This window comes from Netta rufina, assembly GCF_964035555.1.
Source record: "Netta rufina genome assembly, chromosome: 1".
NCBI classification, from domain to species: domain Eukaryota; kingdom Metazoa; phylum Chordata; class Aves; order Anseriformes; family Anatidae; genus Netta; species Netta rufina.
Genome location: NC_140123.1, coordinates 129,247,887 through 129,363,974, shown reverse-complemented (window position 1 = coordinate 129,363,974; position 116,088 = coordinate 129,247,887). Strand labels below are relative to the sequence as shown.

At 38.5% G+C, this 116,088-nt stretch overlaps 2 protein-coding genes across 2 annotated transcripts; one reads left to right on the top strand and one right to left on the bottom strand.

Moving 5' to 3' along the window:
• Positions 1–25,443: 25,443 nt before the first annotated feature.
• IAPP (islet amyloid polypeptide) lies at positions 25,444–28,503 on the bottom strand (the record flags this gene model as incomplete). The annotated part of the gene is made up of 3 exons (XM_084306292.1): positions 25,444–25,633; positions 28,148–28,282; positions 28,424–28,503. The coding sequence occupies 3 exons, from the start codon at positions 28,501–28,503 to the stop codon at positions 25,444–25,446; spliced, it is 405 nt and encodes a 134-aa protein (XP_084162418.1).
• A 19,373-nt stretch (positions 28,504–47,876) lies between these two features.
• LOC311218555 (uncharacterized protein) lies at positions 47,877–98,441 on the top strand (the record flags this gene model as incomplete). The annotated part of the gene is made up of 28 exons (XM_084301277.1): positions 47,877–47,936; positions 49,086–49,227; positions 51,056–51,188; positions 53,004–53,110; positions 55,641–55,787; positions 56,073–56,171; positions 56,642–56,875; positions 58,949–59,113; positions 60,840–61,035; positions 62,333–62,498; positions 63,100–63,284; positions 63,832–63,896; positions 64,470–64,587; positions 65,460–65,588; positions 79,730–79,847; positions 80,467–80,608; positions 80,700–80,832; positions 82,308–82,438; positions 82,684–82,830; positions 85,157–85,255; positions 86,036–86,269; positions 87,391–87,555; positions 88,929–89,124; positions 91,505–91,670; positions 94,413–94,591; positions 96,023–96,087; positions 97,351–97,468; positions 98,219–98,441. The coding sequence occupies 28 exons, from the start codon at positions 47,877–47,879 to the stop codon at positions 98,439–98,441; spliced, it is 4,062 nt and encodes a 1,353-aa protein (XP_084157403.1).
• Positions 98,442–116,088: the final 17,647 nt, after the last annotated feature.

Here is a 116,088-nt window from a genome sequence, read left to right as displayed (position 1 = left end):
CTTGCTCCTTTAGGATTAAATAATGGCTCCCGGTCCATGTGTCAGGGTTTCCACAGGGATGAGTTTCAGTTTAGGGGTGTGGTGTTCGCCTCTGGCCCTTGGGGTGTTATCGGGCTCTATCAACATCCCAGACTGTACCTCATAGAGCTGATGTTCCAGCAGAAGATGTTAGGATAGGAGGTATAGACTGTCAAGCATACATTGTTAATGAAATTGTTTATAGCCTGCAGCAGCACTGTTGGCCAGTTATACTGTGAGAGGAGAGTGGCACATGCATTTGCTCTTTTAATAATGCATTGATCTGTTCGATTAGATCAGCTCCTCAGGGGTGGTAGGTATATGTTATATCCAGCATACTTCATGCTCAGCAGCAAACTGTTGGACCACACTGAGCCTCTAAAATGAGACCTGTTGTCTGACTGGATGCAGGCAAGTGGGCCCATACATTGCCTACATAACACAGGCCTTTCTCTGTCCTTTTGTGATCAGCATGTGCAGCTGGGGACACAGCAACATAGCTGGTATATGCTTGTACCATCAGTAACAAGTTCTATAGCCTAACAGTACACTGTATATATCTTCATGTATATATGATGTATACATGTATATATGATATACACATGTATATACACATATATAATGTGTATCTAGGTATACATAAAATATATATATATATTTGTACATTCCTTTATATATACTTTCTCTAGACATAAAGCAGATCAATATATGTATTAATTAATCTATGACAGTGTAAAAAAATGGCAACCAGCACATCCCCAAAACATATGAAAACACATAGGAAATGATGTCATCTAAAGAGGCAGCTTCTGTATATGTAGTGAGAGGGGTCTTCCTTTTCTCACATACATCTGTGTAAGCTTGTTGGGGTGGCTGGTCCTGCCAAACCCTACAGGGCACTATGAAAATGCATGGGGCATGACACATTGACTTGTGTCCAAAATGCACATGAATTATTTAATGTTAATCACATATTAATTAAACGCACATTGATGAAACAGGCATTGATGAAATAGACATCTTTTAGCAGTAAGCAGCAGTCATGGCCAAGAGGCACATGCCTGAATAAGCCATCACATGGAGGGTTGTACACCCCTTTGCAGGAGGTGCTGCTTGCCTCCAGCTGGGCATGGCCCCGTAATCGCCAGGACTGACTGCAAGCTGATTACAGGCTCCTGCTTTACAATTAGTTAGCTAAGTTCGTCCTGTGGATGAGGGGTGTGTGCAGCAGAGTAACCTGTACCTTCTGTGCCAGGTTAGCTGTCCTGGGGATCACTGACTCCTGGATGTACAATGGTGTTCTGCTCAGGATCGCCAAATTGTTTGAAAATGCCTTTATAATATGCTCGTGCATTGTATTATCATCCTAGTGCATTCACACACATTGTTTAAGCTGTCTTTGATGTGTTCTATAACATGATATCCAGAGATTAATATGTTTTCATTATTTCTGTAATGATTACTACTCAGATTTTCTCCCAAGAAATGTCTGTGTGCCAAGCATTATATTTTAACACATTGGACTTGAAAATAAAGTAACAGATAATTAAATACCAGCTAAATTAATGTTTTATGTTGTCATAATAATTTTATTAGTTGAAAGTACAGCAGTTAGCAAACATTCAGAAGCATGTCCGTGAAAACATGTTGACTGTGTTGTTTTCATTTGTGTGGGTATGAATACACATTATTATTATCAGGGGTCTATGAGAGGTTTATATTGGTATGGCTGTTACTTGACCATTAACCTTTGTATTCTTTCTTGTAAGATGACAGCAGAAGAGATGTGGGTCTCTAAAGAGTGCTTCATTCATGAATAGACCCATTCAGGTTAATATGTCCTACAAGGAGCAGGACCAGTATCCTTCACAGCAGTTACTGTGTGGTGGTGAAATGTGCACAGCTCTTCAGATGCCAACATTGCATATGACACCTGTATGATTACAGCTTGCTGTGCTCTGCAGAGTATACGGGAAGCAAACCCAGTGGGTGGGATTCTTCTGTCAAGCTGCAGGCTGAAGACAGATGCCAGTCAAGTGGTAAACACTTGTGTAGTAACATCCTGCTCATTAACTCACATGGTAGATGCACTCCTCTGTGATATGCTGTGTATTACAGGAGGAGCTCTGGCTACAGCACTATTTCATTGACACTCTTCTTGGCTCAGAGCATAACTAAACCCATCCAGCGAGTCAGACCAGAGTGCTGATCATCTGTCTTACACTCCCAAGTGCCCGTGGGACAAAGAAAAGTGGAAATTGCAGTGATGGTAAAGTGTTGACACTGCAGTGAGGGGCATGAGATGGGAGAGCAGGAGTATCTGTCTCACACGTTTCATGAATCTTGATGTGGCTGAGAGAACCTGTTATCCTGATAGTGTCTTTAGGTAATTCCCAGTCAGAAAACAGTTCAGTTAGGACACCCTGGGGTCCAGAAGCAGAAGGGAAATCAGTAGTGCCCTGTATACTCATATGCATGTTACTGTCGTGGTTTTACCCAGATGGGCAGCTGAGCTCCACCACAAACACTCTCTCACTCCCCCTCATCAAAGGAAAAGAGGGAGCAAATATGATGAAAAGGGCTCGAGGGTTGAGATAAGGACAGGGGGATCACTCAACAATTATTGTCATGGGCAAAACAGACTCAGCGTAAGGAGATTAATAAAATTTATTACCTATTAATTGGTAATTACCAATTACTAACATTACTAATATTACTAACAATTCAGCTGAATTGATGATGTCTTGGACAGTATGTGAGTTCTGAAGCTGGAATTCCCAAATTTCTTTCATGGCTTAATGAGAATCAAGAAGAATTTCAAAAGGTATGTGAACCTATGTCTGCCTAAATATAGGTGCACACCCTCACTGGTGCTTGGTCTAGTCAACATTGTCTTGGAGCCGCTCATCGGGGGCAACTGCACCTCTTCATCAGGGCACAAGCCCTTGTAGACCACTAATTTAGTTTTCATTAGTGGGGCCTGAAATATACCTTTTACTGTCACCAGCACTTCTTGCATTTGGCTGCACAACCAGCTGCACACCAGAAACATCTTTGGCTTGGCACTGCAGGGACTTTGGCTTTGTTGTTAGTCTGGAACAACCTGTTGGTTAAACTACCAAATGGCTTCATAAATTGCCACCCTTGCCTGGGTAAGAGAGGGCAGATAGGAAAGTGCATACTAGAGACTTGGAAGACCTAGAAATGGGGAATTCCCTGAACACTGTTGAAGTACTGTGCAAGTCTTGTAGTTCCTAGCCACCTTGTAACTACACTGTGAATCAACCATGTTGAGATCAAAGTAATTGTTGGGATGGATGTATACCCAGGTACCTAGCAATGCCTCTGGGCTCAATCAGGATCCACTCAAGGAAAAGAGCATGGCTGTTTTCAGTATGCACAATGCAGTGGTATACAGCAAGAACGTAAGCCCAAATATATGGGTAATTTGCAATATAACTATAACCTATTCTGCTACGCTTTTTTTTGTTGTTATTCTTGGATATAATACTTTTCATTCTCATCCCATCGTCTGTGTGGTTAAAGCTTTCTTTCCACCTGAAACATCCTGAAATAGAGATGCCATCATTTATCATTGCCCAGGGAAGCACTCTTGACAGTTCTATTTGTTACCTCATTATCAGATCACAGTTGTGTCACTTCACATTAATTGTGCCTATCTGTACCAGCCTGGATTAGTTCTGCAGGGGCAATTTACAGTAGCAGGGGTTGTTTCGCTGCTCTGTTGCCAGCTACCAGCTTCTGCTTGTCACCTGCACTGCCCCTGGACAGACTGTGACGTCTGAGGAGAAGGCTGGCTCCAGACAGGTCAAGCACAGAGCCACCTCAGCAAATTGTCTGGTTCGCAATTCAGCTTTGGGAAGTGATATTCTTTCAGGAAAGATTTTTTTTTTTTCCCCATAGCATTATTTTTGTATGTGTGCTTGTCCCTTCCTCTTCTGCTTTCTAGCAATGGCTAAATAGTAAGTGTCACTCTGTCACTTTGTTTCCTGGTGTCCCAAACACTTGGAAATGATGTTCTCAGAACAATACTTCCTCTGAAATATATATATATTTTAAACTAGCCCTTTCAAAGTCAATGGAAATACTTCACTAGTAGGTCAGCAGAGAAGTAATGAACAAGATCTCATGAGAGTGGTCTCACTCACTGGACAGCAGAGGGCACACCATATTTCATAGGTCTCAGCCCTGCGGCATGTCGTACTGTGCAGATAGTCCTGCTAAATTAGCATTGTAGGGATTTTTCCTTCCCTAAGTATTGCAGACTTTATAGGAACTGCTTAAGAGGTGCTTTATTGAATGTCATGGAAGTCAGGGTTGGTGTGCACAGAACTAGCAGCAGAAAGTGCTACAGCTCACCTTTTCCTTTGGCAGGACAGTGGTGGCAGCAGCTCCCACAGGGCAGTGCCGGGCAGGGGATGAGTTCATCCAGGGAAGCTGCTAGGGAACAGCAAGTGGCAGGACTATGGTGCAGGTCCAGGAGCCCAGGTGAAGGTTAGGCTGGGCACAGGCACACCTGCAGCATGGTGTAGGCAAGGCTGCAAACCCTGGGCTGAAGTGACATGTGGCACCAAGGCACAGGGTGGGGTCCCAGGGCAGGCCGTTAAGGTCTTCTGGTGCTCTCTATTGCTTCCCCACCCATCTGGGTGTGCTAGTCTGAGCCATGGAGCTAGGCTGAGGACCCTGAAGCCAGCTGTGGAGAGTCAACTGCATGTCCCATGAAGAGTCCCAGAAGGGTAAGGGGGATTGGAGAGCTGATCAGGGAGCCTGGGATTGGTATGACCTGCAGGCAGGGTTCGCCCTCACCCACAGGCACAGCCCTATGCAGCTGTCAGCATGGAGAGGCTGCCTAGGGGTAGTGATGAGCCAGGTCCATCCAGGAAGTCCCATCAGGAGACATGACTCTAGCAGAAGCCCAAGATCCATCTAGAAGCCAGGTACAATAAAGTTCATGCCTGAGTATTAATAATAGGACTCCTGGGCAGAGGGTATGGGGGTGTGCAGGCAAGGCCAGTCATGGGAATTAAAGACTAACAGAAATGTTTTTATCAGTACAACTAATCTGCATATTTTACTTCCTTATCAGTTCTTCCCAGCTCTTACTCATCTCATGATTCTCCTGGTTATCCACATTGCATAAAAGTTAGTTTGTTTCTGGGATGCCTTTTGGAGTTAGGCAATGAATTTCTGATGAAATCAAGTCCAGGTGCAGTGTTGGGGGTAGTTTGCTGCAGGGGTTGCTGAACAGTGGTATGACCGAACCACCAAATTGTTTTAATGCTTTCTCCCTGCCAAGTGTAGCATCAACCCAGGAGGCTACTGGTAGTTTAGAGCAGTCAGAGATGCCCCTTCATCCCCCTACCTGTGGACCGGGATTTTTATCCTCTGTTTTTATCCTTCCAGGTCTGGAAGAAATGATAAATAATATGTAAGTTAATTTTGTGGATAATGCTAAATCAAGTGCTTCAAATCTCTTAATTCCACAGATCAGTTTTATTTGCCCATCCTAGCAATATTTCTAAAGCTGGTTCCAAATGGTCTTCTGTTGATGTGGCCAGGAACCTTAGCATATCAACAGAATTTACATAAAATCTTCACCAGTGATTTAGTCATGTACATGTAATTCTCCCCAGGAGATTTTCATTTACTATAAAGATTTAACTTTTTTTTTTTTTTTTTTTTTTCAGGCTTTATTATTTTCCCTGGCTTGTTTTGGAGGCACAAGGTAAGGGAAAAAAAAAAAAACAAACAAACTATCCATACCATGTGTTAACTGTTTTTAAAAGAATAGTTTAAAAAAACATAGCTTTTGATTCTTTCTTGCAAGCCCATGACGTTGCCAGTGGTTCTGATAGTAATAAGTTTTGATAGCTAAAACAAATAACATTTGCTCACAGTTAACTTTACAGTTCCCTTATTGTAGTCTTGTCATGGAGCTAAACTTGTTTGTTGATAAATGAAACCATCAGAACAGACACAGAAAGTTCTGTGTACTGCTTTATTTTTTTTATCATTTCTCCAGGGGTTTATGGTGAAAAACTGCAGTGCATATTATACGTTAGATTTCTTCTCTGCTCTGCTATCACAGATAACTTGCCATTACCAATTTCATTCAGTACATAATTCCTAGGTAGTATTTTAAAACTCTGAAATCTTAAATGTGTTACATTACATGGCTTCTTACTAGAACGCCACACTCTGTGATGTTATCTGTAATGTATGGCAAATTAGGGTATACACAGGCAATTCTGTACATGGATATTTATAAAACTCTGACTGTAAGTTTAAAAGAATACAGTGCAACGGAAATAAAATACCATATACTTCCTCCTTGAGTGCGTAAGTTCAGGAATACAGTGCTGGATCAAAGGCTCTTTCAGCCAGTCATCTAGTCTAACAATTACATGAACTCAGAGAAAGATATGGAGTGAACTTCCCCAATGACATTTTCCAAGCTCTCCCAATCTCTGGTTAAGAAACTTAGAGAACAAATGGTTACAATCTAAAACAGATTCTTTCATAGCCTCATGGCTATAAAATAGATTTATTTTAAGTTCATTTACTTAACCCATTTATTTTTCTGCTTTTCACAGCTTTCTGTGTCAGTTATTTTTATGGCGTATTGTGGCCAATTTCATTTCAGGATCTCAAAATGCTTTACACATTTCACAGGTGGGCAGGTGATGGTAAGAAGTCATACTATGATTTGTAGTTCTGGAAATGAAGCTTTGATTATCCTTAGTCCTCAGACTAAGGGGTGGAAAAAAGGCAATATTCAGTTGTTTCATGTGCGACTTTCTTTTCATCTGTACAGAAATGGTAAGACTATTTCAACTTACTCTAATGGAGGACTTTGTGAAATTGATACCACATGCTTTGGGCTGTTTGCAGAGATGATAGAAATATTCTGTAGTGGCTGTAGATTTCTCACAAGATTGTTACAGACCATGCTATTCCTTACTTTAAGGGCTCAACTCTTGAACTCCAGTAAAGAAAATTATTTTTGGAATATTATCAAGTTTTGCATGGTTTGTTTGCCAAAATGTATCCATGGATAAATTTGAATACTGCACCTGAAAAAGCAGCACTGGCTGATGTTGAATTCAAACCAGACTGAATAAATATTGCTGTGAAAAGGGAAGTGCTGTTTTCCACTAAGTAGATACACAGATCTTCCTTTTAACATCCAGAACTTCAATAACATTTCGTCTTCCTACCTCAAAGTTGATCTTCCTTCTCTGACCATGTTTTCTGACAGCTATGGCAGTGTAATTGCTGAGCAACAGAGAAGTTTTTAACACAGAAGATGAGACCTCTGCAAGTGCCATGCGCAGCTCAAATCTCATTCTTGCAGGAGAACAGAATAACCCCATTGTGGAAGTAAATTAAATTGAATAAGATACGTAAGCACTGCATTTTTACACATGCAGGCTAAGAGATTACTCAGCAGATGTACTGGTTGAGACATCTTTGCAGCTAGTGATAAATTCTGGTACCTCCCTTACTTCTTCAGAACTATGGACTTATAAGAATCTAGTGGTTTAACTAAAAATTGTATGTAATACCTGCTGGCTTTAATTACACAGATTTAGATGGGTTGTAACTTCCTTGTAGCAAGTTTTTCTTTAGCACACAGATTCCAATAGGCAAATTGTATATTCTCACACAAAGTTAAAAAACATAATAGACCAGTACAGTCTATTATTTTTTAAATGTTCTAGTAAGTCTTAAAAATCATGATTCCAACAGAACAAAACTGAGGGTGCAAGGAAAATTAGGCTTAGTAACTTCATAAAATCTCCAGAAAGAACCTGTTATTTATTAAAATGTGACAGTTTCCTGTCTTCTGGCCTCTTACTTTCCAAGTGCAGAGCTTTCTATTTTTTATTTTTTTATTTTTTGTTAAGGTTTATGAATCATGTGCAGAGAAAGAAACTCTTCTGCAATGTTTTTTTACATTAGTCCCTTTTGATGAGTCATTTTAACACAGATGCTCTCATTTAACTCTGCTGGTGCATCAGAGTCTCGACTTGATCACAAGTTTTTGGAACATGAAATTTTTCTAATAGCAGGAAGCTGTCAGAGTTGGTTTCTCCTTTGTCATATAATTTCTTTGAAAAGGTCAGTATGGCCCTATCTTCTGGGCAGAATTCATTAAATTGCAAATATGTTGGTCAAGGTTTAAAATCAAAACCTTGTTTGATAGAATAACCGTGACCTTAACAATCACTTTACTGGGACCAGAAAAAATGGCCTTGTGTAAGTAAAAATAATAAGGACATTACCTTCAAAAATCGGTATTTCACAAACATCTTTCAAGTTACATAAAATACATTATTTTTTCCCTTTGTTTTTTAGAGGTTTGTAAAATATTCTTAAGTAAATACAGAATCCCTGTGAATTTACTGGTGACAAAAATAAGGACTGAGCCAGGAGCACGAATCAGCAGTTCTTTTGACTTCAAGCCATTTCAGTTTACAAAGTCAAGGACCAATATCTTGTTTAAAATGATCTATAATTTTCCTTTATATATATGATATATATGTATATATATATATATGATTTCACAAGATGTAGGTAGGCTAAATAACATGTAATTTGTGGCCTGATTCTGACAGTGTTTACCTTACCTAGATAGAGTACCCTTCAAAGTTGCCCAAATGAAATTGAGAGAAACTGTCCCCTGGTCTTTTCCCTGTTCATGAATAAATATGCCTTTCTCCCTAAAATTATTTTTACAAATAAAGATACCCTTTTATATACACCAGTATTTCTTGTAGGACATTTGCTGCGTTGACTTAGCAGTGTTCTTTTTAGTGTGGGTGAAGAGAATGACAAAAAAAATAGTGTGCCTTAAATCTAGACAGAGACTTCTGTCAGTATTATTGGGCACCATAACGCCCTTGCTAATAAACACATTTTTCTGAGCAGGATTTAATCACATTTTGTAAAAGACGTGTCACAATACACAAACCTATCCAATCAAGATCAATTCAGACGTGTGGTTTGTCACAGCATGCATTCATAGAAATATTTTTGAATAGTATGGCTTAGAAAATAAACCATATAGCCAGATAATTATTACAATAAATAAATAAACAGACTTATATTCATTCTGATTGGTCAGTATTGGGAAAAATGTATAAATCCAATTATTGTTTATTGCTGCCTATATGAACCTGAGGGTTATAATTCTAGGTGTATTTCAAGTAATGAGAGTTTACTCAATGATAACCATGATCAAAAAAAGAGTATAATAAATTCAGTGGTGAAAATTGTCTTTTTTCTCTCCTGCAGCCTGTTTGAATACTGCTCAAAATCTCAGTCTGGAAAAAATATTTCTAGCTATAAATTATGCTAGATTGTCAGAAAGACAGTTTGCAGCAGTGCTGATGCATCATGTAGCTCTTTCAGTTTTTGGAGGGAAAAAAGAGGCAAGAACACCTAGTGAAGTAGGTTCATTCAATACATCGCTTTTCAGTTCCATCATTTTGTTATTTCTTATTTTCTTGTGTTTTTCAGAAAATTCAGTAAGTGAGCTAGTGAAATAGTCTTAGAAGTGTCTCTGAATGTCTATGTGAGTAGTAGGTATGCACATGTGAACATGGTGAAAGGATATCCATGTTCAGCTGAGTCCAAAAAAGGTATCAAATATTTCCCAAATGAAAGGCATTTGTTTTTGTTTTTGTTTAAAAAAAGGTCACTGTTTTAGTTAATATGTAATTAGAATTGCGCTGCCAGATATCATCCATCTCACCTGATGTACAAGTGTTTGGTGGAAAATTTTGGTCTCAATTGCACTTCATGAGATTCTTGGGAAGCAGTAGTTCTTGCTTTCTTTTTTTTTCCTCAGGAGACACAAAAGTTTGTTCAAGGGCAGAGCCAGCCTGTGAGCAGGAAGGAAATTAATTCCCACTAGTAAATTCTAGGTTGGTCTAAAGGAAAGTCTTAAGTACTTGTAAACTGCCCCACTCCTGTCTCTTGGAGTAGAGAGCAGCCTAGAAGATTTAAACATGAAGCTGAAGGATCATGCCTTTATTCTACATTCCCCTAAAAAAAGCTTTAGTCTTGAACAGGAATTGAAGATACAAAATAAAAATAGTAATAATAATAATAATAGTTGTTCTGTATACTTCTAATTTTTAGCCAGGTAAAAGATAAAGATGGAATCACATGCAGAATTCAACAAGTATGGGAAAAGTGCAACAAGGGTTGAAGAAAGACAAGGAGCATCAGTGAAATAGGATTGTAGCTGAAGCAGAACTGAAAGCAGAATGAATAGAGGAAAAATACAGACACATAAGCACACATTGATTTTAACTATGTGGGTAATTGTATTATGTTCAGTAGAGCTCTTTATGATTGCTTTCAATTTGATGATATTATTTTTAGTGCTTTGAAGATAAACTAGTCCTTGTGGCCTGTGTTAAAGAGAGTGGATTATTTATTTCTTATGTGATGTGCAAACTTTAATAAATGCCCCATTTGGGGGGGGGAGATGCTAAGCATCTATAGCTGTGGATTTCTTCTGTAATTCCTGTGAATTTCAGTTCTGAATTTAAAACTATCCAGATTTTTTTTCTTTGAGCAGGAAGCAAAGCGAATTGGGCTTTGTTATTGCTCATTTTTTCATTGAATGCCCTAATGAGGCTGTCATGAGCACTGACACTTCATGTGTGGGTAGTTAATATTACTGCCAAGTAATTAAAAATAGAGTCTCAGTGTCTATGTTTTGGAGCAGGAGAATTTTGCTTTTAAATTATCGGTCACAGTGACCATGGCTCATTATTGTGTTTTATGGGAAGATTTAGAACATTTTCCATTTAGAGGGAGTCTGCTCCTATAGTTGAATAGAACAGAAGTTCAATATGTACTATGAATGTGTGAAGTTTATATGCAACTGGAGACCCTAAGATGCATTAAGCATTGAAATAATCAGCTTTGAGGAAGTTGAATACTTGGCCAAGTTCTGCAGAAGACCTCAGAGTACAAAAGATGCTGCCTTTAGCTGAACTAATGCTCTAGGAGTTGGGAGGAAAAGCCAATAATCTCATCAAATTGTGAATTTCTTAATTTGAAAAATAAAGTTAATCTCCAAAGACAATATATTTAACAGGTACCACCATGAACAAGTTAAAAAGCTGCACAGTTTTAGTTTTGTATTTCCTCTGTTAGTGTTCCTCATTAAATTTCCATAGTGAACCAAATCAATCCCTGAAACAAAAAATAGTATGAAGCTATTTCTATCAAGAATAATTGGCTATATTTTCACTCAGATGGGCTGAGTCATAAGATAAAACTCTGTTGACATACTGATAATGTAAATCCCTTTTTATGGAAATACATACTTCTACATGTGGGACTTCAGCATTTTAGGTTTGAAGAACTGGTATGTTCCCTTCCAATTGCCTGGGCACTTCTGGGAAGGAACATTTTGTCTTAAGATGTTGACTGATTTCTTTAGTTTTATTCCCCAAGACAAGATACATCACAGTCAGAATTGTATTCCTGATAGTACAGAGCTCTTTAGCTGCCTGCAAAATAAAATGTACTCTGTGGTATGGTAGAAATTATTTCAGAATCCTGTCTGGTTGAAGTGCTACTTCTTCTTTTTCTCCTTTTTTTTTTTTTTTTTTTTTTTTTTTTTTGGTTTCCAGAACATAGCATGGTCTACATAAATGTATTTCTTTGCCATAGGTGATTGCTTGTGAGCTTTCTGATTACTGCTTTCTATATCCTTTGCATATCTGTTTCATTCTCCCTTTTCTTAACCTGCCCCCAGGCTATTCAATTAGACAGTCTCTGGGGTATCTTTCTGTGTCCAAACTGCCATCTGAAGAATTATATAAAGATCCTCAATTTCTGCTTTTTTTTTTTTTTTTTTCTTATATTAGTTTCTCCTTTGACTAGCTCACCTACTTTTTATATGATTGTTTTCTTTTTATTAAGAGCTATATATAACATCTACTAACATTTCATTGCCAAGTTGGTTTTTTTTTTTCTTCCTCTTTTTTTCCTATGCCTAATGTAAGCTATGAACATAAATAATATTAAGGGTTATTTTCATTCCTCAAATCCCTCATAAATGATGCACACCATAGTACTGAGCTACAGGAGTCTTTAATCCTTTCCTCTTTTTTTGTTTTTGTTTTTGTTTTTGTTTTTGTTTTTTGTTTTGCCACTCTAAAAAAACAGAGTGTCACTGCAATAAATAGGTTGCTCAGTGGCTGAAGGCATTTTACAGGAGTAGCAATATTATTCCCTACCCTCTCTCCCCCAGCTCAGCCTTTACACTGATTGTGCTAGTTCCTGTTCACCTGATACCTGTAGCCATCAGATATGAACATCTGTAGTTTTTATTTGTCCTGAACTTAATACAGCTTGACTCTTAGTAATGGTAGAATATCCTGAGTTGGAAAGGACACATAAGGGTATTTAAGTCCAACTGCTGGGTCTGGTCAGCACCACCCAAAAACCAGACCCCATGTCTGAGAGTGTTGTCCAAACACTTCCTGACTTCTGACAGGCTCAGTGCTGTGACCACTTTCCTTGGGAGCCCCTTCCAATGCCCGACCACCCTCTGGGTGCAGAACCTTTCCCTAACCCCCAGCCTGACCCTCCCCAGTCCCAGCTCCATGCTGTTCCCTCAGGTCCTGTCGCTGTCCCCAGAGAGCAGAGCTCAGCACCTGCCCCTCCACTCCCCTCGTGAGGGAGCTGCAGGCCACCATGAGGCCTCCCATCAGCCTGCTCTGCTCTGGGCTGAGCAAACCAAGGGACCTCAGCCACTCCTCACACATCATGCCCTCTAGACCCTTCACCATATTTTTAGGCCTCCTTTGGATGCTGTCTGATAGTTTTATGTCCTTCTTATCCTTGTGGCAGCCAAAACTGCACACACGACATGAGGCTGTACCAGCACAGAGTGGGAATATTATGTTGATTCTTGTTGCTGCATTTCATCTAGAGAGCCAGTTTGTTCATCTGTGTCAAATCTGTTGTTAAGTATAAAATCATTAAGGTTGGAAAACACCTTCAAGATCACCTGGTCCAACCATCCCCCTACTACCAATGTCACCCACTAAACCATGCAGGCCCAACCTTTCCTTGAACACCCCCAGGGACGGTGACTCCACCACCTCCCTGGGCAACCTGTTCCAATGCCTGACTGCTCTTTCTGAGATGAAATGTCTCCTAATCTCCAACCTGATCCTCCCCTGGTGCAGTGTGAGGCCATTCCCTCTAGTCCTATTGCTAGTTACCTGTGAGAAGAGACTGACACCCAGCTCCCAACACCTTCCTTTCAGGTAGTTGTAGAGAGCAATAAGGTCTCCCCTGAGCCTCCTCTTCTCCAGACTAAACAACCCCAGTTCCCTCAGCTGCTTCTCACAGGAATTGTGTTCCAGACCATTCACCAGCTTCGTAGCCCTTCTCTGGGCATGTTCCAGGGCCTCAGTGTCCTTCTTGTACTGAGGGGCCCAAAGATGAACACAGTACTCAAGGTGCACCCTCACCAGAGAAGAGCACGGGGACGATCACCTCCCTGGTCCTGCTGGCTATACTATTCCTGATGGAAGCCAGGATGCTGTTGGCCTTCTTGGCCACGTGGGCATGCTGCTGGCTCATGTTCAGGTGAGCATCAACCAACACCCCCAGATCCTTTTCCTCTGAACAACTTTTGAGCCATGCTTCCCCAAGCCTGTAGCGCTGCATGGTGTTGTTGTGGCCAAAGTGCAGGATGCAGCACTTAGCCATGTTGAACCTCATCCCGTTGGCCTCTGCCCATTGACCCATCCTGTCCAGGTCCTTCTGCAGGGCCTTCCTACCCTCCAGCAGATTGACACTTCCTCCCAACTTGGTGTTATCTGCAGACTTACTGAGGGTACACTTAATTCCCTCATCCAAATCATCAATAGAGATATTAAAGAGGATGGGCCCCAACACCAACACCTGGGGAACACCACCGGTGATGGGTTACCACCTTAATTTTACTCCTTTCACCACTACTCTCTGGACCAGCTGTCCAGACAGTTTTTAACCCAGCAAAGAGTGCACCCGTCCAAGACATGTGCTAACCTTAGTTCATCCAGAAAAGCTTACTTAATGCATCAGTTCAATTGAAATGAACAAAAATGGAAGGTTTGGAAGACTGCCTCTTTGAAGAACAGAGCCACAGTGTTAATAAACTGTTAACCTGGGCAAATCTGGGTTCATCACTCAGAATAAGAGGACAATCCTCAGGCTTGGCACTGATGCCCATGGCCTGTGTCCACGGAAGCACTAAGGATAATTCCCAACTACTCTCCAACCAGAGAGAAGGAAGCAAAGGAAGGTGGAGATTGTTTTCACCACATTTGGGGTGTCAGTGAGGAAGCATTCTTTCTTCTCTCCAAATAGTTTGCCCTTGTCTTCTCTGCTTTCCAGAGGTTTTGTTCTATTGAAATGCCCTTCTACTGTCTTGTAAGAGCCACCTCATGGCATTATTGCAAATGGGCCAAAGGCATACACGTGTCTGTGTGTGTATTAACTCATTCATGATCTCAACATCTGCCACTCTGACACTTATTAAGCACAGACCTTTACCTTCTTTGCTGACGCTGTTGCTTATAGAAAATGCAACTATATTAATTCTGAGGGCATTTCTTGCACTTTGTAAAGGAATTATTAGGCTCTTTTACACATTATGTTAATGAGATAGAACCTCAGCTCATCAGTTTGGTGTTTTCTTCTTGGCAATATGCATGCTGTTAAGTTAGGAATTTCTTTATTTGTGGTGAATTAAAGAACAAAACAAAACAAATCACAAAACTTCACCAGGGATTATGAAAGTGGCATTTTGCTGCCCAACTTGTAAAATTTTTGACTAATGCCTAGAGGAGATGTAGAGTGTATATTTTTTCCTTAGGACTTTTCTGCTCATTTTGTCTTTCATCTTGTATGACCACCTTCTTTCAAGGGCAAACAAACTTGGCTGTCTTCCTGGGCTTGCAGCTGCTTTTGTAAGTTTTCTTTGAAAGAGAGGAGAGCAGCTTGAATACTGGATTTGGATTCAACTGCTCTGCTGGAGAGAGTGGACTTCGGTGGGGGAGCAGAGAAATAAACTCTGCAGTTCTGGGGCTGTTAGGAGTCAGTGCGGGGCTGCAGTTCATGGGCAGACAACTCTAGCTCATCTATCACATGCAGTCTGGACCAAGGGTAAGTGTGGATGGTAATCCCCATGGCTTGCCAATGAGAAACTGGCTGTGTACTGGTGATGTGGAGATAAAAGGGAGGAAGAGATTCTGTGTGGTAGTGAGGGTACTATGACGGTACTAGGTCCTTCTGCATTGCCATCATATTTATTTATCTATCTATTTATCTATTTATTTTAGGTTAAGGCATAACAGCTTTATTTGTTTTATGGCTTCAGCTGCGTAACTGCATTCAAGTGGCAAGCCACTTTCTGCTTACTTTTGGTTCTTTAGGCAGTAGTATCCGATCACAGCAAAATCATATCCTCAGTGGTATTTGAATCTTTCAAGTGTCGTATCTGTGCTGAAATACAGCACAGCAGGATAGGTGCCATCAGCCTCTGGAACAGTATGAATGCTAAGAGGCTGGAAGGACAGGAGAACAGGGGCCTTGCCAGTTCTGGAGAGCCAAAGGTTTGGAATTATTGGGTACTGTATAGATATGGGCAGGCTAAGCAAAGGTCATTGTAAGGGGTAAGAGGTGAATGGGACTAAGGGGATGGGGAAGGATCTTCATAATAGAGCTGAAATGGGAATCTTGTAGTTGAAGAAGAAGTCCTGACTTCTGATGTCTCAGGGGTTGTGTAGAAAGAGAAAGTCTGGAGTCTGGCTGGCCCTACTGCTGATTGAGAATGACCTTGCCCTGCTCTCTAATGCTCAAGGGGTAAAATGAGAGCTCTGAGGGAGCAGAGCTGTTGCTGTGACCTCCCTAAGTGTCTCATCTCAAGTGTGCCAGTGTCCTACCCACAAGCTGTACTTCCATGTTCTCAATATTCTCCTGTTTTTGTTTTTTGTTTTTGTTTTTGTTTGTTTGCTTGTTTTGAATTTGATTGGGAGGCAACTTGCTATTTTTCCTTCTACCCTCATAGAAGTCCTTTTTCTATTCCCTTTAGTACTCTTAGTAATAGGATGTGTCAGGTTATATTCAGAACCAGGTGGTATAAGATCTCCTGTCTATGTGCAGGGATGTTGCTGAAACTAACCTTTTCATAAGTTATCTTTGTTTTAAGAAGAGGAAGGAGTGAGAGCGCTGGATAGAAGCATTTAAGCAATGTAAGACAGATTGCAGCAAACTCAGGATGTGGAGATCAAACCTCCTGCAAAGCAATGGTTAGGGGAAACGTTATGTGCAGGGTGGTAGGAGAAGTGTGACATTTCTATAGGAGAGTACCATGTGACTTAATACTATTTACTGCAAACTGGGGAAAGGTGAGTGCACTAGGAGTGTTCCGTGGCTGCAAAAATACCTTTTAATGCCTTAAAAGGTAAAAGCATTAAAGAGGAGGTGATAAAAAAGTACATGGGTTTAAGGAGCACATATATAAGAGAGTGACATAGCAAGTACTACAAAAGGTTAAACAGATGACAAATTGGGTGGTAACAAGTGATACAGACTTATAAAAATATTTATGCTTTACTGTATATCTGTGCATTTGGGCTTTATTGAGACACACTTTGTACTGAAACTTCCCCTGGTATGTGACTCATGTGATGTTTTGTTTATCCAGGCTTTTAAGTTCAGCTTTGCTTTGAAAAGTTGATCTGGCAAAATAACATCTTGGTAGATTTACATGGATTTGAATGTCAAACTTATTCTATTTGCAAAGGAGAAATCCCAGATACTTTGACATTCCAAACTGTTGTTGATAACAAATATTTTTGCCCAAAAGAAATGTCTTTATCAACAGATTGACATCACCAGTGTAATTTTTATTTTATTTTATTATATAAAATAATATATTATTTATATTTATTTATTTGCTTTCTTGCCTACTTCTAGCTGCAGCACAATGGCTGGGTGTTCATGTAAGAGCAGTGTTTTTTAGGTTTCAGAGTGAACCACAATGGAAAACAATAAGGCAGGTATACTCTTTATGACTTCATCAGATTGAAACAACAAGTGTTTTTTTTGAGAGAGATTACACAGATTCCAAGGCACAGGGTGGAACACATCAAGCATGTAAAATCAGTTTGCAATCTGTGCCACCTTACTTAGTGGATAACTTAATTTCAGTTATAGGATATGATTATGCAAACTTTAATTAAAAAAAGGTTTTATAGGATATAGAAAACACAAGAGAAACTGATGTCAAAGTGATTTGTGCTGGTTCTCTACTTCTGATAGTAATACAACCAACAAACTAAATAATTTTTTTTTTTATATATATAATTTATTTATTTATATTTTCCTTGTCAGTGAATATGCATTGAATGCAGTTGTCTGGATTTAAAAAAAAAAAGTCCAGATCACTTTTGATTAGAATTGTACTTCAAATTGTTAGAATATGATGGATGTGTTTGGATGAGGAGGAAGTTTGCAGTTAGGTTTAGATTTCTTTGATCAATTTATAACCTTAGCATTAGTCAGATACCCAATCTCCAGTCTCTTTCAGGATATATAAATAAATGTAGTGTAATATCTGAGCAGTAAAATTTATGACTATGATTGATCTCACTGGAGTCTTCTGCTTGCATTTCTAAATAGAGGGTACAGAGGAGAATTTCTTAAAACATACAGAGTCTTGGTTCTTTCCACAGACATGTTGTAGCAGTAAGTCAAATTCTGCAGACTTTAGACAGTAAAATCTATTACTTAATATGATGATTAAATGAAGAAAGGAAGAGCTGCAGCTCTAGGATGAAACTAGTTCTCTGTGGGAGAACTATTCAAAGCTTATCCTCTCCTGTCTCATTATGCTGACCGTACTGTACTACTTTCAAAGACATAGTTAGTTATTTACTGATTTTCCTTCTTTCCTTTTTCCCCCTTCAAGCTTTCCCAAGGAAAAAAAAAAAAATTAAAAAAAAAAAAAAGGCTTGGAAGGAGGAATACATTTGCAGGTCAGGTTCTTTTCCCTTGTTGCACTTCAGAGTGAGGGAGGAAATCTCCTTTCCTGTGGAAATGATCTTGCTAGGAAAACAAACAAACAAACAAACAAAACACACACACACACACAAAAACAATCGGAAAATTCTCTAAATTCTGTATCATAAGGCCTATTTATGACTATCTGTGAGGCAGTATCTATGGGGATTCTAGGGTGCTGTCAACCACACTGTGCAAAATGTGGTGAAATTAGGGAAATACAAGATGACAGCTGGGCCCCTGGATCTCATAAGGAACAGGAAAAATATAGGAAAGGAAAAGGAAAAATGTAGGAAAGGAAAAGGAAAAATGTAGGAAAGAACAGGAAAAATTATTTTTGCATCTGCTGGAATGAGAACTGAACACGAGCATATTCTTCTAGGATAGAGTGATTTCTTTCTTAATTTTATGGGGCAAGTTTTGTGGCATAGTGATCTATAAAGCCACTGTCTCAGCTATCTTCCCTGATACTCTTGAGATTGGAAATGGCTAGTTATGTGAGTAGCTGCCTTTCAGACATTAATGCTGATCCAGCTGAAAGCGACCCTGAGGGTCATACACCAGAGAAAGTTAGCAGGGTCCTTGGTAGAGTCATCTGTCTCCAATGCTAATTGTCTAATGGCAAAAATGTGGATTTTTTATTATTATTATTATTATAATAATATTGCTGTATTGCTAAGGTGTGGAAGAAGGAGGTAGAATATTAGGGTGAAGCAGACTTCCTCAGTCATTTAATTCCAAATTATATGGTCTAGGAGCTTTATGCTACATTAGGCTTACTCAGTGTGCTCACGGTTACAGAGCTCGTGTTGATGCTGTTGATGCTGTTCTTCAATGGCCTGGATTTGAGCTGGGAAAGCTCTGAATGAATAATGAGAAAAACACAAACTTCTCTTCCAGAAATAGACTGAGGCACCATGCTAGTTTATTTACTGTTTACATTCTCTGGTTCAAGTAACGATATTTTGATTAAGTCTTTTCCAAACATGCTTACATCTGGTTTGGCTTTGTCCTTAGTGTGTAAGCTTCATGTTAGTAGGTAGAGTGTATGCAGAGATTCTTGGGAAAGTCCTAATGTAATTAGAGGGTAAAAATAGTAGTAAAAATTAGTGGCAACATTTGCTTTTTTTTTATTTGGGAAAGGGCTTCCAAAATAAGAGTGAGTTAACAACAACTAACTATGCATTGAAAAATGTTTTTAGAAAGTCTTTGCTCAATAAGCCTTCCTCAAGAAAACAAGGATATGAGGGGATAACCTCAGAAAACCAAAGAAGTTAGGAAAGGTATAGATGATTAGTGGCTTCTCCTGGCCTCAGGTTCTGCTAGCCCTGTTGCCCATACTTACACATCCTCCTGCAGTTGTGAGCAGCATGGATGCCTCCTCCTGGAAACCTGCAGTATGTCTGGAGCCAGTTTAACAGAAACAGACTGTGGGGAAGTGCTACATTCAGATGCTTGAAGCACCAATTGCTGGGGAGCAGCCTGATTTATGAGATTGGTTAGGAAATCAGTGGCTGCCAGGAAGTACATGAGATGACCGCTTGCTCTGACAGCGTCTTTCAAGATAGTGCATCCAGAACAGGTCAAAAAAGTGCTGGTCCTTCTTGCTGACTTTCTCTGGAGACGTGGAAATCGTTACAGTGGAGGTAGTCACTTCTGATCTCTTTGCTACAACTGTGTGGTCATCCTGAAATCTAAAACAGTGTTTGGACAAGTGAAATAGTCTTTCATCCTATGATCCACTTGAACTTCTCTCAGTCTCATGCACTACTTCAAATTTGTATTTTCTGTGAAAGAAAGAATATACTGTCCCAATATCTCTCCTTTACTCTCTCCTTCTTGTATTGTAACAAAGCAGGGAAAATAGAAATAAAAAATGTCTACCAGCAACCATTTAACAGGGTGTTTTTTGTTATTTATTTATTTATTTATTTATTTTTAATCCTCTGCTATGTGGCTAGTTCCATATCCATAAGCAACAACACAAGTAATGGGATCATCCAAGAACAGTGTCTGAAAATAACCCATATTCTGACAGTTAAGTAGCTCAGCTACTTCAGTCCCGGTCTGATAATCACAGGCTGCTAAAATGTTTACACATTCCCTGGAAGAAGGCAAGTCCCACTTCGACCACTTCTAAAGGAACTGCTTATTGAATAAGGACTGATTCTGTTTGAATACAATGATCTGCTTCTGTTGGCAGTGTAAATAATAGCAAACTTCTGATGGTTTTAATCATATCAAGTAGCATTTCATTCAAAAATGATTCCAGCTAATTCAATTCACACATGTAATGCACTGTACTTAAAGAATTCCAATTATTTTAATATGCCCCTGTATTTTAATTCCTTTTGAAAACAACAATGACAAAAAAAATAACCCACCCTGTAGAGAATGCCCCAATCAAAACTTGGGACTAAAACAATTCAACCAGATTCCACCACTCTAGGTGTCACCAGTTCTGCAACAAGTCTCAGGCTCTCTGTCCAGTAATCATGTGTGTTAAGGGTACTGCAAAATAGGCTATCAGAAACAGTTTCGCTCTTGCTAGTGCTGAATCAGAAAGACTCTTTTAATATAGAGGCAAAAATGTTATTAAAGTAGAGGCAGGTTTAAGATCCTTAATTTGAATAATTATATGGATTTTGTGTTTATAAAAGCATTTCTAGGAAATAGTGACTTTATGGCATGATTGTTACTCAGATCAAGCCTATTGTTAGAATTAAAATGGATGTAAATGTGTTCTTTTTGTTCAGATTTTTTGGCATTCAAGAAGAAAATTTTTTGCATAATGAAGAGCAGTTTTAACTATTGTCTTATCACCATTGTCTTGTTCTTTAGCCAGTTTCTGATGTTATGGCTTTCAACTTTTGATGGTATATAATCTGGATCCCTAGCTTGAGAATTACTTTTACCACTTTGATTTGAAGACATTTTTTAGTTAGATAAACACTTAACTGGACCTAGTTAAGAATATATAATTTTCATAGCTATTGAAGCTGGAAACCAATTTATATAGTTCTCATAAAAACTGATCAGTAGACAATACAGATCATGAGGGGCTTTGTTCTTAAACTGAAGCTTAGTTTAACCAGTAGGAGTCTGGTTGTTGAAGCATACAGAGACCACAAAAATAATTCAAATATATTTTATTTTTCAGTAGAACTTTTTCTTTTTTCTCCCAAGTGTGGAAAAATAGAGGTGAAAGTAAGATGTTTGAAACAGAAGTTGTCACATCCCATAGAAAGACTGTATTTCATGTTACTTCCACCATTATTTTTATATTCTGCATACAGCAAGGAGATGTCATACCTTACCAGAGCTTTTTGCTAGCCGTGTTGCAAAAGCTATGTAAAGCAGTCCCTTTTCTATATGATAATGTAGCTGTACAACAAAATTACTTAACCTTGTTACTCTAAATAAAAGGAGTCTATCATAACTGTCAAGTTATATTTTAAGTGAACTACTTAACTCAAACCCAGCATAACTCTAGCAAGTGAAGATGGCAGCTTCTGAAGATATTCAGTAGTGCATTACAGGAAAATGATTTTATTTATAGTATCAACATGTTGACTTTTTATAAATCATTCAGTAAAATCCAGACTTCCTAATAACACTATCCTGTTGAAAGTGAATGGAAGCTTTGCCAATGCAGTGCTTGAGGTCTCCTCCAAGAATCTTATTTATCTGAATAATATGGATATTTCCTTAATGAAAATTGAAACTATCCATTCAAAAGTTACTATTCAATAGAAGGGTATTTTATGTTGAATGAATATTGTGCTTTCTTATTTTTAGCCCAAGCTTTTTAAAGTGAAATCAATTTCTTACCCCAACTTTATTCATCACACAAAAATATATAAATCCTGTCTTTTATGAAGCTGTCATGGTTCCTGAGAAATATTAGCCCCTAGGGTCCATTTATCTGTTTAATACATTCTTGATGTTCATATCATCTTAAAAAAAAGTTTTTTTGCTTGTTTGATGATTTTTTCTTCCCCTGTTCATTTAATGAAATTCAGTATTATGTCCCTATTCTGTTCCTTTTAAAAAGAACTTAATAGAAGCCACTAAAACACAGAGATTTAGTATTTTTATTTTTAAAGGGAAAATAACCTAATCATGTTGTTTACATTCTTCATTTCCCACTCTTTATGCTTTTTCTTTTCTTACTTCTTCTCTGAAAGATGCAGAATAGCTGGATAAACAGAAAGAACCAAAGTTATGTAAGACATGATAGTCAGCAAATATTTAGCTCCCTAGGGACGCAGATACACATTGGGATTTTAAAAGTGCCTAGAGGACTTTGTTTTTACTTTTTGTGATTTTGTTATTTAATTAGGCTTCACCCAGCAGTCTTCATGTTCTGAAATGTTTGAAGTTATGCTTTTTGGGGTGCTGTTGATTTAATGTTTAACATTTCTCTTCTTTTTCTGTTTAAATCCACCTCTTTTTGTGACTCATTCTCTATGTGTATGCTTGTATCCAGGCTTACCATGACTAGTCTAAGCGCAGTTGTTGCTAACTACACAGGAACAAGTAGGGTAGCAGAGTTGTGTTTTCAAGGGCATACATGGAGAAACAACTTTGTAGGCAAGATGCTCTCAAGAAGCTCTAAATGGATAAACATATTAATTTAGTTCAGAATTTGAGAATCGATCACTCTGGTGATTTAGAGCTTAAAGCTTTTTGTGTGTGTGTGTGTGTCATTGTATTTGTTTGTTTGTTTGTTTGTTTGTTTGTTTTAAGTTGGATGGTTCATACCAACTGAAGGTGGGATTCATATCATCTAACTCCAGTTATCTTACAGTACCCGTTTTCAACTGTCTAGACACTCTCTATTGTCAATGAAGAAACAGAGGCTCTTCAAGAGGGTGATTCATCCCATCCTAAAATAGGTGTCTAAACTGGGATATATTGAAAGTAGCTGTCTTTCTCCACCAAATAGCAGGAGAGCATTGACAAGCGGTTAGACAAAAAGCAGCTAAAGTTAGGTGGTCCTCCTCTGAGCTATTGATACATCTCTTACCCTATCTGTTGCTTCACTGGACTGCAAGATGAGTAACATTTTTTTTTTTAATATTTTGTCAAATGGGGCAAACATGCTACATAGATGTTAGTAATAAATCTTTCAGCTTTGGAAGAACATAGGGCAGAAAGTAATGTAAACAGTTCCCTTGCAATCAAGCAGAGATAGTCTGTGCTTTGTTTTGTCAGATGGCAGCTTGAAGAGTAGAATTTGATGCATAATGCATTGTACATATTGCAGGATGGGATCAGCCTAGAAATCAGCATCCACCTGCAGTAAAAATTCTTCCTGCTTTCTCCTCTGTACAAACAATGTCACAGTGACAGTTCACAGCTATCCTGTCATTTTCTTGTTTGTTTTCTGAAAAGTAAATATTCTAGTTGAAAAACAAATTAAAACCACAATGGGTGCATAACATATCTTAAAAACACTAGAATGGAAAGCATTTCAAGGTGGCATATATATGGGATAAGTTTATCACCATCTGAATGGTTTTCTCAAGAACTTTTAGAATAAATATATATTAGAATTTCACTGAAGATAGAAACTTTTCTTAACAGAGTGGTCAGTAGCAGTTTTAAAGCAGAAAAATTGTGCAGTAATTTTTATTTCCATGTATTATCTGTGAAATGAAGGGAATGTACCATTTAACATTGGATTTAACACAATTTTTTATATTTCAAGACATTATTTACAACAGAAATAAATCAACCAGTGGCAATTATTAAAGTTTCACTTGCTTCTTCAGCACTAAGATTCTGCTGAATGTTTTTCATAATTGGCCAGTCATGTGTTCCAGATAATTATGAACTCTCCTTGAGAAAATGTTGAACAAAACACTCATTGCTATGATGTCACTTCTGTGAAAGTTCACATACCATCTTAAGGGAACAAATGTTTATTAAGCCTGTGGTGATTCTGGACTGGGGCAGGAGAAAATGACACTGTGAAAACTCCATTAACATCTGCCCATCTCTAACTAGTTTTCCTGTATGTTCGTTGCAATATAATTGCTACCTGCAAAAAAATGCCTGTTTTGTCAGCAGACAAATTTACTTTGCATCTATGATAGATTTTGATGCCTGAACCACTGGTTGGTTTTGTCTCTTCCCTTATTACTTAAGTTCAAGGAAAGGAATACACAAAGAAAAATGTTTCTGCCAGCTAGTTAAGTGAATTTCTTTTATTCATATTTAAAATGTGCTTATCACAGAATCACAGAATCACAGAATTTCTAGGTTGGAAGAGACCTCAAGATCATCGAGTCCAACTTCTGACCTAACACTAACAGTCCCCACTAAACCATATCCCTAAGCTCTACATCTAAACGTCTTTTAAAGACTTCCAGGGATGGTGACTCCACCACTTCCCTGGGCAGCCTGTTCCGATGTCTAACAACCCTTTCGGTAAAGAAGTTCTTCCTAACATCCAACCTAAAACTCCCCAGGTGCAACATAAGCCCATTCCCCCTCGTTCTGTCACCAGGCACGTGGGAGAACAGACCAACCCCCACCTCGCTACAGCCTCCTTTGAGGTACCTGTAGAGAGCGATAAGGTCGCCCCTGAGCCTCCTTACGCTCATGATTCTTACATTTTACTGATACTGTCTTAAAGTAAGAATAGTAAACTCTTAAAATCCCATGCTCAGTATGTATAGAAATCTGTGCTGCAAAGCTACTTCTAGTTTTAGGCACATTATGGTGGAAAGAGACCAGTCAGTTAACTGGTCTGATCATAGACACAATACAGCCATAGTATCTCATCTAGTTGTTCTTTTAGCTGGGCAAAACAAGGCACTGTAGACATTTCCAAACCAGCAGGTTCTTTGTGTTATTTGGATCTTACTTCTTTCACCATTTGGATTTTTTCTGGTCTTAATTAAGATAGTTGCTTTCCTCTTATCAAACTGTGACTATAAAGACATCCACATCATGTTATCTTTTTCAGCCTTTTAATAAAAATAATTAAAAAAAAAACTGTTGCAATTAATTAGTTTTCCATTTATTATTGTGTGTAGTTGTTTTGTTTTGTTTTGTTTTGTTTTGTTTTTTTCCTTTACAAAGAAATTTGACAAGCAGATTTCTGGAATTCTTAATGGAGTTGAAACAATAGCTTATGTATGATGTACATTCATAGTGAAATGATGAACATAAATTACATATACACACACAAAGAAAACAAGGCACTGTTAAGACTGTACAAGTAATAAATGACAAAAACATTATCGATACGTTAGAAACTGAGCTCTTAATGAAAACTGTATCAGTAGTCATTTTAACACCCTAAAGCTGTGCATTGTTTTGGGGTTCTTTGCTTAAAAGCCCATCTGTGTCCCTCTTTCCGTATGTATTGGATCCCACATTCGTAGGTGAGTAAATTGCTCCAATGTTGCTGCTGGAACGAACTAAAAAGTCAGCCAAGCGTTGTGTCACACACGTAGCGGTGTTGCATTTCCGTTTCTCCAGATGGTGACTACTAATGTAAAAGAAAAAGAGCCAAAATGAAGTCAAATGATGAGCAATCAGGTGTGCCACCTCTAAAAGGCATTTGAGATGTGCTAATGTGGGAGTTCTTTTAATATGTGCACAAATACAGGAACATTACAATCTTCCTACCACCTACTTTGTGCCTGAAAAAAAAATTTTGCACTGTGTGCTATTATCAGTTTTAATGATGGGGTTTATTTAAATGCAAAGACCTTAACAGTCATATGTCACTTTTATTGATATTCAGAAAAGCAGTTTATGACATCTAGAAAACCTGTAATGATAGTATAGTTAAGACAGTAAGTGAAAACAGTGACTAAATGTTTAGCTTTAAGCTGAACTTCTAAGTCTATTTAGAGCTCTTGCTGATATCATGAGGATTACTAACATAATGACAACTACTAACATTTATTTAGTTCTCTTATTCCCACCAAATCATATCCTGCTCTCACTGAACAGTAACCTTCCAGTCCACACTAAATGGTCTGAGCCAAAAGACTCTCCCAACTGTGTCATGACCATGAGAGGTGGCAGGTGTTCCCAACTGCTTCAATACCACTTAAGATTTAGCTCTATCTAAATAGAGATCTCTTCAGTAATGAATAGGAGCCACATCTTTGTTGGAACACAAGCAGCTTGAATTTGCTGTAAAAGTCTGTAATAGTGTCCATGGATGAGCCTCTATCTAAACAGAACATTTCATGATCTGAGCCAACAGACCTTTTACAAACTCTCTGCAGGACATAAGCAGCATGGGATTTTTGTTTTAATCACAGTAAAATGTTTCTCTTGAAAGAGATATCAAGATACACAAATGTTTCTCTTTCAAGAGAAACATTTTATTATATATTTTGATATCTTGAAAGTCTTTTAAACTTTTTAATTAGACTACCGTGCTTTTCCTTCAGACAGAAATACTTGATTGTTTTAAGCTGAGATTATTGTAGCTGAGATTGTATTATAAACTGAGATTGCTTATAGAATTGTTAATTTTCTTGGGTTTCTTCATGTTGAGGTAGCATGTAGTAGACAACAGTTTTCAGTAGTAATTCACTGTCAAGATTTACAATTTCCAATTTCAAACTCAGAGCAATTATTAATATATTTACCTATGGATCGACTAAATCTGTTATGTAAAATTTCATCTAGAATTTTAATGTTTGTACTATACTGGTTCTTGATCAGCAAATAGACAGCAATTTCTAAGCAGTCAATATTTTAAATATGTAACTATATTTAAAGTAAGTGGTTGCATAGGATTTGATATAGATTCCCTTAGATGTTCCTTTTTTTCTGTAGATGTAAAAAGAGTTTAATCAAGCCCTTAATATATGAGGTTCAAACAGCAACTGCTTCTCATAGAAATCCTGAATTGTTTGTGGAGACAGAGTTCTCCTTTTCTTTAATGATACACAATTAGGCACCGACACTCAAGTTTAATACTCCAGTCCTTGCAGGAAGTTACTACTTTACTAACTGATGTCAAGCCTGACTGAATCCGTCATGCCTACCAGCTCTCTGATCTGTAGCCTTTATTTGAATATGTGCTTCAACGAGATAGCGCACCCACTAACAGATTGTAAGCCAAGGCCCTAGAAAAGCAGATAGGGCATACTGCACTCATAAAGGTGAAGCCTTGTGTATAATTATTACAATAATTATTTTATTTTTTAAAAAGCAAAAGCTGTAAAAATTCAGGGACTTAGTCTCTGTTATTAAATTATTTTGGAAGATAACCAAATAGTTATATAATATATATGTATATATTTGAATTCAGTGAGAGTGGAACCAGTAACTAGACAGACACATGTATTTACTGAATCTACCTATAATAGAACTGTTATTGAATAAAGTCAATCAAAAGACCAAAGAACAGATAGAGTAGTTCAGTGGTATTTCTCATTTAGAAGATTTGCAAATACTTTTTGAAATGCTATTGTATTCATCAAAAAGTTACCTGAAATCGGATTTATGGCACTATGAACATGAATACGTCAGACTAGTTAAATTATGTCAAAACCAATTTCTTCTTTTCATTCTTCCCATGATTAAATTGATGTTTAACACCAATGAAATATTATTTACTTACAGGAAATAGTTACATTTTAAAAGAATTTTATTCTAGCAGAAAACTAATGTTATTATGCAGGATATATTTCTTCCCCCCAGCTCAGTCTTGGAAATATGACATTTAAATAAAAAAGCCCTCTCAAAATAGACCTTATTTCTCAAGGAAACATAGTATTTGTAGGCTTTTTTTTTCATTCATGAAAAAGTTATAATTTTGAACTGATAAATGATCTGCAAATTTTGTCTCTGGATTTCACGTTCTATCCCTTGGTCTTACAGAATGGCTCTATTTACAAGAAGAAGGTTATTCAAAGCTGTTTGAGAATTGACAACATACAGGAAGTCTCAAGCAGCAAAATATCACTGGCTTAAAGTTTACTTCATGATTGAATCCTATGATATGACAAGAACAAACATAGGAAATCAATACCTTTTTGTCTTTGCTGCTGGTTGTTCTGGCATTTCCTCGCTAAGTCCTGAGAGTGTATTCTGTGACACGATGGGCAATATCCATCCTTGCCTCTTGGAAGTCCCATCAGATAGATCATCAGCCACAGATAATAATCTTTAAACAATAAAGCACACTTGAGGATTTGAAAAGCTCTACTTTTGCTCATGTTATTTGGGACATGAAAGTAAAAGCAATTCATGCAACAATATGAATATTTCCCTTATATAGAAATAAATATGATTATTTGATACTCACTTCTCAATAGGTGTAGCTTCCAAACAACTCAGTGTGACAGAAAGTACAATGAAGAAAACTGACAGCTTTAGGTTGCACATCTTTGCTTCCAAACTTTCTGAAAAGAATAATGATTCAAAACTGAAAGCAATCCCAAATACTCTTCAGTGTATCCTATTACCGGTGCCCATGCTGTCCTAAACCAACAGCAGCTAGTCTTTTTCACAGGCTAGAGTAAAAAATGATCCCCACAAGTTTAGTGACATGCAGTTTTAGACAGATAGCTCTCACCAGTAAATGTTCATTTTCCATCTAGTACTGTCAATCCTTCAATCCTTTCCCATATCTTTGGTTTGCATTTCCTGACATGTCCTAATCTCAAATTTTGGTCCCAAGTGCAATTTACCTCAAAATTATTTTAGCCTTTTCCTGAAAAATGCTGTTGATTAATAATGAGAAACATTGTGCTTTCCTGAAAGCACATCTGCTGCATCGCATTTTAAATAAGAAAAAAGACAAATTGTTTACCTTGCAGTGGTCAGGGAGCTAACTGAAGATGCACGCCTGTGTTAGCAGGAAGGGTGCATGCAACAATTCCACGCTTGCATGTAGCTCTGGAGTATCCCTTTTCCCCCTTCCTTGCTGACAAGTAATACGGCTCTTATATACCCTTCACACCTTTCTCAGCTCTGACATCAGGCAGCAGAGAGAGACTGTCATTAATTCCCATCCCTATAGATAGAAGGTGCCCCAGAGAGGAGCAGAGGCAGATCGGTCATTATTCCATTAGCACATCAGTAAATATTAACCTAGCATATGCAGGATGCCCTCATGAAGATACTGTAATAGCATACTGCACATCAGAACTGTAGCCTCAGCTTTACAGTTCTGATAAGATGCTGAGGTAATATTCCCTGTGGGTGTTTTCAAGGGCTAAATAAGGTAACAAAAAGTTATAAAAAAAGCCGTATCAAATGAAACAATGGATCACCAGTAACTGAAACATAAGAAAACAGACATATTAGAAAAGCTAGAATAGGTAAAGTTGGAGGGGTTTGTTGTAGAAGGATATGATGATCAAAACACGAAAACATTTGAAGGGCTAAAAGCTGTGCGAGCTATAAGAAAAGAGATAAAATGACTTAAATCGGCAGATAGGGTGATCATTCAGGGTAACAATGTAGAAATCAATTAACTTTTCAGTAAAGTAAAAATAAGAATGGAATTCTGTCATTATAATGTAAAATCTTTTGTTTTACTAACACTGGTAGATTCTTTATTTCATACATGCAAATTGTTTCAATTAATATTCTTAAGAAGGTAAAGACTAGTATTAAAAAGCTAGGGAATACTGAAATAAATGCAGCCTATGCAAATTTATTTATAGTGTGCATAGAATATGGTACATAGAAAAGATATACAGCTTTTAAGAGACTAGTTTTTTAAAACTGTATAACAAAATACATTGCCTGATTGCAGATTGTCAATGATACAGATTGGAACCCTTTCTCCTGATTTCAGTGGGAATTAAGCAAATTGCTTTTTTTTTTTTTTTTTTTCTGTCACAGTAGTTGTCTTTAGTTATACCTTCAGGTGCCTAAGTGCCTTTGGGAAACTGGTTTTTCAATTATTTATGGATGTTAAGATGTTGACAAAAGATCACAGACAAAGTTATCTGTGATAAGAATTATGTGATAAGAATCACACAGATCTTTGATATTCCCACAGAACATGAATTCATTTATAACTGCTCCAGTGTCAAGTATGTTGCCTTTACTGGAAGCTTCCTTCATTGTCCATTTAGTCTATAAAACCTGATTTTGTACTGAAATAGCAAAAGATCCAGTGTTGAACCTCTTCAGGCATCTGTGCTACTTAGAGTGAATGTAGAAGGGATATTTAGCTGGGATAGTATCCTCTTAAACTGATACAACACCTAGTCTTTCAATACGACTTTGGCAAGTGATAAAATGTTTTTATAAAAAAAAAAAAAAAAAAAAAAAGGATGCTGCTCCTGAATAGTTTGCTGTCTGTTTTTAATGATGCAATCATATACTTTTTTTTTTTTTTTCCTTTTTTCTTTTTCCTAGGTTTCTTTTATCTTGTTCTGGACAGACAGTTCCTGTGTGCAAGAAATAAGAATAGTTTTGATATGTCTTCACCATGGCAATATATTCTGTGCAACATCTGAAACAGATTTATCTCTCCATAAAGTTTCCTATTGATGTTTTCACTATAGCATTTGACTGGAATGAAATAACATTCTAGTGTCATTTTCATTGTAGCATTTTGAAACACTACAACAATTTCACTCCCTGGAAATGAAGGCATGATTAGACCCATTTTACAGAGATAGAATTGTGCCAAAATAATTATGCTAATAATCTGTCTGGTTATTGACACCAGCCAACATTCACAGTTTGAATATTGAACTTGAGTACTTTGGTGCACTTCTTCCAGAGTGGGAAGAAATCTGGGTCCCACTGGCTCTCAGCAGTGGCAGGCATGCTCAGCTTCTGCAAAAAGGCAGCCTCAGGTCATTTCAACTCCTTAAAAGCAGTAGATAGATTAGATGCAGTTTGGCTGAGCTGTTGAAAGATTAGACTGAATATTCAGAATCAGTTATCAGCATCTAAGTGATGTATCAAGCTTGAATCAAGCTATAGGTTGACATAAGAGAATTGAAACGAGTTTTTTAAATAAATATTGGTCCCAGATCCCAATTCCAGCTGTCCTGCAAGGTGTCTTGGGAAACCCTTAATGCTTTAAAGGACGTAGAAATTCTTGAGTGTATTCTAGGAATGAAACTGGGCTCATGCTATCCCAGGAGCATTACATTCTCTTCTGGACCACATAGAATCTTGGCAGAATCAGCAAGAAGTCTATCCAGCTATTGTTCAGATATGTTAATAAAATGAAGAATTACTGCTTCTGTTACAGATTCTCTTATGCAGAAGTAGTGTATTTTTTTTTTCCACACAAACAAGAATGGAATATGAAATCGTTGAATCTCTGTGACAGCAGACCTGAAATTTCAAGAACCTGGCACTAAGTAGTGACTGTGTAGTTAGTACCAATCAGTGAAGGGGTTAGTACTATTTTTATCACTGATAAAGTTCTTTAACCTTGATCTCAAAAACACCCTTAATTACTCAGCATGAAAAATGTTATCATGTTAAAGGTGAAAACAACTATTCTCAATAAAGAAACACAGGAAAAACTCTGTCCTTGGTAGTTACATGATAACTGTACATATTTATACCGTCATTTAAGTCCATATAAAAAGAATTATATAACATGTTATGCCTGTATGGGGGTAAGGTGACACCAGAGATGAGGTTTACAAAGAAAGCAGAGGATATGGAATGCCAATGCCTCGGTCCCTTATGGAACTGCCTACGTAAACATGCAAGAGGATGAACTTTGCAGTGTAACATACTGACAGCAGAGGAACAGGGAGTCAGTATTCTCTGAAGTGTCTGCTGTTCTTACTGGGGAGTTGAATTTATCTAACTGTGAGATGTATGGAGAGAGCATTCTAGCATATGTTCCTAATGTAGGAGACTAGAATAGCTCAAATGATTTGTGCCTGTTTCTCCTTGTTGGCTATAAAAACAGCCTTGAGTGACTGGCTCCATTACAGTTGTTTACACTACAGATGTCTGTGAAATGAATTCCATCATGGTTGCTTTAACTTCTCCTTTGTTCTCAGTTCCCTGACATTCAAGGTTGTCTCCCTCTCTTTGTCATACATGTATTTACATTTTTTCTTAGGCTATTCTTGATACCTCCTGATTGGCTGCTGCTCCCTTTTAATGGCTGCTTTTTAATTTCTTAATTTCATATTTGCTTACTAACATTAACGACACACATACTGACTTTTGGTAATGGATGTTTCTTTTCCACTTGTGAAAGTCACAAAAAGCCATATTACTTGTTGCATGTACTTTACCAGATAATGTTCTGCTGTGTAAGATAGCTATCTCCAGTAAATTACACTGTTGCTCAGTTACCAGGAGCTAGAAGTGTGTGAATAACTCATGGTTTAGTTTGCCTGTTGTATTAAAACAGAAAAGAAAAAACTTTAAGCATTAATCTGAAATGGGCATATTTCAATTTTTAGAATAAACCAGAAATCACAATAGTAACTGCATTAATATGTGTCAGTATAAATACTACCAGAAATGAAACAGAATGGTGCAAGTGTCACTGCTCGTAGTTTTCTGAGTTGAGCAAAATGTTTCATATAATCTGACCTTTTTTTTTTTTTTAATTTTTATAACATATTTGGCCTTTTATTTCTTATAAATAAGTTTGAACTGAGCATCAAAACAAAAGTAAACTATAAAAAGTGTTTCATCAATAATGTCAGCACATTTGAAAAAGTTCAAGTGCCTTGTGTTCAAGTGGCCAAACCTAAAATTTAGAGATATAAGTCAGGTGTCTAGACAGAGTTGCTTGTTGTTATTTCATATTCCCTTAGTACATCCAGGACTGTCATGCATGAACCTGGCTAGCTGGGCACTGTTTTAGCAACTGCTGACTAGGTAGAATATCAGAGGGTGTCTAAAATTGCACTAGACACCCATGATTAGGAACCTGGATAGTTCCCTGATTTTTTTTTTGCATTTGAATGCCAAAGTCTGAAAATTTTGGCTATAATATTGTCTTCCCAGTATTTCTTGCTTGTTACTGTATTGATGAATACTAGACAGTCTGTATTTTCCAGTGAGTTGAGTTGTAATTTGCTACTGTTAGCACTTAAGATATGTACATTTGCTTTATTTAAATATTGTTTTATCAAACATGTTTTTGCTAGCACGTTAGCATACCTTTCTTTGTTACTCCTACTTGGCATGGGCTATTTCAGCACCAATAGAAACTCAGTCAGCTCTTTTTGTTGATCCCCAAACTTATGTTAACTCTGTTGAAAAAAATGTGGAAGCAGCAGCAGAAGAGTTAATGGAGACAAAGGTAACAATTTCTCCCACTGTAGAAAAAAACAGGTGATTCAGAAATGAAGGGTGGTCATCCATGGAACTGACTAGTAAATGGAATTAAGTAATTTGGATAATTAACAGAATCTTAAAGCCATCCTTTACGATTTATCATGCTACTCAGCTCACATCATTGACAGAACAATGATGTATCCTCAAAAGTCTATTGCTAATGATTGATCTGAGAATGGGCTCAGAAGAGTTTGTGCTGAGTCAGTTCTTGTGGCTGGGAATCTCCCATGCAAGGGAAATAAAAACCATGTTTGCATCAGAAAAGTCAGAAATAACAGAACAGTCATTTCTGTGATCGATACGTTTTATTTCCTAATGCCATTCCTACTTAGAGTTTATAGAGTTTTAATTGCATGACTCGCTCCTACTGGCTTGTATCCAACAATTCACCTTTTCATACAACAAATGCTTTAAATTCTTGATATTTTTAATCTGTCCTGAAATAAGTTTCCAGAAATATAAGCAAAAGCAGAACTCTCCTTTGGTTATCAATGTCACTTGCAAGGGCTCTAGACGCTGCTAGTGTTAACTCAGTAATGTGAAATATTACTGTTCTTCTTCCATCCTGGTAACCTGAGGCATCCATTGCTTTCTGCTATGATAATTATCCAAAGTAGCAGTCTATGAGGAGTCATCTACAGAAAGGTATTCAGCTTTCATATATATTGCTGTAATGTCATATATACAGTAGCACAATAGTATATATAGTCCTATTAATAGGTGGACTCAAACGAGTACTTCAAAAAAGAACAAATTATTTTGCTAAAAGGAAGGCTGTGACACTTACTTGGAATATCTCCCTGCAGAGTCACTACACTGTAAATTCACATATTGGCTCACTGCTTAGGTCTCCTTACAGAGAAGTCCAGAGTGACTACAGAGCTACTTGATGTACAGAATGAAGACTCCTTGCATGCTACTCTAAGGGAAAAAAAAAAAAAAAAAAAAGATTAAGGAATTAGGTCTGTGTAGAAATGCTGTTTCTGATTTACTAAGTGTTACTGTGAGAACTCTTAACACCTCTTCCATGCCCCAACATATTTTAAAGAACACAGACATCTGTTTGTGGAAGATACAGTGAGACCAGGAACCACCCTCCATGCTCCCTGTAGTTATTTGAGAAGTGGTGAATAGCTAAAATGTAGAGAGCAAATGGAGCCATTTAAAAGAAACTGCTAGTTTTCAAAATAAATCTACACAGAATCACGTCAGCCCTCCTTACCTGATCCAATGCATAAGTTTAAACTAAGTTTTCTTTTAAACTATCTGACTTTCAACAATAAGACTTTTTTTTTTTTTTTTTTTTCCCTCTCTCTGCAAGATGCAGAAAGAGAATGACAATCTGGCTTTGTCTTGAAACACTCTGAGTCTTTCAGATGATGCTGTCTTGACAGCTCTGCTATTAATAGTGGCATTTTCTCTCCTGTTTAAAAAGGAGAATTGTGCTGAACTGGGAATCAGTCATGTTAGTAATAATTTTTCACCAGGGGCAAATGCAGTGTACTAGCATGCGTAGGAGAATTTACATTGATAATACCATGAAAGATAAATTAACTCGTTTATTTTATGTTGGCACACTTAGGTGCAAAACAAGGTAGCCCTCCTTCAAAGAGAAGTGCAGTGGGGCTGTGTTTGATGTATGCTTGCATTATTGTATGTGTGAGCAGAAGACCTGACCTTTTCATTCTACTTGGAGATGAGAAAAGATTTTGATATGCACAAGGAACATGAATCAGTACATGAAGTTGTCTCTGCTGAAAGAAGTCATTAAAAATTCATTAGAAAATCAGTATATATACCTGGAAAAATTTACTGCATTTTTGCTCTGTTATGATCATTTTACATGTTTTTTTTTTTTTTTTTTTTTTTTTTTTTTTTTTTTTTTTTTTTTTTTAATACCAAATATTGCTGTTTCCATCTGATTAGCCACTACTCCACTTTTGACTGAGATCTTCCCTGACAGCAGAAGACATGAATGGTATGGAAAAGACAATATTTAAATGTAAAATCTCACAAATACTTTAGGTATGTGGCATGGCTAATTCTAAAGGTGATGTTTTCTGCAATAAACTGTTGTTGAACCAAATGCCCAGTGCAGAATTGAAGGTACTGCACTATTGCAACACCAAAAAATTTAAGTTCTGGAGTTTTTATGTCATTAACATATTAAAATAATTTCATGTTAACACATATTTTGCCAATGAATGCTGCAGTTTTAACGGGACAAAACTAATAATTCATCTTATCACAGCATTTGATTCAGAACCCTGTGCAGAGCAGCAAAGCAGATATTCAGGGCAAGCATCTTAAAATCCACGCGTGTTGAGTTCTTACTAAGTGTTTATTTAGAAGGGTGGCATAAGCTCTATTTTTGGGTTCAGAGCCTTTTTGATTGTGTAAACTATTGTCTAGTTTGGTGGACTTCATTTTTTTCCCCCTTGATTTACACATTTCCAGATGGTGGGTAGACCTCTGGCTGTGACTATGATTCTAGTGACTGTGGACCTGCTTCAGTTACTCTTTAGAGAATCCCTATACTACTTCCTGATGCAGTACCCCAGGTTGAAAATGACTAGTTTTATTTTTCAAAAAATATTGCATTGCCACATTGTTCATGCTTATTAGTGTTGTGTGAAAAAAATTAGGAACTTTGGCAGTGTTATATACATGTATAATTTTATATCAGTATAACATAACAGTTCATATAATTTCATGTCAATGAAGGGTTAACACATTCCTAAAATATTTTATAAGCAGTTGTCATAACTGTCACTATCTTCTCCATGGTGTTATGGGTCATTACAGCCCACTGCTCCAGGTCATATATTGTCCTGCTGGCTTACATAACACTCATAACAGTCTGCAGCAGTTGATTAAACATCTTTTGAAAGAGTCATAAAAATTATCGCCATAGAGGTATTTTTTATGATAGAGTCTTAAGTGTATACTGTTATCTGAAGTCATTTCTTTAATTTCCCTTGTCAAAAAAGGATGTATATTTCATACAACTTCTTTCTGAGCAAGAAAGGAAGATCCTACAAAAATTGCCCATGTTTCAAAAAAATTATATATTTGTAGCTAGAAAGCCGTGCTCACATGTAGATGCATAGCTATGTGCCCAGTTCCCAAAAGTTCACCCAGGTTCCCAGAGCTTCTCTTCTTATAAGAGGATGTTTCTCACCTTTTAGGACTGAGCTGTCTTAGAAGAGGTCCCTATTCAAAGAGCACTTTGAAAGGTTAGGCATATCACCTTTAAACATTTTCTAGTAACTTGTATCTAACCAGCTGTGTGACGCTATCTCACAAAGTACATTATCACACACCAAGAAACTTGGGGACTTGATGGATAGCAAAAGTGAAATGTTATCAGATTACATAAACCACTGATTGATGAATCACAGTTAATGTCTTTTTTTTTTTTTTTTTAGAGGAAAAGACTCCAGAGAGTCTTTGAAGCCTTTGAACTGCCAGTCAACCTACAGTACATTTGTTCCTTTAACTTCTCTTAAAAGTGTGTTCATGAGACAATATGCCTCGTTAGTGGAAAGTTGACGACCTGAACACACAACAAATCCCTTTTGTATTATAAAAAGGAGGTACTGGCCAAAAGTATATCATTAGGTATTCAACTTTTTTTTTCCACAGGTAATTGATTCTGAAAAGCTGTTTTGACAATCAGAACATTTGTATTTTCTATCGTTTAAAAATAGAAGTTTGTGTAACAGAATGTCTTCTAGCCTTGTGGCAAATTTTGCGGAGAACGAAGAATTGTATGTCTTTATAGAGTTTGACACAAGGCAGAAAGACATGAACCTGTTTTGCTAAAACGAAACCAAAAAACATTCATACACATGGAAGTCAATATATTGATCCTTTCTATTGAAAGAAACAGTGTTATGACAATCTTACTAGTTTAAATATAGTTAGTTATGAAAATAAACAATCTTTTATGTTTTGCATATAGATAATATTATATCCACATATCTTAATATTATCTCCACATATCTATCAATGCATGCTATAAATGACAATTTATTGTTTTACAGGGGAAAAAATGAAATAATTAGTTTAACTGTGATGCACAGAGTCAATGGCAGAGTCAAGGGTGGAAGACATATCCGAATCTTCATTTAGTTTGTAGCTGACAACTGCATTCTGATGAGGTGAGAGGAAAGAAACGGGTACTGCATGTTCAAATTACATCTGAATTCAGGGTCAAAATGGGCAGAAGGTCTTGTGCCTCTCTGTGCTTCTGCATATACAGGGATAAACAACACCCCACTTTCTTTATTAAATGGAGATGGGTGCTTTCCTAGCTTGAGTAAATCAAGCTCTCTCTCTCTCTCTCTTGATTTACTCCCTTTCTAGATTAAGCTCTCTGTAAATCAAGAGATTTACAGGTGCAAGTCCAATGAGACCTTGTGGCTATCCAAAACATACCTTAGGCTAGTATAACAACTACCAGAATAAATACATTGTTGAATAAAGAAGGCTCAGTTAAATTATTATAGCTTTCTTTATTTTGCATCCTTCCTCTCTGTCTTCTGAGAGGGTAAATTCCCAAATTACCTTGAGAAGGTTTTGTTTGTTTGTTTGTTTTGTTTTGTTTTGTTTTGTTTTCCCTGTGCAGATATTGTGAGCTGTATGAAGAGCTGAAAGTAAAAAGCAAATACAATGTGGTGTAAGAGCCTATTTAGTGAGGTTTCCAGACTCAGCTTTGCTGGCCTGTTCAAAGGTTTAACTTGGCAGTGTGCACTCAGACCCTCAGAAAAAAGTTCTGTGTTGTTCTTGTTAGAAGTTGTCTCTGTTAGCCTTCATTTGACTGGGAAAAGCATGGCTATGCAGCTACGAGAGTGATGAATGGCCACTGTCCTCATCAGTATGAGTGAGGACTAACATTTTAAGCTCCCTTATGTCTACTGACGAGCCTGTAGTAGGGAAGCAGATCTCAGGAGATATCACTGATAAAAGCATTGCTTGGACTGTGGTCCAGTTTTGAGGGAATCTAATCTGTAGGGCAGGGAATCCAATCTGTATCACAAGATCCTTTTCTGTTTTACCATGCTATGTCCTACAGGATGTGCAACCCAGAATTGCTATAGTGCTAAACTCTATGGAGACATAGCTCATGTTTCTATCTTTTCCCAGTTTAACTTCCATTTGTGGTTGGATACTACTGCACTGCTGGAAAAGAGCTATTTAGTTTTCAGTGTTACCAAAATGATCTGCCATATTTAGAGTGAGGCCAAAAATCACACCTGTATCTTGGGTAGATAATTCATCATTATTTGTAATATTTAGGCACAAGACAAGTAGTTGTTGTTGCTTTTTAATTGAAAATTTACATCGGCTCTGCATTTTGAATTTCCTGTGAGGTTGCACAAGCAATTGTAAGGGGGTACTGACCTTAGTCTGAGAGCCACTGGATGACAGCCTTTTTTGTTTCTTGGCCAAGATGAGTAGATCTAGAATGACATAAGAAGCAGAAAGACACAGGATAGGTGTTATCTGACCTGATTTTCTTCTGTCTAAAAGTTAGTTATCTAGACTAAGCTAGCTCTTCAGACTTTCAAGTCAAAAGGAAAGGAGAAGTACCTCCAGAGACCATTTCCTCCCACTTATTTTAGACAGCTGTCTTAAGGTGGGATAAATTGCTCTCTGGAAATATCTGTCTCTGTCTAATACCTATTTAGAGAGTCTATATGAGGATCTTCAACAAAGCTACTTGCTAAGAGTAGGGTATAGCTGATTCTGATTCTATACAAATACTTTACTCTCTCAAGGTATTTTCCTTTTATTGGAACACTGGAATGATAAGGGTGCCCCTCAAATAAGATCTTTCCATATTGAAGAAAATATGTATATTCTCAGTTTCTGAAGTGGTGGTCTAATAAAGTAGGAAGCAGTGAACTTGGTACGAATGTGGGTTTTTAGGAGGAATCCCATCAAGAAGGTGGGAATTCAATATTCCAAAACATCAGGGATGCTCTATAATGCTTCAGTTAGTCACAATAGAGAAAAACACTGAATTCCACACTTCGTGAATTTTACATTAATTTACTGAATATTTAAAGACTGTGCATTTTTGAATTTATGTAAATTTCATATCTCTACTCCAATTTACTTTGGAGATTTATTTAATTTATGCATGTTACTGATGCCTTGCAAAGATCTGGCAGTGACTTCTCACCTTCATTCAGTATCTCAGTCCCACTGCTGAAGCCTGTGTGCTGAAACAAAAGCAGGTTATAAAGGTCAAGGCATGTACAGTAAGTGCCTCCCAGTGGCACCTAAGCACATCCAAACACTGAAAATTCACAGCAGCTGAGGGAGGCCATTCACCAAGTGCTCAGTCATAGCCCCTGTGGATGTATCCCTTCAGGCACCTTTTTTATACACACAGATCACACAAGTAGGCGTCAAATATCTGCTTTAAAATTGAGAGTATGAACTTACCACAAAAGTGTTCCCTCAACATCCTTCAGCTCCCCAAATGTCTAAGAAAATATAAAAGCTCTGTAGAATTCTAAAGCTAAATTCAAATAAATTGAATTTATTCAAAACATCAAATAAATGTATTTTTGATCTATTATATATACATATTTTATTTTATTTTTTTTCTAGGAAAACACTATTTTCAATGGAATATTTTCTTTGGTTTTTCCTGTATAAGGCTTTTCCTTCTTCTAGGGCTATAGAGCCAAATATATGGATACTACTAGCCTTTGTTCATTTGTAAGAAAAAATTCCTTTCTCCATGAAACCATTATTTATATAATTCAAATAGCACTTCCTTTCTCATAGTGGCATGGGAAAAAAACACCACCAGAAAGAAAGTTGGTATTACTGTTTCATGAACACGAACTCTCCTTAGTATAACTCTTGTTAGTGTGTGTATGCATGCACACGTGTGTGTCCCAAGGAATATGCCCTCAAAGCATCTATTTCTTCATTTTTCTTTTAAATATAAGCTAAGTTCACATCTAAGTACATCAGTAAGAGAAAGTTCTTTAACTTCTTAGAATGTTCATCACATAGGTCCCTATTTTCAGACTTTTTGTAAATATGCTGATGTGAATAGATCAAAACTGAGTGGCACATACAAGAATAAACCTTTTATAATGGTCAGTGTGGATCTCTGGAAACAGGCATTTAAACCTGAAAAGTGAGTTGAGATAAGCAGATGTGTGCAGTAATTAAAGCCATCATAGTAAAGAGATGCTTCAGCCTTTAAAAAGATAGAATGTTTTTTTTTTCTTCTTCCCCTTTATTATTTTATTTTATTTTATTTTATTTTATTTTATTTTATTTTATTTTATTTTATTTTATTTTATTTTATTTTATTTTATTTTATTTTATTTTATTTTTCATTTCAAAAGGAAAGGGAGCACTTATTTGTCTTAAGGTGGCACTTAAATTGCCATCTGATTTGTTTTTCTCTGAAACAGAAAGAATTATTTAAAACAAAATTTTAAGTGCCTACTATCAGGAGGTATTTCTTTGACTGGAATTTTTGCTTTCCGTTTAGTGTAATTCCTTCTGGGTCTGAATCTTCAACTTCATTCACCCTGATCAGAAATTATTATTCAACAAAATAATGTCCTGTATGTGGTGTTTCTATGATTTTCTACCTCCTCAAAGTTTACTTAGCAGTTATTTATTTAAATATTAAATAAATAAAAATCCAAACAATGTTTTTTTAATTATTATTATTGTTATTATTTCAGTGGTTTGCTTATTTTCTATAGATAATGGGAATACCTATACACATACCTCAGAAGCTCACGTAAATATTTTTAAATAAGTATGATCATGTCTGTAGTCAAAATCATGACCCTTGTAAAAAATATCATTTTAAATATAAAGTATATTTATAAGATATTCTTCAAATAGTTATGACGTGAAATATAAAAAAATGGATGGTGTGAGAAAGAAGACAGGCATACTAACTCTTGTAATACCTAAGCAAGGGTTAAAAAAAAAACAATTAAACTGAGATCTACAGTTCTGGTTTCTAATCAGTTAAGATAAATATCATATATCAAATTCCATGTGCACTCTCCTAATGAAGTCTTTTGATTGCTTCGGACAGACTTTCATAGCTGATTATTACAATGGGACTACTGAAATTAAGATATTCTTAATGCAAAAGCAAGGGTAATACTCTAATGACACTGAGACTTTTGTCCTACAAAAACCAAGGCATAGCCATGGAAGGCTGTTGCACCTCATATGGGAGAAGTTACTTTACAGCTGAATAAATATTATAATGCTGTTGACATACACTGTTCATAAATGGTCATAAACTGCCATTTGGGTGGGCAGTGTCTTCTCTCATCACCTTTAGCTGTTTTATTAAGAGAAGTAAGGGTGATTGCATGGAGTTAAGGCAGCTTTATACTCAGCCGTTTTCTAACTCTGTTCAGTATTACCTTTTCATAGTAATGTCTTCTGTGAACACAAAACAGTATTGGACAGAACTGGGACCACTGCCTTTGTATTTTCTTCTTCTTTTGTCACATTTTTTTTTATTATTATTATTTTTTAATTTTCCAGTTTTCCAAAAGCAGCAATATAAAAGTGGGGAAAAACATAAAATGCAAGAAAAACCTCAAAATATCTTATTGGGAAATAACACTTTGCCTCAGATTTTAGTTTTAGGAAATCAAAGCTGGAAACAGAATTTCTAATTTTATTTAAATTGTATAAGCAAAATCTCAGTATAGCCATCATGTGTGATTTTTTGGAGATTATCATGAAGAAAGGACAGAAAGCAGGGCTATAGTTCTTGTGAAATATATGTTTTCTGAGGGATTATGAGAATTTTCTCATACTAGAAGCACATGCTAATAGATTTTTACTTGAGAAATTTTCTAGTGTGTGAACTGAGAAGACATGCTCTCAATAATTTACTATTGTGTATTTTTGTTCTAAGAAAAACAAAAACAAACAAACAAACAAACAAACAAAACAGGGAAAAATGCCTCATCTCATGCACTGGTGCAGCACTGAGCAGGAGGGGGTTCTCAGCCGCCAGTGGTATGTAAGCCATCAACAGGTGGTCTGCAGAATGACCATAAAAATTAACTGTTTAAGGTCTAGATAGCCTGAAAGCTAGTTATATTAGTGATATTTCAAATTAAAATGTTTTTCAGTACAGTATTATACTTCTAAGTATGTGAGACCTTGCTGGTCTGCTAATTCTCCACTTACAGCTGCCTAACCTTGAAAGGTATATGTTAGTTCGGAAGGATTTTTCAGGAAAGCTTTGTGCTCCTCCAGCTAGAAGAAAGCGTAGAAACACTGTCCTAGGAGGTTGTGCTCAAAGCCAGGAGTTCAATAATACCAATCCCACACTCACCACATTTTGTAGACTTTGCATGTGGGGTTTTCATGTGCATGTGTAGTTACTCTTGTGAGGGAGGCAAACATAAATGTCCTCAAAAGACTTAAGGTCACAGATGAAACCTGCTTCAGCACCAATAGTCAAATAACTCAAATGTCTCTCTGATGGTTCCCACATCTGGTGTCTACCTGCTTTGATTGCAGTCACTTGACCTGTTTTTCTTTTTCACAATAGCATTTCACTTGGTCAAACTACTCTTTGGTTTTGTAACATCCAGTAATCGGTAACTACCAGCACTCAGCCTGCAGTACAGCCACAATGTGACCATGGGCCATGTGAGCATGGGCAGTTTTCCAATCTTTCTCTTCTTCATGGTGAACCATCATGACTCAACAACAGTCCCAAAAGAAAGGATGCCCATAGTGAATATAGAAGTACCTAATTATCAGGATTTTTGCCTTGTTCTAGAATTAACAACATGCAAATTATTCAGCATATATTTAAACTTACATAGAAAAAAGATTCAGAAAGGCTGCTATACTACAAAAAAAAAACACTAAAGACCTGCAGATGGAGATGTTGAAAAGAGTGAGGTTATGTCACTGTGCTTCAGAGGCAAGTACTTTATAATGACTGGAAAGGGCTATACTTTCTTCCAAATAGTTCCAAGACAGCAAAAAGAAGCCAATCATTATGCTTGTGCTGCATTCCATCTAGCAACTCAGGGCTTAAACATCCTCTCAAGATGTGAGAAACACAGACTTGTTCCTGTTTTTCAGTCTGACTTCGTGTCACACTTTGCTTGGACACTGCCTAAACCTGTAAATATACACAATTCTGTACACTTTCTAAGCCTGTTTTTCATATCTGAATGAGTTCACTAACGTGCATCTGGAACTGGCAAAAGCAAAAAATCTGCAATTAAGTATACTTGGGTTAATTTTTAACAATTTAGAATAAAGGTCAAAGTTTAAGTGTATGATATCAGTCATTTCTTCTGAAAACCTTTTCAAAACTGTAAGTATATAATTGTTTTACCCTGAGAATCTTTTCCTTTGTCGCAATCCAACATTAGTATATTTGCATTTGAGTAACAGTTTGAACTGTGTTTAGTAAAACATGATTTTAAAGTACTTTTTGCAACTAGAAAGATAAGTTAGTTAAAAGTTCTGACAGACACTATATTTGCTAATAATTAATTACATTGTGACTTTTAATCCTGTTTGTAAACAAAACATGGACTTAGCAGTTTACTCATACGTAAACTGAGCCAAATGGAAGATGCATTTTAAACTGGAAATAAGATGTTCCCTTGGGACTTAGGGAAGGCAATTTTGCAGAATATTGCTTCCTAGAATTTTAAATCCAGATATTTGTATATCTTTTGTTCTACTTTTTGTTTATTAATTGTTAATTAATGTGCTTTTTATTAAATAATGTTAATAAGTGGTTTAAACCTTTAACTTATTTATAGATATGTGTAGGACAAAGATGTCCGAACACCCATCTCTCAGGTGTAGCCTGTTTGCTGTTACCAGCCACACAAATATGTCTGCTCTAATCCATACAGGATATATGTGTTGTTTCCCCTTCCCCCCTCCTTTTTTTTTTTTTTTTTTTTTTTTAGCCTAAGTTACGTGTCCTTCATGCATCTAGTTCATAACTGTAGCTTGTACCTAAACTGTCCACATGATGCTCTTTCACTGTTTATGCACTGTGTAAATTGTGGTGTTTCTGTGAACTAACTCTTTTGCCTGCCATAAATGCATTCCAAACTCAGAGCAGAAGTGGAAAGAGTAAGATCTTGTAAAGAGGGATTGTAGGAGGGATTTTATTAACCTCTTCCTTGAAATTTCAGTGGATATTGCAGGTTTACAAGTAGTATTCAAGCGTAGGTTTTTACATTATAGCTGGCAGGTGAATCAGAACCCAAGAGCAAATGTTGGGATAAACGCAATCTCACCTGGCCTGCACAAATTTCCCAAGTGGTTTGTTACAAAGCTTAGTCACATTGTGAATATCCTGGTCGCATAAACTGCATCTCATCTTGCTGTTGGCTAAAGAGGGATGTTCAACAAAGGACATAATTTCCTTACAACTGTGCTGATTCTGGAAGGCAAGATTCTGTGTTCAGGGCTGGCCTGAGTATCTTAGGTTAGGGCTTGAGACCATTGCCCCACAAATATTTGAGGTGACATATCACCCAAGGTGACATAACATATCACCTGATGAGGCCCTGAGCAACCTGATCTACTGGGATGTGTCCCTGCCTGTGGCAGGTGGTTTGGAACTGAGTGATCTTTGAGGTCCCTTCCAACTCAAGCCATTCTATGATTCTATGATTCTATATCACTGGTGTTCAAATGGGCACTCTCCATCCTTTCCTACTCTGCTTTCATCCCCACTTTTTCCTCTCATGTTCTTGGTTCCACTTTCTTCCTCCTCTTTTCCTTATGTAGGTCTGACACATGTTTAGCTGCTTAGTGAGACAAATAAGTTCACTATACGGAAAGCATTTTTTTGCTGTGTTAGATTTTTGTCTATTCAATGAGTTAGAGGTTTACAGAAGAGTCCAGAAGAAAAATAAGCATCAGGAATGCACAGAAGAGAGCAGGTAGATGGGAGAAGGGAGGGAGAACACTATTGGTTCATCTTTAGTGACTGAAATGGTAGTCTGAGCTTTAAAATGGTTTCAAAGTATGGTGTAAACACACTTGAACTGGATGATTTACACACCTACATCTCTTTGATAATCTAGGCTATAAGTCTGTGTTTCCTTATTGCTCTCTACAACTGCCTGAAAGGAAGTTGTGGGGAGCCAGGGGTCTGCCTCTTCTCACAGATAACTAGTGATAGGACTAGAGGGAGTGACCTCAAGTTGCACCAGGGGAGGTTCAAGTTGGAAATCAGAAGACATTTCTTCTCGGAAAGAGCAGTCAGGCATGGAAACGGGTTGCCCAGGGAGGTGGTGGAGTCACTGTCCCTGGGGGTGTTCAAGGAAGGGTTGGACCTGATGCTTTGGGACATGGTTTAGTGGGTGACATTGGTAGTAAGGTGATAGTTGGAGCAGATGATCTTGAAGACCCTAATGATTCTATGATTCACCAGTTCTGTTTGACCAAGTGTAACCACAAAAATATTTTTAAGTTGGGGAAAGCAACCTCAGGAACATAGCTGGAATTCATCATTCTGTTTGTTTTGCTGTTCAATTCACAGTCTTAATCATATTCCCAGTCAAAAATGGATTTAAATATATATATATATATTCTGCTATAATTTATGCTTTGAAGGGAGATAATAGTAAAAGCAAATATTTCTGTTCTGTAAATCATATATCATAAATCATGATCATAATAGAACATAAATCATAAATTGATTGTATTGATCATATATCATAAAACATATCATATCAATCATGTATCATAAATCATATATCACGATCTGTAATCATATGAGGAGTAGTGTGAGGTTTCTGATGCCCAAGGAAAGGGAGTAACTCAGAAGAAGTAACTTTAGCACCAGAATCAAAGCCTGTGTAGCCAGATGATGTTCCTTGTATGAATTAGAGAAATGCAGGTTCTCGTACAGTAAGGGACAGAACCGTATTGCTAACTCCAAGAAGCAGAAGAGGACAAATATAGGGGATTGCATTCTTTGTTCTGTTACTCACCTTTTGGCCTTTTGGCATGCCAGATGGACTACAATCTTTATAATGCATATTAATATTAATCTAAGGTATAAAATACTCCTTGGGATATAAACTCTTATGCCAAATTGCAGAGAAAATGCAAAATTATGTAAGTGCATTTTAATACTGATGGTTGAACACAACATGACTACACATCCTTAAACAAAGCAGAAATGCAATCTATTTATAGGTCAGAGACATTTGTCCAAGCTGCTAACCAACTAATTTTAAATTTAATTTTAAATTTAGTATTTTCAGGAATGTTATGATAACGCATTCCTCTTTTAGAGACCGAAAATATGGGGGTGGCTAAAGAAAGAGTTAATGCCCATGATTTTGCCAGGAATCAAGTTAATGAAGAAATGCATTTGAGAGGATTAACATTGTTGTAGAAATCATTGTGTGAAGAGATTGACTGTGAGGGTGTTGGGCTGAAGAATGTGAAAGGGCAATTCAGTCTTTTTGGCAGGCTTGTCAAGGATAGTTTGCTTCTCAGCCATGGCTCCATGAAGTGGAAAACACTGAGAAAAGCAAGTGCCACAAGATGGCACTTTGAAAAGAGTGATGAAAGGGGGAAATGTACCTGTATCCATCCTGGCTGTAAGGTAGGGCTCTGAATTGCCCTGGTTTTCTTAGGCTTACTGCATCAGGCAGCAGGGAACTGTGTTGAATAACTGGATTTAATGAAGCCTTTATGGTAGTTCTTAGAGTTCTTAAACAGATGTTCTTTTTCTCTGTTTAACTCTTTTGCATGGTAAGCAAAAGATGTGTAGGGGCTTTTACAGGTCAGTGTATTCTAAATCCCCAGAATATGTGTCTTCTTCTTTAAATATTTTTTGGGGAAATATATAAAATATGTGAGAAAGCAAGTGGCTTAGCAGTAGCAGAATCTCTAACCACCCAGCTGAGATGGAGACAACTAGAAGTATTCAGACAAAGAAGGATTTTTTTTTGCATATGTTGGGAGGGAAAGCTGAATGGAGTCTTGTTTGTTTTGTTCAGAACTTAAGCTGGTCTGGTGGTTTTGATTTTATTTTTTTCTACTTCTAATTTTAATGCCAAGAAACTAGGCTTCAAAGTGATTTCTATTAAAATTTATGGTTACACTGATGCCAGTGAAAGAAGGGGCGGCTCGACAGATGAGAAAAAAATAGCTGTTACATTCTTTACATTTTTATGTCAAATTTTCTCAAAATGTAAAGAAAAAAATGTACATGGGCTTGTAGGTTTTGCTGGAATCCAGTTTTGTTAGAGTCCATTTTGTTATTATTTAAGGAAGATGCTCAAATATCAAGTATCTTCGAAGGATTTGGATATTTTTTTTTTTACAAACATGGGACAATTTTTTTTCCTTTTTTCTTTTGTCTTTTTCAACACTGTAAAGGGATCATTAGACAGATTCAGATATTGGGATCACTTCAACAAGCCAACATGAGAGAAGATGAGAAACCACATGCAGAGGACAAATTTTGCGGTATTTCCAGGCTTAAGGTACAGAAATATTTTAGTAATTTTTATGAATGCAATTGCAATTGTTTGCACTTACAGCCATTCAGTAGGAGTTAAAATATAGACTAAAAGAATGAACAGTCTGCTTCTTTCTTTATTTGTAATGATTTAACAATTGAGGTCAAGAAAATTTGTAACCAAACAAATATTGCTTTTTATGTCCCTGACCTTTATGTTGTCTGACGTGTCGGAGGTATGCTTGACTGCTGCTTTGAATCTCCACCTCTGAACTTCCGTAATGCCTCTAGGCTTTACTTTCTGTAATTCCCCTATTCTTTCATAAACCTGTGAAATGAGCCAGTTGTGACATGGAAGTAAAAATTGGCTGTTAATATATCCCACACTATTTTAGAAGTCAAGAAGTTCTATAAAAAGCTATAAAATAGCTTGTTTTAATAGGAAGACAAAGCTCAAATACATTACTGATGCTTTTTAGCATTTGCAGTAGATGCATTTAAAATACTATTGAATGTATTTCATAAATAATGTTTATGAATAACCCTTAAGTTAAAAGGACTTGAATACTACTGCAGATACTCTTTTTTTCCCCACTGTCAATTACTACCAGGTAATTGTAAAAAAGAGAACGCATTATTTACTATTTATGTTTGAAATGGTCTCATGACCTCTACCGAGAAAGGATAGCAGCTACTCAATCAAGTAATTCTATCAAAGGCAATGGTCTTAATCCTGCAAGAATTCTGTCATTCAGATGAGCAGAATGTGAAGATCCTTGCACCCAGCACACTGGGCTTTTTCCTTCTGACTGCAGGCGTTGTGCAGTCCTGCAGATGGCAACCTTGCAGCAGGCACAGGGTGGGAAAGGTTGTGCTGTACCTGTCTTGACCGGGGAAGTGGGATTTAAGGTTTCTGAAGACAATGTTGGTGACTGGGAGCAGGTGAAGAACAAAATCTTTCCTCATTTTTTTTTAGTTTAGTGAAGCCATAAGTCTGTGCACAAAGATAGCTGATGGGATTTGGACATTTATATTTAAATTCTATTCACATGTCTGAGTATTGAGACTATTAAATTGTTTAACCCAGAAGCACACTTTTGGTGGGTAAACAATGCTGTAAATTCCTAAATATATAATTTTGAATTCTTCATGTATTCTTCTCTTTCCTTCCTAGGTATTTCTGCTGGCACTATCACTTGCATTTGTTGGTAAAACAATGTCTGGTGCTTACATGAACAGCATGTACACACAGATAGAGAAACAATTTAATATTCCAGCTTCTTTAGTGGGGATCATTAATGGAAGCTTTGAAATTGGTAATCAATCATTTTATTACTTGTTATTCCTTGAAATTATAAAATGTTGGCTGAGCTCTATTATTATTAATTAGTGACTCTACTGTCTGTATTAATCTGCCAATTGTTGTTTGTGACAGCAAAATGACCAACTTTGTTCTACTGTCTCTGCTCGTACTTATATATTTAGTGTCTTGGAAACTAACAGCTTAATTGAAGATGGTTGGGATTAAAGGCTGGTTCAGCTAATTTTTGCACCTTCATAATAATAACAGAACAACTAACAAAACAAATATATTATAAGCTTTTTAATCAACTAAAAAAATAGAATGATTTTATAAACTCAATTGGAATATAAGGTCATATTAGCACTTTTACAGCTTTTTAATCAGCGGCCTCAAAGTCGGTTGGAATGGACTGTCTCCTTACTCAAACTCAGGAGTATTTTAAGTTTTCATACCTGTACAACTGTAAAGAAAGTTTCCAGGTCTATTGTTAGTGCCCCTCCTGTCAGTAAGCTTTACAGCCAAAAGACAGGTAATGTCTTGCTGTTGCCACAAAAGCCAAACAAAAGACTTCATAACGTCAGATCCATGTAAGTAGAGATCCTCAGAGGATGTGTGCAGGAAAGCTAAGGCTCTTTTCATCCCCTTCCCTGGTCTTCTATATCTGTATGTATAAGTAGAAGAAACTATTCATGACACCATGCTGCTGCCTGCAGAGCAGTCTGATGAGGCAGCTATAAGATATGAAAAAATCATAGAATCAAAAAAGACTGTATACCCAGAATATATTATTGCTTTTGATAAGAAGGAGACTTTAAGAAACATTAAATGGCCAAGATTAATGATATGGTATGTAAAAAGGTAACATTTTAAATAAAGTATCCTTTCATACTCACTTTTCTGTAGAAAATTTTGGCATTCTTTTCTCCAAAGATGTAAAAGTAACTGTAAATAATGAGATTAATATTTTAAATGCTTAAAAATCTATGCATGTGCCAGAGATAGGTTAATTATGGGAACTGTATGAGTATATGTGTTTGTGTCATTTAAGTAACTGGTTCAATGAAGTCTCTAGCAATTATACACACACACACACACAAAAAGATTCTATCTTCTTTCAGAGCATTATGCTCACCAGTCACAGACATGGTTTTGTTCTTTTGATTAAAAAGATCACAAAATGAGTAGTTGTACAATTAGTAAATTGTTACTGTTATGGGACCTGATTCCTAACATGAGGCTTGAGTCTTCTCTTAGCTGCATAACAGTAATGAAGAGTATAGCAAATCAACTGATTCTGAAGTGAAAGTGGAGGAGTTTTTTAGCTCATTTGTATTTTTAAATAGGACTAGGTACGAAATCTATTGTTTTTATTCCTCTTTAACTATTACTGAAATTAATATTAATTTAATAAATTTAATAAATTCAACTCTTTTCTTGGTATTCATCTCATGTTTATCAATATTTTCCACACATTGCGAAATAGAGTGTCCTAGGAGAATAACTTCCCAAAGCAACTACTATTCTGTAGCTCTGGGTCTTGTCTTTATGTAAAGTAGTGAGAAATTTCTTCTCTACATAGGTGCAGTCAAAAATTTCCTCTTCCACCAAAATTTCTTTTTCATACTGCCTTCTATTCTTATGTATTTCCCATGTGGTGTAACTCTTCCAGAAGAAAACCACAATTAGAGAGGAATTACTGCATTGCTTAGCCAGTTACAGTTTTTACAAAAGAAGAGAAGTAGCAGATGTTGAGCTAACAAAATACAAAAAAAAATTGCATTGGATTTTAAAATGTAAAATGTTGCCTTGGTTTGTAAATATGATTCAGGTTCTTTTTGCAGGTAACTTGCTGCTGATAGCCTTTGTGAGTTACTTTGGAGGAAGGCTTCACAGACCCAAAATAATTGCTTTGGGCTGCACAGTGCTGTCATTTGGATGTCTTCTGATATCACTTCCTCATTTCCTAATTGGAAGGTGAGTGTTTTGGTGTATTGGGTCTATGTGGCAAGGTTCTGGTCGTAGAGAGACTGCACAACAGCAACTGGGAGAGAAGATTGAGAAAATGTAGAGAACCAGCCCTGAAGCCCCCAAGGTCAGTGCAGCAGGAGGGCAGGAGGTGCTCCAGGCATGGAGCAGAAGTTCCCTGTGGCCTGTGGAGAGGCCCCTGGTGGAGCAGGCGGTCCCCCTGCAGCCCGCGGGTCCCACATGGAGCAGATCTCCACGCTGCAGCCCGTGGAGAGCCCCCACAGGAGCAGGCCCTGGGCCAGAGCTGCAGACCGTGGACAGGAGCCCACGCAGGAGCAGGGGATCTGGGGGAGCTGCCACCCGTGGGGGACCTGTGCTGGAGCAGTTTGCTCCAGGGGGATGGATGGTACAGAGCCATGTGGGAGCAGTCCTTGAAGAGCTGCTGCCTGTGGGCAGCCCCCGCAGGCTCAGTTCAGGAAGGACAGCATCCCATGGGAGAGACCCCATGGGGAGCAGGGGCAGAGACGGACCGTGAAGGAGTGGTGGAGACAAAGTGTCAGGGACTGACTGCAGCCTCCACTCCATGTTCACCTGTGCTAGTCAGGGGAGGAAGTGAAAAAGGATGGATGGGGAGGAAGGTGTTTTACTTTGCTTTTAGTTCTCACTGCTTTAGTCTGCTAGTGATAGGCAATAAATTATATTAATCTTCCTATGCTGAGTCTGTTTTGCTTAAGATGTAATTGGTGATTTAGCTACTGGTCCTAATCTCAACCCATGAGTTATTTTATCATCATATTTTCTCTCCCTGTGCTTTTGAGGAGGAGGAGTGAGAGAGTAGCATGGTGGAGCTTAGCTACCTATTAGCTACCACATTTGGTTAGCTCACAGCAGCTTCTGTGATCCTTATATGCCTTAATTCCATTGCCTCCCACTGGAATAGGATTGCTTAATGAAAAAGACATTGCTGAACATGAGTATGGTAAGACAGTTGTACAGCAGCTTGTTTTGTTTGCTTATGACATGACTTCAAAACTCAGTAATCATTCCCAAGGACAATCACTCCTGTGCAGGGCACCTTGCCTTGTCTTGCCTTGCTGTGCCTTGCCTTTCTTCTTGTGTTACCTCTTGCATAGCCTTTCTTAAGAAACAGTGGTCTGTGATACTGTCACATTATGCTACTACGTCTTATCCACTGTAGGGGCAATACAAGATGATTTTTAAGATGGATTTTTCAGTCTCTTTGGTCTGGAGCTTGGATGATAGATCATATCTGATTGCTGTATTGGCAAGGCCCTTACAAACCATAGTGATTCTTTAACCACTTTTTCACTATTTTTGCTTGGTTTAACAAAATAATAATTTAGGCTTGTCTGTATTCTAATCAGTGAGGATTATTTAGTTAGTTAGTTAGTTTGATGAAAAAATCCTCTAATATTGCTATGTCCAATGTGGTATGGCTCTGGCTCTGACAGTCTTGGCGGTACCCTCTGCTTAGGGTGTAAATTGGATTAGAATGTAAGAAGAATATGAGACAAAATGATATGAGGGGCTTCACTGGGGTATTTCATCATTTCCTGAAGCATCTGTTACACAATTATGGTAGATACTACATACCTATCCCAACACTGTGTCAGTCCCTTGCTACAACTCTTTTGTTCCTACTTTGGTTTGTTACAAATGCTGAGCTAACTTTTGAAGTGAATTTCCTTCTTGCTATAGCTGCACACATTCTTTGAGGTAGCTTCTTTACTGAAGAACAGATTTATAAGGTTGTTCTGATATATTTGCTCTTAATCTGTACATTTTTTACTTTGATTCAAACAGGTATTACATTGAAAGCAGCATTTCACCACTGGAGAATTCTTCAGTCATGCCTCTGTGCTTTGTTAATCAAAGCTCATTCTCTTTACCTACAGAGGAACCATCAACAGGTATGATTCTTCCCATGTCTACTATTAATTTTTCCTCAGTTTTTATAGTGTTTAAGTAAATAGATTTTTTTATTAGCATTTTTTATATAGGGTTATACTTTTGATTGGCACATTTACAGGCATAAAAACTAGAGGTCAGGAAATTTACATATCCTGGGTTGCATCAAGCACAGCATTACCGGCCAGTCAAGGGAAGTGATTGCTCAACTCTATTCTGTGCCGGTGCGTCATCACCTCAAGTACTGTGTGCAGTTTTGGGCACCACAGTATAAAAAGGACGTAAAACTATTAAAAGATCTCCAAAGGAGGGTTACAAAGATGGTGAAGGGACTAGGGGGAAAGGCGTGAGGAGCAGCTAACGCCACTTGGTTTGTTCAGCCTAGAGAAGAGGAGACTGAGGGGAGACCTCATCATAACTTACAGCTTCCTCATGAGGAGGAGGGGGAAGGTGCTGATCTCTTCTCTCTGGTGATAAGAGATAGGACCTGAGGGAATGGCATGAAGCTGCATCAGGGAGGTTCACCCTGGATGTTAGGAAAAGGTTCTTCACTGAGAGTATGGTCAGGGACTGGGACAGGCTCCCCAGGGCAGTGGTCACGGCACCAAGCCTGCAAGAGTTCAGGAAGTGTTTGGACAACACTCTTAGACATAGGGTCTGATTTTTGTGTGGTCCTGTGTGGACCCAGGAGTTAGACTCGATGATCCTTGTGGGTCCTTCCAACTCAGGATATGCTATGATTCTATGATTCTTTCTCTCTTTCCATATGTATATATTTTGATGCACCACATGAGAAATAAAAGAATGAGAAACAGAGACAAAGAAAAAAAAAAAAAAAAAAAAGTAGCTCCCATGGCTCTTTAAAGAAAAGAGAATATATCATAAACTATACTGAAACTTATCTGGGATACTGAAACATGCCTGTGCACTAGCAGTAGTATATGAAATAATATAATATATTATAAAAGTAACTACTCTGAAATCAGAAGAGTCAGAGACAACAGTTAAATAATCATGTGCAAAATCCTTACATTGGGGATGGGATTAATCTTCCTCAAAAGGAAGCCTTTAGTCTGAACTGTCTTTCTAGACTCCCTTGATAATTCATCAAAGGAGAGTACAGAGTCCTTGCAGACAGTGTCCCTTGCTGTAAGGACATTCATGATCTCTATTATAAATTGGGTCAGATTACCTCCTGAATGAACCTACTGACTCTTGGAGGCTTAAGTGGTTGGTAGATGGCAAAAGTTAGGTGAAATGAATCTCAGAGTTCACTGTTATATTTTGTGTTCCATTGCGTGCTGAAGCAGAATCACACTGCTGTAATATTGTATGTACCCAGTGACATCAAAGCATAGTGATACTGTACTGTTGCTTTCTGTCTCCTCTTGGATGTGGCCTAATAGCGTTCCAAGACTGCATGTTAGTTTAGGCATAAATTCTTCTGTCTTCGCAAGGAAAAGTTAAGAAAAGGGTATGCCTAATAGCACTTGGTATTAATTTTTCATTTGAAAATTTGAAAATATAAAATATATAAAATATAAAGTTTTCTTCATTTTATAAATACACAAAAAGTATAGATAGGTAAAGCATTTTTTCTAAATTATACAATCATTTACTGCTTATGTAGAACCTAGAACTCATACGTTCTCATGTCTATGGCTATGCTTGGTTGACTTAATAGTTTCCCTGTTACTCTGTGGACAAGCAAAACTGTGATGTTCATATATACAAGCCCATCTCCTTTACAATGCAAAAACTGCTTTGAATTTGACCACACTTGCATGTGGATTGCTTCACTCATGTTTGCTGACAGCAATCTGATATCAGTACAGACTTGGTCTCTAATCAGAGATGCTTTCATTTAGAAAGTCATCAGTTACTGTTAATAAAATCTGTTTTTCTTTATTAGCAAATTGGCACTGACAAGTATCAGTATGACAAAGTGGAACATGGAAGACAGTGGAATCTTAAGAAAACTGTATGGGATGAAGAAACCCAAGTTCAGGGAGAGAAAGAAAATAACCAAGATCTCTTAGCTCCTGATGAGGGACAAAAATGACTGTGGTGCAACACACTACTAAGTTATGAAGGAGGACAAACATGAAGAATGAGAGCTAGATCCCTAGACAGATTCAGCAGGCTGGTCAGATACATGGCTGTGGATCTTCATTTTGATTGTTTGGCTGTTTTATCTCCCCTGACAACAGCAGTTTTGGTGAGGGAAATGAGCACAGGAAAGGACATAGCTTATGCAGTGATTAGGCTCTCAGGTGGTAGGACAAGGTGTAGAATGGAGAGGAAAGGGATTTAAATTCTGCTCCAGCAAGTGCAACAGCTTCTTTCAGTTATGGAGCCTTTGCAACAATTTATTTCCATATTTTGTAGAACAGATATACCCATAAAAGTTTAAGCTGTTAGTCAATTAACAGCTTAGTTATAAGTTATATTACAGCTGTTAGCCTTCATCTCTAGAACATCATTAGTAGTTAGAATTAAAACATTAATTCTAGCTTCTTACTCGATTTGCAGAGTGTGTAAAGGAGTCTGGGTCCTTGCTGTGGATATTTGTGATGGTTGGAAACATAGTACGAGGAATAGGTGAAACTCCCATCATGCCTTTAGGCATTTCGTATTTGGAAGATTTTGCCAAAACAGAGAATTCACCTTTCTACCAGGGTAAGTCTATCCTATCATGCTAACCAAACCAACATGAAAATTAAAAACTAACATGGAAATTAACAAAAGTGAAGAAGAGAGAAGAAAGGAGCTACTGCCTTATTGAAATAATGATAGTGTAGAACTTGTAATTTAAATATTTGTTGAGGTGAATTTGTTGAAATGAGGCCATTTTTAGCCATAAATGCCTGTTCAGTAAAGCTATCCTGATCTTATTTAACAATTTCAAGAAAATAATTATGTCTGGGTTCTGATTTTGTGTATTTTCTCCTTTTCATATTCTAGGTTGTCTACATACAGCAACAATAATTGGCCCCTTTGTTGGTTTCTTGTTGGCATCATTCTGTGCAAAACTGTTTGTTGATGTGGGATCAGTAGATCCAGGTACAGGGTATATAATTTTTTTTTAATGTAAATTGTTAGACATAATTGTGTATTAACCAGCACTAAAATGTGTTTCTTTGCTACTAAGAATATTCATTTTTGTTTGCTTTTTTTTTTTTCTTTTAGAATAGAAAATCTGTATATAATATTTAACCCAATAAAAGGCCTGAGTTCACACATGCATAAATGAATCTGCATATAAATTATTTGATGAATGATTCTATCTCTGGCTTAACATAGGAAAGGATTAGACTTAATTTAACTCAGAACACTAAAATTTGCCAGAAAAAAATAGCAGTATTAGAAAAGAAGCCTGGAGAATATTTGTTCTCTTTTATCAGATTCATTTTAAGAATCTTTAAAATCCTTTTAATAAATCACATGTCAGAGGTGACTAGGAAAACACACAATGACAGCAAAAAATGTTTCTGAACTAATATGATATCCCATTTGTTTGTTTGTTATTTTAGGGGATGTAGCTATAACAGCTACTGATACCCGCTGGGTTGGAGCATGGTGGCTGGGAATTTTGATTTGTGCAGCGCTGAATCTTCTTGCAGGAGTACCTTTTTGGTTTTTGCCCAAGTCACTTGTGAAGGAAGGAGAAACCAATGAACCTGAGGAGATGTGTAAAAAGAGGATAGTACTATTGCAAGAAAATGAAAAAAAGGAAGCCAAAGAAACCATGTATGAAATTGCTAAAGGCAAGTTATATCATATTTTGTTTACTTCTTAGTTTTGTCCTTAAGGTGCATTTTTTTTGTAATACAAGTGGGTCCAAGGCATGAAATGCATACTCTAGTTTTCTGCTCTCTGTAGTACAAAGAATTTGGGCAAGGATTTAGAATGGCTTTTCACACAGGCAGAAAGCTAATTTTATAGATTCAGGATCTGAATTCATCCATTTCTCCCCCCTGCATTTCAGGTGTATGTAGATCTGAAACTTTTCTTCCTTACAGAAGATTAATGCACTGAAATCTGGTTAAGAATACTTTACTTCAGTGACCTTTGGACGGGTTGCTTAATACCTCACATTCACTGTGCAGAAAAGCAGAAAAACAGCACATCTTGTGCACTTCTTGAGTCCAACTTAAAGACTCAAAGGGGATAGTCAGATGCTTAAGTAACTCATAAACATTTAATGACTATTGAACAAGGATCTGTTTGACTTACATTTATTCATGTTGCTATTTGCAACATTCATATCTATGTTGGCTTTTTTTCAGATCTATATACCTGGGAAGCTATATCTGGAGGAAGCTATTTTTTTATCTTACTTTGTGTGTGTGTGTGTGTGTATGCTCTAGTTGAAACATAAATTATATAAATTATGTAAAAAGTGTCAAAGGTTACTTTCTTCAGAGTACTCTCATGATTCTGTATGCCCAGTCCAGGGCCCCTTGACAAGATCTTCATTTTCAGAAAGTAGGTGCTGAGTACTATCTACCTCTCCATGGTGTTTAAAGCTGTCATGAAAATTCATCATACACAAAGTGAGTACTTAGATGTTGGCTAATACTGCAGCTTCATTTGATAAGCACAGCTTATTTCTCTGCTGCCATGTAGCCTCAAATGAATCCACGAATAAAATACTGCTTTGGTGAGGAAAGGGTCCTAGCTCAGACTGTGGATCCCTAGTACTCATGAGTCCTTTCAGAGCCTCTTTTAACCATCATTTCCTTACCTGCATTGAAATGAATGTCTGCTCTCCCTGAATATCCTGAATTAAGAAGTCTTGTCATTTCAAGCTGAAAAAAGGCATTTATAGATCAAAATTAATCTCTTATTCAGAAAGCTCTGATTGTGCACTGCATGGCATATATAAATAAGACAGCCTATTCATAGAGTCTCAGATATTTGACCCATTATTTGAAAGTCTTGCATACAGATCCTCTTCTACTAATATGCTTCCCTGTCTCTGAAAAATACATATTAGCACTAAATGGTGCCTGCTTTCAATGAAGTATGGTCATTGTTTTACAGAAGTTTATGTTTTTCTGCAGTTTCTTGACAGTAGCTCATCACATTAATGAATAGAGAACGATAGACAAAGAGAAATTGTAATTGTTGTTGGCTCTTTTTCTAATGGTTCAGATCCTAACTAAATAGGCATTACTCAGAGATAAGACCTGTGTAAATTAGCTTCTCAGAATTTTACTTGGCTGAAGACTGGAAGGTGCAGACTTGAGTGTATAGTGAGAATAACTGCAATCAATTCCCTCTTTGGGCATTTCCTTCCCATCGCTAACAGTAGTAATAACCAAAATCAGGGATCCCATCTCTGTGGCTTGTAGTCACAGGTGTCTGGTGTGTTTGCACATCTTCCCCTTTGTACTCTCTATGCCTGGCAGGTGCAGGAAAGGGATTTTGATCAATACTTTGTGGCATAGGGTGAGGTAGAAAGGAGTAGGAATGGTGGGGAAGTAGCTGCTGCTGCAAATTTTTAAGTGCAAAGTTCAGTCACTGAACATCTAAAATGTTTCCTGAAACTTTTACTATCAAATTATTACTGTGATTTTTATAAGCAGCAGCCTCATGGGTGTGAAGGTGTGTGTGTGTGTAAGATGAGTGAGGTTATCTCTGTGTAGAAGAAACATATTGGTGTAGCTTGGACTAAGGAAGTAATCTTTGACTTGTGGTGTCTGGCAAAGCACAAGAATTAGCCTGATCCAGTTGAGGACCACACTTATTCCCTTCTTTCCCCTTCAGGGACGCTGAGCTATGGATGATTCATTTAATAAAGCATTACACTAACTCATTACATTATTTCATTCCAGATTTCATCCCATTCCTCAAGGCTTTGTTTCGCAACCCTGTTTATATGTTATTTATATGTATAACTGTGCTACAGTTCAGCGCCTTCAATGGCATGATATCCTTCATGCCTAAATGTTTGGAACAGCAATTTGGAAAATCTGCATCAGATGCCATCTTTTTAATCGGTACATTTGCTTCATTCTGTTCTACCTGTATTTATATTTATATATGTTCATGTGTACATGCGCACATATACATGTTAAGGTAAAATGCTTCTACAGATTCTACACTGTGAAACAATTATAAATAATCCTGCATTTTCTGTTAAGGACTTTCTAATTTTCTGTGCAGAATTGAATAATCCCCTTCCCACCTTTGAACTGGCCCAGAAAGTTCAGCTGATGTCAAACTTGCACCGCTCATCTCAAAGAGATTATGTTAATTTACACCAAGAGTGTGTGTGTGATCAATATTTATAATATCTTTATTTTAAAATGTGAAGTAGAGAGTAGATTTTATGTGCATGTAAATAACACTGCTAGCACTCTTAAGACACAGATGGGTTGAATGGATGAAAAGATAAAATTGCCAGCAATCTTCAAAACTTTCTATTATCTCCACTCTTCTGATATTGATCTTGTGCTTTCTGAAATGATAAAATCCTCTTTCATATACAGAACTTCATGGAAAGAAAGCACTGGCCAAATATCTGTCTTTTGATGTCTCTTTATCAGCTTGTCTTTTCTGATGAGTGAGAAGAAGGTGTTGCACATGTACAAATGTACATTTGCAAATATTAATGACAAGTAGTTGGAGTACAAAGCAAATATCCCAGAACTGTAGAAGCCTTCCTATAGCTCCACTTTTTCAGTTCTTAAATTCTTAGTGTTCTCTTGTTTAACTGCAGTGGCTTAACTAGATTAGTATTTATCTAATCATTATAGAAGAATCATCTTAAAATACATCTAGCCATACCCCTGTTACTTAACTCAGTGGTAGTCTTTCACAGTAGCCACAAAATTTATTTAAACCCTGCCACACAGAATGTCCCAGACCTTATGAATATTACTATTATCCTGTTACCATTATTTTGAAGCTGTGCATCCAAAGGCATGCAACTATCATACATCCTTGCTTTGTTGCACTGACATTGCACAGTTTGTTGTTGTTGTTATTGTGTTTTTTGTTGTTGTTTTTTGTTGCCATTCCTGTTGTTGTTGTGTGTTTGTTTGCTTGCTTGTGTTTTTGGTTTGGTTTGGTTTGGTTTGGCTTGTTTTTTTTTCCCCAGACAGGCTGCTTTCTGTATTGAAATATACGGTGCTTTTGGAGGATCCTGTCACATTCAATAGTCTTCCCCTTCCCTCACACTGTCCGTGTCCACCAACAGTCAAGGATAGTGACAGAACCAACATTCTGTAAAAGTAGTTCCTGAATGTCTTTCAGTCACCCTTTGCTTTATAAAGTATCAAACTGCAAAGAAGAGTGAAAGTACATTCAGTAATCTCACACCAAAACTTGATGTCTGTTCTTTCTTTCCATGATGCCTAGCATGGCTCTAGGTGTGCATGTCTTCCTCCTGTGTTTGTCTCTCAGCTAGGCAGTCTACTGAAATCCTGGTTTGTGCATGTGTGTGTGTCATGTGTGTGCTGGAACTAGATTGCAACTGTAGACTGCAATTTTCCATTGAATAATTTCAGTCCAACCCTCCAGTTCTCCAAGCAGTTCACAGCTGCTGTTGACCTCAGAAGATGTCCTGGATGTTCAAGTGAACTAGTAGAGCACCATTGCTGGTTGTTTTATTATTCAATCATGGGCACTGCATGAATCTTTGCCAAACACAGTCTTCATTTATGAGTAGCATTGATGGTCATCTTCTTTACTTTAACATGGACATTTAACTTGTTTAAATAGGTGTTTACAACTTACCAGTTATATGTGTTGGGTATTTCTTTGAAGGCTTATTCATGAAGAAATTCAAGATAAATATCTATCAGGCTGCGCACATAGCATTTTGGGTATCTTTACTGGAATACCTTCTCTACTTCGCTGCCTATTGGACTGTCTGTGACACTTCACCAGTTGCTGGCCTAACAGTTTCTTATGAAGGGTATGTTCTTTAAGGTGCAACCTGGAATAATTTTTCTTGTCAAGAATCAGCCAGGAACTCCACAGTCTTTCAAAATAAAAATGGGTACATTTTGGTTTCATTATTTAAGTTATCGAGACTTTTTAATTGCATGAAACAGTAGGTCTACCTTCTGTTGTTCCTGTTTTAAACAGTACAGTGTATTGAAAAAGATACCCGCATCAAGACTCATACAATTCCACATCCATGGTAATTATTTGACTAATATAATTATACACTCAATTATACAGCAGGAAAAAATAAGAAGTTGATCAAATTAGGCATATATGAATGAGGGAACCGGGGTTGTTTAGTCTGGAGAAGAGGAGGCTCAGGGGAGACCTTATTGCTCTCTGCAACTACTTGAAAGGAAGGTGTGGGGAGCTGGGAGTTACCTGTGAGCCTCTTCTCACAGGTAACTAGTGATAGGACTAGAAGGAATGGCCTCAAGTTGCACCAGGGGAGGTTTAGGTTGGAATTTAGGAGACATTTATTCTCAGAAAGAGCAGTCAGGTATTGGAATGGGTTGCCTATTGAGGTGGTGGCATCACCGTCCCTAGGGGTGTTCAAGAAAGGGTTGGACCTGGTGCCTAGGGTGCTTAGGTTTAGTGGGTGACATTGGTGGTATGCAGATGGTTGGATCAAATAACCTGGAAGGTCTTTCCCAGCCTTAATGATTCTATGATGCTATGATTCCATGAATGTTATTTCTGACTACAGAGGGACAAAAACCTTTTTTTTTTTTTTTTTTTAATTTAAGCTGGTTTGCTGAAATTTGATTTCCAAAAAGTTATCAGAAGATATTTTATCTACAGTTTCTTGATTTGAAGCCTGCCGTTAATCATGGTGGCATATGTCTGGAAAATGCACATGCACATGCATATAACACTTATGGATAATCAAGAACATACATACCACAGATGAGAAAAATGCTGTTGGGTATACATACCTACCTGTAAATAGATAACATTATATAGTGTAATGTAATATCATATAATGTTTGATATGTTATGATATAACAATATAATATGAGATGCGATACAATATAAATATAATATAATATAATATAATATAATATAATATAATATAATATAATATAATATAATATAATATAATATAATATAATATAATATGGAAAGATAGAAAGGCATGGTGCTGCAGGCAGAGTCCAGGATATCTTGGATCAACTTTTGAGCTAGAACAGAATATTAAACTTTTCAAGGGCTACTGGAATTATTTCATTGCTGAAATATTTACTCATTTTCTAAATGTATTTCAGAATAGAACAAGTTTCATATGCAGAAAGTACTGTACTTGCTGGCTGCAACAGGGACTGTGATTGCACACTTAAAAGCTGGGACCCAGTTTGTGGAAAGAATGGAATCACTTATGTGTCACCTTGTCTTGCTGGGTGTAAAGCCTCAAGAGGAACTGGAAAAAGTGTGGTAAAGTATACTTTCTGTTGTGCTGTAGCTAGGAAATAGAGGAAGTGAGAAATAGCCATATCAATATAGGGCAATAAATATTCATACACATACATTTAATTGGATTTGTAAGTGATAAATAGTTGGAAAAAGCCATTGAGTGGCATAAGAAATTCCAAACTAAATATGAAAATTAGGTCAAGTTTAAATTAAAGAATGTAATGAAGAAGCCTCATTTTCTTCTTATAATTGAAACAATCTCAAATACTCAAAATAGTGTGAGAAGTTATTTTCAAGATACTGCAAGTCAGAAACTTGAGTGCACAAAAGCATTTCACTCAAATTCTACAGCATGGATTTAATCATCTCTTTTCTCCTATAGATTTAAACAAATAGCTAGGTATTATAGAACATAGCTCCCTCCCAGTTTCTAACTTTACATACCACACCAGATGATGGGTGGATCTGGTCCTGGCAGGCTGGTTGGTACCCCACAGAGCAGTGCTGAATATATGTAGCACTCAGGTGCTAAAGAGAGGGAGCTAGGTGTTAAATGTGTGAATTTCATGCTCAGTGTGTGAGTTTTGACAAGTCTGTGTGATTAAAATGCTTTTTTTGGCAGGTATTTGAAAATTGTACCTGTGTAGCAGCCTCAGAGTTTTCATATCAAAATGCCTCTGCAATTCTGGGCCAATGTGACAGAGGAGAAAGCTGTGACAAGATGCTTCATTACTTTTTAATACTGCAATTAGTCTGCAGCTTCATTTTTTCCTTAGCAGCCATGCCTGGGTACATGGTCTTAATAAGGTACAGTAAAATTTCCTTATGTTAGGAAACCTGCTGGATTTTTTATTCTTAGGTCAGATACTTACAGGAATTAAAAAAATATGTAAGTTTGTGTATAGAGGGGGGAAGAAAAGAAAGCTCTTACATCATTTCTGTGCTGTGTTAAGGTTTAGTGTCATGCTAAATCAGTTTTATAAACTGATGTTGCTTCTGACTATCAGCTGTATCCTGAATTAATGTAGGACCACTGAGAAAACACACTGAGATACTGAGGACTGTGTAATATCCATTTCTTTATTGACCACATCATCATGGTGCTGATTAAGCCAGAACTACCTTCTTACACTTTGTGCTAGCTTCAGCCCAAGTAGATGATACTGGGACAATAGTTTTTCTTTTTGTCATTTAACAGACCCAGTTAAGGAATTTCAGTAAATGTCATCTAATGAGGATAACGAATTAGAGTGGTTTGGGCCTCATGTGATGAAGGTTTTGGTTGAAAAAAGAGAAGGTAAATATTTTTTTATTAATGTCACCTCTGTTAATCAGTGTTCAATGTACCATATAGGTCTCTAAAACCTGAAGAAAAGTCATTTGGAGTGGGTATTCATGAACTAGCTTCGAGAGTATTTGGTAAGAAAAGTTCTAATATGCTTTAGAAGAATAATTAGATCTGATGTAGAGTTAGGTATGGATCACACCAGGGCCCATAAGAGCATGGCACAGAATTCTACTTTTGTGGAATGCCGGTGAACAGGAAAAAATATTTATTTATTTATTCATTTTGGATCTAGGCAGCATTGCAAATGAGAACAGCTTTCATTTGTCATTTATTTATTTTGGGGAATAGGCTGACTATATCTGGCACTCATCTGAAAGTCATCTTATAGATCTTTGCTCTAGTTCTATTTACTGAAAACAACAGTTACTGCCACTCATAGGAGAAAATGTTGAGTTTTGCTAGGAATCACAGTCCATATTGTAACATGTATATATTGTAAACGTGCAACAGGAAATAAAATCTTTTGTTCAAGGTAGGTAGATAAGGAAGAAGAGGGAACACCACGAATATAGAAAAAACATGGTTCATGCTGAAAGAGGACAGGGCAGAAGAGTAGGTGAGAAACAATATAGGTTCTGTAGTGTATCTGCTAATCGGAAAAAAATATGTTATTCACAAAAACATTTTATTAAAATCTCTTTTAGCTGGAATTCCATCTCCCATTTATTTTGGAGCTTTGATAGATACCACATGCTTGAAGTGGGGTACTATGACTTGTGGTGGAGAAGGAGCATGTAGGATGTATGACATTATCACATACAGGTATATTTTCTACTTTATATTAATTTCTCCTCCTTGGTTTATTATTAAATGCTTATAGATACCATTGTATGCTCTTCATCTTTTTCTAGTAGGCAAACTGTTCCTGTGTTAGAAATTTGACACAACACTTTTTTTTGGCATTGGCTTTATTTGCCATGTGTGACCTTTACCACAGATGCTGTAACATCCTTTGACCAGAAATGTTCTGGCACCATAATTACATTCACTTACAATCTTTCATGAGAACAGACCTAAAAGCACTAAATTCTGATAAAATAAATAAATTAAAAGCCCTTGTGGGAAAAATAACAGCTGTTTAATGGCTGTCTATACTGTATATTTAAAAATATAAGTGTTGAAATAGTATTTGAATTAAATTATAGGAGAAATTTAGGTAGGATATAGTTACCCAAGTAGGAATTTGGTCCAAAATACTATGTTTCATGCCCTTTTTTAGTCCTTCAGGAAGCACTGTAGGAATTTTGAAGAAAAATCTTGTTGAACTAACAGCCTCAGGGTGACTCCTTGCAATGCTGTGTTATTGGTTATGGAAGAATGCTAACATATGAATATCCTGAAGTTTTACTCAGGTGGTCCAAGCTGCACTTTTCAGGGCTGTCTATCTTTCTCCTAGACAGCAATCCATAAGGGAACCAGGCAGCTAACTTTGCTTGTTGAATTATTTTCCTGAAGTTGGGTGATGTAAATAGTTCACTGCCTGTGATATACTTTTTCATCTTCTGTGAGATCCAAGAGGATCAGAGCACCAGCTTTAAAGCATCTGGGCAATTATCACAAAAGAATGTATGCTGATTAATTTTGCTATTTTCACATGAATGCGTATATTTAATAAAGCTAATCTTCTATTTCAGGTGGCTCTACCTTGGCCTGCCAGCAATATTACGTGGAGTGTCCTATTTCCCATGTGCACTAATTCTCTTTATTTTAAAGAAGAAACTTAAATCTGAAAGCAAAACCTTATTAAATACACCAATAGAATTGCAGAATAAAGGACAATAAGCATTGATATAGCATTTTGAAGCAGGATATATTGTGGGGGAAAAAATGCAGTGTAAATTTTGCATGTATCCTTGTGAAAGATTTCTTACTTTAATCAGTGAAATTTTGGACAGAGATTAATAGAATTGCACACGGTTATATCCTAATTATATTCTCACTAGAATATCAGTTCATAAACAAAAGTTACAGGAAAAATGTGTTTGGTGCAAAAGTACAAGGACCAGAAACATGAAAATTTATGAAATGCCAGGTTTAAGTCATCTGAGCAAAGGGCTATAAAGCAGAAACATATTTTCAATACCCGTTTTACTGAAGGTACTGTGAGTTTTGCAACTGACACCGGTGATATGAGATTTGTTTCTGGAATTCTCCAACAGCTTCTGCTACAGCTTCTCTTATTGACCGTGGACAGGACTTGTAGCTTTTGTGGACCTGTTTTTTTTCCATGAATTTATTTAATTATGCTGTTAGTCTTTTCAGTCAAGGACTGTTATTCTACACAGTGTAGGTGGTCAGTATATTGGGAACCTGGCTTATGGCTTGACCTGAATGCTACAGTAATAACAACAAATAAAAAATAAAAATATATATATTCTGGCTTATGGCTTGACCTGAATGCTGCAATAATAACAACAAATAAAATAACAAATAAAAAATAAATATATATATATTTTCTAAATGCTGTGTTATGGTGATGTTTTAAGGTTTGCATACACCATGGACAAAGAAAGGTTTTCAGGATTTGTCACTTCAGTTGCTTTCACATTAGAAGGGAACTTATACACTGAGAGTGATAAATGATACTTGCAAGTGTTTTGCCATCACACTTCTGTGTGCCAAATCCTATACCTTCTCATGCCTACTGAAATTATTCTTTGAATGATAATGAAAGCATTAGCTATCCTGATCTTTGTCCAACTTTTATTTCTGTCAGATGTGATACTATAATGAATATAGTACCCATTCGGTGTTCAGCATCAGTGAGCCATTGCACTGAAATGTCTTAAATATCTCAGGAAAAGATACTAAATATCTCTAGAGAAAAACATACAGAAAACCCTGCTGACAGGGTATATATCACACTATGTGTTTATTTGGTTGAGAACAGTGCATACATATTTAGCTGGATGTTTGGTTCCAGTGCAGAGGAGCTTAGGTCTGTCTGCAAGTGGCCAAGCAAGAACTTCTCAAGTCCTTTTAATAAAACTGTTGGAACTCCGTCCCCCTCTTTCTCCCCCCTAAAGTATTATGTTATATTTCCCCAAAGTAGTTATGTTAGGTTATATTCTGTTTTACTTCAGGGTATCTTAATAATGTCATGTGTGTATGTGCTTGTAATTTCTTCATGTTCTCCATAGAATCAAGGACAGAAGATCAATTTCTTTCCGTAGACCACAAGTTTAGCTACAGAATTTAAAATTTCTTCAAATACAGTAGGTTCTTAAAATTAATTGTACATGTTTGTGCTGTTTCCTTGCATTCTATCATCAGTTGCTGGAGAGAAGAGGACAGCACCTACTTCTGAGCTTCCCCTCCACAGGAAGTTTCATAGAGGTCACCTCTTGGCCTCTTTTCTCTAGACTGGACAACCCAGTGTATCAACCTCACCTCATAGGACAACCTGTAGAAAGAGAATGGAAAAGGAAAACATGATGCAGCCTGTAGCAGAGCAGAGCAGAGAATACAATTCTCTGTTATGCTCCAGGTCTTCCAGAGGCTTCCTGAATATTTGAAGCACAGCTGATTTTCAGCATTGTTCCTGCTGCCCTGGGGAACTTACTGAAAGCCATCATTCTCCCTTGGGGTTTTAAATTCCCCCAAAGCTAGAGGTAAAATTCTTTTGCAGGCATTGGCACAGTTTGGTGCCAAGGTAACCTGGGAAACTGAAAAGATACAATGCACTGAGGTTTCACGGCTGTAGCAAACAAAAGGGCCTTGTTAGGTAGACAAATCTGTGCCATTTAAATGGACTACTGCCAAAGAGTCAGGCCTAGTTAACTCACTGTGTTTCAAAATGGAAGGAAGCAGATAGGAAAGTCTCCAAGTTTTAAATTTAGCCATTTACTACATGCATTCATTTTCTTTTTAATTGTTCCAGTTCATCTCCTTGAGAATGTGGCAGCTTTACAGGCCACCTTCATCAGATACTTTGAAATTATTAGCCTGCTACTCAATCTGTTTACCAATTTAGAAGGTGGTGATTGGAGAGCTGGCAGGATGATGATGGTAGATAGGTTTCTTAGCATACGTCAAGGGTGGGAACATTACAACTGCAGAGCAACACCAGCAAATGGAGAGTACATGTCATTCCAAAGTAATCATCATAAAACCTTTATGATATGCTGTGTCTGGTAAAACAAGCATTCCTGGGATTGGGTCGGGAGGTTAAAAAAATACTCTTGGACCTATTCATTTAATGTAGAGCCAAACCTTAGACTTCAACATTCCAAGTTCTGAGCATGGTGACCTCAATTAAGGAAAGCATTTTAGCATGTGCTTGACTTAAAAATGAATGGCCTCAATGATGTTTATTGTTTAGGTAGGTAATGTTGGATATTTGAAGACTGAGCCCCAAGCTGCCATTGTTTTGACACTCCTTTGAGCAGAGGCTACTTGCTGTGGAGGCTGCAGTAGGTATTCAGATGACATTCCCTGTGCTTGAAAGTTTGGGCTGATCCTGGTTTGATTTTATTTATTTATTTATTTATTTATTTAATCGCGATCAGGTGCTCAGCTGTCAATTTCAAAGAAGAAATCACAAAGTTGCCAGTATCCACTGGCAACTATCCATTTCAGCAATCCACTGAAAAATGCCAATGCTTTACAAACAGCATACATCTGTGCTGGTGAAGGGTATGTTTCTGTTTTTATTTACAATATTTTGTCTGTATCAATTTTGAATTTCATCAGTTATTTTATCACCAAGTCTGTCAGTATTTTAAAAGTCTTTATTAACAGGTTTATATATATACATATAGGAAAATATTGTGTCTTGTATAAATTTCATTGTCTCCCTGTTACTTCTAGCTCATAAGAAATGAAACCAATTCTTTGTACACAGTTAAAAATAGCTGATGATGCATTATGTTTAAGCTATTTATTTTCATTAATTTATCTCATTATTTATTTATTTGTTTTGAGGGCGAATTCCTCACTTACTGGGAAAAAATGTTACTTGGCAAGTTGATTTTAATTGATGGGCATAAGGGAGGTGTGGTGACAAAAGCTACATAATTGCACAATAGTTTTGTTGTGGGCATAGCTTTATGATTTATGATATGAATACTGGCTTTGTTTTGACAATGCAAACATACAATGTTAACATGCATAGCTTCTGAATATGTGAGCATTACAGTTTTGGACACGTCTTGTTGGTAATTCAATTTTATTTTTATTTTTTTTCCATACATTTCATGTACAGCAAATGGTAGTCTGTTTCTGTATGCTTTCTACCTCAGGTTGAGTTTTAGCAGATACCTCTTACCTACAAGTTATTGTCCAAGGAAACCTAATAGTACCTGGAGTTAATTCAGTCTGTGGACAAGGAGAGAGGAACACCCTGATAGCATTTGGGGTGAGATTCAGCATATAAAAACTCTGAGTAACTTCTTACTTTATGTAAATATGGTCATGGGATAAAAACTGGATATATCCAGCAACAAGTTCTTAACTACTGCTACTTTTTTTTTTTTTTTTTTTTTTTAACAGAATTGTTGTTAGTTTCTTCCTTTCTTAATTAGTCATAAAGTGTTCTCAGTTATGCTGCTTGGGATTTTGAACTTTCGTTGTGTTTAGGGCTTTGTCCGAAAACATGGAAAATTACTAGGTAATTGTCTCTCTCTTGCTTTGTTCAGGGAGGCAATGGCATGGATTTCTTATAAGGGATATAAATCACAGGAGAAAAAGTAGTAGATCCCATTTGAAGGTGAAATCTTAGGCATTGCAATGTCTAACGTCCCTTCAGGATGAGCCCATTCAGTAGCTCCCTAAAATCACAGAATCATTAAGGTTGGAAAAGACCAGCTACATGCTGCAAGTGTGACATATGACTGTTCATTTCCAAGAGAGGTGCTTAGGGAATACAAACACCAGATGCTCAGAGCTGATGTGACTGCATGTGACTAGTAGTAAGGATTCGTCTTGCTGAATCCTTAGAGCCTGTGCTGTATGAGAGGAAGGTCTTCACTTGGAGGGCAGAAAGCCCATTATGGTGGTGCAAAATGTTGGTGCAAAAGAAAAAGCTGATTACAATGGCTGTGCTTTTGTAAAAGACCTTGACCCCCCTGTATTTGTGTAATGGCTGCCCAGCTTTATAATGTTATCATTTAAATTGTACTAAAATGGGTTTGAAAAAACAAGCTTCTCACTTGAGATTAATGGAAATCAAAGTGGTCCAGTTCATGCTGTACCTTTGCTGTTACTATTGTTTCAAGGCAGCTCTCTGGAAGGCCAGAGTGCAGGCAACTGCATGTTGTCTGGCACACAATGATTCTTATTTCTTCTGTAGGTGGTAAACCAGCCTCAAGAAAACTTTCTGGTATAAAGACAGAATCATATTTTAGAAAATCTTAAGATTTTGCAGAAATGTTGAGAATTAAAAAATTAAATTCAAGAAGACATATTCCATGCTTTTGATTTATTTATGAATTTTCTGTAGTTTTCAACCTCATATTGCATTTTAGCTCTCAACATTCCTCATGGTGAATCTGAATAATGGGATAGCAGCAATTGTAACATTACTGCTGCTACTTTGTGACTTCCACTTATGACTGACAGATTGCAGAAATACTCCTATCAAGTATATATGCATGTACAACACAGACATATAAACAGATAGTTTGTATTGTTTATGCACTCATTTATTTTTTCAGGCTTTACAGTTTAGCAGAGTCTTCTAAGGGATGCTGCAATCAGTAACAAAACCTGTTCAGTGAAGTCAGTGGAGCAACACTTCTGTTTTCATTTAAGTTTCCATTTCTATGTAGAGGTCTGGCCTCTAGAATCTTCTTCTGGGTGCTAGAGAGGTTATTTCTAAGTTTAAACATACTAAACACAAAACTTTTCACTGTTTCCAGTTTTCTCTATTAGTTTATCTGGCTGTGTCTTCAGGTCAGGCAAGGCCTGAGCTTGTAGAGATTGGATATGGTTATGAGCTTTCCTCACAGTCAGAGACCTTTAAATCCAATTTAGGACCTACTAATTCTATTATTTAGCAAAGGTAGTAATATATAGAGAAGATCTTAGATTTCTCCAAATCATTTTTTCCATCTTATTTCTGTATGAACATTGTGAATTTGATTCCACCCTCCTCCGATTAGAGCAGACAGTGATATTGTGAAAAAAGAATTATGACTTCAGTAAAAGTCTGGAGAGATGAAGAGCCTGGTAGGTGTGGGAGAGCTGTTTTGCTTCTGTAGTATGGGCTGATAATTCCCAAAGAAATCCATGTCACACGAAACATCCTCCTGCCATACATGTCTAGGTGGTTTTAATATTGTGGCTGAACTATTGCAATCATTCAGTACAGCTGCTATAATTGGTTACCCCCGCCCCTCACTAAAGGCTTTGCTAGATGCCATCGTGTGCGGCAGCGAGGTGAGTTGGCTTCAGTCCCATCAGATCTGTACTACCAGTGGGATCCTGCATAGCTCCAGTGCAACCTGGACTTTCCCCCCCCACCAAAAAAAACTACCTTCTCTCCCCCCTTTCCCCCAAAAAAGGAAAAAAAACAAAACAAAACAAAACAAAAAACACCACTTTCCCAAGGGATTTGCTCTTCTGAGTTTATAAATTGAGTACAGTAAATAAATTACATTCTCAGCTGATAATAAAAGATTATTTCTTGGCACATATTTAGTAATGTTTGTCAAGTCCAATTTAAAACTATAGATGGCATAGCTTCCATTACTTCTCTAGAGATTAGTTTATAGTCTCTTAACTTTACTGTCTTGGAACTTTTCCCAGTATGTCACAGCCACTCTGTTGTATTCATTGTTTCTTTTAATTTAGATTTGCTAATCCAGTTTAATACTATTTTTTTTCTCTTTGATGTTTTTATGTCCTTCAGATACTTTTGTCAAGCTCCCTAAAGTAAGCCCGTACCTTCCCTGAGCACCTTATAATTTGTCCCAAGAATGCATGAAATATATGCAGTGCTCATCTAATGAATCTCCTTTTGGGCTGAAAAACAGTTCTTGAAGGTTTTGTTGCCTTGAAAGAGGTCCTTCAGTATGCTTTAACTAAGGTCTTTCTATATTTCGATGGTATACTGTGTGCATTTTTGACCTTTGAGATTTTTCTAGAGTTCATGTCATTTACGAAACAAAAATAAAAGAACCATTTTTACCATTGGCCCTGGGACACTTCTTTCAGGGTCTCCTGCTTTTGCTTTTCAGAACCTCCCAAGCCAACAACAACAACAAAAGAGAAATGTGGCTCACCATGTTCCTGCCTGAAGTGGAACACCACAACAGTGAATATATGACCTTTTCAATGTTTGCAGTTATATCACTGATGCTGTTAATGCCTTGTCTTACGGATTATAGAGGCAGATATCTTTACATTCCTTAGCAAAGGGAAAAAAATCTCCTTGGATGTTGGCCTGAGATTATGCTTCACAATAATTTTAGCAATAGTTCACAATAAATTTGCCTTATATACACCTTATGGAAAAAGCCAACTTCCTCAAAACCAATTTCTGTAACTAATGCTCAACTACTTCATCATTTCTTTAAAAAATGAAACTCTGCGTAAAATATTGTTTCAAAAAGTTGCTAGAAGAAAAGTACCCTACCTTGGAACTGCATGTGGGAAATGCACTGATTGGAGAGAAATTAAATGTTTTCCTTCAAGTATCTCACATCTAGCCTTAAGTGAAAACAGAAAGTTTGTAAGTTTTCTCTAATGACTGTTAAAACATCATTTAGTAGGAAAAACAACAACAAAAAACAAACAAAAACTAAGTTGCATGAGTAATTATAGTCTTCTATATAAAATTATTTTAAGTTTATTCACATTTAAAAAAGGTGAAGGTAAGTTTATAATATACAAACAAATCAGCAGTGAGTTATTCCTCCTACATTTCCCACAAGGGATAGGGTGAAAACTGAGAATTACTTGGCAATGCAGTAATAACATAACTTTTTATAATAACCTAAGTTACTGCTGTTATTCTGAAATTAAGAGTTAGTGCTTAAACACCAACCACTTTGATAGGCAAAAGCAGTAGAGGTCTATTGTAATACTTGCAAGAGTTCTCCTCATGAGCTTGGCCAAATTTATGAGAATCCAAGGGATTTGAGCTGGTTTTGCCAGCAGAGAATTTCTCCTGGGCTTTTAGATTAGCATCCATGGGGAGATGAGATTGAAAATGCACTCCTCATGTAGGCATGTAACAGAAAGTGCCCCAGAAGTTCCTGCTTGAAATTACTTGCAAGTGAGAGTTAATCTCCTAATCTCCCTGAAACTGCTGGCCCTGTACTCATGAAGGCACAACAGTAGTACTCTGTGGTCCTGCTCCTTGGTGAGTGGAGGCTCGCTCCTCCTTGCCCTCTGGCTCGGGCACATTTTGCTCCCCCACAGAGCTGGCACACGTAGTCAGTAGGTCCTGCTCTGAGCTGTAGCTTGGAGAGGGCAGTAGAGATCTTGGCCTGAGAAACACGTCAATACTGACGTATTTGAAGAGGACTTCTTTTGTTGTATTCTACCACAGAGTTGTTTGTTTACTGTCTTTTTAATGCAAACTTCCCACAGCAAAAAAAGAGGTGTGATTTTTAGAGGATAATTTCCCCACTTAGCTTATTAGGCACAGGTTTAATATAGCAAAATACTTATAAAAGGTGATTTCCAATGGCATACATTGAAGGTAGGCTCTCCTCTTCTGAAGGTTGTCAGTGGTAGTCTACTTTGCAGCTTTGAAAGCAACCACAGTATGCTTGTTTGGGTTATCTGAATGACATTATATTAGTTTCAAAGTGTAGAGTACATCTAAGCAATGTTTCCTTTATTCAGATGAAAACACTGATCCAGCACGTGCTGGAGATTTGGGCTGGAAGTCATGCATTATCACTGACAAGTCACTGGCTGTGACAAAAACCTGATATTTTTGGGATAACCTCTTCTTTTTCAGAAGGTTGAATAATTCAAGCACAGTTGGTGGTACAAATTATATCTAAATTCAAAGACATGTGCAAACGCATATTACCAAGAAATTATATGACTTGAAATGATTTTTTGTTTCCATTCCTCCAACATTAAAAGTATTATTTCCAATATGAGCACACACACATCTGTCTTTCAATTTGAAGAGATCAGTAACACTCCTCTTCTATTATTATTATTTGAGGTTTTATGTATGAGTACTCACTGAGGGCCCATTGCTGGGGAGATAATTCTTTTACTACAGTATTAGATAGTACGAATTTTGAAGGAGGCCTGTGAGCAAGACACATAAAGTTTTACAGGAGTAAATTCTCATAGAAGAGCACTCTGAAATGATTTTACCACTTGCATCTTTTTCTTTTATTAATTCTCTCTGGACCTAAAGAAGCTGGAATTACTAAAATAAGATCACATGGTAGTTTAGCATAGCAACCCCAAATCCTCTACGTACCTTTCAAGAGATGAAAAATTGGTATCAAGAAAAATACTGAACACCTTATACAGAAATCACGCTTGCTTTAATTTTTTTTTTTTTTGGTTGGTTGGTTGGTTTTGTTTTGAGCAGAATAGCTTGTTTTCTTTCACATCTGACCCTTCCATATTTCTTCAATACTAGGGAACAATCAGGATTCACATTCCTTCTCCTTCTGCTGCTTCTTTTGTCTGAGGAAACCCATGAGCTAGCTTGCAGGCTGACCTCTCTCAGCCTTGGTCTTACAGCCACATCAGCTCTGAGGTGGCATCACCACATCGTCTTTTGGCTGCAGGGTTGGCTTGTGCTGCTCCAGGCAGAGGCTCTGCTGACAGTGAAGCTCACTCAGTGCAACCGAGCACGATGAAAGCGGTGACAAGCAGGTGCCACTTGCACAATGCTTCCTCTGCCGATGGGTGAGATGCGGCTCTGAATGGAGCTGCCCTCTGGTCTACCTCTGCATGGTTAGAGGCCAAGATCTAAACTTCTGTCTGTCTGTGTGTGACTGCTGTGCAAACCAGCCTCCTGGGGAAAACAGCCAGCTGAACACGGGAACGTACTCCCATGTGCTCTGAATGTGTTTACTTGTGCTCAGCCCCAGAATATCTTGCTCCCATTTGATGCGGTTCATGACACACAGAGGGTGTTGATGTGCTGCTACATTCAACCAGGCAAATCACATCAGGAACGCAGCGTCCTGCTTTGGGAGCACAGCTGGCAGTGTTAGGCAGTGCAGTGCCCTTCTGGGCTTGGGAAACAGCTCCCACCCCTAGAGCAGTCCCTGGGGCCATGTGCAGGGGGCTCCTGTGCCCATCTCCTGGTGCCCACCACTCAGATGGTCACTGCTGTTCAGTCTGCCAGCATTGGGTCCCACAGGGAGCAGTGGCAGCTGATGTTGACCCTGCTGCTGACCTGCTGGCTTGTTCTTGAGTTTCCATGCCACTGCGTGCCCTGCAGAACAGGTTCTCAGGGGGCAAGGCCAAGGTTCAGCCAGTTGTCAGGCTGGTGGCTGACACACCAGCCCAAACTGTGGCTGGCGGAGAGGCAGTGGTGCGTGCTGCTGATGGTGAGCTCTGCCAGCACGTGTGAGTGGGCTGGCCAGGATCACGGAGCTGGGGCTTGCCTCACCAAGCCTGTCCGTCCACAGCAAGGGCCCATTTCCTCTTATGTCTGCCCACAGTTGCCATATGATGACAGCTGCACTGACAGGCACAACAGCAAACAATGTCTCAGACAGTGGAGCTTAGTTTGCCAAAGGTGTGGAATGCAACTTGTGCAGCAGTGCTGAAATCTCCTATGGTGGGATTCATCTCTCCTGACTTTCCATTTTCAAAAGCTGATCTTGCTGCCTAGCCTTGTATCACAGCCACATCTGGAGTTCTTTTCATCTCACTTTAAAGTAAGTATCTACAATAGATCAGGCAACTTACACCTTTGGAAATACTTTTTTTTCCTCCTCTGACTATAAAGAAAAGGTGATTGACTGGCTCATCCCAAGGGGTCTGCACCAACTCCATGCTGCGCTGCCATGTAAGTGGATCTTATCATCTGTGTGTGACAATCACAAGAAATGTCATGCCCTCAAAACTCTTTGAATCCAACTTTAAAATATATTTATAGAAGCATTGATGGGAATTTTCTGGGTGTCTCATTTTGAGAAGTGTGCTCTGCCTTCTCTCCACATAGACAATGGGCTTGCAGTTACATTTCCAACAGACTTCTTCCACTTGGTGGCAAGCCGACAGCAATGACATATTAGGGGACCCATTGCTAATGCTCATATATATTTTTCCTCAATTTTCGTGATATGTTAAAAGCTGTCCAAAAGTAAGTTGTAATATGTGTAACTTCAACTTTATTAGATGAATCCAATTCTGATTTGTTCTGGTCTATGAATCTAAGCGATTTAAAGTTGTCCCTTTCCTTTTTCTCTTTCTTTTCTTTTCTTTTCTTTTCTTTTCTTTTCTTTTCTTTTCTTTTCTTTTCTTTTCTTTTCTTTTCTTTTCTTTTCTTTTCTTTTCTTTTCTTTTCTTTTCTTTTCTTTTCTTTTCTTTTCTTTTCTTTTCTTTTCTTTTCTTTTCTTTTCTTTTCTTTTCTTTTCTTTTCTCTCCTATCTCCCCTCCCCTTTCCTTTCCTTTCCTTTCCTTTCCTTTCCTTTCCTTTCCTTTCCTTTCCTTTCCTTTCCTTTCCTTTCCTTTCCTTTCCTTTCCTTTCCTTTCCTTTCCTTTCCTTTCCTTTCCTTTCCTTTCCTTTCCTTTCCTTTCCTTTCCTTTCCTTTCCTTTCCTTTCCTTTCCTTTCCTTTCCTTTCCTTTCCTTTCCTTTCCTTTCCTTTCCTTTCCTTTCCTTTCCTTTCCTTTCCTTTCCTTTCCTTTCCTTTCCTTTCCTTCCTTCCTTCCTTCCTTCTTCTTGTTACTCACTGTTAGAAATAGGCTGGGTTTCAATCTCCTCACCATGTATCTAATTACATGCCATAGTATAAAGTCCAACCATCAAAAAGGAAAAGTCAAAACTTTATATGAAAAAAGTCAGAATAAATCAACAAGTACGTAATAATCACAGTAGATTCTGTAAAATCATATCAAGCATAATCCAATAGAAAATGCGAATATATCAGATGACGGTGTGCAGTTAATTTACTAAGCTTCAGGGGAAAGTGAAACCTTGCAAATTTATGGACTTTGTACATTTACAGTTTAATTTGGCTTTTGGGAGTAAATAATGCAGTTGCATGTATTTCAATGTGTCAGTTTAATCTTTAGCAAATTGCTTGACACATGCTGTCAAATTTTTATACTAAAAAGGCTAATCATACAAACATCAAACTCTTATGAAATTCAGGTGTTTACTTTTTGCTGGAAAGAAAGGTGGCACATTATTTTCCTTCCAGTTTGAGGTTACAGGAGTCAGAAAAAAACTTTTTTCTTTTTTCTTTTTTCTTTTTTCTTTTTTTCTTTTTTCTTTTTTCTTTTTTCTTTTTTCTTTTTTCTTTTTTTCTTTTTTCTTTTTTCTTTTTTCTCTTTTTCTTTTTTATTTCCTGTATTTAGAAATCACTAGAGAAGAATGGTCCTTTATTTAGACAATAATCTGGTTCTGTAATTCAAGTTTCTGGCAAAAGAGAGCATCATGCTGTTACATGCAACTCGCTGACCAGAAACTCTGTTTCTTGAGAATCTGTTGCTAAAGACTGGAGTGACTTTCTAGGTCAGAATTTTTCTTTTGAGCTGGAAAGTTATGTAAAGAAGACAATGAGGAGATGGTTTTACACTCTGTATGTGCCCTGTTAGATGTGAGTGCCGATTTTCTATGTGGTTGGTTAACAGGTGGGAGCTGGGCTTTCTGTTTGGCCAGCCTGCAGCCAGCTTGGAGGGATAGCTGTGTCATCCTACACCTCCTGTTGACACCTGCAGGAACTGCCCATAGTTACAGTAAATAATCCTGGTTTCTAATAGGCAGGAGGTCTGTAATTGGAAGCGGTGATTTCCCGAGCGCATCCACTTCTCCTTGGGTCTCCATCAGGGCAGCCCTCTTCCAGCTCTGCATCAGCGTTGGGACAACCAAGGACCCCTATCAAAAGCTGGCTGATGGGAATGTGCAATTTATGTCCTCTTCAAGAGCTAAGCCATCCTTCACTATCTCTGCTGACCCTCATCAAAGGCACCAATAAGGATAGTGAGGCTGCAAGATGCTTGGGAAAACAGCCTGCTCTCTGAGATCCTCTACGTGAGCTGAGCCACTTCATGGTGGATGGCAAAGAGAACCATTTGGAGAGGCGCTTAAGCTGCATTAGTGTTTAGACAAAAAAAAAAAAAAAAAAAAAAAAAAAAGGTGGGGGGGGGAAGAACGACAACATAGGGACATAGAGTGAGAGGGAGAGAGAGGTGAGGGAGAAAACAAGTTATTCCTTCTGGGAGAGGCTGGTACCACGCTGGCAGGTAGGCTGCCAAAGGAATGACAGTACAAGAAACCTGCCTTCTTTTGCAAAGTTTTTACATCAGTGACTGTGGGAAACTTTTGCAATCACCTTAAGAAGGAAATCCAAGGTTTAAAAAAATGTGGTGGAGTGCTCCTTTGAGTAGGCAGTGCTTCTGCTGTGACGTTGCACTGGCATTCAGCCTGAAAGCCCTAGGGCACAGGAAAGAAACAGCTTGACACGAAGTGGCACACAGTAAGTTCTTTTGCTGCCTCTCCCTGTCTCTGCCTCTCTTGCTGTGTGTCTCGTCCCACTCACTTCCTGCTTTCCATTTGGTGTTTGTTTGCTTACTTGTTAAGTAGCAGCACAGGACAGACCAGGGTTTGTGTACATCTTGGTGTCACTAGGATTGAAAGAGATTACATAAAGTGCAAAAAATAGAATTCTGCACATAAGATTTTTTTTTTTGTTATTATTTTTAAATAATAATCATTGTGGACTTGGGGTTGTTTTATCTCTCTAGCAAAATTCTTTATTACCATTATTATTATTATTATTTAAACAGTCATGAATTAGATCTTGTATCATTCTTTTGGCTTCATTTAATTTTAGATGCTGCTAGTGTCCACAATTAACTGTTTTTTTACCTACAGATTTTTGTAGCGTGATCATGGAAAATGGTCATTAGGCATAAAAAAAGATGTGTTTATACAGTTTACCATTTTCTGTAAATCTAAGCCAGATTTTTAGGCTGGCAGCATGACATTAAATACTGTGAAAATAAAACCACGTCACTAGTCCAAATTCTGTTTATTTAACAGTCAAGTATTTCATAAAGTTAATCATCTGCAAAACACAAATCAATGAAGAATGCATTTGGTATACAGAACTTGTCTTTCAGCTACCATCCTGTAATGATTGAATTCAGGCTGAATTGCTGAATTCACCATACATTAATTATCTTTTTTATTTATTTTTTTTCTCCAATATTTTTTGATTTTTCAGCCACTACAGATGATTTAAAGAAGGTTAGATCCCTTTCATATAAAGTGGATCACTCTGAAATATCCATGTGTTTGCTCTCTGTAATTGCTTTTCCTGGATCCTGCTGGAGTAGGATTTGGAAGTGAAAACTACAAAACTGAAGTGAGAGTGCTTATTGAGGCTTTATATCTTTATTAGGCAGTAGTGTCTATTTGTGATCAGTAGAAGTAACTTTTTGGGGGGTGACTGAGAGAGTTTTGGCCTCTGGGCATCTGTGGACTTGTATCAGGGAGTCCAAGTTACTCCTGGGTGTCTCATGCGGGAGAAATGCACATACCGGTGTAGCAGAGCAACCCTTGTGGGTCAGTCCTAGGAACACTGCCATGGCCTGGCAGCCCATGGGACCTAAAAGCCCTCATGACACCTGAATGGCCTCCACTTGGGGTTCAGCTGGCCTTCAGGTCCTGCAGGATAGGAAATTTGATAAGTTCCCAGAGGAATTAAACAGAGGGGAATATATAAGATATCGGTATTTAAGATATGACAGTAATATTTTTTTCCAGACAGGAAGACCAACATACGAGATCTAAAAGAGGAAAAACATGGACAAGACAATAACCACTGGCAAATTTAAAGACAGGCCACCCCTCCAGGACAGCAATGGCAGCGTGGTTCCTGCTAAGAGTGGGTGCCATAACTGTTCAAAGCTAAAGGTATGATGAGAAGCCCTTTCCACATTTTTTTTTTTTTTTAGAATTCTGAAAATGATCACCTGAAGATCTATCAAAATTCAGTTAATTGAGTGTGGTACTGTTTTACACTACATGTGTTGGAAACAGTGCTCTAGGGTGTTATTCCAAGCACACAGAAGTCAATAAATGTGTTCAGCAATTAAAAGATGAGGCTGTGTTTTACTAGTGAATCGATTAAATATTTGTTATAAGCATAGTGATAGTTCCTTAAGCATGTATATCTTTTCATCCATGTCTTTCAGAATAAGAGAAGTAGTAAGAGTAATGAACACATTCCATAGTCATAGAATCAATAACAAACAACTATGCTGCAAGTTTTTCCTAAGGAAGAAAACAGCTGAAGTAGTATGTGGTAGAAAGGTAAAAGGTACACACAGTCCATGTCAACATTTGTTTTCATTGTACTGGAAGAGGCTTTGGAGGCAGTCCTAAAAGTAAAATCTTCCGTTTTAATAAAAGCAAGGGAAGGAACCACTCCACAAAGAATTAGCAAACAAAGCATTGATTTTTCTGTTGCCGAGGCATTCAGCCATGCAGAAAAATTTATTGCTTTGCAAACTCAATTATTTTCTCTCTTCAGATGTTTCTTGGAGCTCTAGCTTTTTCCTTTTTTGCCAAAGGACTTTCTGGAAGCTACATGAAGAGCATGTCCAGTCAAATTGAAAGGAGATTTGAAATCTCATCATCAATTGTTGGTATTATTGATGGCAGCTTTGAGTTAGGTATGCATACTCTTTATGAAAATGGAAAAATAACACTTCTAAATATATTCTCATTTTGTAATCTTACTAATCATCTCTCCTGATGACGCAGGTAACTTAATGGTAATGATATTGGTGAGCTACCTTGGACCAAGAGTTCATCGACCAAAAGTAATTGCTGTTGGATGTCTCATTATGTCATTAGGAGCATTTTTGTCAGTGATGCCTCAGTTCCTAATGGGACGGTAAATATGGAGAGTCTTTGACATTGTGCATTAATTGAACTTGATCATATAAAGATTGTTTTTAATCATACATATGAATTAAAACCTTGACAATCATGGTTTCTTGCAGACAACAAGATGGTTTTAGTAGGTAGATTTTTTTTAGCATTGACTTTTGGGTTTTCTTTCCAAAATCAGACTTCCTTCAATCGGTAAATGAAAGAGGAACCTAAGGTTCTGGCTATGGAGCCTTATTTGTAATTAGGGATAAAGTAGGTTGAATTTTTCTCCAGAGGTAGATTATTTCTTTTACTATTATTAATGTTTACCTATTTTCATACTTCAATGAATTCTAGTGAGATCTTGATGGAAGAGGCTTCATTTTCCATGGTAGTTTTTCAGGCTGAGCTCTTTAAAATTACAAACGTATTTATCTATCTTCATTAACCTCAGGAGGGTTAAATATCTAAATACACCTTCAGATCTAAGCCATACTGCTTACACAACTGTCAAAAGCATTCATACCTCTCTAATCCTTCAACATCCTTACTGAATAGCAATTGAAAATAAAGCTTCTCTGTCCCTCAAAAAATAAAGTAGTTTACCTTTGCTTGTAATTTATCTGCTCTTTAGCTCCAAGACCAATCTGTTATAAGGAGATCACAGAAAGAATTATATCTGTGGAACACCATACAGAAAGTGGCCACAGTCAGTGCTCTGCTTGTGAAATAGCAGGGAACCTACACTGCAGGGGATAGCATGGGCTAGAAGCTGAACTAAGGAAATCTCTGATTTAAACCAAACTCACAGCTGAGTTCTGAAGATTACCTACTCTCTACAACACTCAGAAAAACCCAGTGGCCATGGGTACCTCAATGTCATCCATCAAAATGTTTAAAGTTACCAGTTGATTGTACAGTCAGAGGGAATATCTACTCCCCATTTATCCCAATGTAGCATTAATATACTCAAGCTGGCTTCAATTTACTCAGCTATGATGTAGAAACTGGCTGTTTAAATACAAACTGCCACATGGGTTTTATGGCCTGCATTAATCTCTTTATAGACACAGATTGCTATTAGGTCCTGAGCTTGCTATTTTTAAACTAACACAGATATCTCTTATGTTACACATCTGTCACATAGGTAAGAAACTGGGTGCAAGCATAGAAAAACAGCACTGTTGTATGTAGACTGATGTGGATATATTCTTCCTCAGTATTCCTTCTTCAGTATAACAAATGATCTCTTAAACCCTGGAATCAGCTTTTTGCCTCCTTAACTTAAGAAACTATTGGGGTTAGAAAGGTCACAGCATTTTGAAAAAGATTCATTTTTCATCTTTTTTTTTTTTTTTTAATGAAAGTGCTTGAAATGGGTTGTCCGTCTACTTGGCCTTCACATAGCAGGATGCCCATGAACATAAGGCTCATACACACTTCCTGCAGAACAGATTCTTTCATGTGTCAGTTGTATTTTACACAGTTGTTTTCCAGTTATAATTATGAAAGGATAGCTGTTACCGTGGACAACTCTTCTACGAGTGTATCAGCTTGCTCCCCAGCATCCTCTGTGGGCCATCCAGTCTCAGATACTACAGAAACACCTGACACAATGAAAAATTCAGGTAAGCAAAAGCTCTGATTCTGGATACCTCATTTTATACATCCTCTTTTCCCTTCCAGTGCTTGTCCCCACCTCATACACCCTTTTTTTATAACAGATATAAGAGCAAAACATAAGAGCTGGAAAACATGATATATACAAACTCACACCATCATGGCCATGAAAAACATATTTTATGTTATTTTTCTGTTGCAATAACAGAATAATAATTATGTTCACAGAAATGTAAATATTTATGACCTGCAGGATGTGAGAAAACATCAAATTCCTACCTGTGGCTCTTTGTGTTGATGGGGAATCTTTTACGTGGAATTGGGGAAGCACCAGTTATGCCACTGGGGGTTTCATATATTGATGATTTTTCTAAAGAAGAAAACTCTGCATTCTACATAGGTAATATACATATGAGTGATTTTTATGCTTATAATTCTTTTCTCTAACATTTCTATAGCCAAGCAAATACTGACCAAAAAAAAAAAAAAAAAAAATCTATCATTCTGCTCTATTCTGGACAGTTCTGTGGTGTATAGAGACAAAAAAGCAATGCAGAAAAGATCTCATCTTTATCTTTGAAGGATATTTCTTGGATGCTCCTTTTGCTTTCTTTCAGTTGCTTCTGCTACAAGTGCCAGCTTTCTCTGTGATGAAGAGAAACTTAGTTATATACTAACTTCTCTGAAATGAGAAATCATACCTTCCTTAGCTGGCATATCACTTTTAGTACCACAGCTTCAGAGAATAAATTATTCTTAATCATCATTCCACAGATGAGAGAATTATCCTTCATTGCAGTAATGCAAACATGCACTTCAGAAGTTTTTACCTGACTTTTCTAATTTTACAAGCAGCACACTTCCTAATGAAAGCTTTTTATAGTCATTAGTTACCTAAGGAAAAAACAAACAAACAAACAAACAAACACCTCGCCAGGGTGTTGTAACAAATTCCTTCGAATAGGGATTTTGTTTTTGTTTTGATGGAAGATACTTATTGCCCAAGACAGAAAGACTTACGCCCATGCTAATTAATTTATTGCCAAATTGATTTAATACCTTGATATCTGACTGGGGGTGCATGAAACTGATCCCTGAAATGAGCTTGGTGAAGTTGAAACAATCATAGAAATGGCAAGACAGTTTCAGGAAGTAATGCTACAGTGCTAGGCCATTGAAGATGGCTTTTGAGAAGAGGTTATCTGCAGGTTGCAGAAACGGAAGTATTGTGAAGAGAACTGACAGATTCAGAAGTTACACTCAGGAATTATCCAAAATACTTGTAATCGCCTCTGAGATTCTGACTAAATTGACTGATTGACTGAAAAGATGAAATTGGTAATTGACAATCATAAAACTAGATTTACCATATAAAGGAACAGAAAAGTAAAAATTATGCTTTTTAGAGCAATCTTACAGAACTTAATAGAGATAATGTCTTGGGTATAGAAGTCTATGAGACAGGAAATTGATTCTTTTTTCCTTAGGAAATTCTATAGTTTTCAGGTTGAGTTTTACAGAATCATTTAATTTATGTAGTTCTACCAGGAGGAGGTACCACCAACATGGTCCTGAGCTGGTACAATGTACCAATGTACGGTCCTGAGAAGCTCTTCTGCATAGGGCACTGCTTAGTATGACTAAAAAGTATAATGATCTGTCTCCACATGCCACTGACATTCATCAGGAGACAGAAATACTGGGATCGTTTTTGTGGAGGCCAGCTGCTCTAACTGAGTGGTTACTTCATAAATACTTTCCCACACCAAACACTTAATTTATTCAGATATTTTACAGTCTTCAGATGTTTCACTTCTCTTTAGGTGCTCATAGAATTGCCAATATATGTGTGTATATATATATATACACACTTACATATACGTATACATATAGCATCATATATGATATATATGAGGATCTGGCCTATAAATATAAGCTTTCAATAACCATTTAAAAAAAAAAATTCTGATTTACTCAAACATAAATGATAGTATGGTTAATTAAGGGACAGTATCCACCATATTTATCATGCAAGAGGAAAAATACTCAAAGTTATTTAATGAGATGTACTCCACCTTCATAGTTTTCTCACCAATGCAAGGTTTGAATTAATGAAATTTCATCACTGAATTGAGCACTAGCATATAATCATGTATCTACTAAACCCACAACTTCATTAAAAACACATCTAAAGCCAACATATGATGTAAATTTTAAAAACAGTTCAAGGTTCTATGCTATAATTACTCATCAATACAAGGGCTTGGCTAAGCTATATCAATGTGCAGCAGCTGAATAACTGATATGTTTACATGATTTACTGTTTGTTTAGTTTGTTTACTAATTACAAAGGATATAGACAAAAATATGGTAGGAAAATATCACAGTGAACTTATTTGGCTTTTTCTCATCACAATACAAACAAATTACCTTACTTAAGTTACTTTTGAATTTAAAGGTTATGCAGGAGTGAAGTTAATCTAAAAACTTTATATATGCAAAATTATTGCACACAAAGTTTCTTAGTTTATCTGATAACTTACAGTATCTTAAAGAAAAAAGCTGCACAACACCTGTCCAGGCCATTGCTACATGTGTGCTGTTTTTTTAATCTCCCTCTCCCTCTTCCTTTCCCTCTCCCTCTCCTCTTCTCTTCTCAGACAAGCAGGTGTCCACATCTGCCCAGCATGCTCTTCACTCTTCTGTGTTGCTCCCTTCTGTTGCAGGCCTGGTGAGGTCCTCAGGGATGTTTGGGCCAACCCTGGGCTTCCTGCTTGGATCTTTCTGTGCCAGCCTCTGGGTCGATATTGGCATTGCGGATATCGGTAAGAGTCAGTGCATCAAATGTATGTAGGAACCTAACACGCTAGGAAGCACACTCCCAGTTTACTGCTCCAAAAAGGGGGGCTCTCCAGAGGGTTTTCCTACCCAAAATCTGATGTTATTTCTATTTTAGTATCTGCAGTGCTATAGCATGACTGTGATAGATCTTGCTTTAAGCCCTCACCCTCACTGCAGAAACATTTTAGGCCTCTTTACATGCTGGCACATGCCCTTTCTGCACCCTTGCTGAGTAACTGAGAACAAGTGAGCAAATTAAAGGCTGTCCCCACATTAGAACAGTGGAAGGCCTTTGCTCACGTTATTTTTGATGGCAAAAAATATGTTCTCCTAAAAAGCGTGCACCAAAGATTCTGATGAAACCTCATTTCCTTGTTCAAATCACACTCATGTCTCTAATCCCAGGGAAAATCTGAGTAACATCGAGGAAAAACTGTTAAGTTTGAGAACGGAAGAAAGAGGAAAGGAGGAAATTGAGAAAGGGAGGTTCTCTTCCAGTGGTGAATGGGTCTCTTGCTGTCACTTGTCCCCACAGAAAGTGCTGGAAGATTGCAGCACAGAAATGCCACCAAGGGTCCAGATGGAGACAATGGCGTGTCTTATGCTTGGCATCCTGGGACTGATTTGACACAGGCTGCATTTCAGTTCTTCATGTGAAATATAAATACCCCTGTTCTGGTGTTTAAATAATACATGTAAGGACACATATAGGCAATTTAATTGCTCTGCATGATATCTAATCTCTTTTCCTGTCTGTTTTATAGATGCCATTAGCATAAATCCCAAGGATACCCGCTGGGTTGGTGCCTGGTGGCTTGGATTGCTTATCTGTGGAGCAGTCAACTTCATTGCTTCATTGCCTTTCTGGTTTCTGCCTTACTCCTTACTGAAAGAAGGAGAAGAGCAAAATCTGAAGATTAGTCATCTGCCTGTTCAAGATCACTGTAAAATAGACCCCTCAGTTCAGCCACAATTGAAGTTCTCTGAGGCAGTAAAAGGTGAAGATTATTGCCCAAATGTTAGCATGAGAATTCTCTCTCGGGGTCCATTTTGAACTGAGTATGGGTTTGCGCAATCCTCTGCACAATGCAAGTTTCTGCAATGCAAATAATGGACACAAATGCTCTCTCTCATTTGTTATATTATTAACAATATTAATTATTAATGTTATTAATATTAATTGATAATGGTGTGTTTCAGTCACAGTTTAAAGATGTTTTAAAGCTGTTTTTATATCAGACAGCTGGAAAAAGGTCATGTTGTTGCATTGAGCATTTTCTCATTTCAACCCAGTAGCAGTCAAACAGCTATAATCATTAGAGGGAGAAAACATCCCATCCTTCATTAATGAGCAATCCGCAGCTGGCGGGTTACTGCTTTCCCATGACCAAAAAATGTGAAGGAAACAAGGGGCTAAGTACTACCTTATCAGCTGAAGAGTTCTCACTAAATCCATGGTTCTGATCTATGATCTCAGTGATGCTGAGTTAACCTAGTACAGGCAAAACCAGACCCAAATACACATTGCTGTACTCAGTCCCCAGAGGGTTTATTTGCATGTATGCATGTGTGTGAATTCATTTGGTGGTAGTTCACTTCCCAGAGAGGTGCTCTGACATGATCTTTTAGGCAAATGTGCCAGCAGCCAGATGGAAAGGTTCTTGCCTTTGGCTGAGCCTTTTTCTGAATACAGAAAACTGTGTACCTGCATAAGGGGCTTTCATACATTTTGTGGAGGCTCATGCTTTTAGGCAACAACCTTTTTGCCTGGTATATAATAGGGAGTCTTAATGTTCCTCTAGGGAAGCTATCCTGTACAGGCATTGGTTTTCAGACTTGCAAGCCACTGGTGAACAGTCCTGTCACATACAAGATAATCTAGAATTTCTGATTCCCAGTCCTGCATCCACCATGCCTTGCTGCGTCATGCAGTAATAATTCTGTAAGTCATGTGCTGGCAATGGGGAAAACTCTCACTTGAGCAAACGTGCTTTGACAGGCATAGAATTATAACCTTCAAGACAGACACTAATTAAATTAGTCTTATTATCTATAGGATGACAAAAATACCTCTTCTCTGTGTTTAGCAGGGTGTACAGCATATATCTCTCCATTACAGATTTCCTACCAACTTTGAAGAAGCTGTTTGGAAATCCAGTTTTCCTGGTATATGTGTTCCTCACCATTCTGCAGTACAATTCTCTTGTTGGGTTGATAACCTATGAGACAAAGTTTATGGAACAGCAATTTAATGTATCAGTGGCAAGAGCAATCTTTTTAGTTGGTAGGTACCTGCCTTTACTTTTAAATTCCAATATTAAAAAGGAAGTTTTCTTAGCTATTTTGTATCCCTTTTAGGAGGACCTTCTTTGAACTTTTATGGTGAGCAAAAAGTACATAGAAATTTATTAATTTTCTACTATGTTTTGAAACTGGATGTTAATTTTAGTGCTAATTTTCCTCATCTACCCAGTTTAGTTAGCTAGAGGGTTATTAGAACTGGAATGATATATATATTTTTTTTTTTGGCTGAAGCCTTTTTAAAAGAATGAGGTTGGGTTTATGCTCTTGGGACCAAAAAACCTACACAAAATGAAACTAAATACCAACTAAAAGAAAAAAAAAAAAGTATAATTTAGAAAATTTCTAATGACACTTCTGATCATCTTTTTCAGAATAAAACCTTTGTATAAATACTCTTCAGTTTTCATTACAAATATAAATATTATATACAACAGGGAACCAAACTGTAAAATTCCAGGTCATTTCATTCAGCTCAAAACTCTTCTTCTATTTTCTGGTTCCCTCAAAAATAAGTTCTTTGTAGTGTTCTAAAAAATAAATAAATAAAAATGCAGAAATTATATTAATCTTAAAGTGATGGATTAATATGATCTCTTAACATGGCAAGATACCGGGGTATTTGAGGACATTGCAGAACTTGCATTACATTACATGAATCTGAAGGCAATTTTCTTTGCTGTGGGTCAGAGACAAAAGTGGGAAGAACTCTATTTTTCCTGTCTTGTTTTGGATTACATTTTCAAAAAAAAAAAAAAAAAGCAAAAAAAAAAAAAAAAAGCGTGACAGACCAAACAACAAACCAACCAAAAAAACACTGAGGAAAAAAATAAACCCCTCACAATAAAACCTTGCAAAAACTCTCTGGCATCTAAGTATTGGAACTGGAGTTTGTGAAGTGCTGAACCGATTAACTCTCTCTCGGAGCAAGATGGAACCTGATGCAAAACCAGACAGAGATTTCTTTCATGTTCTGCTCTGGGGATTTTTTTGGTAACTGTCAGGAAGTGTAAGGCTTTACCTTAGATGAAGAAATACTCATGAGCTAAGATATTTGTATTATTTACTCCAGTTTCTACCAGGCACCTGTTTAGAATTTCTTACATCAGTATGCATACAAACAACAGAGTAATAAAAGGTAGGAAATTCCACACTGGGCTTTTAAAATTCAAAAGAAAATGAAGAAAAAAGCTAAATTGTTTACAGGTAATAAAAATTCCTAGAACCTCAAAGGATCTGTCCAAAAAAAGGTCAGTATCCAATTTTTTTGGAAACTACCAGTACCTGACACTTATTCTAAAAACGGTCTATCCAAGTGACAACAGTTAACATCTTTCTGTTATTTTTTCTTTACAGGTGTGATACTGTTGCCCATCACAATCCTGGGGATGTTTCTAGGAGGCTATCTGATCAAGAAATTCAAACTTGACATAACTGGAATAACAAAGTTTGCATGCATCTCCTTTATAGTAGCATATCTATTAAACCTGTTGTACTTTACATGCAGTTGTGAGGTGCTCCAGCTGGCTGGTCTGACAGTGCCCTACTCTGGGTTCGTATTCCCTTTGGTTTGTGTTGGCCGTGTTTTGTTCCATGATTGTTACCTGCCTCATGCAGAACATGGTACAGACACTTAGTAGTCTTCCTCTACTCTCATAATCTAATCTGGTTTTACAATCCAAACTAATCTGGATGACAAACCTTCTAATCTAGGAAACATTTGAATTTGAATTTGGATTATACACGGCCTTACTGTTGATTTACTGTAGCATATTGCTACCCACTCTTGCATAAAATATAAGCATATATGTACAGTCTGTTTGAAAGAATTAATTTTCATTGAAATTGAAGTGTATTAGGTCACCTGCTTTTGTCAGTCAGTGTGATTTCAACTACAGTGGAGCTGCTGTGATTATACATGTATCACTTTATTGCTCCTTTGCTGGTGATACAAGAAAATCCTCTCTGCTTAAACAGAAATGTGAGAATGAAATGATACCTAGTGCTGAGGATATGAAGAATATCCTGATTTTCTTTTTGAAATGTCATTTAAACTGGATGTCTATTTTTCTAAAGTGTTTATTGAATTATATTGTCAGTATACCCTTGAATGCTGGCAGATTTCTAATTAAGATGCAATTTAATTTTTTATAGTCTATTTCAAAACTTTAATTTAAAGTTGGTCCCCTGCTACAACATAGGGAGCAGGAGCTAAAAAGAGTGTGGAAAATGGCTTCACCAAAGGCCCCCCCAATAGCTTTGCCTCTAGAAGGGATCATCCTCTAGATCAGTAGTTACTGACCTGCACAGGTATTCAGTTTCCATCCTCTCTTGGTACCTGGAGCTGCCAACCTGCCTGTGTCCATCTTTTCAGCTGAGAAGTAGAAAATTGTTATGGCAGGATGGTGTGCTGCCCACAGAAATGTTTCCCCTCCCTCACCAGGATTGTGGCCATGCATCCTGGAGAATATTTTGCTGACCCCAGCAGCTTGCCACAATTGACTACTGTTTAAGTTTAGCTCAGTCAGGTCCAACAAATTTCAAGGGATTTAAAAGGATTAAACCAAATCCAGCAGGGCTTGATAGATTTTCAATTCAGACAGAAACTCAGGCCTGTGTTTTTTGAAACTAAGCCTATGTTGAGGGAAATACCTAGGTATCTTGACAAACCTGAAACCTAGGTCAGCTCCAAGGATAGTTACATAAAAGATGTCAGAGGTTTATCCAGTGGAGATAGCTGTGGTTGAGCACATCATCTGATACTGCAGAGTGAGTTAAAGAATAAGCAGAAACATCAAGGCAGTGAATACTGAAAGAGCAATTACAGATTCCCCAGGAGAACTGTTAGTGGAGAATTTATCATGTGACATGATTGTTCTGGTTAGTATGGAGTTACATACCTCTTTACCAACTTAAAAAACTACACAATTATTTTCCTTTCTAAAGGACTTAAGAGAAATGTGGACCACTTGAGGTATGTTTTGGATTGACAGGCAGGAAGAAAACGCAAAATTTCAACACTTTGAATAGGGAATCATTTTAAAGCAGGGGTTATTTGTGGACAGTGGTCTCCCAACACTTTCTGAAAATTGAGCTCTGCTACCATGCCCTTAGAACTTCTGGCCACTTTTTACATTCTCAGTTCTAGTTGTCATCCACTTAGTTTAGCTCCTTGGAGCCTGAATTTGGTGTTTCTCACAGAAATGTTAATAAAGGTGGAAGACACAGAGGTCCATGATATGCTACTGCAAGAAATTAGATCTGATAAGAAACTGTGTTCAAGCCTGATCCAGGTGCAGGTCTGTTGCTGAACACAGAGCTGATGTGGAAGCAGCACTTCCCACTCAGACCCATGCAACTTTCATTGCCACTACCCAGCTCTGACTCAGTGAACAACTATCAAGGATATCTTGCTGTTATATTTTTTATGTAGTTTTGTTTTGTCACTTCTAGCATGGTATGATCTCTACTGCTAGGAGAAAGCAAGGCCAGTCTACATGGTTTAGTGGGTGACATGGATAGTAGGGTGATGGTTGGACCAGATGATCTTTTCCAACCCTAATGATTCTATGATACAAGTGATAAGAGATTTTAGATATGATTTTGTTATCCTTGGGAAGAACTTTCAAACGAAAAAGTAATATCAAATATTCACTTCCAGTCAAAAAATACCTAGTTTTCAAGTTCCATACCCTTTCAGCAACAATCCAGAAAAATGCTATTGGAGGATGAAAAATATCAAGAGAACTTTGGTTTAGCTTAAATTAACTTTGCCTCCATACAACAACTTCACAGTTATCTAGATGGTAGCAGATATCTGTCCTTGTTGATTGCTTCACTTTCTACTCACTTTTCCTGCTTGCTCCCTGATGTTTTCTTAGAATATTTAATTCTACTAAATAATTATTTTATTTCTTTCTGTTTTCCTCCAGATTGAAACAACTTTCCTCCCCCAAAAACAGCTTCATGTCCAGTTGCAATGCCGATTGCAGCTGTGAGGTGGATCAGTGGGATCCTGTATGTGGGGACAATGGGATCACTTACATGACGGCCTGTTTTGCGGGATGTACATCATCAACTGGGACAGGAAAGAATATGGTAAATGTATAGACAAATGATTACACAGATAACTAGATTTCTCAATCCATTATTTTTTGACTTTGTGATTAAGAAATCCTGTAGAAACAGTTGTCCATTCTGTACTGTTTAACCTTGTAGTAGAAACTGAGTGTGTGTAAGGTTGCAGGTTGGGTATTTAAAAGAATTGTGGTGAGGTAAGCGAGCTACTCAGAGAAGACATGAAACATCAGACTTGACTTACATTTCTTGAATGCTTTTAATTTTATTTCATTTAATATATATATATATATTCTCAGCAAGATGACCATAATTTTGTCTTTAAGTTTCTCAGTAGATCTCTTACTGTGTAGATACAACACAGCTAAGAGGGGATTGCTTTAGACCAGACTTTTACTGGTCTGGTCACTACACCAGCTAAGTCCTCTAGTGTCAACTCATTTGAGGCAGACCTGCATAAAATTGTGCTTGCTGGTTTCACAAACTTATAAACCACGTTGGAATTTCCTGCTTTCCTGACATGTTGTAGCTCAGGAAAGAAGGCAATAACTCTAAATTGTACAATCAAGAGACCTATTTTTACATTTGGCTATTTTGTTCAGTGCATCACCATCAAAGAGATTTCCAGCACTCCTAAAAATCCTGCTTTGGCAAGACCAACAGAAACAGTAGGTTTGCAGAAGTCTCAAGGTACCCAGCCAGACATTTGAAATCCAGGCTGTTGCAAGAGATGGGATTATCCTTTTCCAATTCTTAGATAAATTGCTTTTAAGTAAGGTACCATCATTTTAATTTCAGTCAATAGGCCATAGCCATATGATCATCCTCAAGAGCACAGCAGACCCAGGGATCTATTAGAGGAACATTTTGTATGAGCATTATTTAGTTCACCCTAGGCCAAACTGGCTGGTTTGGCTCAGATCAAGAGTACAGAGCAGTTTGTTGTGCTTGATGTAGAGAGGCCCCATTGGGACTGCTTGTTGGAGGCATAAAAAGCATCTGGGACTAGATTACTACTACTACCCCAGCTGGGTTTGGATATGGTAGGGCCAAAGCCTTAGAAAATGGTTTGCCCTTAAGCAGACTACAATGGAAAGACGTGGCATGTATGTATATTAATGTAAGTACCAATTAAATTGCCACTGTATGGACAGGTATCTGCTTCATTTAGAGTTTTGCTGCCCTTATAATTGCTTTTTACTACTTTTTGGCTGCAGTTTATGACTCTAAAAACTGATCAGTGTTATCAGATCATGTGAAAGGTCCTGGCCTGCTCCAGTGAACAGCTGACTAGGTTAGCCTTGGCCCTTGCTGAAGACGAATGCTTACTATATCCAGGTAGCTGAACTAAAGTCTTTTGCTACACCAGCAAACTTGAAGAAGTTTTACATTGGAAGAAAAATACATAGAAACCAACCTCAGGTATGAAATTTATGGACAGAAACAATATCTAAAGAAATATTTAATTTATAGCAGAATCCTAGTCTGAGCCTAAGTGCCAAACGGCAGTAAATTAATCATGCTGTATCTGCTAAAAAGCAGCCCTTAAGCGAGGGCTTAAAGCAGTGAAAAAAAAGAAGAAAATTGTCATATTACTTGTGTGCAAATGATCATGTCTTCTGCCAGAAGCAGAATTGCCCTAATTTAACAACACTGAAATAGACAGGCAACATTTTCAGGCTCGTATTCATAGCCATATCCTTTTGCTTCATTCACTTCAGGGGAATTGGCTATCTAACCCATGCCTCCTGCTAACTTAAAAAACATGAAACAGCCCACACTCAATCCAGCATCAAATGCTGTTTTGGATACATAACGATATAGATCATAGAATCATAGAATGGCTTGCATTGGAAGGGAGGTTAAAGACCTCCAACCTCCCTGCCATGGGCAGGGACACCTCCCACTAGATCAGCTTGCCCAAAGCCCCATCCAGCCTGGCCTTGAACATTTCCAGGGATGGGGCATCTACAGCTTCTCTGGGCAACCTGTGCCAGTGCCTCATCACACTGAGTGAAGAATTTCTTTCTTGTATCTAATCTAAATCTACCCTCCTTTAGTTTAAAGCCATTGCCCCTTGTCCTGTTGCTACGTTCCCTGAGAGTCCCTCTCCTACTTTTCTGTAGGCCCCCTTTAGGCACTGGAAGGCCTCTATAAGGTCTCCCCAGAGTCTTTTCTTCTCCAGGCTGAACAAACCCAAAAATCTCAGCATATCTTCATAGGAGAGGTGTTCCAGCCCTCTGATCAGCCTTATGGTCCTTCTCTGGACTCACTTCAACATCTCCATGTCCTTCTTGTGCTGGGGGACCCAGAGCTGAAAGCTGTACTCCAGGTGGGGACTCATGAGAGTGGAGTAAAGGGGGAGAACAGATATCCATGACTGCTTTATTGGGTCTGTATCTATATAATTTTAATTTTACTTATATGCTTCATTGGATCCCTGAGCAGAATGGCTGGATAGCAATTCACACCTGAATTTTATAGCTTTCACCCATCTTTAGCTTACACAGCACGCCTTCAGTCCTAGCAACGGCATGGATGAAATTAGAATCACAGTTGTTTTGTGTCTTTGGAGCAGTGTGGCATAGCTGGAGCATACCAATGAACTTGGCCATCAGTCTGCAGAGATGATTGGGGGGTCCTTTAAGCATATCCTTTAAGCATAAACAACAGTTTGCCTGTTATGGAGAAATATAGATACTAAAATAGTTTTGAGTCACTAAATTCTGATTAAATGTTTTTTTCCCCATCTTCTCCTTTCAGGTGTTTCACAATTGCAGCTGTGTGGAAGCACAAGGACATGGACTTGGCAATTCTGCAGTTTTGGGACAATGCCAAAGAGAGAGCTGTACCAAAGCATTTCCCTATTTTTTAGCATTACAGACTGCATGTGCATTTATTTTAGCCTTAGGAGGCACTCCTACATACATGATTATGTTTAGGTGAAATACTTTACCTTACCTTGACCATAAAGCTTGGGGAAAAAGAAACAGAATATAGTATCTACCATTTGATTTGTATTGTGAGGAATGGTATGCTGACTAAACTGGGGCTGTGTGTCTTTAGCTGTTCTCTGAAACCTATCACTTAATTCCAATTTAAGGTTGAATAGATACTTTGGTGATGGAGTGGGTAAAGCCTTACATTGACTGCAAACAGTACGTTTCACTTCCAATGACAGGGATGTGTTTAATAGAACAACGAAATTGAAATAAGTGTGATGCTAAGCCATGTCCAAGGTGACTATACTGTTCACATTACTCAAGAGAAAAACATTCACCTTTGTTAAGCTTTGTTGCCTCAGAATGTTTCATGTGTTGTGAGAAGCCTCCCATTTTATTTCAAGCTGGTACAAACAGAACTATTTCAGCAGCAATCATTTTTATTTTTATTCCTTCAATTGTAAAGCAGCGCTGCTATTTTACTCTCAGAAACAAACAAACAAACAAACAAACAAACAAAACCCACAATGTTCTCTGCCTTTCGTATGAAAGTTTCTTTCAAGTCATACTCATGGGTGAATAGCAATCATCAGTACTCAGTGCACACGATTAATTGCCTCTTTGTCCTAAGCTGCTGATTATTCTGCAGTATTTCTCGTTGTAGACATTCTTACTCCTTACCTGGATTATGGACAAGGGTAACTTTGCTGGGGAAGTTTCCACAATACTGTGTGTAGCGAGAAGCCATTAATGTTAATGTTGAAAAGATGATCTACTGATTCAGTGTAAGCCCCAGCTGGGGAAATAGGCTGGCCATAGCAAGCCCCATACCTGCTCCTATGCCAGCTTGGTACTCCCTGCTGCTTTTTGTAAATTGTTCTAGTTCATCTGATGGACACAGGCTCTGTCTCCACTGGTAGGAATGAGGTGCTTTTACAGCCAGGTGACTCAAGTTTGCTTGTCCTGTAAAATGCTAGAAACAGAGATGGATTTTATTTGTATGTAGCTAGCAAGGACTGCACCTTCACCACTGAGTGGTACAGCACCTTTTCTAAAGCAAAGACTGCCTCCTGAAGCTTAATTTCTGGACATAAACTATCTACTTATAATTGGTTCACTTCAATTTTCCTGTGCATCCTCTCCCCAAAACCTTTGGAATTTGCTCTCCTTTGGTTCAAGAGAGGTTTCTGTAAATACTCCCATCTATTTCAATGGGAGTTCATCCACTGAAATCAACATGAGGCTCAACACATAATCTGTAACTTTGGTGAATGTTTTTAACTACTGTTGAATAAGATTCACTAGGTTAGCCACATTACTCTTGCAGTGGAGCATGTGCAGATATTCACAGCATGGCCATCATTGTAGCTATTTTATTCTACTGCTCCCCAAAAAATCAAAACAATGTATTATTTTTTGTCTCCTTTTTAGATCTGTTTCACCAGACCTGAAATCCTTTGCTGTTGGGATTGAAACTTTAGGTGGTAGAGTACTAGGTAAACTTCATTTCCTTGTATCATTCAAGTAGGCAGTAAGATAGACCCAAGTTAGCTGTTCCAAATGAGAACAAAAGAAATTTTTGAAGAATATTATTTGTAAGCAGAAAATGCATTTCAAAATGTTTGGAGGAGCTTGCTACGTGTTTCCTGGTATGTAATTACATAGTATGATTATCTCTCCAGATTTTTTTTTCTATGCAGTGAAGGAATCAGTCAGGGAAAGGACAGTGCATTATACATTCTTCCTTCCTTCCTTCCTTCCTTCCTTCCTTCCTTCCTTCCTTCCTTCCTTCCTTCCTTCCTTCCTTCCTTCCTTCCTTCCTTCCTTCCTTCCTTCCTTCCTTCCTTCCTTCCTTCCTTCCTTCCTTTTTGGACACATCTACCTGAGCATGATTAGTCCAGATATCCTTAACACCTATGCTCCCTTTGGTTGACCATTTTTCATTTACAGCTATCATGTACTCTATTATTTTCTTTGCAATTTTTCTTTTTAGTTACAATAAATAATCCTCGCAGATTTCAGTGACATAGTCTGCCACGCATCTAGCAAACCTTGCCTTATCTTCACTTTCGTCATGACTTTTGAAACCTTCCCCATGCAGACAAACCCAAGTAGTCACTTGTATCTCTCTCCTAATATCACATTTTTGCTGAATGCTGCAGAGGATCAATCTTATGATTTTACAAAAAAGTTTTCATAAGAAATTCAAGTTATACATGAAAGCTTGCTGATTACATTAAAGCATTAAAACCGTATAAAATGATTCTTTCCGTAATACATAAGTAACACAGTTAATAACATAATAACGTACTTGGTTATGATCATGGGCTTAATTTGAGCCCTTTGCACTAAGCTAGTTATTTTTAACTTGCAAACTGCTGCATAATACCTGAATAGATACATTAGTGTACGCAGATATTCATGTATTGTGACATGTAATTCCATACCAAGGACTAAAAATTAGATTGTATTATTTCTTTAAACAACAGCAGTTATAATTGTAATAAAAACATCATTAAAATGGAACTACTAACATTTCCCACACCCATATAATCTTCCACCTGTTCAACCTACCCTTTAGGTATTTGCTTAAACAATTTCATAGGTCTTATGATCTCAAAGTCAGTGCAGGATTTTTAGTCCCATTTTATGCAGCTATAATTCAGAAACCCTGAGTTTAATTTCCTCATTTCTTTGCTATGACATTGAACTCTATGATCTGCCATGTGTGAGATCATGTAATAAGATTTTATTTGCAGGAGGACTTCCAGCTCCTATTTACTTTGGTGCCTTGATAGATGAGACCTGCTTGAAATGGGGGACAAAAAGCTGCGGGGGATCTGGGTCCTGCCGAGTGTATGACACAAAAGCATTCAGGTAAGGTAAAATCTTCAGTAAGGGACTGGGAATTTGGCTTTTGAGGCAGCTTTGACCAGCAAAGACCAAAGTATATTTTGCACGTATGAATTGTCAATAAACAGATTAGGATCCTAAAGCACCATAACTCTATATTTTGACTAATCCTTAATAAATCAAATAAGCCACGTACTTTTGATCAAATGTAACACATGGCATTGCTGTGCACTCCCTTACATCACCATATTAGTTCCCTTAATGGACCATTAGTTCACTGCATAATTCTGCAACACTTTGGCTTTGTGGAAGACCAAATGACTGTAGAGTAGGCGTAATACTGAGAATGCTCTTCCTCATCCCTCATTTCTCTGTTTCCTAATGTATAAAACACCTCACAAAATCCACTTGAAGAGGCAACACAAATAGCTGCTGGTGCACTAAATGCAGAACTGCATGCTTCCCTTTAGGGGCTGGAGGAAGGCTGGGACAGCCTGCACTATTCCTCACGTCCCTACACTAAAATGTAACCATCTGCTGAATGGAAGAACTCTTCAGAGAGCAAACATCTCTGCTAGGAGTATAGACCAGATTAGGGACTGCCTGGGGCTGAAAATCATGAGTTTTTGTTTGTTTGTTTTTTATTATTTTTTTATTCCCCAAAATGTGGAAAGAGACATGGCTGAGAATAAATGGTTTTGCCTAAATGTGTTTGGTATCACTCAGAAGTGGCAAGTACTAATAACATAAATGTATTTTGTCTTTTTTTTTAAGAAATGTCTATCTTGGTCTCATTGCTGGATTACGGGCAGGATGCTCTCTCTTATACATAGTGCTCTTTGTTTTAATAATGAGACGCTTCAAACCAGATGACAAGGAGATGACAGATATTAAAAATGCAGAAAGACCAACCAGCAAAGAACCAGCTACAGTGAACAAAAAAGAAATTCTTCCTGGTGCACAAACTTCAGAGGAGAGTGAAGAAACTTATATGTGAAAAACAAACAAGACCTCTCCCCAACTCTGCCTATGTTTCAGTTTTTCTAAGCACAACGGAGTCTGATTACTGACTTCAACAGCTGGTTTACATTTGGAGGTTCAAAAAATATCCTTGAAACTTTGGCCTTTAAGCTGATTTATTTTATTCTCATATTGTCCCCATCTGAAACAATAGAGTGAAAATATTTTCAAAATCTGGGGGAACTCTCCAACTTTGCACTCTCAGCTCTCTTCTAGATTGCCCATAGGACTGACCAAAATTTTTCCAGTATAATAAGTTTGATTATAATTGAAAAATTAAAAAGAAGAAATCTTCAATAATTTTTTTTTTTTTTTTAACCATCTGTATTTTAAGTCCTCTTGTTCTGCATTTAGGCCTATGACTCTACATGGCTAATCAAGTTACACCTGACCAGTTGTTCTGATGGCCTTTGCTGTGCATTTCATGGTTAGTGCTCCTTGTTACAGGCTTGGTTCAATAGCCCATGCTCAGGTGAGATCCCCAGGGCTGTCAGTGAGCATCTGAACAAGAACTGCAGGGTCTGGCTTGAACACATTAAACAATCAAAATGGATTGCAAGCGAAAGAAAGTAGTACATTAATTTTGCAGTACATTTCAGTGTTGAGTTAAACTTACTCTGAACTGATGCAATAAATGGATATGTCTTAAAGTTAAGTTTCTTTGATTTGTTTGTGTGTGTGTGTGTGTATGTTTGCATGTAAGGGTATTTTTATTTTTTTTTTATGGCCACTGCATTTATGCCACATGTATATAGATTTCCTTCCATGTTCTGTGGAACTGCCAGCTAGCCTTGAAATAAAGTGCTGAAAGCTTGCAAATTCACAGCTTTCCATGGACAGACTAGTCTAGAGTGAAATTTTAATAAAGGATGCTTCCAACAGTGATTACTGTAAGAAACAGTGCGTAAAAATACTTAGTATGTGATATTTCATTAGAAGTCCTCATGGCGTAGCTTCACAATGGGAGCAAATATGCCTTGATAAGAACACTGTAGTTTGTGTCTCCATCCTCACAGCCACTTTGGTTTCTTTTCTAAAGGGTGTATCTCTGCTCCCTGAAATCCTGTGTACAACCTTAAAACTAGGAAACAAGCTTCCTTTCCTAATCTTCAGTTTTCTTGGGACATGGAAGGAAGCACTGCACAAATATAAAGAAACTCTACCCATGCCTTATTTGAGAAAACAACAGAGCAGAGGACTGAAGAAAGGGACTACAGATGAAATGTTCTTCTCAACTTCGAATTTCTACCACCAGCTCCATTTACGTGAATGCATGGGAATGGGGAAAGGGTTGATGTGGTGCTCACTGAAAGCAAGTTCATCAGATCCTAGCTTTGGGGTTGAAGTTGTATGCATTTTATTGCTAAAGACAACAGCCAGCATATACAGACATTGTGTATTTTATTATCAGAACTCTGATTACAAACTGCCAGCAGAAATGAGGAAGGAGAGTCTGTTATAACAGAGCAGAAATGAAAACTTCTCTAGTATAGATGATACCAACACCGTGTCTAGGCCTGGAAATAAATAAAGAAAAATCTAAGTTCCAGAAACCACTGGAATTTTTCCGAAGAGGAAATAATGATGTATCTCCTTCTGCAAAAAATGTTTTAACGTTGAACAAATATATTGGCAGTTCTAGAAGTACTCTTGATCTGAGCTAGGCATATAGATTCAGTCAGGTGACTCATGCTAACATCATCTCCCTTTTAATTCTGTTGTCTGGGTATTTATTTCTGTACACTGTTTTTATATATATATATATATATATATATATATATATGTATTTTTTTTTTTTATGAAAGCATCTTTTGCACCTATTGTTTGATTTTCCCAGGAGGAAATGTTTTAGCAAGAGTGCGTTGATAATTGATGTCAGACTAGAAATGAGATTCTGGTCAAATCCAGTGATTCATGTCCAGATATTTATACCAGTTGCAGCTTGATGCGATTTTTTCAGATAAGACAACATCATTTCTCATAACAAATCAGTAATAGTATAAACACTACCGTTTGTAGTATTAATTGATCCTCTGGCTCAGTATACACCCAACTCTCAGTCAGTAGCACTTGCCAACCTTTCCAACATGCATTGTTTATGTGCCACTGTGTCACTTTACTGTGAAGAACAGGTAGAAGTTTCTTCAGGGAAAGGTTTGTTCTTCAACATGCAATTGGCCTCTGTCATGCCAAGCAATGATCTGGTCCTTCATTTTTGCTGAATTTCTCTTTTGATTTTCACCATTTTTCTTAGTTTTTTATGCCTACTCACATCAGCATTTCTTCTCTTAAATCCCTGACCCCTCTAGTTATCATTGGGTCAGGAGTTACAATTCTCATTGTGTTTTCCCATCTCTTACATTTTTATTTCACAGTCAGCTGAAGCCTGGGGCTCAGGGTTTCAAATCACTGGCTTAGACATCAAATGGCATCTTCAAAAAACTAACACACTGGGCAAGCTCGAGAGAGGGTGAATGTTGACCATTTTTGTGCCTGTGACACAGTAAAAACACTTAACACAAAGTATAGGAATAGTCCCATTAAATTGAGCAGAAATTACTCCAGTCCTGCACGTGGAAGCTATAGCCATGAAGACCAGTTCCTCTCCTCATTGTAATGCTCAGCTCAGCTCCCCTGCTGTATGTCACGGTCTTGAGTTGAATGTTTCCTGGAAGCCATATTAAGAATTAAACACCTGAAATCACAGAATTTTCTAGGTTGGAAGAGACCTCAAGGTCATCGAGTCCAACCTCTGACCTAACGCTAACAGCCCTCCACTAAACCATATCCCTAAGCTCTACATCTAAACGTCTTTTGAAGACTTCCAGGGATGGTGACTCCACCACTTCCCTGGGCAGCCTGTTCCAGTGCCTCACAACCCTTTCAGTGAAGAAGTTCTTCCTAACATCTAACCTAAAACTCCCCTGGCTCAACTTAAGCCCATTCCCCCTCGTCCTGTCACCAGGCACGTGGGAGAACAGGCCAACCCCCACCTCGCTACAGCCTCCCTTGAGGTACCTAAAAAGAGCGATAAGGTCACCCCTGAGCCTCCTCTTCTCCAGGCTGAACAACCCCAGCTCCCTCAGCCGCTCCTCGTAGGACTTGTTCTCCAGGCCCCTCACCAGCTTTGTCGCCCTCCTCTGGACCCGCTCGAGCACCTCGATGTCCTTCTTGTAGCGAGGGGCCCAAAACTGAACACAGTACTCGAGGTGCGGCCTCACCAGAGCCGAGTACAGGGGGACGATCACCTCCCTAGCCCTGCTGGTCACACTGTTCCTGATACAAGCCAGGATTCCGTTGGCCTTCTTGGCCACCTGAGCACACTGCTGGCTCATATCCAGCCGACTATCCACCATCACTCCCAGGTCCTTCTCTGCCTGGCAGCTCTCCAACCATTCCTCTCCCAGCCTGTAGCTCTGCTTGGGGTTATTGCGCCCCAGGTGCAGGACCCGGCACTTGGCCTTGTTGAACTTCATGCAGTTGACCTCAGCCCATCGGTGCAGCCTATCCAGATCCTCCTGCAGAGCTTTCCTACCCTCAAGCAGATCAACACACGCACCTAACTTGGTGTCATCTGCGAACTTACTGAGGGTGCACTCGATGCCCTCGTCCAGATCATCGATGAAGATATTAAAGAGGACCGGCCCCAGCACCGAGCCCTGGGGAACGCCACTAGTGACTGGCCTCCAACTGGACTTGGCTCCATTCACCACGACTCTTTGGGCCCGGCTATCCAGCCAGTTTCTAACCCAACGAAGCGTGCGCCAGTCCAAGCCAAGAGCAGCCAGTTTCTTGAGGAGAATGCTGTGGGAGATGGTGTCAAAAGCCTTGCTGAAGTCAAGGTAGACCACATCCACAGCCTTTCCCTCATCCACCCAGCGTGTCACTTTGTCATAGAAGGAGATCAGGTTCGTCAGGCAGGACCTGTCTTTCATAAAGCCATGCTGACTGGGCCTGATCGCCTGCTTCCCCTGCAAGTGCTGCATGATGACTCTCAGGAGGATCTGCTCCATGAGCTTTCCTGGCACTGAGGTCAAACTGACAGGCCTGTAGTTTCCCGGGTCTGCCCTCCGGCCCTTCTTGTAGATGGGCGTCACGTTTGTTAGCCGCCAGTCGATTGGGACCTCCCCCGATAGCCAGGACTGTTGATAAATGATGGACAGTGGCTTGGCCAGCTCCTCTGCCAGTTCCCTCAGTACCCTTGGGTGGATCCCATCCGGCCCCATCGACTTGTGCACATCTAAGTGCCGTAGCAGGTCACCAACCAGTTCTTCATGGATAATGAGGGCCACATCCTGCTCCCCATCCCCTTCCACCAGCTCAGGGTACTGAGTATCCAGAGAACATCCGGTATTGCCGCTAAAGACTGAGGCAAAGAAGGCATTGAGCACCTCCGCCTTTTCCTCATCTCTTGTAACTAAGTTTCCCCCCACATCCAGTAAAGGATGGAGATTCTCCTTAGTCCTCCTTTTTGTGTTGATGTATTTATAGAAATGTTTTTTGTTATCTTTAATGGCAGTAGCCAGATTGAGCTCCAGATGAGCTTTGGCCTTCCTAATTTTGTCCCTGCACAGCCTCGCTACTTCTTTAAAGTCCTCCTTAGTGGCCTGCCCACTTTTCCAAAGCTTATAAACCCTCTTTTTACTCCTAAGATCAAGCCACAACTCTCTGTTGAGCCAGGCCGGTCTTCTTCCCCGCCAGCTCGTCTTTGGGCACGTGGGGACAGACCGTTCCTGCGCCATTAAGACTTCCCTCTTGAAGAGCGCCCAGCCTTCCTGGACCCCTCTGCCCTTCAGAACCACCTCCCAAGGGACTCCACCAACTAGTGTCCTGAGCAGCTCAAAGTCAGCCCTCCGAAAGTCCAATACAGCGGTTTTACTGGTCCCCTTCCTGGCCTCGCCAAGAATAGTGAACTCCACCATTGCATGGTCACTCTGCCCAAGAAATGTACTTATGGAAAACTCCAAAGTGAGGGACTTCACTGACTATTCTGTAGGAAAAGCCAAGAAAGAGGCAAGGCTGAAACTTGTCTTCTGAGGTCAAGCCTTTATTGTCTGCCAGGTGCTTTAACTCACTTTGAACAGACCAACAACATCTGAAGGAAATGTTGCAGATATGACTGTGGATACACACTCAAAGCTGTCACTGATCTGGGTGGACGTGCCTCTGTGTGGCCTGGTACACTCATCTCTTCATTGCTGAGTGCCATCAAGCTTCGTCAGATGTGATTTCATGCCATGTAAGTCTCTTAATAAATTACTTTGTTAAAGACTGATTGATGGCTGCACAAGTTACCTTTCTTGCTGACAAACTCTCCCTGATGTTCTCCAAGAAGAAAGAGGAACCATTGTTCCTCTTGGTAAAATAAATTGTTAAACAAGAAAGCTATGCTGGAGGCATTTAAATTTACAGCTACACCCAATCAGGCATGCTTTTGAGTAAATACCACAAATCAGGTAGTTTAGTGTCAGTTATAGGCAGCTGGGTGGGTGACTAATCATGGTAGTTTTGCTGAAATCAATGAAGAAATAACAGAACCAGTAATTTTTTATGACTGGAATGTTTAAGGGCATGAGTTTTGCGTTTACCCAACTCTTGTTTGAGTTGACTGTAAAGCCCTTCACAGAATCGTCTAGGTTGGAAGAACCTCCAAGATCACCTATTCCAACCTCTGACCTAACACTAACAAGTCCTCCACTAAACCATATCACTAAGCTCAACATCTAAATGTCTTTTAAAGACCTCCAGGTATGGTGACCCAACCACTTCCCTGGGCAGCCTGTTCCAATGCCTCACAACCCTTTCAGTAAAGAAGTTTTTCCTAATATCCAACCTAAACCTTCCTTGGCCGAACTTTAGCCCATTCCCCCTTGTCCTGTCACCAGGCACGTGGGAGAACAGGCCAACCTCCACCTCTCTACAGCCTCCTTTAAGGTACATGTAGAGAGCGATAAGGTCGCCCCTGAGCCTCCTCTTCTCCAGGCTGAACAACCCCAGCTCCCTCAGCCGCTCCTCATAAGACTTGTTCTCCAGACCCCTCACCAGCTTCGTTGCCCTTCTCTGGACTTGCTTGAGCACCTCCATGTCCTTCTTGTAGTGAGGGGCCCAAAACTGAACACAGTACTCGAGGTGCGGCCTCACCAGAGCCGAGTACAGGGGGACAATCACTTCCCTAGACCTGCTGGCCACAGTTTCTGATACAAGCCAGGATGCTGTTGGCCTTCTTGGCCACCTGAGCACACTGCTGGCTCATGTTCAGCCGATTATCAACCAATAACCCCCAGGTCCTTCTCTGTCAGGCAGCTTTCCAACCAGTCATCTCCCAGCCTGTAGCTCTGCTTGGAGTTATTGCGCCCCAGGTGCAGGACCTGTTGGAGCCGGTTGGGGGCGGGGGGGGGGGGGGGCATTGCCTGCGATATCAAGCAGGGACCTGCCTGCATTCCTCAACTCCCAGGTCCCTTCCTTCTGACCAACAGTGGCAGGGCCAAGGGTCCACCCCCATTTGGGGTGTCTTACCCCGGTACCTCTCCTTGAGGCCCTGCAGGGAGTTGCTCCACCAGTCTATCTCCTGCTCACACTCCCTGATGGCCCTCAACCTCTCCACCTCCTCCTTGAGCCCTGCCACCAGGCAGACCAGGCCATCCACCTGCTCACACCCCCCACACACGGCTGCCCTCAGAGGGCAGCAACAGGCTCAGGCACTCCCTGCATCCAGAGACCTGAACTGCCACACTGTGGAGCAGGCAGTCAGTCTAGGTGGTTACAGACTTCCTATAGAGACAGCTCTGCCTGGTGTAGACCATTGCGTCCTAGCTAGCAGTAGACAGCCGTTAGAGGAGTTGTTCTCATGGCCGGGGGGAACGCTCTGCCCCGCCTGCGCAAACTGCCGCGCCCCGCCCTGATTGCCCGCCCTGGTCACCGCGCTCCCCAGGGGCTGCCTTTGAACGGCAGGGTAGAGGGGGTGCTGCTGGCTCCGCCTGCGCCTCGTCAGCCTCCCTCGCGAGGGCTGCGGGGCTCTGGCGGCTCCCTTGGCTGCCTCAAGTGGGCTCGATGCCGGAAAAAAAGCCCTGCCTGTCCCTATCCCCTGCTCCACGGCAGAACGCGTCTGCCCCGGAGCCGATCGCGTCGGCAAGAGGCGATAATGCCTTTGATAATGCCTTCATTGGCATTATCAAAGTCCTTCTGTCAGATGATTAAGGAGGTATTGGGGAGGTATTGGGGAGGCAAGGACAATCCCCAGACATGGACTGTATATCTCGAAACAAGACACTGGAACTCATGATAAGGAAGCGGCAGACGGACAGAGAAACGAATGTAAGGACTATAAATCTCGAAACTGGACATTGGAATTCATTATAAAGATACAATAAACGGGAGAATTAGCAACAACCAGCTCTTGCAATTAAGAAACATGCCAATTCAGCAGATTCCTGACCAAAGGTGAAAAGTACACTGTGAGGAAGACTCGGGGTCTTCCTCCCAAAGACCCCTGCCCACGTCCCAAAGACCCCTGCCCACAATTCTTGGAAGGCTCTGCGCAGGCGCAAGGTGCCAAAAGACTAATTAGCATGAGAAGCGAGGGAAGGCGGGAATAGGTAATGCATATGTATAGGTGCTTGTAGAATATTGATAGATTGATTGTATAAATTCAAGACTGCTTTCTGCTTTGAGTATGCACGATAGGTGGAGAGATCCCCCGTGCATCCAGCGCTGCAATAAAGAATATACCACTTAAAGGAATTACGGCTTCGATCTTTGAATCAATCTGGCACCCCAGATGGGACAACCTCTCTGCCGGACCGCAGGACCCGCTGGGAACAGGACTCCCTAGGGTACCCCCGGGATTTCCCGGAGGGACTCCTCGACTCACCGGATCACTGCGGAGGCAGACAAGGACCCCATCATTGTAAGTGAGTATATTCTTTATTCTGGTTTGGTTTTCTGGTAGACCGGTCATCTGGGACTGTCCAGTAAGTCGGAAGGTGACTTCTGCAGGACAGTATTTGGTATATACTTTGTGGTTAGTACCACAAGTATATCTGGGGACCTTGGGGTCCATCTGTATCTGGAACTGTCTGTAAGTCAGAAGGTGATCTTCTGCGAGGCAGTGTTTGGTATATACTTTGTGGTAAGCACCATAAGTATATTTGGGGACCTTAAGGAAGGAGCTCGCTTTAAGGTCCATCTGGAATTGTGTTGTCTATTTCGGTTTTCTGACTCATGGAGTATGGTATTTAACTCTGGTTATTGTTACTGCGATTTTGGCTATTTTCCTGGTGGTAATAGTAGGTTCGTGGCATTGTTATAAGAAAGATATCGTTACGGTGTTACACAGTTTGGTTTTCTGACTTATCGCATGTGGAATTTGACTCTGACTATTGTTATTGTGATTTTGGCAATATTGCTGGTAATAGTAGTTTTGTGACATTGCTACTGAAAGATATTGCGTGCCCGTATTTTTGTGAGTGATACGTTTTGTGATATGCTTTTGTAAGTAACATGTGTATTCTGAAAGTGTAAACTGGAAAATGGGGGGGCAAACAAGCAGTGAAATTTTAAAGAAAAGTGTGTTAGGTTGTGTTTTAAGTCACTGGAAGGATATTGGAGGATCTGCCGGTGGAAGTGTGAACAGGAAAACATTGATAAAATATCGTAATCAGTGGTGGCCGCTTTATAAGCTGGAATGTGGAGAAAAGTGGCCCCTAAATGGAACTTTAAACTATAATATTTTGCTACAGTTAGTGTTGTTTTTGGAGAAGCAGAACAGGATGAAATGTTGTATACTGATGTTTCAGCATCTTGGTGGGAAAAGGTACAGAATTAAGTTGGCCCCTGACTGAGCCTTTGATGATGGCATTAGAGAAGTACAGGCTGGAGAAAGATAAAGGAAGTGTTAAAAGGGTTGTTGAAAGTGTTAAAGGTGTTTGAAGTTGAATGAGCAGGGAAAGAGGATGTAGGAATGTTAATAGTTCTGCCTCTGCCCGAGGCAGAGATCTTAAAATCACGGGTGTTAGCCCTTTAGGGCAAAGGGACCACGATGAGTCCGAGAGAGTTGTCACAGAAACAGAAAAGCAGTTAACTCTTAAAACAACCTGAGTTCATGTGTGAGATCAGATTGCCGATGGGACCGCTCAGGGAACTGTGGACAATTGCATTCCCCTGACCGACCCCTACTAAGACCCAAATCATCCTGAAAATTATGAACGGTTAAATAAATACTAAAACCTGGATGAATTGGGAATTGAGAATATGCTTCCAACAAGGTCTAAAAGAAACCCCTATGGAATTTTTGGACTAACTCTGAAATGTAATGAAAATAAATAAATAAATAAATAAATAAATAAAACAAAACGGTTTGGACCTGGCTTCGGAGGACAAATTGACTAGCCTTTTCCTAGGGTAATCAACCCCTGATTTCAACAGGAATAACGGGGACCTGGGGAATCTACCCTAGCGGATCCTCCACTGGTTATAATGAAGCTAGGGGAGGAATGGAAGTGAAATTTCTTATTGATATGGGGCAACGTATTCAATTCTAAATCAAGCATTAATGCCTTCACAGAATTATTATGTTAGGGTAAAAGGTGTGTTGTGGTTTAACCCGGCCGGCAGCTAAACACCACGCAGCTGTTCGCTCCCCCTCCCCCTCCCTCTCTGGGACGGGGAAGAGAAATGGAAAGTGAAGCCCGTGAATTGAGATAAAGACAGTTTAATAAGACACAATAATAATAATAATAATAATAATAATATGTACAAACAAGTGATGCACAATGCAATTGCTCACCACCCGCTGACCGATGCCCAGCCTAACCCCGAGCAGTCCGGCCCCCTCCCCCTGGCTAGCCACCCCTATATATTGTTTAGCATGATGTCAGATGGTATGGAATACCCCTTTGGCTAGTTTGGGTCACCTGTCCTGGGTCTGTCCCCTCCCAGCTCTTACTGCACCCCCAGCCTGCCTGTTGGCAGGACAGAGCAAGAAGCTGAGATGTCCTTGGCTTGGTATAAGCACTGCTCTGCAACAATTAAAACATCGGGGTGTTATCAACACTCTTCTCATCCTAAGCCAAAACATAGCATTCTACCAGCTACTAGGAAGAAAATTAACTCTGTTCTAACTGAAACCAGGACAAGGTGTAACCAAAAAGGCTTATTTTTGTGATCCTTTGAAGTACAAGTTAGGGAAACAATGGGGCATACACAGATTTTTATATATGCCTAACTCCTCATGGGTACTCTTAGGTAGAGATTTATTAGAGCAAGTAGGAGCAGAAATTGTCTTTGAAAAAGGGAAAATGGAATTAAGAATAGGAGAAGAACAACTAACAAATGTGTTAAGCTTGGCACTAATACAAACTGACCCTAAAAGTGAAATACCTTTAGAGATCACAGATCAAGTATGTCCAGGAGTTTGGGCTACTGAAACCCCTGAAAGAGCTAAAAATGTGACCTTAATAATTATTAAATTAAAGCCAGGACAGAAACCCGTTAAGGTTAAGTAATATCCTTTGAGGATAGAAGATAGGAAAGGAATTAAAGAGATAATTAATAAATTTTTACAGTATGGATTATTGATTGAATGCGAATCAGAATACAATATACCCATATTGCCAATTAAAAAGGCAGATGAAAAAGCTATAGGCTAGTTCAGGATTTGAGGGCCATAAATAAAATCACTGAGGATATACATCCAGTAGTGGCAAACCCTTATACTTTGCTGACTAAATTAAAGAATAGTCAAGTCTGGTTTACCGTACTGGATTTAAAAGACGCCTTCTTCTGCCTAGGCTTAGCCACAGAAAGCCAAAACCTATTCGCCTTTGAATGGGAAAATCCCGATTCAGGCAGAAAGACGCAGCTTACGTAGACATTACTACCTCAAGGATTCAAGAATAGCCCCACTATTTTTGGAAACCAATTAGCAAGGAAACTCGAAACATGGATGCCTCCGGACACTGAAGGTGCTTTGTTACAATATGTACATGATCTCTTAATAGCTACTGAGACTAAAGGGAGTTGTATTCAATGGACTATAAGTCGTCTTAATTTTCTGGGTTTAAATGGATATCAAGTCTCTTGACAGAAAGTCCAGCTGGCTCAACACAGTGTGACCTATCTGGGATTTGAAATTTCGGAAGGACAACGAGAACTAGGAACTGAACATAAGGAAGTCATTTGCCAGACTCCAGAACCTCAAATGGTAAAGGAGCTACAAACCTTTTTAGGAATGACAGGTTGGTGTCGCCTTTGGATTTATAATTATGGACTATTGGTAAAGCCTCTATGTGAATTGATAAAGATTAACCAGTCAAAGTTAGTCTGGACTGGAGAAGCACAAAAAGTCTTTAAACAACTTAAACAAGAATTGATGATTTTGAAATATCAAGCAATATTGGTAGAACAGGACAACGTGGAAATTGTGATAATTAATATTGTGAATCTAGCCTCTTTTCTTAGTGATGCTCCGGCACAACCTGTGATTCACGATTGTTTAGAAACTATAGAGACTGTGTATTCCAGCCGACCAGACCTTAAGGAGGAGCCCATGGAAGATGCGGAAGAAACTTGGTTCACGGATGGGAGCAGTTTTGTTATGCAAAGACAACGTAAAGCTGGATATGCTATAACAACTACTCAGCAGGTAATCGAGTCTAAGCCTTTACCCCCTGGAACATCAGCTCAAAAGGCGGAGATAGTTGCTCTCATGAGAGCATTGGAACTGGCAGCGGGAAAAAGGGTAAATATTTGGACAGATTCTAAATATACATTCGGCGTGGTACATGCTCATGGAGCAATTTGGAAAGAACATGGATTGCTGACCGCTCAGTGAAAACACAAAGTATGCTGAAGAAATTTTAAAATTGTTAGAGGCTGTAAAACAACCAGAAAAGGTAGCTATCATGCATTGTCAGGGACACCAAAAGGGGAACACCGATTTTGAAATTGGAAATCGATTGGCAGAGGCTAAGCAGGCAGCTGAAATAACTGAGGTGAAGGCATTGTCTTTGATACCAGACGGTAAAATCCAAACTATATCCAAATTATACAAAAGAAGACTTAAAATTAATTGAAGATTTGAAAGGTAAAATGAAGCCAGATGGATGAGTATATTTAAAAGATAACCACATAGTAATACCCTCTAGTTTGACATGGCCCATAGTTCTTACAGAACACAATAAAACGCATTGAGGAGCTGGTACACTGCATAAGAGCCTGAGTCAGACATTAGTGGGATGATATGATAAAACAAGTAACTCAACAATGTAGCATTTGCTTACACAATAACCCCAATACCAAGAATAGAATAAAATTTGGAATAATCGGTAAAGGAAATTATTCGGGGCAACAGTGGCAAATTGATTTTTCAGAACTCCCTAGAAAAGGGGGATATCATTATTACTGGTTCTGACTGACACGTTTTCAGGAAGGCCTGAAGCCTTTCCCTGTCGAACAAACAAAGCAAGAGAAGTGGTTAAAGTCTTGTTAAATGAAATAATACCATGCTTTGGGATTCTAGTAGCAATGTCTTCTGATAGAGTTTCACATTTTTGTGCACAAGTGGTAGAACAGATAAGTAAGATTCTAAAGATAGATTGGCAACTGCATACTCCTTATAGACCACAGGCAAGTGGACAGGTAGAAAAAATGAACCATTTAATTAAACAATAAATAGCTAAAATTGGATAAGAAGCTAATTTGTCATGGCCTCAATCCCTCCCTTTAGCATTACTTGGAATTAGAGTTAAACCTAGAATAAAAGGGAATTTGAGTCCCTTCAAAATCTTATATGGAAGGCCATAGCAATTTCTATTTAGTGGAGAGGACCTAACGCAGTTAGGATCAGGATATTTATATGCTTATATAACTGAACTTCAGAAACAATTAAATAAAGTACATAAATTTGTTTTAGGGACCAGGGCTAGAGGGTTGGATCAACCAATCCACCCCTTTAAGCTCGGGAATTATATATATATAAAGACTTTTTCAGGACAACCCCTACAGGAAAAATGGAAGGAAAGTGGACGGGACCATACCAAGTATTACTGACAACACACACCGCCATTAAGATTAAGAAGCAAGCAGCTTGGATCCACAATTCAAGGGTGAAGAAGGCCCTGGCGAGGATATGGACCACCACTCCAATTGGACCAACAAAATTACGGTTTTCCAGATCCTAATGATTGCAGGGGTGCGGTTCTCGGATTCGGGGTGGGCAACTTGGGACGAGAACTTACACCTGACCTTAATACAAACTGTATCTCAAGTGATTAATAAGACGAACTGTTGGGTATGCACCCATCTACCAGAGCATGGGAATAAGGGTGTATCATTAATTGGGATTCCCTTATCTGCAAATTTATCTTGGACTAATTTGTGGGAAAACACATCTTGGGGTCGAAAATATGAAGAAGTTTTGGAACTAGAAGTGAGTAGCTTTGTGCCGATGGAATCTTACTATGTATGTGTACAAAGGTGTAACCCACCTAGGGGTATGGGAAAACAGCATTGTATAAATACGGATACTACTTATGTGGGAAATCAGACATCTTGTAATTGAACAATTGATATTAGTACGACTAGCGGCTGGGCAAATTCAACCAGCTGGACGGTTCCAGAAGGAAAAGGGTGGTATTGGCTATGCAATGATACAGCCCGTAAGGTCTTGCCTGAGAATTGGAAGGGAACTTGCACTCTTGGAGCGGTAGTCCCCAATATGACAGTACATGATGTAGTGCCTCGAGGTTACTTGAGAAATCATATCCGAAGAATCAGACGAAAAACTGACAATCCATTGATAGAGAGACACACCGCTTTTCATAGTTTTGTTCGATGGTTTATCCCATGGTTAGGAGTGAGTGAATTGGAAAAGGCAATAGTTAATATTTCTGCAATTATAGAGAAGTTAGAAAACAAAACTCTGGATGCTATAAAGGCTCAACAAGAAGAGATATCTAGTTTATCACAGGTAGTATTACAAAATTGGATGGCCCTAGACTTGTTACTGGCCGCTCAAGGGGGAGTCTGTACAGTAATAAACACAAGTTGTTGTGTGTATGTAGATCAGAGTGGAAGGATCTCTACCGACCTGGAAGAAATATGGGAGCAGACAAGGGTCCTACATGAGATCAGTAAAGATGATCTTTCGTGGAGTTTTAGTGAAATATGGAATAAGTTAACCTCTTGGTTGCCCAATTTTCAATGGTTGAAACAAGTGTTCATTGCTCTAATCGCATTAGTAGTGTTAGGAATATTTGTGTGCATGTTGTTTAGATGCCTGCTTTGTTGTGTTACTGTAAATAATGAAAGTATCTGACGCAAAAGAATTTGCATGGGAAAAGAAAAGGGGGGATTGATTAAGGAGGTATTGGGGAGGTATTGGGGAGGCAAGGACAATCCCCAGACATGGACTGTATATCTCGAAACAAGACACTGGAACTCATGATAAGGAAGCGGCAGACGGACAGAGAAACGAATGTAAGGACTATAAATCTCGAAACTGGACATTGGAATTCATTATAAAGATACAATAAACGGGAGAATTAGCAACAACCAGCTCTTGCAATTAAGAAACATGCCAATTCAGCAGATTCCTGACCAAAGGTGAAAAGTACACTGTGAGGAAGACTCGGGGTCTTCCTCCCAAAGACCCCTGCCCACGTCCCAAAGACCCCTGCCCACAATTCTTGGAAGGCTCTGCGCAGGCGCAAGGTGCCAAAAGACTAATTAGCATGAGAAGCGAGGGAAGGCGGGGATAGGTAATGCATATGTATAGGTGCTTGTAGAATATTGATAGATTGATTGTATAAATTCAAGACTGCTTTCTGCTTTGAGTATGCACGATAGGTGGAGAGATCCCCCGTGCATCCAGCGCTGCGATAAAGAATATACCACTTAAAGGAATTACGGCTTCGATCTTTGAATCACAGAATAGCTGTGTAAGGTAGCGCCTTATCCCAGAAGACAGTGCAGTTTATATTTGGCATTTCCTTAGTTTTAGTTATATAATCAACCAGACATAATAACCTATGACTACTTGTTTTTATCGTTTTTTAAAGTTATTTATCAAAGAGAAAACAAAACAAAACACAACAAACTAGCAGCCATAAATCCACACTTTTCTGTATGCATTAGGATCATGTACCCTACAAAGACCAAACACTCCTACGGGCTTTGTGTTAGCATTTTCAACCAGGCCTGGCACAAAAATAAATTGAGACTAGAGTACCAGCTGTCACAGACTAAACAGAAAATACTTCAAGCTGTCAAAATAAATTTAAAGCATTTGAAATATTTTAACAAAAATAGCAGAAAAGTAACATTAGATTTAGTCTACCATTTTTTTTCACTGTTGAATATATTGTTATTTTGCCTATTTCTAGTTTGGAATATGGACAAAGTGCTTTCTAGCTGAAACTGTTAATACAGATCTGAATCATACAAGTTATTTTCTCCGGTATTACATGCATATATTACTTCCTAATTAATTCATACTTCTATTCTGTGCTAGTGTAAGTGTAATTCAACCACAGTTCAACTCAACCAAGAAGAAAAATAAAAATAAAAATAAAAAAATATTGGTACAAATACATCTGGATTTTGAGACTGAGCAAAATCAAAAGAGTTGCCCCAATATTAAAGCGGTCTGTAAGGTTGGAGAGGCTGCTTTTTAGAGAAAGTAGGTGATTCTTTTGTGTATGGCCATGGTGGTGAGAGGGTAGCCATGGGAAGAATGGGAGACAGAAAATATACAAGTATGCTGGGTGTGTCCTAAGAATCACAGAACTGTAGGGGTTGGAAGGGACCTTGAAAGATCATTGGGTCCAACCCCCCTGCCAAAGCAGGTTCCTCAGAGCAGGCTGCCCAGGTAGGCATCCAGACAAGCCTTGAATATCTCCAGAGGAGGAGACTCCACAAACTCCCTAGGCAGCCTGTACCAATGCTCCGTCACCTTCTCCGTGAAGAAGTTCTTTTGCATGTCAGTGCGGAACTTCCTGTGCTCTAACTTGTAGCCATTGCCCCTTGTCCTATCCCCACAAACCACTGAGAACAGGTTGGCTACATCCTTCTGTACCCTACCCCTCAGATATTTATATACACTGAGGAGATCCCCTCTCAGTCTTCTCTTCTCCAGGCTGAACAGACCCAGGTCTCTCAGCCTTTCTTCATAGGGCAGATGCTCCAGGCCCTGTATCATCTTTGTGGCCCTAATAAGGTGTTTGTCCACCTCTTTGACCAGATATACATTATGGCCTGTCTGGATCCTTGAACCTGAGTCCTTCCTAATGCACCAGCAGCACCCTGCAGGAGGTGGGGACCCTCAGCTTATGTCTAAAGACCGTTTCTGACACCGTCTCTGGTTAAGAAAACCAGGACAAAGCTCCTCTATTGTGCAGTCAGGATTCTTAAGGATCAAGCAAAATTTGGGCATGGCATCCATGGCATGACCAGGTGCAGCACAGTGGAGTTATTTTGTAGGTTTGTACAGGCTGTGTGTCACAGTAAATCTGGTATACTCTGAGACCACTGTGGTCTCACTGCACTTACAGTCCTGATTCAGTTCCTGGGACTTGTCCGTCCTCCGTGGGATGAGCTGCTTGCAGCAGGGGTGGACTTCCACTGGCATAAGTGGAACAAAGGAAGACTGGAAAGACTGGAAAGCCTGTAAGGTTGAAGCTGAGAGTTAGGAGCTTCTTACACAGCCACCCACCCATGCCCAGTGCTACGAGAGTTCCTGCCTGAGCCATGTGTTGAGCACAGTATCTTGAGTCATCACAGCAGAAGAGAAAGCAAGTGCTCGCTCCACCAACACTTGTCCCATCCACCACAGGGAGACCAGGGGGTCAGTCCCAGCTGCTCCCCTGTCATCAGCTGCTGCCTCCCAGCTGGAATGCCTGCACAGCCTTGCAGTCATCCATGCAAAGCAAAAGGTTTCAGTAGATCTGTGGAAAAAAAATTAAGAGAGGCCTTACAAAAGTTATTATAAAAAAATACAGTGGACCCAAAGTATTCTAGAGGAAACCTAGATTTCGTCAGAATAAAACTTATGTAATGCAGGGAATCTGTGAAGTATTTCTAAAACTATTGTAACAGTTTTTGCATCTTAAACCAGAGATATTCTGAGTCAGTGTCTGTCATATCTAAATAATTCATCTGTTCAGCTGTGTTGCACTATAAGAGCATTTATATAAAAAAGCAACATTATCTTCTATCACCAGGTAAGAAATCATCAAAAGGGTTTCATGTTTCTCAATAGGACATATTGCTGCAGAAATGAATGAATGCTTTTCCTGTTATATTCGTCATCTTATTTGAGTGCATATTTATTGTGTTATCATCTCATCGGTGGGATGCCAATACTATATATTAGTTCATATCTCCAAAATTAGTATTATACTAGGTCTCAGATTGGATTTCTTATAAGTCTAGTGAATTCTGCCACTCCCGTAGCTCAGAAGGCATTTCCAGAGTAAAGTTATTAATACAGACTCAGATGACACCAGAAAGTGTCCTCCAAGAACACCCTGCTTCTAGGTGCCTCAGTGCACCCTCAGACATGGTTGTTGAGCTCCCTTATGGAGGGTCCATATGCAGCCCTTTGGGAGAGAGCCACATCTAGTTCCTTG